The sequence below is a fragment of the Diorhabda carinulata genome, chromosome 9 (assembly GCF_026250575.1).
Source record: "Diorhabda carinulata isolate Delta chromosome 9, icDioCari1.1, whole genome shotgun sequence".
NCBI lineage: Eukaryota > Metazoa > Arthropoda > Insecta > Coleoptera > Chrysomelidae > Diorhabda > Diorhabda carinulata.
This window is the reverse complement of record NC_079468.1, coordinates 16,759,129-16,903,307: the sequence shown is the minus strand read 5'-3', so window position 1 is coordinate 16,903,307 and position 144,179 is coordinate 16,759,129. Positions and strand designations below refer to the sequence as shown.

The window sequence follows — 144,179 nt, the reverse complement described above, 5'->3', positions numbered from 1 at the left end:
GTGGAAACGCCATAAATTTTTTTTAAATCACAGTTCCACTATTTTGAGTTGCAGTAATAGAAAATGGATGCAGCAAGATGCACTTGGCTTAAATATATCCAAATATCGGTTCGAAGTTTTATCGTTTTTAATCAGAAATAACAATCGCGGCACCCACCTCGCAGAAATCGTTCAATTAAAATATTACTAGCTTTTACCCGCGGCTTCGGTCGCATCGAATCCATTAAATAAGTATCAGAAATCATTATAATAGAAAAGAACGAACTCTGTAGCTATAATAGAACCTGAGATATAGATCTTTCAATGTAGAAAAATTGCTGAAAACCTACAAAAATCCATAACTCCACATTGAATGTCCGCGCCTAGCTCCTCTCCAACTCGACCGATTTAAGTGTTCAAAAACTCAAAAGAAAGAAGGTGTTTCAGCGAGTGTTCTTAAACCAAAACGAAGTCTCTATCTTGAATAGAGCCTGAGATATTGAGGATAGAACGTGTGTATGTGAAAAACTCCCATAAGTAATGTACAGGGGGAAATCGCATTTGAGTATAACTTGAGAATGGTGAAAATTAAATGAAATCCGATGGTTGATGACTGATCTGTGCATCAATACCTTCCATTGAAAAAAAAAATTAAGCAAATCGGTTGGGTAGAACGCCTGAACGGACTCGGAATGGAAATCATCAATTTTTTTAATATATAAGACGTATTTATTCAATTTCCTAGTTTCAGTAAATGAAGATCACATAGAATCACCATAAGTAATCCATGTGCATAACGTTTGATCAACACTTCTGCATAATAACCCAACAGAAAAAAAGATTTGCTTTATATGAAATTTTGAAAAATGAAACATTAATTAAAATATTCGAGTATGCAACTAAATCGATGCCTACAATATTAAATCGAAGATTTTTTTCGAGCATCACTACGCGAGTAAAAGGCGGTGTCTTAAGGCCATATGACTAAATACAACAGTTTCGGACTTTCATTTATACCAAGAAGAATGGGGGCATCGTTCGTAGAGAATCGAATGATCTACAATTTTTGTTTAAAAACTTTTTGCAATAAAACTCGCGGTTTAGCTAAAACATGAGAAAACCCCATATTTGCACACTTTTTTTTGCAGGGGAGACCAACGGGGACTTTATAAAATTAATGTATAATAATGTTCCTATAATTTATACGAATATTTAGCTTCTTGGAAATATTTTAAAATCATTTGACCGCGCCATTAGTAGCAATATGTATGTACATATTCCAAATATAAATAGAGACAAATGTTCTAATCCACACTTTGGTCCATTTGTTAATTACAAAACTTTGTTATATTCTAAAAAAAATACATGAAACATTTATAGAAAATCAAAAGAGGAACTGGGAATCCCGTGTTTCGTCTGCCTTTTTGATTTCCTATATACATCAAACTTACCTGGCCCCAGTGCTCTAGAAGTTCACTTTTACAACTATTCTCACAACTGCAAGTTGTAAACCAACATAGCAGTACCCACGAAATCGATCGACTCAGTTTTCAAAAGCCTTTCTATCACGCAACCTAATTCGATCACATTCTAAACTATACATGCAACGAATTAAAAACCCCCTCGCGTTTAGAACGTAGTGGGTTTTCCGGATCGATGAGAAATAAGTCACAGTCTGATCATTTTCTAGTTCAAGGGGTTGATAAAAACGGGAGGAATATTTTTGTCCATATTACAGACTGTGATTTAATTTGGATACGTTCCGTGGTTATTGGGTCATTTGAATTATTTGTTGATATGGAAAAGCGAAATTGATCTTATTTGAATCGAAAATTATAAAAAAGCGTTTTGATGTAGAGATTGTTTTGTAACTTTGACAGCGATAAAATAGTATAGTGAGTATCACGTGTTATCTTCGCAATATAACTAATTATCAACTGAAAACGGAAGCGGATCCCTTTGCTCTAATCCTGAATCACTTATAACATAAAATTGATAAAGATACAGTTTTTATTTATCAATATAGTCTCTATCGATGTTTCCATTGATGTTCTAGCATTTCTAATCATGGGAGAAAAATTAAAAAGTTCCCAGATATATACGATAAATGGCGCTGGCGGATTGAAAAGATATGGTATGAATGTAGCAATTTTATATAAATTAATATGCCGTTTTGAACAATTTAATATCGTTTTTCCTCAAGCAATGTAACCCTTAAGAAATGTAACCTTATGCTAATGTGGCGCCACTTTTATTTAACACATTTCGACGGACACTTTTTCGTACACACACTTATCCTCTATACACACCATATTTTTGATGCATCTCGAAAGAAAGATCCCAAGAACATAGTTTGTTACGTCAAGTTTTGAGGCACGAAAATACCTTTGTTTTCTTTTAATTGATCTAATGTTAGAACTAAATTGGCATAACGAGCGCCTTTAGTGAGGAATATACGAGGATATATTGAAAAATTCTTAGCCTACCATAGAACAAAATTTCAATGTCAAAATATTTTATTACTCAACATATTCTTCTCTTAATTGGATACATTTATTACAGCGAACCTGTAACGTCTCTAAACCTTTCGTTGGAAGAAAATGTACGACCTTTTAAACTATTTTTTAGTTGAGATAAGAGATGATAGTCGGACGGAGCCAAAGCTGGTGAATAAGGGGGGTGTTCTAGTAATTCAAACCCTAAATCACGAATTTTGAGCATGGTAACATGAGATTTGTGTGCAGGGGCGTTGTCCTGCAAAAACAAAACAACTTTGGATAGCCTTCCGCGTCTTTTCTCTTTAATTTTTTCCCGTAGAGTGGTCAATAATGTCGAATAGTAATCTCCAGTTATTGTTCTGTTATCCAAAAAATCAATCATGATTACTCCATGGCAATCCCAAAAAACTGAAGCAAGAACTTTTCCAGCAAATTATTGCACACGAAACTTCTTAGGTCTTGGAGAACCAGAGTGTCGCCATTCCATCGATTGTTGCTTTGTTTCTAAATCGTAGAAATGTACCCAAGTCTCATCCAACAATTCGATTTAAGAAGTCTACATCGTTTTTTTTCAAATCGAACGCGATGCTTCTACCGTTGCACGCTTTTGGTAAACATTCAAACATTTGGGCATCCATTTTGCAGCAATCTTTCTCATGTCCAAATTGACGTGAACTATATGATGAACGCGATCGTATGAAATATTCAGTGCTTTAAATATCCGTTTTAGCCCAATTCGACGGTCTGATAAAATCTTGTCATAAACTGCATCGATATTTTTGGGGACTGACACAGAAACTGGCCTTCCCGATCGGTCATCATCTTCAATGGAAAATTTACCTCTTTTGAAGCTTGCAGTCCAATTTTTCACGGTCGCATACGAAGGACATTGATCACCAAGGGTATTAAACATATCTTCGTAAATCTGCTTAACTCTTAACCCTTTTAAATACTCGATGATGGCTCGATACTCCAATTTTTCGATTTTTACAATTTCGGTGGACATCTTTTTTCTTTTAATTTATTGCGTAACTCTGGTTTACTTTTTTGACGTCAAACTTTACACTGACACTTCTAATAAGTTATTGTTCGTTGCTATGGTAACGCAATTTTTGTTTATCCATGGAACTGGTATAGGCTAATAGATATCAATCGTAACACCATGTTCTTGCAGTTTGATAAATGATCTTGATCTTGTAGTTTTTTTTTTAAATAAAATGTCTACAAAATAAAATATTCTCAAAAGATACTTAAAGACTATAGGTTTAGGTAGTTTCATAAAGATTATCAAACAGTTCAAATTCCTTTCATTCTAAGCGATAAAAGGTCCGATACAAAATGAAACTGAAAAATCGTTTACCACTCATCTTGATGGTACCAGCATGGCGGAGGATGTAAATTTGGACAAACCATTTACATAGAGACTGTTTCAAATTCACTGGTAAATTCGGTCAAAAAGTGTCACAGGTACCTGAGTACAGAAGGCAGGTAGATATACGAAAATGAAAAAAGCGACAAGCGGTTTTTACTAAATTGGTACACTCTAATTTACATTTAAATACAATAATATAGTTAAAAAAATTCCTGAATACGATTTTTATATATTAGATAAACACTGGGAATACCTCTGTATATCGGGAACATAAGAATAAAATTCTTGAATAATCGTAATCATCGTTAGAGCTCTTAATACTTTTGGGGTATATGCAATTTTGTTTCTCCAGGCCGGAAGATGGGGATGGAATGGAAAGAAATTGTTAGTAAGCACGGTAAACCTTTGTTGTAGTACAAACAATATATGTATTGCTTTATACAATACCACCAAAGTTTGAAAAACTAGGAGAAAGTGCACAAAAAAACATTTGCAGTGCATTGATTTATACCATTGGTGAATCCTTAAGAAGAAGATAAATCAAAAAAACAGCATGAAATTGATACTAATGCCAATCCACAAATAATTTCCCATTCCTGCAAACGAAAGGTTCCTGATGACATAGGTGAAAGCCCACGCACAATTGTACAAAGAGAATTGAAGAAACTGAGGACCTGACTCAAGATTTGGAGCGCATCAAACGCAATATATACAACAGCAGAAGAAATATGTTATCACGGCTGCATCGGTCAATTGCAGAAGTGCTTCTTCAATGCAAGATATCAAGCAATGAACAATAAACAGTTTTTGCTTGTAAATGATACGAATATTATTGTATTTGGAACTAAAACGAATTTGGATGTTGTTTATTTTACTGATGTTATTTATGCAGATGGCGCCTTTGAATATTGTCCGAAATATTTCCCACAACTTTCCCGCTACACGGATATGTAAATGTTATATAACTACCTTTCTTTGGTATTTTTTTTTTTGTTAAAAAATATAGCTCAAGAGACATATACTAATTATTTCAATATTCTTAAGGATATCTGTCATAGATATACATTAAATTTTCTTCCAAAAGGAAATGTTATTTTTGAAATAAGTATTAAAAATGCTGTAAAAACTATTGAGAATGCTATTAAAACTACAGAATGTAGGTTACATCTTGCTCAATCTTGTTGTTGGTTGTTGGTGTTGAAAAATACAGATAAAAACGATATAAATTCCGAAATCAAAATGTAGCTTCGTTATTGTTTTGATGTTTTTAGAAAGTAAACAAGTTTTGTATTTAATTTATTAAACATTTAGCATATTAATGATAAATTATCGATGTTTTCTGACTATTTAGTGGAAACTTATGTTCCAGAAAATTTATTTCTTCCACTTATCTGAGCAGTAGAATTGACTAAAATCACAATGTATGCTGATCCTCACTGTAGTTTAGTAGTTCTTTTTATTGTAGTCATCGATACATTTTTTAATTTTTGGATGTGCTTCAAAACAAACAAACATAAATATATATTAAAATTGTTAGTTTATGTTTCTAAATAATCCTGATTTAAGGTTTCTTCTGATTGAGAATTAATTTTTTTAAAGACACATTCGATGTTTCGACCTGTTGCAGTCTTTATCAAAATATTATTTGACATTGGAAATTTGCAAAATTATAATGATTGATAAATCACCGACAACATGAAATCAAAATAGAATCTGTTTTAACACAATAATTTATTTTTTTTTCGGTTGTTGTTTCTCAAAAATAAATTAAAGCTATCAATGTTTGTAGTTGCTTTGAAATTTATAACATAACTATAGATTTTACTTGAATTATTTAGGTCGTTTTTGTAATTGAGTTTCTCGTTCCTATCTATGTGAATAATTACTAAAAATTCTCTTATTTAAGTATTTGATTCCGTCTCAAAAATTAATGAATTTTTATACTTGAATATATTTTTTGTTATATCCCTTGGTTTGTTAATGCAATTTTATTATTTTATTTATCGTATTGATGGCGTTTTATTTATGGCGTTTTATTTATTTGCTAGATAATGAGATGTCTGTCCTATGTAAACAGCGTCACAAGCATTATATGGCGAGGAAAAGTGTATAACGTTTTGATGCTTAGTTTTTGTGTTGTTTCTTGTTTGATTGTAGTATTTATTTATTCCTCTTTTTTAATATATTATTTATCATTTTTTAGAATAATTGTTTACTTTTAAAACAGTTTTTGTTTTATTAATAGCTAAGCATCTCAATTCAAGATCTGATAGTTGGATTTGTCTTTTTTGTGATATAGAATGACATGAATTGAAGTTCAAATATTTGGTTTCATATACCATCCTGTTCTTACGTTATTGTTAATTATATATAATGTATGTGTATTTTTTAATTTTATCCTATTGTTTTTATTATTACATCTTTCACAATTTTCAATAATAAAAATTTGCAATACAATTTCCAGTTTCTTAGCATCTGTTGGTGAAATAATTTCATCATTTTATTGTTATAATCTTCTGATTTCATGATAACCATATTGCTATGTAGTTTTTCAAATTTATTAGATTATAATACAACTTATAGCTGATCTATCAATCAATATAATTTTGCAAGTTGTCAATGTTAAGTAATATTTTCATCAAAACCGCAACAGGTCTAAACGTCAAAATTTTACCTAACTAAATCTCAATCAGAAGAGATATAAAATCAAGACGATTTGAAACTTAATATATCAAAAGGTTCAAGAACTACGAAATTGCGAAAAAAATTGATAGTTTGAATACTACACAAAACATTAAAAATAGGAGAAGCTTTAAAAATGATGAAGTAACTGAATGTCATAAAATCAGTTGCTTGGTTTTATCGCTCCGAAATCTTGTCGAGTTTATACACCGTACAAATATTTCTCTAAGCGAATTTATCATACCAAAATGTCTCTTAAGAGCTACCTGACCGAATTTACTACCACTCCTGCTTGGCAGTAGTTTCTATCTATCTCTAACATTAGATAATAGACGAGATCAACAATGATGTCAAAAATTAAGCCCATGGTTTTGACAACAACACCATGGGTCAAGTAAATTCTGTCAGTTTAATTGTCGAGACTCGTAAGTTTTTAATAAATATTGCCTCTATATCTTCCTTCATCTTTGAGGGTGAGTAGTAATGGTGAACCGGATATCAAAAGGAAACGTCATAATTTAACTCCCGAAGAAGAAACTATTATCAAAACTGTGTTTGAAGAAACTCGAGCCAGAGAGCAAAGTATGTATATTAATAAAAAAGTTATATCATGTTGTATTTTAACAATTCGAAGCTACTGTAATGAAGTAAGGGATGAAACAATCGATATTAATGCTTCAAAGGCTGTGGCTAGAGTAAGAAAACAAATGAAATTGGACGGTACAACCAAACAGGTCATTCGTCGTACAGTACACGACTTTTTTATTAAAAATAAACTAGCTTTTACCCGCGGCTTCGCTCGTATCGAATCCATTAAATAAGTATCAGGAATCATTATAATAGAAAAGAACGAACTCTGTAGCTATAATAGAACCTGAGATATAGATCTTTGAATGTAGAAAAATTGCCAAAAACCTACAAAAATCCATAACTCCACATTGAATGTCCGCGCTTAGCTCCTCTCCAACTCAACCGATTTAAGTGTTCAAAAACTCAAAAGAAAGAAGGTGTTTCAGCGAGTGTTCTTAAACCAAAACTAAGTCTCTATCTTGAATAGAGCCTGAGATATTGAGGATAGAACGTGTGTATGTGAAAAACTCCCATAAGTAATGTACAGGGGGAAGTCGCATTCGAGTATAACTTGAGAATGGTGAAAATTAGATGAAATCCGATGGTTGATGGCTGATCTGTGCATCAATACCTTTCATTGAAAAAAAAAAAAATTAAGCAAATCGGTTGGGTAGAACGCCTGAACGGACTCGGAATGGAAATCATCAATTTTTTTAATATATAAGATACAAACTATGAAGAATTGTTTTCTCTTCAATCTACTGAAAATCTCCCAAAAATATCAAGACACTTTTTGTTACATACTGTTCGTGAGATGAACTACAGGTATTTGAAGAAGAAATCATTTTATGGCGCGGTAAATATCTGAAGGAAATAGCAGAATTTCAAAGAGACGGTAGAAAATATATCACCTATACATGAAACCTGATTGAATGAAGGACATATCGTAAGAAAAATTTGGCAGGATTTCAATGTATGAAGAAAACATCAAGATTTCGTAGATAGTTTACCGACAGGTTTAAAAGCCCCATCATGAGGAAATGGATGCAAAACAATAATAAAGAAGTTTTTTAAAAAAATCTCTTAAAAATCGAACCAGGATTTGATATTGTTATGGATAACCCTGTATACCACGTGTAGAGCACCAAGTATTTATGAATAGAATAATTTTCCATTGACTATAGTAAGAAATAAAAATATTTATCAACAGGACATTGAACTCCCCTCATAAAATAATTTTCTGGCTATTTAAAACTGTTTTATAATATTTCTATATTAGTCCAGTCATATTATAGGGGGTTGACCTTGGAAAATCGACATACCCAGTATATTATTATAAACATTCTAAAAACGTTTATACAACATTTATATACAAAAAAATAAAGCCTGTAGAAGCTATTACAAAATAATTTTATAAACTTTTAGGGACGTTACGTGTAACGTAATATTTGTATAGTCCAGTTATCTTATGCCAAATTAGTTGAATATTTCGGAAAATCAACATAACCCGTATTTTACCACGTAATAACTTGTATCTTGGCATCTTAAAACGATTATCAAAATTCACTTATAATTGGATGGTCGCAAGTTTTAAAATCATGAGTCAAAGGTTACAAAAATCAATTTTTTTTACATTTTTTGCAAATATCTCGTTTTCTATAGGTTTTACGCGATTCATATCTATTATCAATATTGTAGAGAATTCGATTCTCTACAACTTTTGTATTTAACATTTTTTCATACCTTAAAATGTTTTCGAGATAGAGGGCGTAGAACTCGCGTTCAGAGAATTATCTAAGGTCAATTGGTAGTCCCGATCCAGAACTCATAATAGTTAAGTTATAATTTATTGCTAATTATATAATTATCATTTTTATTAATTTTTAGATTAAATTCAATCTTTTATTATTATAATCTCTTCCTATAATTGACAAATTACTAAAGGACGTACTTTAATTACATTTTAATTATATTCTCATTTATACTAATAGCATTCAAAGTAGAAAATAATTAAGTACATCTTATTTAAAATCCATATACTCTTAAAATCTTTCATATCTTTAACAATTATACCTGGGAATCGGATCTCCATTATATGCACTATACGTCAAGACCACAAAATCGAATAACCCTCTGCAGTTATCAAATATTCCACCAACGAATGGAGCAGCTCAATCGCGTTTATTATCAAACTCAAGCTTGATTAAGGCATGATTTAGAACCCCAAGAATGGGCATAAGTTGAATTACTCAATACAATATTCTGTAACTGCAAAAGTGGCTGTGGCTCAAAATGTGGATGCAGGGATGCGGGGTTACAGTGCTCTTTAGCTTGCAGCCAATGTAACGGACAAGCTGTACCATATCAGATCGATAATAATGATAATAGAACCTTTGACCTAGAAATTATGAATGACTTGGAGACAAACGTCGTTGAGGACACTAAAAAAAAGGAACTTGACATTCTGCAGCATAGGAACGATGACGATGATGAAGAAGAAGAAGAAGGAGAAGAGAGTTGAAATTAGAACTTGTTCTCGAAATTTTTATTAATTATTTTGACAATAATAAATCCATAAAATGACACGTAAAATTAAAAATTTCTCTCTTTCCTTCTTTATTTATATAGAAAGTCATTAGTATAAATTAGATTAGAATTTAAATACAATTCAAGTATTTTCCTCAACAATTTCTTAATTACATGGACAGGTAAGTTTTATTAAATAAATTAACACTTAATGAAAAATAGATAAGTAACCAAAAAGAAATGAATTTAATCTGAACGTTAATGAAAAATGAAAATTATATATTCAGCAATAAATTATAACCTTAATATTGAGATATTGAGAGAGAGAATTTAATTATCACAACATTGGTGGTGACTTTGTCCATTTTTTAAGTTTACAATCAAATTTCGGATATTTGTAGTTGGATTTTCCAGAAAAAAAATCACCCCATTTGTGCGATTATTATTTTTTCTATTACATCATTATAGCTTGCCACCAAAAATTAAAAAGTGGGTGGGCAAAGTCATCGCCATGATAGGGGTAACTCCCTGTGTTGGCAATTTTACACTCTGGCATGTTGGAAGGACCAGGATTGAAGAGAATAAGAAATTAAATTTACTTTACTTAGTGTATATTTGTATAGGAAAATCTTTATAAACTCAAATTACACCCAACTTAATTCTTCAATAAACTCATTTAAATCACACTTTAAAATACGTATTGAAAATAAAGGATGGTCAAATATACACATAAAAAAAATTAAAAGACCCTTCAGAAATATTTGGAACATGGAAAACTCCTCTTCTTTCTTGTGGAGTACCTGTTTTGAGAACAATGTCTGTGCCTTGCATAGTCGCCTCACCTTAAATTTCAGGGAATCTGATTTTTTTTCCCTTGTCAGATGTTCGCAGGACTGAAACTTCTCAATACAAAAGCTTAGTATTTTTGCCATGTAATGTGCCACTAATTTCTTTCCTTTAAGTTCAACAGCAAGGAAATCTCTAACATTGTATGTGATGCTATCTGGTTCCATACGTTGGCCAGAGGAAACAGTTAGTCTACAGTCTTCTTCTTCACGGTCTGCCTGCAGAAGTTCTTTTGAATAATTCATGTAGGGTCGTGTACCTAGCTTTCCCTTGTTGTTGCGTACCAAGGGCGGGGATATCTGAAACGAGGGAGAAAATAGAAAAATAATTACAATAAACTATTACAACAAAATATTTTAAAATTAGTTTTGAGATTAAATTCAAACAGTTTGTACACTTTGTAATGGTTATAATAAGACTTTAATAATTTTCATAGGTAAAATTATCATTACAATATTGAAAAATGGTAATTTAATGAAGATTAAACAAGAAAACTAGGTGGTCAAAGAAACCCCGTTTTTCTGGTGAAGTGCGAGGTGACTTTGCCCACAAGGTTTTTTAATTTTAATTAAACGAATTAAACAAAAACAACAACTTATAGTCAATCCTCATTATATACCTAAATAAACTATATAGTTGATTTAACTCACCTTTTGTTCAGGGAGGCTCCACAAACTAAAGTTCAACACCACTATAAAGCACTATTTGAATATTTGGTAGAGAAAACAGTTGTTTGGAATGATGAGAAATTACTAGACCGCCAAAAACTCAGTGGTGCCAACGGTACATCTGGGAAGGTTGATCCAAGTACCTTAGGTGTCACTTGGACCAACCTAAGTCACCCCAATTGGCGGTAGCGTAAAACCCATAGAAAACGAGATATTTGCAAAAAAAATCGATTTTTGTAACTTTTGATCCCCGACTTTAAAATTTGCTTTTATCCAATTATATGTGAATTTTGAGAATAGTTTTAGGGTGCTAAGTTTACACGTGGTAATATACTGTCTATGTCGATTTTCCGAGATATTTGGCCAAGATGACTGGAATATATAAATATTACGTTACACGTAACGTCTATAAACGTATAAAAATTATTTTGCAACAGCTTATTGCAATTTTACGCACACAAACAAGTAAATCATTTTAACTTATTAACGTTTTCTCACTGTGTGTTTGTTGGACATAACGTCAGAGTAAAGGTCGGTTTGATGGAGGTCATAAGTTTCTAGTTGGTTAGTATCTGTTTATATAACTCATAGTTTACAAAATACATTCACTACCATAAAAATTATCTATGTATGTTATACACGTATCAATTAAATATTTATGTTCGAGTCTTATCTTATTGTTAATTTTATCATTTTATTTGTTGTTCTAACAGTTTAAATGAAACTTGAACTTACACGTGCAAACAATATAATTACATAATTTGATATGGATCAGTTAAAAAAGAACGTGGAAGATCTGACAAAATAAATACTACTACTTACAGTAATTACAACTTTCAAACTTACATATCCAATACTGATTGCCGTATACTTTACTTAATAATACGTGAGGATGGAATCACGATATGAATAATTTGAATCTATTCGTCGATTCAATGTTAAAGACGATTTTATAGTCATTGCTTTAAATAGTTAGACCCAGTTTGCACTGCGATTTTTCACCGCGCGAATTTTATTCTTGCGATCACAGTATTTATTCATATACTTAAGACATCAAATAACCTCACGGTTATTTGATGTCTTCGTCTTGTCTGTCAAAATTATCGCGTTTCAAAAAAATAGCTAATCATCCATCTACCATAGCATGGCAAAAGAACAGAACACTCTTCATATGAAACTATTAAAATTTTTTCAGTATTTACTGAGGAGCACAGGGGAAAGAGGAACTGAGAAACGTACGTCATTCATTCCCCTCTAGTGCCAATACTACAAATTCTCTAAACATACATCAAATATTTAATATGATTTTATTTCAATTTCAATGTAAATCCATAAACAATTCAGTAGAGTAATACTTTTTTCACGACTAGGACGGTCGCGGCAATTCCTACGAGTGAAAAAATTTACTTTACTCACGAGTTTCATACAAAACTTTTTCTACGTCCGTAGACTTGAAAAAATTCAACAAAACTTTTATCAATTTTTATTTTGTAATAGTAATATTAAAAGTACAACTGTGAGCATTATTAATTTGAAGTGAACAAGATGTTACATTACTATTGGTACTTGAATTGGCAACACTTAACGAGTTCAAAGAAATAACATCGTCTATTTATAGTTGTATTAGTACTTATTGGATTGTTGGTAGTATCGTGAACATTTATAATATTGCTTGAAGTCGAACTAGTTGTTCCCGTTAAAATTTTCACTGCGAAATCAATTTTTTATTGAGTCGTGTACGTAACCCTCCGACTCTGAGTTGGATTTCTACCCACAGGCTTCTTTAGTTGAATTACATCACCAAAGGAATCCACTAATAGAGACGTCGAAGAGCGTCGAAATGTATACTCAGTGTTGTTTTTTGTATTAGGTAAATTCAAATATGTTGCGATAAGCGAGGGAATTTTTGAAAAGGTATTGATATCTACAACTTAGGTTTTTCCATTTCTATACTGCAAAAAGAGATGATCTGTTTTGACATTTGTGGTTCGTTGGTTTTTATATTTTTTATAAATGTTTACAAAGTTTAATCTATTATTAGATATTTCACCAATAACCGTAAATAGACGTTGAACATGAGTTTTTGTATCAGGTACTGTGATAATTAAAACATTTCCGTTATTATTAATATCTTTACACTTCATTTTATATAATTCCTCCCTCCGCAGAGGCTCTTACGATTCCGAATATTGAAGCAACCTTAAAGATGTTATAAATAATATCTAAGCTTAGATTAAAATTTTTTGCTGTCATGTCTAATGATCATCTGGAGCTTGCAACAGAAACTTCATGGGCAAATATTTTAGATTTTTTGGGTCTATAGCCAACTGATTTATTTTTCAAATGCAATTAGTTACAATTATTTACTAATGTCTACGTCGTTATTGACCATTAGGGTACCTTTCAGTTTTGAATAAGTGGACCAAAGTGTTGAGGACGTCCACATTTTGGATTTAGTTTCAAATTAATCTAGTCATACTCTTTCTGCGAAGCTGTTTATGCCTTTTTTAGTACGCCATTCCATAAAAGAATTATATTCCTTTAAATACTGTTCCCTGGATTTCTCAGGGAGAAGATTCATAGTCGCTGCAGTTGCCGTTTCAACATCTTCTGGTGTGCAGTTTAAAATTTCTTTACTATAACTCTCCACCACTAATAATAATAATAATACTACACTCCTTTTAATTAGACATATAACAGATTTTCTTGAACGAATATCAAGAAATAAAAGTATGACAATTATATTTATCTCCTCATTGGATGTTAAGAATAAGGACAAAACAAAAACAAACGGAAATGTACAAAAAAGGGACAATTTTATTAGTTTAAGCAACTGATTGACTACTCGAAAGTATGGTAGAGAACTTAAAACCTCGAACGTGTTCTTGCCGACATTTTAACAGTTTATTTGCATATGAGACGAGTGAGCGCTACATTTTCCCAATATAACTGTTTAAAGTTGAATGAAAGTAGAAGATAGTCTTCATGCAGATCAGAATTTACTCTGCAAAACTATAGAGGAAATTGGGTCTTTGGCTATGACCTCAATGGAATACTAGTGACTCATGGAGTACCTATAGTTCATCAATCAAAGTCAAATATCAAGGTCTTGGTCATTGTTTTCCCTCGATTGTTAGGACTTAGTCTGATCATAATTTTAAGGAAATATTTTGCGAAACGATTTGTGAAATAAAAGATTTGCAACATGAGCCAACAGCTTGCTCCTACCAACATCTTCAGGCTATTCTCGCTAAAGAGAAATTTGCTAACATTGAGAAAGCCCCAAACAAAGCAGATGAAAAATAATTCACAGTATTTTTTGTTCACATTTTAATTATAACATATTCGCAAGAATCGTTTTTATTCAAGAAAGGGACAATTCTTATGCAATATTTTGGACTCAAATCGTTCCATTCATTTTTTAATGTTAACAGCATGGCTATTATCTAATACAAAAAGTCAAGGTCGCCAAGACAATGGCGCAATTATTTATACAGAAACTCACCGTATTATTCATAAATCTTTGCAAAAACAATTCAGGATTTCACGGGTATATTCAAGCATACGCCGGATGTTTCCCATTTATGTTTTTTCATGATTCTATATAATTATCGTTTCCTGATAATCGCTTCTTTGGTTTTTCCTTACCTATATGTTTATTTTTGAGCAAAGCGACTGGGAGATAACAAGCTATGCTTGGCCTTTTCCGCGCTGGCAGCTAAACATTCCCATAATAAATGCAAATCTGCGTAAAGTTGTATACAGTCCACTGAAATAATATTCTATGATAACAAATATATTTTTATAAGACGTGATTTCACAGTCTTCTTCTAACGACAAAAAAAGGATGGAATTAATAATACTATGTTTGCTCGTTTGCATTTTATGAAGTATTATTCTATTTGAGGTGTTTCCGGGTGTTTATACTAAAATCAAATGAAAATTTGGATAGTGAAGCATCTATATTTACTTTCTATAAAACTGTCCTTGTTTCTTCAATATTTAAACAAACTTAAAACATCACTAAAAAACTACATTCGTAATTAAACAAAGCAGTATTTGTCAAAGTTATTAACACAAATTAATCGTTACCATTCCTCCGCCAGATGAATTCACTTCTTTTTATCTACCGATAACATAACTGACTAATGTTATTTTTAATTTGTTACCATATTCTAATGTTTTTGACTTACTTATAATAAGTAAGTCTAAGACTCCACTAACTTATTGAATTTATTTAAATTCTATGCTTACTTTTCTCTTTCCTTCTCTTCACTACGACTATTTATTATAATCTAACTGAACTGCGTTAAACAAACTCGTTTATATATCTAAACGAAGTTCTCAGCGCAATTCTAGAAAACAAATAAATAAATAGACCTTCCTAGAACTTAGTTCAAAAGGAACAATGTACACGAATCGACTGATATGATAAAAACTTATATAAAAACAAACATCAAACGAATTTCGGGTATATCAAACGTGCCGTATTTTAAAATTCCACTACAACCTGACTCGACCGGCTCCAGGGAAAATATCGCGGACTTCGTAACCTTATATTATTTTGACCTAGGTTGCAGTCACAAACCGACCCATGAATGTAAAATGTTGTTAAAGTGAAATTAGCGGGTAATAGAGCCAATCTAGTTACGCCAATGCAAATATATATTTGATAAATGAAAAGTATCATTAAATAGAATGTATTCATTTATCCATAATTATAAATATTTTAATGATTTATAGACTTTGTGCGAGGCAAAATGTATAGTTGTTAATAACTATTCACTATAATTTTTCTATTTAAAGCAAATGGCCTTGAAACCACAGGAAGATGAATATTTTGTAACCTTTGATATTGAATATTTTACGAAGGAGATAGGAGATTTCACGACATGAATCTAAAATGAAAATGTATACAAGTGAAAATAGTTTATTATTTTTCATTTCGAGGAGTATAACAGATATTTTTTATCAATTTGAAAGAAATGTTTTTACTTAAAATACATAGAGTGTCGGAAAACCAAATGGTGAATTATAAATGGTACACGTCCGTAATTTCTTACAAATACAACAGAATCGGGAAGATGAACCGTTGCAACCAATAGCCCCAGTTTTAAGGCTTCACATTACCTCCAAAAATAGCTGCATAACATCATTTTGGAAAAATTATTTTTTCTTGAAACTTCTGCTTTTACCTGTGCCCATACCAGATCAATCAACTTTTCGTAATGATTTGGTGGAGAAGTAACCACCCTCATTCCCCGATTTTCTGCAATTTTATATTTTTTGAATTTCTCTTTATGAAGGGAACACGTAGAATACAGTTATTTTCTCACATAACCGGGATGGAATTTGATATTCTTTGAGTTTATCCAATTCTGTAAATATTTTTCTAACACTTGGTTGTTAGCAATTTTTCTAAAAGTTTCTTACATTATCCATTACGATCATACAGTTCTGAGGAAAAACATTTGTTCGAACTATTCATCAAAAACATCAGCATTCATATCTTCATTGTAATTACCAGAACGAGTATATACAAAAGTCAATAAACCACATTCAATAAAACCGTTTGAAATGTAAATGTGTACTATCATCAGTCTGCGCCCCTTTTACCAATGATGGATTTAAACTAATGGATAAATTATTTGGAAAAGCCTGTCTTCGACTTGTATCAGTATCATCTTGACAAAACTTATATGAGTATGTTTTTTAATGATCCCAATTCCATCTAAATAAAATATATTTCTTCTTTGGCTTTCTTTAATTTCTTCTCCAATATCCCCTATTTCTATTAAAATTTTTAGAAGTTTCCATAGTCCGGGATAATCCTCTTGATATCGAACCGTGACAAGAGCTTTGTCTAGTGTAGAAAATTTTTTTCTAAAGAACAATGGATGTACATTCCTTCGAAGTCTTTCTTTTAAATTATTTTCTACTCGAAATTTTGGTTTTCCTATAGCTCTACGTGGTGTTTGAAACTCGTCAGATTTCTCTTCTGTTTTATCAACTCTTTTACATAAATGTTTGTCTGTAAATGATTCTAAACAATTTAATATTGTTTTATCATTAACTGTTAGATACCCTGCAAGATGCAACTTAACTAAACTGTTAAAAATACACAACTTGGGGTATAAAAAATGGTTATTAATATCCAATAGATTTCTTTTAGAATTAAAAATAAGTATTACATGTTTGTCTTTGAAACTGATGCTGCTTAACTTTATTAGTTTGTGGGGATGAAGAATTCTTCAAAGATATTATGCTAAGTGCAGAAAACTTTAATCACTATTTACCAGCAACTCTTGCGATTTATAACAAAGAAAAAAATGAAAACCAATAGTCATCTTGGATTATTTGATTAGCAAAGTTTCAGTAACTCAAGAGTTCAAAAGATTTTGATAAATCGTTACGATTATCTATACTTCAAACATTTGTTTTTAAACTTTATCAAAAACCGTTTATAAAAATATTTGATATTAAGAAATGTTAATTATTTTGTACTACCTATATATTTTAATAAATAACGGTAATGTTTATATGTTTATATATACTCCACTCACTGTGAATTGGGCTCATACAGAAAATAAAAAATAAAATTAAAAAGAATTTTTATCTTTTTGTTTTATGTTATCTGAAATCGTAATCGCGCTTACAGATTTTTCGAAACTAAAACACTACTAGTGTGTGGTTAATAATAAATTGTGATTGTAACCTCAAAAATAGTTTGGGAATTGAAAAAAAAAACAATTAAACATGTAAAAAATCCCTTACTGGAAAACTTTGGCTCTTAATTGGGAAGAGTTTTCTTTTATTTTATCTTTTTTTGTTTGTACCCCGTAAAACATTACCTTTAATATGAAAAAAAAATTATTTTCGTTTCATAAGAAGCAATTTTTTTTTCTCTTAAAAATATATTCTCTGTGCAGGTTTTTTTTATTATTCTTTATACATCACATAAAGTGGAAATAAGTTTAGCTACTGGGTAATGCAAGTTCGATAAAAATAATTGAATTGCTTGTCAAAAATTTGTCATTTTGTTACCAATTCAGTAGCCGACTACTAGTCAAGTGGTTTCTATAATTTGAAACATTCTATTTTTCTGAATTATATATTTTTCACCTTGTATATATTTTATTATGTGGAATTATTTAGAAAAAAAAGTTGATTTCGTACAAATACTGTATAAAACATTTTATGTATCTTCATCAGAAAATTAATTAGAATGTCAAATTAATCCCGGTACAATAGCCAAAATAATTATTTTGTTCAATTCGGCTTTTTTATTATAATTATAAGGTAAAATATTATATTTTAATAATTTGTTTCCTCTTTTATACACGTTAATTTCTCGAAATATCCATTCAGATGTTACAATTCCAATTAACTATTATTCCAAAAGAATTTTTAAAATGGTAGATACAGCCATTGTATTTTCATAGAGCGTCTGCTGGTTTATGTCTCTAGGTAATGCTTGTCTGTTTCCCACAGAGCAAAAAATTAATGATTCTATAAATCTCAGGAACTAGCCCTCATATTTTTAGATACCAAGCTTATTTTATTTAGAAATTAGAACACTGCGGCGCCATGTGTTAAATCTAGTTTTCCGATACGTAGAGATGGGAAAAGCAAATGTTATTTTAGCAAATTACACTAAAGCCAAAATAAAACCGGAAAATATAGAAACTCAATTTGTTTAACTGCCGAAACTTAGATATTAATATTAGTTAGGTTCCTATATAATTAAACTCCAAGTCATAGACAAATTTTTTGTTATCAACCTGTCTGGTTATCTTTACTAAAAAAGAGTGGAGTATATTGTTTGGTGTTGTATTTCTGGATTACATTACTCTGGATTACTTTGTATTTTATTTGATGTGTACAGAATTAGTTTGGATTATAATACTGCACCTCTAGAAGCAGCTTGTTATTACTGAGAAAATAAGCAAAATGGGAAAATAATACTATAATTGTGAAAAGGTCTCATGATTATAAGGCCAAGCTAAGTTCGTCTTTTAGGATGGGTAGAGTTATTCTGACATCAGCGTATGATTATCTTGGACTAATTCAGATAGAATTATCTTATTTGCGGATTTGGATTATTTTTTAATTATATTATTAAGGATTGTTTTCAATTGTACTTTGTCGGAATTATACGAAATTAGGTAGAATAAGAATGCTGGAAACCAAGATTATATGAAGTGTTTTTGAATGTGCTGGACTAAAATAGAAAAAATTTCATAACTTTAGGATTATAAGGTTAACTTACATTCGTTTTTTTTACGACTGCACTGGGTTATCTTTAATTGAGTTTGACTGGGTTATCCTAAATTAAACTGGAACGGATTAATTAATTCTGGACTGGATAAGATTATTCTGGATTACAGAATATGATTTGTATTTAATTCTAATTGTAATGAATTGGATTGTATTAAAATACCATTTTTTGGAAACCAACTTGTTAAGTTTTAGAGGAAATCTTGCTATCGGAAATGGATGAAGAACGTGTTTCCAAGTTGCCGGTAATCTCTGGCTATCGTTCCTTGTATTTAGACAGTTTGGACGTTTATCTATTTCGATAGCTTCTCGAATAATCCTGGACTTGAGGGAGCTGAGCGGGGTGATAGTTTTGGTTCTATTGAAATCGATTATGTTCCGGTATGGATACTATGTTGGGCAAAGGTGGAGGAAATATCGGAATTAGTGACAGACAACAAGTGTTTCTTAGCTCTGACGGAAATACCTTGATCTGTCTGGCCAATATAGGAACAAGTTTTCATATAATCCATGGTGTGAGACTTTCTGATTGGGTTTGAAGATTTTGCGAATACCATGGGGTTTGAGGATTCTGCAAATTTTGATGTAAGGAAGGGATATCCTCAGTTGATCTTTCAAACCAGTGGATGGTGGAGCTCGAGATGAAAATTTGTGGATGTTTCTAGAAATTTGAGATTTGTCGTAACAATTCCGAATCAATGTTTGTCTCAAAAAATTGATTTCAGTTGGTCGACTGGATTCGTCAGTCAACAAGATGGATCGTGATACGAGTTCATATACAACTGTATCCAACTGTATCGAAACGAACACAACACGAATAAAAGCAGTTATAAATTAAAAACAACTCAGATTTATATATATTCAAAATAAGACTTCTTCGGCATGGTGGCAGCCCCCAACTGGATTCCCTGATGTTGGAGTTGGAGTATTTGTTAATTTGTTTTGAAAGACTGAAATAAGTCGAAACGTCAATTTCTATCAGTCTTTCAAAAATTATTTAAAGAAACTAATTTTAAAATAGATGAGATCTAATATCAAGAATATTTAAAAGTATAAATATATCAAAAGGTCTAGGAAATTAAAGAAATTTATATTTAAAACAAAAGTAGGTATGCTATATCTATAACAAAAGATCTAAAATCTATATTTGCTATAATATGGAAAAGACAAGAAGTATGTGTCTTAAATTACATGACATGACCCGTTAGATAAAACTATTCTAAGCCTTTGAGATATGGATGACGCGGAGTATGCTCGAACATCATAGATGACAATACAATTTGTTTAATTTTTTTTGTGAAATGCGCTCAAAAAACAGAGACTAGGCTATGAGTGAATGCTATAGTCTGCTCGCACTCTTAGAAGAAATTTGACCCATTCCGATATTTTTTCAAAGCAACATTCTGAGTATAACTGAGTATAAATTTAATAAATAAAAGGATTTCAGCCTTTTTCTTAAAACATATTGTACTGAAGAATCTGAGAAGGCTTGAACATATAGAAAACCTTTTCGCCGTGTCAAGTTACATCCTAGTTTCCGGTAAAACATTGTCGTTTAGTAGTTCAAAAGACAAAGAGGAGATCCTTTACATGCTTAAAATGATTTATACATTGAGGATAAATCCTAAGCTAGCATAGCTCATTTTATTTCTATAATTTACTATCATCGAGTTTTCACTTTTGTCTCGACTTATCCAGACTCCGTATTGTGGTACGGTATATTATCAGTAACAATATTAAGGGATGGTTAATTTGTTTTGGAGCAATTTTTTGTTGTTAATTGAGTCGTCATTGAAAAAATAATAAATCATAAGAAATAACTGAAGGATTTGGTATGACTCGACTTCCTCATCCTGCATGAACTAAAGGTTGCCCTTTCTCGTTTTCATAGATCTTTGTTACTATTATAAGACCAAACTTTTTGTAGAGTGTAACAACAATGGGTAGACATTTCGTTTATGTAGGTAATGAGTCGATCCCGTTTCTTGTAGAAACGTTGTCCTCAATTATCTAATGTTATGTCACTTTATCAGTAATAGTTTGCGATTAGTTTTTATTTTACGTCATCGAAAACCTATATAAAGATTGTACACCAGCATTCTTTACCAATGCTTAACCCCAAGTGTCTAAGAGTAAACGCTGTTTTTGTACATATCAATTTTGGATTATTTTTCGCAAAACGCTATTATCAATATCTAGTTTTTTATGGTTTTATTTATTTTGTTTGGTGCTTTTATTTATTTTTGCCAAAGGATATAACTACAGTTTCAATAACCTAGGATGCAGACAATTTCTTTCATAACAAATTGACGTATATTTTTTTACTAAGCAAAAATATAGTACTAATTTTTATAGAAAAAATTAGTACTATTGAGATATTTATGTCTAAGCATTCGAATTTCATTTTTTACTGAATATTTTGCCCTAATTCTAATAAACTTAACAGATACTATAGATTTCTCATTCTGTTTATGTTCGAACATTTCTTAAGTCAGTAGTGACAGTTTTTTAATGAAAATTAGGTTTTTCGATGAGAATCATTGTATTTGAAACCATTAAAAGATTTTCCAAATTCATTAAATTGTATGCGCTGGTTGGGGGAACAATCGTTATCTAACTCATGAATTTTTGGCATGTAAACTTTAAAAAAACGAAAGGAAGCATATTGACTGCTGTTTTGCCTCTGGTATACTGTGGTGGATACACATTTCATCTATGGATATGAAAAATCTAATAACTCTTCCATATTACAGTTGAACAACGGCAAATACTCTGAATAGTTATTACGTGATTACGTTTGTGGTTGAAAGGCAAGAACTAGAACCATTCAGCCATACTAAACGCCCATGGCTTTCAAATCAGAATTTTTTGAATTGTTTCGGACGTAGAGGCGCCCAGCCACCGAGAACATTCAGTATTTGCCGTGATAACAATTAAACACAGTCAACCACTTTTTACCATTAGAATTATTCGAGGAGAGTCCCCGTAATTTTATCAAGCTTAGTTTTAGCTGGCGTGATAGACTTTTTCGCGAAACTTGATGATATTTTGTGTATTTTCTCTTTAAATTACGAGGTAGGCTGTTTTCTATGGCACTCAAACACAAACTTATTGATGCAGTTTTTTTGAAATTAGTCAAATGATAGACGCCCTGTTGACCAAAAAAGTGTTATTTTTACAGTTATGTGGCGGAAAATTCTAAAATATAATAAAATAAAAGCGATGATTGATTTGGATATGCGTCAAATTGCAAAAACTTAGATTTTCAACAAATTAAAACGGCGATTCATAATTTTAGATGCACTTTATTGGTCGAATACTCGACAAATATCTTATATTCATGTCAAAACTGGCATTTTTTTTTCTTTTATTTCGCTTTATCAGATGTTTGTTTAAATCTAAACTAGAACAAAATAATTTACATCGTAAATATTTCTAATGCATATCAGTTAAATTATCGCGTTAGGTTCACCTCTACTACTCGATAGCAGAGAGAAAATGGTAGAAAACGTTTGGCCTGAGACCCTGGTGCTGGGTTCGTACCCATGAAAAGTGATGTAATGCCTCCTCGATTTGACCTACTTCCTAGATTCTTGACACGTGTATGCTCTTCTCTCTGCTTGCCAGTTTGCCAGAGACGGAGTAGATTAAGAAAATACCTACAGTTCGATTGAAAAATCTCTCTATAAATTTGAACATGAGTTATATCAAAGACAAACGATACATTTCTTTCAAAATTAAATATATACAACATATTAGTTATTTTTTTGTAATCTCAGTACAATTTGAATTGAAAACTGCAATCGATTGTTTTTTAATATAATTAATTATATTAATATAATTAATTAACAAACATTCATTCAAGAGAAATTTTCACTTTACAAGGACAACAATAAAAACAAGAAAGCTGAATTAAGAGAATATCTGACGTTGCATCCAGATGTTGAGAATATTATTTAATTTGAATATAACCGTAGAAGAGAAAAATTGGTTCAGAAAATTTGTAAAAATTGTTAGAAGAAAGGTTTGACAGAATATTGAGAAGAATTAGGTTGAGGCATGAAATTTACCAACACTTCTTCTGACAGAAGATCGAAACTGAAACGCGTAGAGGTCTGTAAGCATACTACGAAAATTGAGCAAGACTCTAATTTATTCATTGATGTTGATGGATGAATCATAGTTTTAGACAGCTGGGGAAAGAAACTTGATAAAACCAAAATAAAGATAACGAAAATGGATTCACATTAAACATTTTCAAAACTAACTTACGCGAAAAATAGATATACAATTTTGATTTAGACAAAATAAGCTATTTCAAATTAAATTCAAAAATTCCTCTACTTTTTTGCAATGAGAAGTTTATTTGGTCGGTTAAATGGAAAATGGTTACCCCAGAATTGAAAAATATCTTTTCGTAATGCTCTAGATTTAATTCTGAATATCGATTTGGTCAAAAAGCAGTATTTTAATTAGGAAAAATGATTAATTGATGCAATGATCAATCATTGCCTAAGCACATTTCTTAGTACAAAAAATTACTTCCAAATTTAATCTTAAATTTGAAAAAAATTTAATTTACATAAAAAATGGTTCCTTGTTGCAATAAGGTCCAATTCTAATTTAGCAAAAAAAAGTTTTCGTGTTATTTTGGGCAATCTTCCATTTTCCAAATTCAATTTGAATAAAAACTGAATTTCCAATTTTAATTTGGACAAAAATTGGTTGTTGCAATTCAATTCTGTCAAAATTGGCTTTCCCTGATTCGGTTTAGAAAATCAAAAAGTTTAATCTGGACAAAAAAGTTTTATCAAAATTTAGAACAATATGAACGAAATTATCCCTCTTTTTGTATAAAATTTTTTTAGTCAGCCAGATTATCAAAATGGTTTTTATATATTAAATCAACGATTTTCCAAATGGTATAACATAAGAATAGCTTTTTAATTTGGACAGAAATGGCTTTTCCAATAGGGCATATGCATGCATTTTTTTATATTTTGAATTCACTCTTTAGATAGCTATTACTCAATAAAAATATATATATTTTTAAAAAAATACCAAATATTGTCTTAAATAATAAGTATCGATTGAATTTGGCTTGTTTTGAACGTCGTTATTGTTGTGGGCTTTAGATGACGTCAATTGCTACGTCTAGTATTTGTTTACTTAAAGTGTGATAGTAAAAGTCATGGAAAAAATTGAGAATCGTTCTATAGGTATTGTATTGTACCTGAGTGTGAAAACTCTATTAGAAGGAAACGCGATAGAGTTCAGCGACATGAGAAAACAACAATGAACTGTTCGTATTGTTCAAAGATTTTAATGATTTTACTCCTTTGACCTCAGCCAATGTAGAATCTTGATTAGATGCAAAATATGCACTCAACATGAATGCCAGAATGTCAGAAGAATAATCATAATCTAAATACGCCAACCAACACCCTGTTCGGACCTCAATAAATCCAGGACGTGGCATTCGACAACACGACGGCCAGTGATGAGGCTTTTATTAAATTAGAATATCACAGCTTATTTTGCACTCATTAATGATCATTATATACAATTGAGAACATATTAAATGGGAAAATAATGATTTTATGATAACATTAGGACTATAATGTCTCTGGGAAAAATAATCGAGTGAATTTAAATTGTTGATCTCTCTATTTAGCTTGAAATGTTTATTACCCTAAATAAAAAAAATATAAAAGAGTTAACAACAGAGTAACAAAGAGTTAATACTTTTCATTCGTCTTAGGTATTTCATTTCCTTCGCCTGTATCATACTCTCCTGTCTGTCGTTTATGACCCATGTGATCATTGGTCATATATATGGAGTGGTACATTTTCATTTTTGTTGATCTAGATATTTCCTTTCTGTTGATAAATTTGTTATTTAATGGCTTTGTCAATTCGTGTATTAATTTCTAATTCCTGCCTGCCAGTATTGGTAATCATTTACTTGTTTTATCTCCGACTTATTTATACATATGGTTTAGTTCCAGGTGATCTTCTGTAATTGTCATCACATTTGATTTTTTCACGTTGATCTTCATTCCATGCTTCCTGAGCGAATCATTCCATATGTTCATATTTTTTTGCAGGTTTTTCTTGTATTTGCCATTATGACGATATCATCAGCAAATGCACATTCTCCTACTTGTATTCTTTGTATATTGTGGTATCCGACATATAATTTTTCGGTGTTTTTGGCTACACTCTTGAATGATATCGTCCATAAATATAATAAATAGTGTTGGGCTTAGCCCACCTCAGTTTATGAAACAGAAATCTAGTTAAATATGGCCGGGCTTAATGACGAAAATTGTGTCTTAAATACTCATTGCTTAAGGGTAATTATTCTTCGTGCTGGTAGTAAAGATGATTTATACAAAATGCATTGCTTTTCGAATGCGTACATCAGGCTCACGTGAGTCAAGCGCACGGTGATTCAAGCGCACAGATTATATAGAAGAGTGCATCGAGCGCACATTTGCAGGTATAAAGACGGTATGTTGATCTCTCTATTTAGCTTGAAATGGTTATTACCCTAAATAAAAAAAATTATAAAAGAGTTAACAACAGAGTAACAAAGAGTTAATACTTTTCATAACCTTAACCTAACCATTCTTAAATTAGAAGGCATTTTTGTGGAAAATTCAAAATAAACAATTTTTTAATAATTCTGAACCTAATACCAAAAATTTACCCATTCTTAGAAAAAATACTTTTTTCTATAAATTTGGAATTGAATAAGGATAGAAAATTAATTTTTAGTTTGATTTTATTGAAAAAATGGTTTTAATTAAGAAGAAAAAAGAAGACAGTTTGTTAACGTTTAGTATTGCATAGTTTATAATAAAATTGTTGAGTCTATATTATTTTACTACTCACGGAAACATTTAGAAAAGATACTGCGAAATAAATATTTTGAACCACCGCTCAAAGTTTCATTAATTCATGAAAATTTAAGTGTTCAATTGGATATTTGGATTGGTTATTATGCTTCTATTGGCGATCAGCCCTCATATATTCGAAATAAATAGAAAAATAAGTACAAAAAAATAATGTGTACGGTGTTTTCAGGTGTTCATATGTTTTTCTTCTTGTATATATTTCGTTTGGTGCTATCATGCAAAGTAGTTCTATTATAATATGAAGCAGCAAACACTGCGTTCCAAGAAACAGATAACAAAGGATTCTACCGTCTGCAGTGGCGTGTCATCGTTAAAATAATTTAATTGTATTAGGCCTGTTTCATACGTATGCGGTTCCCTTCGGTTCGGTTCGTTTTTGGTTGTTTTTTGGTCGCAACCGACAAATTGTTCAACGATACTTAGGTCTCTGTTCGGCACCTAATAGAAACAGTACAACACTGAATATCAGATTTAAGCTGGTGTCTGGGAAACAGAAACCAATTGTAACATTCACACATGCACGGTTTGTTTCAATATCAACGCGATAGCCACTGGTTCTAAAAGTTATTTCTGTTCAAATTAAGTGCCCATATTGTTATTCCTTTTTTAACTTACATTTAATTTTAAAAAGATTAGTGTTAATAATGCCTTTTAATCTTATTATTCTATGTGCTATGGCAGGGCTTCTTAAACTTTTTTATATAGCGACCCCCTTCAAGCTTAGGAAATTTTAAACGACCCCCTCCTCCATATAAACCTTCAGTGGAAAATCGAGGAGCGCGTTGTATTTATTATTTTAAATGCTACTTCCATATTTTCATTTATAGGCCCTACATAACAGTTTTGCATTGCCACTTTTTTCAAAAAATAGTTATAATAAAACTACAATAGTATTTTGTATGATTTTTATTTGTATTTATATTTGTACGTAGTGTGTATACTAATTTTAAAATTTTATTTATAATGATTGAAAAGTATCAGATCTTTACGACCCTTTTTCAGTAGTCTCGCGACCCCCAGGGGGGTCGCGACCCACAGTTTAAGAAGTCCTGTGCTATGGGACAAAACGTGCCTATTGAAAAATTCATTTTTGCCTACTCTGAGATGAAGGTAGCATTATTTGGTTTTTCCATATATCTAGACAGCGTCTGCTGCATTCATTATAGATATAGGTAAAAAAAATTACCATAACTTGTCTTCTGTCCATGATTATTACACCACAAATTACCACAATGCACTTAGCTTAAATAGACATGAAAAAAAAACGGAACATAAAATAAACTTTGCGAAAACCGTGTATCTGTGACAAGCTTTTATTCGTTTCAGGTTTCTATCGAGAACCGAATCGAAAGGAAACGCAGTTGTATGAAACAGGCCTTATAATAGACAATATTATATTGTTATAATAAAATTTTTGTATCGTAATTATATGAAAATAGATTATTAAAGCTTTCCAATTACTTTTCAATTTGTTTTTTTTTCTCTTACAACTCGTTTTTGTCATAAATAGTTAAAGTATATAAATAACTGGTACTCAGATGGGGTAAATAATTTATATTAAATTGGACGCCACCAGCTTTTTAACGAATGACGTTACAACTAATAAAAAAAGGCGGAAAACCTGGAAACACCTTATGAATTAAATCAAAAATAAAAATTAAACAATATAAAACTATCCCCGGATACGATTATACAAATTAATATTTATTGCTAAAAACAATAAAAAAGTTTCAGCAACAAATAAATTTATTGAATAAATTCTCATTAACTGAATCTTGAACGGAGTGGGAGGTCGATAACAAATTAATTTCTTCAAAAACTTGATTGATAAATAAATTCGAAGTGACTACTGTGCCACAATACGTGAACAAAGGAATATTCAAAATGTTTGAAGAAAAACGTAACAAGTCGAATGATCTGTTACAAGTTTCTATAGGATAATGGTATTTTAAAATGTTTTTTCACCTACAACCTTCGTTACCGAGGAGATATAGAATTGTTTTGCATTCACATTTTATTTGACGCAATTAATAAAATCAATAAAGAAACTTAAGATTACCACTTCTTTCGTTGAATCCACCTCGCAGGCGTTCATTGAACATCATCTATTTATTACGCATTAGTTTTGTATGTATATTTTCCTTTCCATTTAATTTATTATATAAATCATTTCTAAATATAATAAATAAACTTATCAACCTATTAATCAGAAAAGCAGGACTGTTCAGAACAGAAATCAGAATTTTGTTTAATATTCAAGATTGATAATATGTCGTATCCATAACAATGACTGAAATTGGTAAGATATAATCACCGAACCAATTTTCAAAAAAATTCCGAGGTTATATCGTGAGCTTACTGCAAAAAGCCGTTAAGTCCAGCTATGTTAAATTTTCAACTAAAAATACAATTAAGTAGGAAAACATATTTTGAATGTTCTGAAAAAACCCTGTAATTCCATAAAATTGTTTAATGCTGTTTTCATAGAATACCATATCCTTCAAGTCCAATAGGAAATATTTTTAAACGCCCAAATAAATCTAAGTATTTTTACCGGTTCTTGCACATCCAATGATAAAATATTTTAAAGGATTTTGCTTATACATATCAAACTGGAAAAATTGCGGATATATGCAGCAAGAATCCTGTAATAGAACTTAATATTTTTGGTATAATAACTTAAAGATAACGCTGAACACTGTAAGGTAACTTACCAAGTTTTGGCAGTAAAAAATGTCGCCACTGCAAATTAAACAGCAAAAATCGTTTCAAGTCACTAAAGCGATGCTTCCAGCATTATTTTCTCAATAGTTTAGCCAAATTACCAATACCAATTACCCAAATAAAACTGCTGCAGGGAAGCAAACCTTGGAAGACCAGTACAGACAGCATCTAGCAAGAAAAGAAGACTGCAGCAATACCAAAGCCGCTGATAAACAAAGATCCCAAAGAGATAAGACATTTATGTGTAGTACATTAGATATGTTCTCCACATACCTTTACGTGACATTGTATTACAGTCTAAAGCTTTGTAATTATAATTTTACAATTTTACAAATGAGTTACGTGATGCCAGCGACGCTTTTTATTATGGATGGACCGAGTAACAAGCTCTGAGATAGGAAGTTGTCTTCTAAAATATATCATGCAATTAGATCCTTAAATAAAGCAGCTCTGTTTTTATTCTGATACTTGTGGTGGCCAAAATTGTAATCAGAATATAGCCGAACTTTTTTTATACTTGATTCAGGATACAAATTTAAACACTATTGAACACAAGATTCTAGAAAGTGGTCATACATTCATGGAAGTTGTCCCTGTTTACACAATTCAAGATCGGTTGAATATTTTCAAGCTAGCAAGAGCCAATCGCCTAATAAACAAGAAGAGTTCTGCTGATAAAGTTTTCCAATTACTATTTTCCAGATTTCCAAAATATAATCAAGAATAGAAACAAGAATACTGAAGGAGAAACAGTCAATTGGTTAAAAACGAAATGTTTTAGGTACGAAAAAAACAGGCCAGGAGTAATACAATATAAGTATGAGCATTCTGCAGATTTTAAGGACATTCGTATTTTTGGCAAAGGGCGTCCAAACAAGAAATAAATCTCAAAAATATATATTCAAAAGCCATTTCCTATAACGCAGAAGAAAAAAATAAGCCCACGATATATTCGTGGTAGTTAGCACAGAATTGGATATTGTTTTTATAGGCTAAAAGCGGTGGGTTACGAGGAGCGCACTTGGATCGAGCGCCCAGGCACATTCAGAAAACATTTCGTGCATCTAGTGCATCTAGCGCTTACTACCTGTGTCGAATCCGAAGAATTGTTCGACGAAATTTGATCAGCCGAAGTGAGTCCTAGAGATGGGCAAACATACGAACTTTTGAATAATCATTATCATTAAGACAAAACGAAAAACCATCAACAACATTTAAGATTTTCCAAAATCAGCAAATGTTCACTATTACATAGGTATTATATTGAACAAAAATTTTATTATAACAATATTGTCTATTATTAGGCCTGTTTCATACAACTGCGTTTCCTTTCAATTCGGTTCTCGATAGAAACCTGAAACGAATAAAACCTTGTCACAGATACACGGTTTTCGCAAAGTTTATTTTATGTTCCGTTTTTTTTTTTATTTCTATTTAAGTTAAGTGCATTGTGGTGATTTGTGATGTAATAATCATGGACAGAAGGCAAGTTATGGTAATTTTTTTTACCTATATCTATAATGAATGCAGCAGACGCTGTCTAGATATATGGAAAAACCAAATAATGCTACCTTCATCTCAGAGTAGGCAAAAATGAATTTTTCAATAGACACGTTTTGTCCCATAGCACCGGTGTAGATTGTACTGCATAAATTAGCCGATCCACATCTTATTAACTGCTTATTTTATCAGGATCTACCTAACAAAATAATAAGAAGAATAAGATTAAAAGGCATTATTAACACTAATCTTTTTAAAATTAAATGTAGGTTAAAAAAGCAATAACAATATGAGCACTTACCTTGAACAGAAATAACTTTTAGATCCAGCGGCTATCGCGTTGATACTGAAACAAACCGTGTATGTGTGAACGTGACAATTGGTTTCTGTTTCCCAGACACCAGATTAAATCTGATATTCGGTGTTGTACTGTGTTTCTATTAGGTGCCGAACAGAGACCGAAGTATCGTTGAACACTTTGTCGATTGCGACCAAAAAACAAACAAAAACGAACCGAACGGAAGGGAACCGCATACGTATGAAACAGGCCTAATACAATTAAGTTGTTTTAACGATGACACGCCACTGAAGACGGTAGAATCCTTTGTTATCTGTTTCTTGGAACGCAATGTTTGCTGCTTCATATTATAATAGAACTACTTTGCATGATAGCACCAAACGAAATATATACAAGAAGAAAAACATATGAACACCTGCAAACACCGTACACATTATTTTTTTGTACTTATTTTTCTATTTATTTCGAATATACGAGGGCTGATCGTCAATAGAAGCATAATAACCAATCCAAATATCAAATTGAACACTTAAATTTTCACGAATTCTTGAAACTTTGAGAGGTGGTTCAAAATATTTGTTATAATTCTTAGGCAGAATACAGTTGCTTAAAAATTGGACCTGCCTCTCGCAGTATCTTTTCTAAATGTTTCAATGAGTAGTAAAATAATATAGACTCAACAATTTTATTATAAACCATGCGATAATAAACGTTAACAAACTGTCTTTAGTTTTTTCTTCTAAATTAAAACCATTTTTTCAACAAAATCAAACTAAAAATTCATTTTCTATCCTTATTCAATTCCAAATTTATAGAAAAAAGTATTTTTTCTAAGAATGGGTAAATTTTTGGTATTAGGTTCAGAATTATTAAAAAATTGTGTATTTTGAATTTTCCACAAAAATTCCTTCTGATTTAAGAATGGTTAGGTTAAGGTTATGAAAAGTATTAACTCTTTGTTACTCTGTTGTTAACTCTTTTACAATTTTTTTTATTTAGGGTAATAACCATTTCAAGCTAAATAGAGAGATCAACATACCGTCTTTATACCTGCAAATGTGCGCTCGATGCACTCTTCTATATAATCTGTGCGCTTGAATCACCGTGCGCTTGACTCACGTGAGCCTGATGTACGCATTCGAAACGCAATGCATTTTGTATAAATCATCTTTACTACCAGCACGAAGAATAATTACCCTTAAGCAATGAGTATTTAAGACACAATTTTCGTCATTAAGCCCGGCCATATTTAACTAGATTTCTGTTTCATAAACTGAGGTGGGCTAAGCCCAACACTATTTATTATATTTATGGACGATATCATTCAAGAGTGTAGCCAAAAACACCGAAAAATTATATGTCGGATACCACAATATACAAAGAATACAAGTAGGAGAATGTGCATTTGCTGATGATATCGTCATAATGGCAAATACAAGAAAAACCTGCAAAAAAATATGAACATATGGAATGATTCGCTCAGGAAGCATGGAATGAAGATCAACGTGAAAAAATCAAATGTGATGACAATTACAGAAGATCACCTGGAACTAAACCATATGTATAAATAAGTCGGAGATAAAACAAGTAAATGATTACCAATACTGGCAGGCAGGAATTAGAAATTAATACACGAATTGACAAAGCCATTAAATAACAAATTTATCAACAGAAAGGAAATATCTAGATCAACAAAAATGAAAATGTACCACTCCATATATATGACCAATGATCACATGGGTCATAAACGACAGACAGGAGAGTATGATACAGGCGAAGGAAATGAAATACCTAAGACGAGTGAAAAAGATAATCATTAAAGATCGTATTAGAAACCAGATAGTAAGCGCTAAGTTAAAACTAGAAAAAGGGAGACCAAGAATTACCTGGGACAAAACAATTGCAAAAATCTTTAAAGAGAGAAATCTGATATAGAATTCATAGAGAAAAACCCATTACACTGCATGTATTAACATGGTTTATTCGAAATTCAGTCACAAACAGAGAATCTTACTGATATGTATTTCATTCCTAATTCAATTTTTATATCATTTGGGCTAGTTCAGTACTGTATCACTTTGTAGTTTCAAAATAACTGCATCGAGAAAACATTCCGCACCAAGTTAACTAATAATACCAAATTAATTATTTCATTGCAATAATATCAAAATAATCCTTGTTTCGCAAATGTTTAAAAAACCTGTCTTTATAATAAGGCAATGAATAAAAATGAAATATCTACATGGAATCGTCTTTAATAAACAGGATTTCCGGTTCCTCGTGAAACTGTTATTCCAATTATAACGGTAAACCGAGGATAACGAGAAACAAATTATTTTTTAAATCAATATGTAAAAGGCGCAATGATATGTTAGCGTCCAATAGAAAGTAAAAGAAAAATAATTACAAAATCTTTTTGCCATAATACGAATCAACACTTAAAATGTAATTTTGAACCTTGATATATAGTGAATAGAATTGACTTGATAATCACCCAATTATGTCTAGAACACAGGAAGTGCGCCATTACGAATGCCGTACTTCTGTTACTGAAAACAAATCAGTACAGCCGTACTATTTCGCATCAGAGTCTTTGGTTTACCAGAAATAGGTGTAAAATTAAAACGAATATTTATGCAATTCCACGCAAAAAAGCACACTAAATTCATAGTTTATTAAATTATAATATTGAAATATTGAAAGAAGTGTACAGCAGGTAAGTCGCGTTCACATGTTTTTGAATGATGTGATCGCTTTCAATTTTACAGAAAAAATCGTCCCTGGTAGTTCTTACTAAAAAAAGAATAACAATACCGAAAAAATCGGTAATCTGATTCGATTTGAGCGTCGGTAAGTATTCGTGTGATTGATGTAGCTATACAAATTGGAGCAAGATAACTTTTAACAAAAAGTGTGCTCAATTCGCAGGTATATTACAAAAGCTAATTATAGCTATTATAAAAGCTAATAATAAATTGTTTATCACATTCTTTTCTTCACTTTGCTCCGAAGTTTGTTTGGGTTTTGGTTGGTTCTTTCTACAACCGTATTAAGGTTGCGACCACCACTTAATGTTTTGTCTTATATTGTGCAAGTGTACAAAGTAAAAAATAATCTCTCTTTGTTATTTATTTATTTTTTTTATTTAACATTATTTTCTTTACTTTGCTCCGTTGTTCGTTTTTTTATGAGTCTGCAATCACGAACAACTTTGATTTGAATTGTAGGTAGAGGCTTCTGTTTTAAATTGTTTACACGTAAGGATTGATGATACAATACAAAGTGCAAGAAATTGCATGCAATTTATCATCTACTACGAAATAAATATAATATTCCGGGAAAAATTTCGAACTAATCATGCTTTTTTGGAAATTGTAAATATGTTAGACAATGTATGGGTATGTGAGTGCTGTACTGAAAAAATTATTTTTCTGTTCTTTAAAATGATTATGGAATATATACCGTGTACCACAAATGCAAATTAATTCTTAAATTTAATAATATCTACTACGCAACTACTAATCTAAATTTGTATAAAGAAATATTTACTACGTAATCACTAATAACCTCGAGGATTCATGCGGAAAATTGAACGAAAAAAAAACAATTCCTACAATAATTGTTTTTTATGCAACTTCAGTACCAACTTGATTCAAAAAGTCGTTAATTAGTTATCTGCATTTTCCATTTTTATTTCCTCGCTAGTTGATGTTGACAACAGTTAAGTCAATATTTCATATCTCTGGAATAAGGTCAATGTGAATAAGTTCTTATCTGTCTACAAACTTTAATGTTGTTCAAACTACTGTGTTGTTATTGCTTTTGTCGGTCAGAAATGATCTCTTAGTTCTTAAACGACGATTTTGGACCATTTTCGTCCAACTTACTAGTCTTGTAACTCTGGAAATTTCTCAGAATAAAAGACCTGGTCACCAAAAAGTCGACCTCTCTCGAAATCTGTTAGCTGCCGATAATTTGCATATCATGAACCAAAGACATGTAATCTGTGTTTTGTTATCGGAAAGGGCCGGTTACTCGTGTACTTCTAATAATGTCTGTTTCACAGGATATAAATACATCATACACGTATTTGTTATTGAATATCTTGATACCCTAAAATTTCCATGCAACTATCTCTTTCTCAAAATAATCCCCATGTGAATACTAGTTATTCCAAATAGCCAAGCGACAGTTTTATGGTAAAATTTTGAGCATTAATCTTCATCTTTTCCCATTCATGAGAAAAAATTTCAAAAACTCGAGATAAACCGATATGATTCATGATTTGATCTACATAGGTAAGAATGCAAATCGTTGATAATAAATTCTGGTCCATTTAGAACGGAAATGAAATATTTGGCAAGAGAAAAGAAAGTGACTAAGAACAAAAATAAACATTTTTTGTTATTGTCGAGAGTAGCTACAAGATCGATAGGTTGGAGCTTTAGAATAGAGGAGCAACGATGCGAGGCAATTGCAGGCACCAGGGCGCCTCGAGCATTGATCGACCTACTAACCCTATTTTTCGTGGGGCCTAATTATAGAGCGCCGACGTCGTTGAATATCGGACGGCGGCGTTAGATTAACGTAGAATGGATAAGTACAAAAAATGTTTGTCGTGTTTTTATTTAGTTTTTCAAACACGTTAACCCTATCTGCTGAATTTTTATTTTAACAAGTACTTCTTATACACTGGCGAGCAAAAAATTGAGGTCACTCCAGAAATTGCGAATAATTCAGAAATTGCAAATAATTTTAACGTCAATATTGATAAGGATTACATAGTCTTCAGATCTGGCCCCCAGCTACTCTTTCTTGTTCTCAGACCTCAAGAGCCCGTTGGACAGAAATTTTGCGCCGATGAAGAGATTATCACCGAAGATGAAGCCTATTTTCTGGCGAAAGACAAATTTATGGGCGCTAGTCTTAGGATCGAGAATTGCGATTACGATTGCGTTCAAGATTTGCTCGCTTGGATGTCCCGAGATAGAGTGAACTTCTCTTCGATTCAAAACGTGTCCTCTGAGTTCGTATAAGTATGTTGGTGTTTCCTAAAACGTGTACCAGGTATTTCGGATAGGATTAAGTTAATTGCATGCTATTAGGATATTAAGAAGGTTATCAAAGAAATGTAACTTGGAATTTCCCAAAAAAAGGTCACTTGCAAATCCCTGGGGCAGGTATCGGTCAGCCAGAGGTCGAAGGAAGTTGTTCGAAGAAATATGTATCTAGGTATATTATGTATATTTAAATGCAAGGGCACATGGCGTGCTCGCCACAAATCGTACTATAAAAATGGTATCGAAATGTATAACTGCTATAATTGTTGTATCGAAGGCAACTATCTTGAATAATATATTGAATTTTATAAATAAAAGGTTTTCCTATACTACCCTACGGAGTTTTCATCCCAAGTATTACATATAATAATAGTATTATGATACAAATAAGTCAAAAATGAACGATTTTCCGATTCTCTTTACTAGTTACTAGTTACTCAATATATATAGAGAGAGCTGGCTGCAAAAAACCTGGCCTATCGAGTTACCGGATAAAGTATTTTTTAAATGATACTGCTCACTGTAACTATTGAAAAAAATCATTGCTATATTTTTTCTACGGTACATTTTGTGGACATAAACTAAATCGACTAACCGCTTGAAACTGATTTTAAAAATTAGTTTCGAGTGAGTAGAAAATAATTATGAAGAAATGCGTCGTTAAATCTGGTGCTAACCCCATAGCACGGCACTTTTTTAATTTTTTTGTTGTGTTACCGTATCTATCGAGTAATCGAATTGAACATTTAAACATTTCTTATTAAGAAAATAAATTAGTACCACTTGTATTTTCCTGGCACGATACTTTATATTCCTTCAAGCCTTATACTATTCACATAGCAAAGTTAGCCAAGCTCTGACTATTTTGGAGTGAAGAGGGAAAGACTCATGTACATTTTCAATAGACTTAATATCGGTCTCTTTGAATCTTAAGGTAAGATCTTTTACAGGTATGCCGTGGGCAGGTAAGTTTGGGAACAGCCGTTGAGAGGCCTTTTTAAAAGTACCTTCCTGTACTTTACTATGCTTCATCTATACTACCGAGAGAGACATTTAATATTAGAAAAAAAAAGATGCATGGAGACGCTGTCCAAACTTGATGCGAAAATTGAACGTCTCAGTAATTGAACTACTTCTAGAGCGTACACACGTGTTCTGTTGAAGCGTTTTAAAATTTTCTGCAGTATCTCCTATTAATTATTGTTAAAAAAGTGCTTTGAAACAAAAACAAAGAAGTTTGTTTTAAATATGGTCGTGCTAACAATTTGAAGCTCATTTTGAGAAGTCTAGACGTATGCACGTGTTTCGTGAGCAAAGAAAATATAAGTATCACGATATTAATTTTCCAACAACGGTGAATGATGCTGGATATTATCCTGAGTGTTCTGGAAAATTCGTGATATTAAAACGAAAATATAAAAAAGAATACTACTCGATAGGCCAGGTTTTTTGCAGTCAGCTCTTGGACTAATAATAATTTAGTGAACAGCTATTGTAGCTAAACTTAAACACCGACGTATGAATCTGTCAACACGTATATTTAAAGATACATTCACTTTTTCAATACCATGGTGCAACTTTTTTCTACAGTTTTGTTTCCACAATATGTGACTTGACGTTTGTTGTATATATTTGTTACACCCTATATACAACAAATCATGTCAACAATTAATTCATCCCTACAAAGATGATCTATAAAGGCAGGAAGTTGAGAGGGTGGTCTTGTATACCTACCTCAATTGGTTCTCATAAACGAGACGGACCATAGTTATATCTTTAATGCACCAATGGGGATGATAGATTTTCAGAGGGTGGTAGGCAAGCACAATGGTGTAATATAAATAGAAGCAGGTAGGTAATCCGTCCCATGTATGGTCCTATAAAATGGTATTTTTATACCTGCCTATCTATCTTATTCTTAGAAAACGAAACTTCTTATTAATGGCTGATATAATAAAACTAAAGTTTTTGTTACACTGAATTCAAGGAAACCAATTTATTATTATTAAATGTAGTTTTCCTCGTACATCATTTTTACGAATTTTCTAATGATAAGAGTATGATTTACATCTAATTTATTTATTGCCAGATTTTCAATGTTGCTATGTCCAACAACCACTTTTTGTCAAAATTAATTCATAATTTAGATTTAATCTGAAACAATATTAGTAATAACTTCACTAAAAAATTATCATATCAAATGGATTTAATACATCATAAATGCGAAATAAATATTTATTTTAATCACTATTGTGTCAAATACAAAGATTCAACGAAAACTAAATTCTAAAAACAAAGAAGTATTAAACACTTAATAATAAATTTTATAGTATTTTCTCCTCTGGTATGAATTATAGCTTGACATCTCATTTTTGATATTCTAATACACCCTAAATAGTATCTGTTGAAATAAGTTTAGTGGTTAGTTTACCATCCACTTCTGTACACGGTGGGGTTAAACTAAGGTTTGCCCTACTTAGATAAGTACTAATAAAATAGGGAAAAATATAAATCTGGGCAAAGTACCTAAGGAATTTTTCAAAATTACTTAATTTTCTAATTCCACAATATTATTGTTGTAAATGATGAATGATTTAAATGCTGATATGGGTACAACTGGATTTTAAACCCTTATTAGTAGCGCACCTATTCTAAATAAACTGAATCGGTACTTTTTGATAGTTTCCAAGAAATGACGTGATCTGTGTGGACTGTCGATATATTTCTTTCTTGGAAATAATATAAAAGTATCCCCGGATAGGTGAAGCGGTTGGTGTAAAAAATAAAAATTTCTATTCTATTCATTATTTTTTGAGGTTAAGCTCTGCTCCACAAAAGTTTAATTTAAATTTTTAAAAAATCAAATATGTCTGGGAATTTTGCAAAAAACCTATTTTTCTCTAGCGTAAAATGTCTTTTATGTTCCAAAATTAAAAAAAAGTTGTTCAGAAATATTATCTAGGCCCTTATACATATCAATTATCAATTATCAACTATAATTTTTATCATAATAAAATATTTACACTTGGTGTATTACTACTGGCTCAACACTAATTAGTGATAATTAAATAAAAGTAGACCTTGAAAGCTCAAATGATCAAAAAACTTGAGGCATTTGAGATGTGGCTCTATAGACGCATCCTGAAGATACGGACTGACAGTATCAACAAATACGAAGTACTAAGACGCATTGGTAGCAAAAGAAAGCTATTGACAATTATTAAGATAAGAAAAATATTTTACATAGGATACATTTTACGCAACTACAAATACCTACTGCTACAGAACATAATGCAGGACAGAGTAGAGGGATAGAAAGGTCAAAGATAATGGATACATCTCAGTGTCGGAGAATTGTTTCATGTAGAGTCTAAGTAGATTTGATCTAGAGCAAACCAGTGTGGCGACCATACCATGTGACTTGGCATTTGTAAATACTTAATACAGGTAGACATAGCATACGATTAATCCTCCCTAATACACCTGAATTTGGGAAAAGCCAAAAAATCTTCTACCTCCTCTTTTTTCCATACATACACGAACCCAGGCGAGATCTTAGCGATGCTGCGCCGTTTTCAGAGACTTAGCTCGAGCGACGTAGTTTAATCTTTCGATGAATATGGTTTTGTTGTAGTAAGATATCGAACTTTGTTTATTGTGCTACCTCTCCACCACCCTCGACACTAAAACTAGCGCCCATAGTTTTTCAATGTAATATTACATACTTTTGGATTTTTGTGTATATTTTGAATTATTTTTTTATAATGAAATTGAGCTAGATCATAGATATATGATTTAATATTTTTTTCTTCAAGTACACTTTTTTACATTTGTACTATTTTTATTGTTCAAGTAAATTTATGATTCTACAAACTAGAAACCACAATTGAATTAAATTTTCCACAAAAATGCTTTTCAATTTAAGAATGGATAGGTTATATTAGGTTAGGTCAGGTTAGATTAGGTTAGGTTAGGAGACTATCGGCGGGTGTAATTTGGGCGCTAACCATCCTTCTTTACATGTCTGACCAAGAAGGGTAGATAATCCGACATGTATTTTCGGCGCTAAGAAGTGCAGGTAGGTCGAGTCATAAAATAACCAAATAGAGGGAAAATTGATAGATTTTTAAGCAGGTTAGGTTAGATTAGGTTAGGTTAGGTTATGTAAATCTCTTATTTTATATGTAATATGTACTTAAGTACTAAATAAAAATATAAAGAAATATAAAATTTACTTTATTCTGTAGAGTGTTGTGAGGAAACTTTATTAAGGGCAGATTTTTCATTTATAAAAAGTGCAAAGTAGCCCCCTCCAACGGTAAATTTTTTCAGATCTTAAGTGATAATAGGTCATTTCTCTTATAGGAAAATCTAAAAATACAAAAATATATCTTATTATAAATGTCGGTGATTTAATAACTGTATTTCATAAATCATATACTTCAGTCGGTTAGCGCCCAAAATACACATAGGATTAAAATGACCCTTCGGTCTTGGCGCCTAGTTTACATGTTGTAAAAAGTACATTAATCCTAAAGTATTAACTCTAATTTTTTTCTTTATAACTGCGCTCGATGCACCCTCCTATATAATCTTAACCACTGAGTTTGAAATACAGAGATATCTAAATTTTTCCTTTCCCCCATATATTTTTAATAATAGCAAATTGTTCTTGCATATAATTGACCCGACAGTAAGAAATTAACGTATGCTTATCTATATCATACACCGACTAACCCCCAATATAAAAAAAAATTTAGAGAATTTATGCACTGAATTTATTATAAAATATCAGATTTTTATATCGGTTTCCTGATAACACCCTGTACTTAATACATTTAAGCTCTATAAAGCTTTTCTAGTTGTTGAATGGACTGAAAAATAAGCGTTCATTAACAACTTTTTCCCGGAGAACATTGATTTGACCCTGGGTAGTAGAAAAGATAACGAGCTCAATCTACGATAGTCACGGCTTTAACGTTTCTGGATAGTTTTCCGAAAAATTGCACCTAATGTGACCAATTACTTTTTCCTGGTTTATTTTGTACATAATAAAAATAATAGTTATTTTCGTAGTATGAGATAATCATTAAGATCACGATGTAGGAATTTTGTTTGAAAAATTTCCTTCTTAAAAAAAATGTGTACATTTTTCATCATAGTATTTTTTTACGTTTATATACGCTCTCATCTGATGGAAATCTCTCTTCTGCAAGTGAAACTCTAAAGTTAAGAAACAGCAAAAAGTTACTGTTGGCCAGATCTGGTGAATATGGTGGCAGGTCAACCAATTCGCAGTGCAATTTTCATCAAGCAATGATGCGCAATTAGAGGATTCGATCCCGGTCGATTTTTCTAGTCCCGGGATTTCGGGATTATCAACAGTTGATACCGGGATTCCGGGAGTGTCCCGGGATTGTATTGGTAATAGAAAGTGGTAGCAAAAAGAAAGTAAAACATATCAAAATCAACCTTTTATTTTAAATCTTCACTTAAATCTTCAAAAACAAAACAAAATTATAATTTCTTCTAATAAAATTAACAAACTAGGCCCTTATAAAATAGTTTAATAAATTATTGCTTAGTTTGCTTATTTTATTTTACAATAAACTTAAAAAAATCAACTTCTTAAAATTTGTCAAAAGAGATCAATGTTTATAGGACTACTTATTTAAGCCATGAAAATAAAATCTAAGAAATAACAACGCATCCAACGTCTCATCCGAAAGCATACTTCTTAATTTGTTGCACAAATATGAAGCAGCGGAAAACACGCGTTCAAGCTCGATGGAAGTTGGCGGAATCGTCAATAAATTTTTATAAACCTTCTCCAAATTATAACCTCGTGTGGAACTAGCCTCATAAAGATTCATTTCTTGCTTAATGATCTTAGAAACATCAGTTTCTTTATGTGCTTCAGGATTTATAGTTTTCATATTGTTTTCTATTTCGTTCTGAAGCTATTCTTTTAATGTTAAATCAGTTTTACCAGTTGTCTGCGCCCGTTCAAAGTTCATGTCATTTTCTTCATTATCACTATTTTCAATTTTCCTAGTTAACAAAATAATCTTTTTTTCATAGTCATCTTGCTTGGACATGAAAATAACTCATTTACATCACAATCAGTCTCCAACTCAGTCTTCTCAGTATGAGGATTTTGTAGATAGTTTAATACTCCACTTAACTCATTTCGTCGACGATTTTTCAAGCGGTTCAATAAATGTGTCTTCAATTTAGAAGCCAAAATTGGAAAAGAAACTTGAGTGTCACATCCGCCGTGCTTCTACAGATAATTTAACTGGCGCCAATATCTTGATTATCTCACTAATGAGTTGAAAATCTGACTCTTCAAATGGTACAGGATTATTAAGATCAATAAGTGCTAGTTTTTAAAAGATCAAATCGCTCCAGCATTGTAAAGAAACTGTTTCAACGCGTTTTACAGTCGAGTAGTAAAATAAGCTCTCTTCCATGTTATTTTTTAACATATTTCTGAAGTATTGTATCATTTTTCCAGGATGCTCTTTTGAAAATGAGAACCACTTCACGAACTTTCTTTACTAATTCATTAATATTTCGATCATCATAAGTCAAATCCCGACCATTTCCAGTTTCAATGACTAATCCTGAATCATTATCATCATCCGAGTCATCAATATCATTACATTTGGACCATCAGTTACTATTGCCACAATATCTGTATCTATGAAACTCCAAAAGCCGCTTTTTTGAAGTATGAACATAAGCTTCGGCGGTCAGCGATTTATCAATTCGAATAAGTCCCTAATTCCATTTTTTGTTTACTGAATAAATATTTAAATTCATATATCTCTTATTAGAGGTAGAAGTCCATTCGTCAAAACTCAGACTAAATCGTTGTCCTTCTATTTTCAATGTAGATAGTTCAGCTGTAGTCTAGAACTCTGTTGCGGATTGTTGAAGCAGATTTAGGTAAGTTTGAGTATCCTTTTGCTAACAGTAACGATCTTAAATCGTTTGATGTCACAAATACGCTAAAAGGAGAACCATCTAGCGCAGTCATACGGGCCAAAACATCGTCATTTTTCTGTTCAAGGGTGATCCTTCATTATTTTAGCTCGTTGAGGAAGATGCCGTAGCAGAATCTGCTTTTAACGAATGTTTTGAAAATAGATGAGTATGTAGGTTTGGTTGATCCTCCTAAGGTTTTTAAAATAGCTAAACAACGCTTACATTGTGCTGAGCTACCCGTTTTGTCGACTAAAAAATGACTCCACACTGACGTAACGTCTTCATCTTTTTTATGTTTGGCATAAAAACTTTCCTTGGAGAGTGACATTGTTTACTTCTTAAACCTAAACAAAAAAGAAAAGAATATTTAAATCTATGTACAACATAAACATAACCTCTTAGATCAACAGAAAAAACATTCTCTGTTTTTCATCTATATTTACTTATACACATAAATGCATTGTTGTTCTTTCAATAAATTAATTGTTTATCACCAATTAACAATATAAATATCAATACTTACACGATCTGAAGCGTAATTTTTACATTATTTTAGACACATACTGAATCCGACACCGTGTAAAGAAGATGGCACCTACAGTTATGAATTGAGGCAAAGAATCCGCGTTATTTTGCTTAAACCTCATCAATATCATCTAATGTGCTTCTGGTGCAAAGATGAGCCCAAGTGGCACCTGATGGGCCGATAGCTTACGCATACATAATTCTTCAATCAATATATGCCAAAAGCGTTCTTTGGTTGTGCTAATAACCTCTTCCATCTCTCTAGCATTACTCTGGGGATTGTTCGGTACAATTTGTTTCTTTTTACGTTTACAGCGCTGATTGTCGTAGCTTTTAGCTCTGACTCGTGAGTCAAGTAGATAATTTTGAAGAAGATAAACAGAGAAAGCCCTGGAGAAAAAATCCCAAATTGAAATAAACCGCGCTCTTAATCTGGTAATGGCGAAATTCATTTCAATATAATGTTTATCTTTTTCCCTCCCCCATTACTGCTTTATGCTTGTCAAAAATGAAACATATGCGTCCCTGAAATTTTTTGACCAAAAAATATGAACGGAAGCCGAACAGGGTCGATCTTAGAGCCTCGCCCCTTCAAATTCACTCCACAATAGTATATGCAGCCATTCCCTTTCCCCGAATTTGGCCCGATTCTTGTGAGTAGGCCACCGATCTGAATAATACCGCCAATGCACAGAACCGACGTTAGGTACAAGTTTAATATAACTTGTATTATTTATCAATCTTTCTTGTTTATTATTCCCAAAAAACGATTTTATGAATCTTTTCAGGGAGAAACTTAGTTGGTTAAGGAAAACTAAACATAGAATTAACATAAAACTCATAAAAATTATTTCACTACACCTATACGACAAATAATTATTGCTTTGAAATTTTAAGAATTCACGAGTAAAATAATAGGTGAAAGATTTTGGTTTTGATAAAATGATTGAAGACACGCACTGCATATTTAATGAAATCGACGATGATGATGAAGAAACTATAAAAATTGTCTATGAACTTACTGTTAATGCAGTATTAACAGGTGAAGAGGCTTTCGGCTAGTACAAGGTTTATTGTAGCAGCTGCCTTAATTTGCTTACGAAAATGTTGTTTATTCTTCTGTCATATTCATTATAGCATTTACATGACTCACCTGCAACAACTACTTCGCATCTGTCACTGAACCCATCACCTCTTGGATCTCCTCATCTATCGCAGTTTTATAAAAAAATTGTTTTAGAAATTATCCCGTTTATTTTTTGAATTTATTGCGTTTCAATTGAAGGCATCATTTTTTTTTAATACTCATAATTAATTTTCCTTGTTAACTCCTCCCGATCTCTATAGTTTTTCATGGGTCTTTCTTTATATTTCTATCCAAGGTTGTCAAATAGTCAAAGAAGTATCATAGCTCTTGTTATTTGTTCATTATTGTTCATTCACATTTATTTTGTCTTGAAACAATTAGAATATATTTCCGGACGAGTTACATCTGACAAAAAAATGTCTGTTTGTGACCTGTAAAATAGAGCAGCCTTGTTTTGACTTAAGCTAGAATTTAATCCGTAGCTTAAATTAAAATTAAATTAATTTAAATTGTGCCTAAACAAGACATGTCACCCACAACAACATAGCAGGTCTAATAGGCCTGTTTCTTGATGTCTCTACACTGTTTTTTTCAATTCCTATCTGTCTTCCTTATATAGAGCAAGTCATATTCTACGTGGGTGCCCTCTTCCGTTCTGGCTATATACCCCAACCAATACACATTTTTCCCAGATAACCTTTTAATTTCAGAATTCCTTTTCCTTCTCCATTTCGCTCCACATTATTGCAATATTGACCAAAATCGTGCAAGGGTAGAAGCACTTCTTAAACCGAATTGTTACTATGGATGAGACTTGGGTACATTTCCACGATCCAGAAACAAAGCAACAATCGATGGAATGGCGACACTCTGGTTCTCCAAGACCAAAGAGGTTTCGTGTCCAAAAATCTGCTGGAAATGTTCTTGCTTCAGTTTTTTGGGATTGCCATGGAGTAATCATGATTTATTTTTTGGATAAGGGTAGAACAATAACTGGAGATTACTATTCGACGTTACTGACCACTCTACGTGGAAAAAAATAAAGAGAACAGACGCGGAAAGCTATCCAAGGTGTTTTGTTTCTGCAAGACAACGCTCCTGCACACAAATCTCAAGTTGCCATGCAAAAAATTCGTGATTTACGGTTTGAATTACTAGAACACTCCCCTTATTTACCAGATTTGGCTCCGTCTGATTATCATCTCTTGCCTCAACTGAAAAAAAGTTTAAAAGGTCGTAAATTTTCTTCCAACGAGGAGATAATAAAAGCTGTGGAGGTCTGGTTTGCAGCTCAAGAAGAAACAATTTTTTTGAAAGGTTTAGAGACGTTGCAGGTTCGCTGTAATAAATTTATCCAATTAAGAGGAGAATATGTTGAGTAATAAAATATTTTGACATTGAAATTTTGTTTGGTTCTATAGTAGGCTAAGAATTCTTCAATATATCCTCGTAAATGTAGGTACGAGAACAAGATAGACTAGAAAATTCTCGAGCTCATATAAAACCATTAATTTAAATATCTAAAAAATATTTTTGTAAGTTCTCTCTATAAACGTATTGAGATTGCGACTCTCACTTATTGTTTTCTCTTACATGTACTTGTATCTGAAAGTTTCATTATTTATTTCTTGATATTGTATACTTTGTTTTGTTGTTTCTTAATTTGATTGTCTTGAATCCACAATCTCGTGACACAATTTTGATTTAGATTTTGAACTACTATCAAAAATACTTTTCTTTGTTATTAAATTCAAATTGTACAATCAATATTGAAAGTCCCATGTAGGAGCCTCCAGACTTGAACGACAGGGCTTAGCTTGTACCAACGCTGGGAAACCCGGCCTTGGCAAACCAATAATGGCCCAAGTTTGGTTGAAGTCTAGACCAAGCCGGGCTGAACTCTGGGTAACCCGACCTTGGCTATCCTAAAGTTTTGTTCTAATATCTTATCCATAATAGATATCTTAACATTAAAAGTAATAATTTTTTATGAATAAAATTCTTTTGTGCATAAAAGACAATAAATAGTATCATTTCTTAATATGTTTAATTATTTAATTAATATTTTTATGTTCAATAATTAGGAGAGTGCATTAATAGAAATTAGTCAGAAAGCTAATTCTATTAACAATATATTAAAAATTTATTTTCACAAGCAACCAGCCTGGCGTGGGGCTGCAAATCAAGCGAGGAACATTTTTATCATTCCAGAACCCCAAGTCTGGGCCAATAATGGCTTCCAAGCTAGGGCCAGATTTGTACATACTTGGCTCAAGCCCGGGCCTATACTGGGCCCTTCATAAAATCCTATATGGGGTACTGATCCATTCGAGGTACTTGCTACTAACGAAGCAGTCTAATAATTTTTATATAGAATATATGTTATTAAATACTTATTACTTGATTATCTTGGCTACGAGATAAAATTGCTTGAATAGTAATTCTGTCCAGAATTATCCTGTTTAATAATATAAAATCACCAATAACAAGTCACAATGTAAAATAACAGAAAAAGTGTTATTTATAAAGTGGTTAAATATTTTTTTGCTTTGCATAAATTTGTTTGGATTATACTATCTAATTTTTTTTATTATCTGTTATATGAAGACTAAAGTAACCATGGAGAAACAAAAAATAAATTCTAAGTAAAATCTGAGCACACTATGACTGCTCCAATCCTGTTTCTCTAAAAGATTTATTTCGTTTTTGCTGCGGATTGCAGGATACGAAAACCTATTTCTAGACCTTACTGATGCCATAAATTCGTTCTCATTTTAAATAGGTTAAATTTTTGTGTCTCTTAGATTTCTAATTTTCCAGTCCTCCGCATTTTAGGATAATTGCAGATTAGTGAAAGATCAAGTGTTAATCTGTTGTAAGTAGATGCTAAAATCTTTTAAATGTTTGTATAGATTATTGGCAAGGACATTGATGTATTTTACAAAGAAGAATGAGTCTTCAATAAGTATTGGAGCTGAAATATGGTCGTCTTTAAGCGCCTTTTGATCGAAGTAATTCATGGAAGGGGCACGACTTTCGAACAATTATTTTGGAAGGATCGCACTGATCTATATTGTAGAAGAGATTATTACATTACTTTCAAATATTACTTTTTGAAATTGCTCCGAAAACAAAAAACACATTGTATGCAAACAAATGTTCATTTGGAATAAAAAACATAAAATTGAAACTTATTTCTTATAAATGATATCGTCAAAGTAGTCGCCATCTCGCCGCTGGCATTCCTGAAACTAGGCCCTTAAATTTTCGAAATCTCTTCAACACATAGCACCGGGGTATGTAACCCATTTCTGGACTATTTTTCGTGGTTATATTGCCTTAACCATCAAATGATGTAAGTGTAGTTTCGTAGCATTTTTACATATTCTGAAGAGGTAACAGTTATTGAACTCCTATTGAACATATTGCCGCCAAAACTGTCAGTTTTGGAGAATGTCAAGGTCTTTGATGTTTTAATTCAGGGTTTCTTCTACCCCATAATCTGCAACTATGCTTTTGCTTTATAATTTCTATTATGATGCCGAGTCCCAGAGTTGCACTCCGTATAACCAGATTGGTTTGAGAATAACTTTATTTATCAAGACCTTGTTCTCAAGAGATAGCTTGGACTTTCGTCCGATAATACAGTAGAGATTATGCAGCTTGAGGTCAAGAGAATTTTCCATGTTATTCTTCAGTCCAAGTAAATTAGGGGGGTATTTTACGTGTTCCCGTTGTGGTATTTACTTGTCGTTTAGACTCACGGGTTGGCAATTTACTCTTCAATTGGTGAATGTTATATGTACCGATTTTGTTTTATTGACTTTTATTCTGCACAATTTTAGTTATACTTGGTTTAATTGTAAAAGTTGGGATGCTATTTGAAGGACTTGGTGCGAAGATAAATCGGCAGTATCGTCGGCAAATGTGACCGTTAAGGCGTTGTTAGAAGTAGGCAAGTCTGACGTGTATAGTGTTTTTTTTTTATTTTTATTATTCATCTCTTGGACACTTGTTGAAAGTTGAGGGTCAACATATAAAAAATCTGTTCTTATGACTGTGTTTTAATGTGAATTTATTATTGTCGTCTCTATATTCTCAACATTTCCAAATATCAAATTATTTATAATTGTCTGAGGTTCAGATGAACAAAATGGAGGGTTTGTCGACGGCTCAGCTACTTCAGTGACTTGAGAAGGCATATAATCTTCAGGAAAAATATCTGGATCAAACGGACTAATTCCAATAACTTGAAACTTCTTAATAACTTCTCTAGAGTAGCAATCCTTATAAAGGCTTCACCAAATATTTCTACAATATAATAGAATGTAATTTTTGGAGAAAGGTGGTATGCTAGCCATAAATCACACTCTCGGACATACTGACTTTTTAATGAACTATTACTACAAGTCAACGGTTGTAATCAATGACTGTGTGTGGAGGTTATGTGTTTTAATACCTCCTGTAAGTATTTTCAATAAATAATTACAATTTATGATAATTTTCTTCAGAATGTCTCTTTATGGCAAACGGTTTCCTTGGTATGTACAAGGATCTAAAAATCTACTGATCTCCTAAGCTATTAATGTTTTCGAGTTAAGTAAATTGTACCTGTTTGTTAAATAATCTAACGAAAAATTTATTTTCGCTATTCTTAATTGTACAGGTTGTCCTTGCATAAGTTACGAATTAATCCTTATAATCTTTATAAAGGCTTTACCAAATGTTTCTACAATATAATAGAATGTTGGAGAAAGGTGGTATGCTAGCCATAAATCACACTCTCGGACATACTGACTTTTTAATGAACTATTACTACAAGTCAACGGTTGTAATCAATGACTGGTGTGTGGAGGTTATGTGTTTTAATACCTCCTGTAAGTATTTTCTATAAATAAATACAATTTATGATAATTTTCTTCAGAATGTCTCTTTATGGCAAACGGTTTCCTTGGTATGTACAAGGATCTAAAAATCTACTGATCTCCTAAGCTATTAATGTTTTCGAGTTAAATAAATTGTACCTGTTTGTTAAATAATCTGACGAAAAATTTATTTTCGCTATTCTTAATTGTACAGGTTGTCCTTGCAAAAGTTACGAATTGTTAACTATTGGGCATGAGCTGTCTCTGGCCCTCAGATAGTAGTGTAGAATTATTTATTTTGTCAAACATACAACATGGACATACGTAATGTTCCATTAATTTTTTTTATATTCGGAGATGTATAATTTAAAAGATATAGTCAAATATATGATTTAGCAACTTTGAAGGCATGAAATTCGAGTTACTAACAAGAATATTATTTTTATGTCACAGCATTATTTTTACATCTATTCACTTCCAAAATTTTTTATCAAGCCCTGGAAATGTTTGTCAAATTTGACCAATTTTTCTTTAAATACAGTTTGTTAATGAATTTAACTGATAACTTAGATGAAAATAATATAAAATTAGAGAATTATAGAAAGTATTGCTAGTATTTGAAAACGTGTTCAAGATAAGAAAGTCTAGAATATATGAAACAAAAAGACAAAAGAAATGAGTACGTCGTTAATGTAGTTGAAAAATGACTGCTAGTTAAGAGAATAACTAAAAAAAAAATAATTTATTACCGATTGATATAATTGTCTATAAAATATTTATTGGTCGATGTCATGTTTTTATAACTAATTCCTAAACACTTTGATGAAATCTACTATAAATGAACGTTTAATTCGACTTATATGGCACCTGCAACGTAAAAGACATTCAATAATTTATTTCAAAACGTCGAGTGCTCTTCATTGATTAGCTACTACCTATTAGGGCTTTTGTTCGATGTTATGTATTAACTGAAAGCCCATCAAGAATAAGACACAACGGCACTTTGTGGCGTTACTAAAAGTCACTGAACGCAGTATGGAGTGAAAGTGTGACAATGAAGGTAACGGTTGAGATACAAGAAAGTTCACTGACATCAAAGAGGTCGAAATACTGACCAAAAATAATAGGATCTTGGAACGTGCGTATAGATGAACTCTGAATTAAAAGTTTGAACTGTATAAAATATAAATTATCTCAAGTAGAAAACCACGGTCTGTGAAAAAATTTGCCTTCAAAAAATATATAAAATAACGCCTATGTTTATATGTACAATATTTTTTAAATGACTTTAATAATGATTAGGTGAACCCCAATAGCACATCACAAATTAGTCGCAGAAAATTTCTAAAGTAAAATGTTTAGCATTATTTAATCTTCGGCTTTTTCCTTAAACATAGTGAGTTAGTATCAATTTAAGAAGTTCTCAGCTTTTTTAGCAAGAAAAATATTTATAATCGTCAGTGATATACAGATAGTAAATTATTTTAGTTACGAATTTTATGATTAAAACACTCAAATAATCGGTAATATGAAGCTAAATAAACTAAATTATTCGTACAATAAAAATATAATCGTCAATCTATACTTTTGTGAATGTAAAGGGTAATTTAACCGTGCATATGTAAACTTTAGTAATAAATGACGCTCTTGTACATTTCTAAACATTTATTTCCGACTAATTTTGTAATAGTTTGAGATTAAAGGAACCATTACCTAAAGTTAACGTGAAAAAACAAAAACTTTCCCATTGGCTGATAACCAAAAAAAAATAGTAAGAGTAACTATTATGTTACTCCATATAAAAAATTTCCCTGGACAAACATAATATTTTAATTAAGGATACAATAGAACCAATTACAGTCGTAGATAAAACAAATTCTCCTGCTATAACATGAAGCTGGATAACTGGATAAATAAAATAGCCTCAAAAAAGCTGTAGCGCTTATTTATTTCAAATATTTCCTAGCTTTCGGTGTGCCATAACTTTATTTCTAGCAATAACCTGCAACAAATATCAATTTTCTAGAATTTATCATCCCCTAAGATATTTTATACTAAACAAAAAAAGTTTTTCCGAATCAAAATTAAAAAATCTTATAATAACCGTTTTATAAACAGGATTTTTTATTGCCTGAACAGATAGGAGATTACGCACCTATCGCCCATTTTGGTATGTTCAACAATCTACCGAACACCCTAAATAGTATACTATTTTTATAAAAATAAATGTGGGTAGGTGCTTAATATTGAATATTATATTGATATTACAATCTTTTTCTTATTTTTCCTAATTTATTTAAAGTAGTGGGTGAATTTATTGACACTGTCTCTTATTCACTTAATTTATTCACACACTCACACTAGACTTACTTACTATTTATAATAATTAACTATTCACTACTTATATAATTTATTTAAATTTACCGGTTACTTTTCGCTATTTCTATTCGTCCAAATGACATTGAATTATATACTGACTTCTCGATGCTAAACAAGCACGTATTTATATCGAAAAGAAAAGGTCTTCTTAGAAATTGGTTTTAAAAAAGAATATAGTTGGACAAATCGACGTCGTGATAAAAACATATAAAGCAAAACAATATCAAAGATCGCGATATTCACCAAATTTTAGACTCTTCCATCATAATCGTATAGGACCGACTTCACGGCCTATGCCTATACCAGTTCGTAACAATATTAGAGTAGAATTTTTCCTGACCCTGATATATGTGGATTATTCCTTACAGCAGAGGTGGGAAACCTTTTTACCATTAGAGGCCACATTTAAATTAGGCAGCAATAAGAGAGGCCACATAAGTTGATTGACCTCAGAAAGTGACTTTTGTGAAATTATTATAGTTTTTCTATAGATTTAACAATTTATTGCATTATATAGAAAAAATAAAATATAATACTACAAAATTTTAAATATAATATACATATAAAATAATATAAAAATATTATAAAAAAATACAATAAAAAATATTTTTTTATTCACTAAGTTAGTGATTTATTTGGCTTTGTTTTTTGTATGACAGTAATTGTATATATGGATAAAGCTTCGTGGCACACAGCTTTAATTGATCCTCTAAATGTGCATCTGTAATTTGCTTTCTTAAATTTGTTTTTATTTTTGACATGAGAGAAAATGTTGTCTCGTAACAGTAGGTACTTCCGAAGCAGGAAAGTAAACGGCGAGCATGTTCTCGAAGGCATGGATATTCAACAGCATTTTTCCAGATTTCTATGGGATCCTTTTTAGCGTTAAAAAGGAATTTGATGATACTATCTTCCTCTGGAATTTATTACATACTTCTTCGAAGTTTTCGAAAATATCGGTTCCGTGAGTTCTTCCAGTTAGTGCATCCAACGCAAGTAGTTCTTCGTAACATTGAAAAAATCTTTAGTTATAGCACGAATAAAATAAACTCTACCATTTTGTACTAGTTGGCAAAGGGCCGCACAAGAACCTCGTGGAGGCCGCAGGTTCCCCACCTATGCCTTACAGTATGCACATTGATATTTCCGATGTATTCAAGTTTTCATAGAGTAGTCATAAAAAATCTAGTGAATATTAATATAACAAGGTTTCAATATTCACTTTTTCTTCGCTTCACACTGTTTTTATACCTTTAATATAAAAACCGTGCTATTATTCCATTAGTCACAAAAGTTAACATCCAGGTTATAATGTCTAAAAGCCAAACTAAAAAAAATTTTACATTTCCCAATCAGGTTCGAACCTGTGACCATTTGACTAAAAGGCGACGACCTAACCGCCCATTTTCATTATAAATCGTTAATGTAGAATTAATACTAATATAATTACTCTGTTTTATCGTTTTCAATTTGATATCTAATGAATATCACTCTGAAATAAGAAGAAGAAGAATAACTTTTAGTGGTACTATCAATTTACTTCTTTCTAGATATTTCAAGCGATAATGTTAAATATTTCCAATTTATTTATCGAATCGTGTATAGCCATCAATCGATTGATTAAAAAATAGTTTAAGTTTGATTAGGAAATTAGATAAATAAATAACAACCAAACTAACCGAGTGAGTGAAAAATGGTTTCGTCTAATGCGGTGATAAAAATTAGGGTTCTCATCAATACCATATAACATATATTATGGTATTGATATAATAATATAATAACATAATAGGAAATATTTTGATTTGCTTATATGTATCTGTACCTCAGAAGTAAACTATCGTAACTGACATTTTGTAAACTTTACAAGAGAGCAGTTTTAATGTTGAATTTTCCTTTTTATTGTTGTTCACGGTTTTCAATGATAATTAGAGGTCATCAACTTGTAATATTCCTTGCTCTTATTATTTTAAGTAAATAGTAGTGAATATTACCATATTATTTCTCCCACCCAATTTGATGAGAGCAGTGACGAGTTTTTACCTCTAACAGCAAATAAAATTTCAAATGTCTTAAGCGCTTAAATATTAGAAGGTTATAAAAACTCATTTAATTACAAGAAAACTGTACATACATAAAAATATAAAAAATCCTTAGTGTTAAGAATAATAATGCATTAATAATAATTTTCAGTAATCTGGGTAATCTGGGGCAGCCACAGAATAATATATGTTTTTATAAAAGTGCTAAAAATAAGAAGGAACCTATGTCAGCATTTTTTGTAAATCTTCAAATTTATTTTTGTTGATAAGCCATAACTGGTAGTTCTTGGTGGGACTCCCTTTGCCGATTAAGTTCTAGGTCCACAATTTCATATTCTTCTTGGAATTTGGTTTTATAGAAAAGCTTGTTTGGTTCAGATAATCAAAGTTGTATTCCTACTGCTTCACTTATTAAAAACTTCTCTCTATTGTTGTTAGATTTGTTGTTTTTAAGGTGCTTTGTTTTGTTCATAAAGTGACTTGAAGCTTTAAAAATCTTTGAGGGTCATGTCATACACCTCTATCAAATCTTTGAAACAGCACTGGCGAAAGAACAGTTGGCAGTCCCATGGCACCATGATTTGTGTCTGACCAAGCGGCTTTTTGGCCCTCTCAATCACCCAATGAACTCTATGTCCTTTTAATAAATATTTGTATTGTATTTAATGTAGGCATTGTTCTCCATACGTTAGCTGACGTTATCATAAAATTTCGATTTTGAGCTGCGTAATTATCTGACTAAACTGTCAGTTCCACTATTTCAGCACCTAAATTTTCTTGTGCCCATTTAAAAACGCATGATGCTGTTTCACAACCACCACGAGCACCCACTGTTTCATCTCACATTGCGCAGTGGTTTTTTCACTTATTTTGAAAACAATAACTTGGCTGCTTTGTTACAAATATCAAACAAATAATAAATAAAGATTAAATAATGGAGAAATAATTATTAATATTTAAAGCTATTTGTAAAGCAGAACAGAAACACCATAAAACATGTAAACAAGAAAAGTAGTAGCAATACCTCCTATAACTGTCACTTTCTCGACACATGTCAGCTTTTGACAGTGTTGTCTTTTTTCTCAGGGGATAAACTGTCTTAACACACTTGCATCTCCTTCACAATCAGTATTTAATAGGGGTATACAGTGGTAACTCAAGTTACTTGAGTTTACGTCTATCATAACATGACAGATACATTAACTTCACATTGGCTATGACGCCATTCATTAGCTGTGCAGATACGACAACTATCCACTAAAGAATATACACCTCAATAATGCAGTAACATCAATAACTCCAAAATCGGGAATTTTGTAGTTACGACTGTTTACCTCTCAGGTACAGATATATTTATAATGTCTACACAATAAATTAAAGTAAATAAACCACTTTAGAATGATAAATGAAAGATAAACTTATATATTTATTTAATAGATTCAAATTTAACAAAAGAAAACAACCTAAACTTCATATATCTATAATTATTTTACGTAATATTGAAGATGTAAAAGAACACTGAAGTAGACTATAATTTATGTCATACACTTTATATACGAGAAATGCATGAAATGTTATGCAAATCTGAAGTTCACGCTTCTTATTCACACATACATACTTACTAAAATGATACACGACTGATTATCTGGGAAATCCAGTCTCTTTTATCGCCGTTTCGCTTTCTTTTCGTCAGAAATTTCCCAGCATGACAAGCATTAATCTTATCTTTTATGCATTACGTTTCTGTGTTATACATAGTTTTAAATTTTCAGAAGTTTCATAGAAAATTCTCGACTTAGGTAAACCCAGTAGTCATAGAAAATTTTAATTTCAACCGAACGCGGACAATTAGAACTAGAGGGGGTGTATAAGATGAAAAAGTGAAAATTTTATGATTTCACCGTTCGGAATAAATTTCATTGTTCGGTATCGACGCACAGGAATTGCGCATGCTCGTTAATAGGCGACCTCCGGTTGAAATCCTGGAAAAAAGGATATTTCTGTAAATTTAGGTCAAGGCCTTCAATTCATTAGCGTAGATATTTTGAAGGTAAATAAACCTAAATACATTTTTTTTCTAAATTGCCCCGATATAGTTGTGTATTTTGTATATTGCTTTATAGTTTACTAAAATAGATAATCATCTGGTTGGGAATGTTTGCACCGCATTCAAATCATATTATCTCACGATTTTTTTAATGTAATTAAAAAATTTTATGACAAATTTGATTTATAACACCAGATATAATACATTCTGAGCTACGTGAAGGACAGGGTCTACTTTGAATATCCGCACATAAACATATATTGACTAATGAGTGTAGAGATTCCTATCTTATAATCATATAGTCATATTTCTATACGATTTCTGCAAAATGTTGAGGAGCACATAGGTCAAATCATTAGTTGTACGTTTTCTCAATGAAAATTTAGAGGCAAAATGAACCCAAAAATTGAAAATGTTTTTTAAAGCCATAACATATTCTCACAATTATTATTAAACATAGGCTGACTCTACATGAATTAATTTCTTTGACACTTTGGATTTATTTGGCACTAAATTTAAGAGACATTATTTTAAATACTGATAATTTTATACATAGTTCGGTAATATTTGGCAGAAGTGCTTTTGTTTACAACTTTCAATAATAGGCTCTACAGTTTCTTATTCATTCCCCATTATCAGATGATCAATTTCATCATGGGATATCTCATTCTATGCCACATTTATGTGGCATGGAGGACGCTTTAAAATTTTCAACCTGATACTGAAGATGTCCTTGACATGTTCACTTGGTGACAATGTAGGAATTTTGAGGAGGACCCAATGTAAGAGATGAATGAGGTTACAAGTCTTGGATGTATCGGTTGTATTCATATGATCCCAAATGAAGATTAAAGGTGACCTTGAGCCATAAGCCAAATTATAATTTTTGTCACCACAATACCCAAATAAACAGGTGAAAATACTAGAGAAGGGTATGGATAATCACTGGGAACCTTTTTTGTTTATACAATATAAAAAATCCTGCTGTAACATACATTCAATTTAATTGGGATATGTAGGTTTTTACCCAATAAAAACTACTACATTGTGGTCTGCAATTTTGATGATTTCTATTATTCCTCTACGATTTTTTCCTCACCCACTTTCACTTTTTATCGTTTTGTTGGATATTATTATAGCAGTTACTACTATTCCTATGTAAAGAAATTAGTAACGTACCATTACTATATAGAAAAAACACATGCAATGCAATTTTATAATTTAATTTTATATTATGTAGAGTTTTAAAGCTAGTTTGTTAATAGCAGGCTTAAGATGTCCTAAGCTTAAAAAACTGCAAAAAATACATTGAGAAATAGAAGCTGAAGAATAGATGTGAGTGCCATCTAGCTTTGAAAGTATTAACAAGCCATTTGGTTAAGACAGATTTCTATTTAAATAGTTACAGTTTTTTCAAATTAGATGAAGTAATACAAATTAATATATTAATCCCTTGAAATAGAAATCGAAATTTGAGCAACAAAATTAACAATAAAAGTATCTAGAATATAGAAAAGTCTAATTAACCCTAATATGATTCTCGCGAAAACTAAACGAAACTGAATACTATTGCCATCTAGGTTAGAAAACAATAGTTAACATGCCTCTAGCACGTTAGTCAGCGTAGATATCTTCAATATTTTATTAATGAAAAGATAGACCGGTTAGAATTGAAAAAACTTTATAAAAATAACTGTAAGGATTATATTATAGCATATTATTTGATATGTTTACCTTGAAATAAATGTATTTGTGTACATACTAATTCATTTTATTGATTTTATGGGAATGTTCGGTTGTTTGGACTATAATATGTAGATGGCACTGCACTATTTAAACCATTTGAATTGTCACAAATTACTTATGATATTAACAACGTTTCAGTACTTTATAGATGTTAGTCACTTATTAATATTGATACATTTGATATTCATATTCATAAATACTTATCGGTTGACCTCATTTTTTACGAAATATTATTATATAGAATATATATATATATATATATATATATATATATATATGTATATATATATATATATATATATATATATATATATATGTATATATATATATATATATATATATATATATATATATATATATATATATATATATATTGAAATTCTGAAAAATTTTAACACAGTTGACAGTGTTGAGTCAAATTTATTTTGTTTCAAAAGCTATTTCAATTTAGAAATTGTTTCATAAACCACGGTACGTTAACAACAGATATACGTCAAACACATTCATGTCGCTGACAGCTCAATGTTAATATTCCATGATTTCAAATTGGAGGTCACGGTGTCGAATGAACCATTAATCACTGCTGTCAGATGCTTTCTTGATTTAGCTATATTATGTTGCTTTCTAACTAAAAATCTATGAATTTATGAATTAATCATTCAAAATAATATTAAATATTTCCAATTTAGTTCTGTACACATAAAAAAAAATAAAAAAGAAAATTTTCTTAGATTAGATTCGAAACAGGAACCTCCATTTTGACGGCATAGAACTATAACACCGAGCTGTCAACGACAGGAATATGTTTGACGTAAAACTGTTTCTTAACGTACCGTGGTTTATGAAACAAGTTATAAATTTTTGCCTTATCAAATTTATTGCCGGAAAAGTCAAGGAAAGTATATAATTTGGCATATTAATTTTGAACTGACAACAGGAACTATTAATAACTTTAAATAAATACCATCATATTGTAAGATTAGATACCCAATATTTGTCAAACTAATACATAGATTTTTGTGTTGATTATTATGGAGATATTATATGATGATTAAAATTTTCGATAACTATGTTTATTTAATAATAATATACAACAATAAATAATATATTGTATGGAGTATTTGTTATTATAAAATAATAGTGCTTCTAATAAGGTAATAAAATTTCTCAATCAAAAAAATTCAGCAAAAACATTTTGTAGTCTGCAAACTTCACCTCGTGAATAATAACCTCTATTATACACTCGTGAAAAATATACTATTAAAGACATACCTCGAGTATTTTCATATGATATAACATTTGTATAAATATAATGAATATATCGGGTGTGCACTTATATTCTCACCTAATTAACCTGTTTATGACTTGTAAACAACTGAAGGTAAAAAGTGCAATTTTGAGAATATTGTGCCTTACTGGTTATAAAGGTACCTATAGGGGTTTGAACTTTGTCTTATATGTATATTTATTCTTCTAAATGTTCTTTATTTCATCTGTTTTCAAAATATGATACTGACACTGACAATTTGTTTATTTATTTTAATCAGTAGATCACTTTCATCATGAATACCAAAATAAGAATAAAATCAAAATAGAAATTTGTTTTACTAAGAAAAATGAATTTTTCCTTAGTTCACATATGTAGCAGTAATCAATTAAATTCCTTGTAGTTTTATTAGAATTTACAAAATAGAGCTATAAATTTTACTTAAATTATTTAGTTCTTTTTTATCATTTATAGCTTTTTCGTTCTTATGAATGTGAACCATTTCTAAGAATTCTCTTTTGCGTGTATTAGATTCTGTTTCAAGAATTTTTGAATCTTTATAATTGAATTTATGTTTTTTTGATATTTCATGGTTCGTTAATGCAGTTTCATTTTTTTTATCGCATTGATGATCTTTTCGTCTATTTTCTAAATATTGAGATGTTTGTCCTATGAAGACAGCGTCACAATCAGTACAATGCACTTGATATATAATATTACTTCATTCGTTTTTTGGTGTTTTAGATTATAATTTAGCGAAATATTTGGATAATGTATAATGTATTTTATGACTTTTACTAATATCATATTTATTCAAATAATTGGATGGGTGTTGGGAAAGTCCTTGTACATATGGTAAAGAAAAATGTTGTTTCGTTTCTGTTTTTCTTTTTAATTGATTGTAGTATCTGTTTATCCTTTTCGTGAATGTCTTATTTATCATTTTTTCTTTGAATGCAGATTTTGCTTTTTGAATAGCTAAGCATCTAAATTCGGGATCTGATAATTGGATGGATCTATCTATCAGCCAAACTTATTAATCACTGATCTTTTTTGTGACATAGGATGACACGAATTGAAGTTTAAATATCTTGAGAACTAAGTTGGTTTAGTATACCATTCTGTTCTTATGTTATTGCTAATTTTATATAATGTGACATCAAGAAAATCAATTTTATTATTTTGTTTAGTTTCGATTGTGAACAGAAGTTTTTTATGATAAGAATTTTTTATTTATATTTTCAATTTGATTTGTTGGTACGTCAGTAATGTAATATTTATATCAAGTTTGCTTGTGATAGTTTCTTCATATACAAATATTCCTATTTCCATTGTGAAGAATATATTAATAAAAAAATGGGACAAAATTGAAGAATATACAAAAATACCTTAAAATGAATTTATAAAAGCTATAGAACTCACACTTACAACAATATATTTCAAATAAGTAAATAAAATATGAAAACAAATTGTGCTATGGGAGTTTTTATTTCAAGTGCTATAGCACAATTAGTAATGGAAGAATTTTGACAAAATAATCAAAACGAGTTTATTGAGAAGAAGTTACGTTCAATATAAAAAAATATAAATAAAGAAGGGGGTTACATATGTTAAATTTAGAATTAAGGTTGTAAAATTATAGTTTGATTGTAATATTCACTAGGATCATATACTATGAATCAATGAAAATTATAAAGTATGTATTAAATAAAGTGAACCAAACATACTTATATTTTTAAAAAAAAACAGGAAAATTTATCATTGTATAAATATCTATCGTTTCTATAAAACATTAGATGGTTACACCTGGGAAAAACACAAATATATAAAATTGAATGGAAAGTGAGGGAAGCTCACTCTTTTTTGTCGCCACTCTTGGTTTTTTTGTCTCTCGTGTCGAGGAGTGTTGATAAATAAAAAGATTGTCGATTGGTTCCTAAGTTTTGAATTATATGGAGGGAAGCTGTTAGTGAATTTTAACTATTGGTACCAATAAAAAAAAAGAGCGATTATATTTGTGTATAGAAATGTACATCAAGAAATTAAATGAATATAATCAACCCTGTTAAATTTGAATAAATTTTCTTTTGTTTTTATTGTTATTAGCATTATATGGTTAAGTTAATTTTAAAATATAACGTACCACTTTATATTTAAATAACATTTATTAAAAATTATCATCCAATAAATATAATACAAAATTATTTAGCAAATATAGTTAATTTATAGTTATAGCCAACATAAACGCCGAAACTCAAATAGAAACAGAATTTCATGCCACTGAATTAAATAAAATAAAACTAGCCGTAGTAATAATTAATAAAACTATTAAATTAACAGGGGTTGCACAAAATTGTTGTATTGTGAATAATAGTTTCATTATAAAAACTCACCAGAATGAGTAGAGCTAAGTTTTGGATTAGATTAAGTATAATTTTCAACAAATACGATGTGTGGTCAAAAAGTACGGAGATTTATTTTATTGAAGATAAAGTAGAAAAGTAATATAACATTTAAATTCGACTTATTTAAAGACTGCTCATTAGTTAAAGCAAATCTGTAAGGCTTCTTTCATTATGACCATTGTTGTAGCCTTCTCATTGTCGCGAATAGTATTCAAACGTTACTCTTTTGGTAATTTCCCGAAAAACCAGAAGTGCATGGTATTAATTATTGCAATAATACGTCAAGCTACCCTGTATCGTAAGTTTTAAGGTTTCAATCTGCTAATTAAAAAATGAGAGACCCTATTCACCTCGATAGGATCATCCCAACAAACCGACTACTTGTACTTAATAAAACTGTATTTCTTTTAATCTTCTTTTTCATTGTATCACACAATTTTTTCCGTAACTTTTCTCCCTAAAAGAATACTTCAAAATACTTTATTTGGTGTAGTAATAGTGGTGTTGGTACATTTTGGTACAATACAATGTTTATAACGAACCAAATGTCGATCCAGGCTACGACATCTTTATAAAAAATACAACTAATACGACGCGATACGATGGTAAAACAAAACAACGTAGTGTGGATGCTGCTGTAGCTTATCAGGCGAAACTCGATCGGCGCTGGTGACGTAAGCTAGCGATTGGCGCGTTTCAAGAAGAAATTAGGGAGGAGTACTAATATTACACTTTTGAAAATTTATATTAGCACTATTATGAATGCTAGAGACTTGCGATAAATTGCAAAATTTATGTTAGGGCGTACCCAATCATTTAGAAATTTAAATCCGGCATCGTTTTCAGGCCGATTGTATCATTGAAACTAATTGACTGTTTCTATTTCGCCTTATTTTACGAAAAAACTGAAATGCGAACGGAGCACGGATTTTTAATAAAAGCAAATTTGATGAATAAAGCATTGATTTAGTAAAATAGTAAAAAAATACTTAAAATTTGATTAGTTCAAAAAAGATTCTATTGTAATGCATCAAGTAGTATTTATAATGAGTTGAAAGGGTTAATCTTTATCAGACGCGATAAAGAACATGTGTAATAACTGGTTTAACTAGTTCATCACAAACATTGTCAACTTTCCACATAAAGATTTTTCTTCGATTACGTACTCGATACATTTCATTCAGATCTCACTTTTTACGCCACATTCACATTACGGTACGATCAAACTAAACGATGTATTCTTTCGCGAAACTGCGTCCATGTTAATTCAAATGTATTTGAATACATTACTACGATGGCAGTCAAGGCAAACGATGTGCTACGTAAACTAACCATTTCATCCATAATATACATTTTAAATATGTTTAAGCACCAATTGAATAGCGTTCAGGTTTTAGTGCGTCACTACTAAATGGTATTTTTTTGAATTTGAGTCAATCGTGGACAGTTCTTATTTACGTCAACTACTTGTTGGCAATGATTCCTTCAACTTTGATGATAAATTGATGTTGAAATAGAAGCATAGTAAGTGTTGTTATAAATATTCATAGTATTTTATTATCACACCTTGTATTTTATAGGCGACTTGATTGAACTTTTGTGACCAATGATTGAATTCTGAAATCATATTATTTATAAAGAGAAGAAATTGACATAATTTTCTGAAACTGAACATTCCCAAGCTTTGGCTTTTCAGATATCAATGACTCCAGATTAAAATTTATATCGGTAGTATTATAAAGTTGTTTGACGTATTTGGAAACTTGGAAATAACTAATTATAATGTCAATAAAAATTCCAACCGTAGAATATAGCAAATGTATAAATGGCCGGGCTTTTATATAATTTATTAACAAAAACTGGTTTAGTAAGAATATTTGAAACCAGTTCTGAGACACGAAGATCAAGGCTAATTTAATAATAGCACGAGGGTGTTGAGAAAATATACTAAAGAAATTAAAAGATTTTGCTTATTAACAATAACACCCGTGGGATATTCTTCCAGGGGAACAATCTGGTATATTGTTCGGTGCGTTTGGAATACCAAAGTGTCAAAGTTATCTTTTCATTCTCTGAAAACAACTGAAATATATTTGTCTAATGTTCCTACAACCTCTTAAGCAACTTTTGAGCTGACAAAAAATAAAATACACAATAGGATTATCAATGAGAAGACTATGATTTATATATAATAATTTACATCACAAAAGTTTTGAAGAATATCAATTTCAAAAATATATAATATTTAGAGAGACGATGTCTGATATATTAGAAATTGTTACATTTTTCATAGTGGTATTAAATTAGATTTCTTTGAACAGCTTCTCTAATTTCACTTCATAGTAAGATGTGTTAACAAAGAATGAAAATCGCACAATAAGTGAATATATGTACACTAAAAGAAAAAATATAACCGAATCCATATTTACAATACAAAATCTAAGAATAATAAACATAAAATAAAGAAGGTTAAAAAACTATTTGATATTTGTAGCTAAGAACGCTTCAAAATTTTATTACAACACTACTAAAATGTTCTTTACCAAAATAGTACTACAACATCATCAACAAGTGCTTTACACATTAAGTGTTTTCACGATTCCCATCTTAGCCTTTCTTTCCTATGGTAATGTTCTAAAATATAGCAATGATCAATAAAGGGGTGCATATTCATATAAATAATGAATGTAGGGTAATAAATTAATGTTTATTAATGTAGAGAATATATTTTAAATTACAATTCTTGCTTCTTCTTCTTCTTATTTTAAGACTATGTCTTGTGTTTTCAAAGAGGCAGCCTAAGTTGTGACTCCGAGGACCAACTCTCATACCATCGCTTTGGTGGTCTTCCAGGCGGTCTACTTGTATTGGGTCTTTCTTCCTTTGCGATTTTCGCCAGTCGATCGTCGTCCATTCTATTGATATGATCTCTCCATGCTCTTCTTCTAGTTCTGGCCCATCTCACTATATCCGGAACGTCACACATTCTTCTAATTTCATTGCTCCTTATTCTGCCTCTTAATGTTTTCCCTGTGATTGAGCGTAATGTCTTCATCTCGATCGTTCTAAGAATCCGCTTAGTAGTGGCAGTCTCCGCCCTCGTTTCTAGCTTCTTCTTGCTAGTTATCTAAATATCAAAAATAATTAGTCCGTCTTTAGCCAACACAAACAAACTGGATGGTTTTCCCACGCGAGAACATGCCACATATAGTTGTCCATGGGAAAAGCATGGTGTTTTCAAATCTAAGCCACATACAGACAATGTCTGGCCTTGTAACTTATTGATCGTCATAGCGAATGCCAATCTAATTGGAAATTGAGTGCGTTTGAATTCAATTGGCACATCTGTCGGAATCATAGGGATTCGTGGCAGCAACACATTTTCGCCTTGAAACAAGATGATGGCTTCTATAAAGTTTTTCATTAATGTTTTAATGACTAATCGTGTGCCATTACATAGCCGTGGTGGGTTTAAGCTACGAAGGAGAATAATCGGTGATCCAACACACAATTGTAAATTGTGTGGTGGCATGCCTGGCAAATCCAACGAATTTAAAAACTCAATTGGATAATTCACAGTCTCGTTGGTATCACAAACTGCATCGGTAGATTTATATGACATCAAGTCCCCAGGTAACAACTGTTGTATCTTTAAATTTAATCCATTGACGTCCACATTTTTACTTGCCAAAATCGCTCTTTCTGCCAGCCACTTATGAATGACGAATCTGATGTAAATGCTCGAAGAACTTGTTGGCGTTGTTGGTCAATGCCTCTATGTCTGTTTACTATGAATCTGCGCGTTTCTCTTCGTTCTAATTGTCTTTGTTGATTTCGTTCATCTCGCGCCTCTTGCGATAGTGATTCACGTAACTGCGCCATGCTTGCACGCACATCTGTATTATTTTGTTGGATTTGTTCGCAAGACCTTCGTGCTCGTATATCTCGCATGACTGTTGAATTGGTTGTTCTACGACTCAAATTGGCCCCTTTACGTCTTTTTGGCATTGCTAACTGTAATGAAATTTATTAAAATTTATTTTCTATTTTTGAGTTGGATTTTCTTTAAAGCGTATTTCTTTTAGGTTTTTTAAACTATTATTTATTTCTGGTAATGATTTATTATTATTATTATTATATTGTATTCATTTGTTTATTATTTGACTTACCTTTCACAATAATGAAAAAGGTATATTTATTAAACTCATACACGCTTATTAAAACTATTTTCAAAAAGCGTTAAGTACAATATATACAGGTACGGTAATGGCCGTTGTTGACGGGAGATCACAACACGTGTTTATTTATATGAGATCACTTAATTAACTAATAGTTAAAACTGTCTTTATCAGTTATTAATAAAATATGGAAAAATAATTATTGCACTGGAAATTAATAATAAACTCACGATGAGAGTAAAATTAACGTAATAGATGCACAGAAAAATTAAAATAATACGTATAAGTCACTGCTACGATTGATACTATTATATATATATATATATATATATATATATATATATATATATATATATATATATATATATATATATATACACTGGATATCGTTTATAACGACCTTCAATGGACCAGGCACATTTGGTCGCTATAGCCGATCGTCGTTATAACCGATCATGACATCTACATTAAGCAAATGTGAAATAGGAATTTTGTTAAATCAATTACACATTGTCAACATAATAATAATAGAATTTTTTATTGATAATGATATAAAACTTAATTTTTTAAAATAATTAACATAAATAAAAGGAAAATCAATTTCGAGCTGAAAAGTAATCGGTAATAACTTTTTGTTTTTTACATTTTTTTAGATAAAACTCGCGCGAAATTTTTTTTTGATTTCATCAAGTCCAGATTTTATATTCTGAGTACAAAATTGATTGTCACACATCACAAATTTCTTCAAAAGTTGTGCCGCCCTCAATGCGTCGGTTAACGGTGGGATGTCAAGTTGTTCTTCTTCATCCTCTTCTCCATTGTCGGTTTCAATATCGGCGTCAAGTTCATTGATAAGGTCCTCATCACTAATATCTTGTTCCGTGTGGAGACCCTCGTCAATTTTTGCATAGTCTGCTAAGACATCTTTATTTATTAAGGTTGGCAGTTCTAAGGATTCGGACCACGGCAAAAACTCAGGTTCATCCAGTGCGTTAGTTTCGGCTGGTTCTGACGGTTGTTCCTCATTTTGATTTCCCAGCACACCAGAATGTTTGAAACAATTTGTGATTGTTGTCGCAGGTACATCTTCCCAAGCTTGGTGGACCATTATAATAGCATCAAGGATGCTAATTTTTGTTTCCCGATTTTCCTCCACATCTTGAAGAAACCGTAAAACAAGCTGCTTTCTGAAATTGGTTTTAATCTTCTGTATTATCCCTTGGTCCATTGGCTGGAGAACGGACGTTGTGTTAGGTGGTAAAAATACAACCTTTATAAATTCAAAATCTCTCAAATTAATATGAGAAGGGCAATTATCGATGAGTAGCAAAATCTTTCTGCGCTTTTTCCTCAATTCCTTGTCCCAGTCTAAAAGGAATTTATTGAACAGATCGGTTGTCATCCAGGCTTTCTGGTTATTGTAATAATCGACTGGCAAATTTTTTACATTTTTGAAGCAACGCGGGTTCTTAGACTTTCCTATCACGAAAAGCTTACGTTTTTCTGATCCACTCATGTTTGCAGCAACTAAAACAGTTATCCTTTCTTTCGAAAGTTTCCCGTTTGAACATTTTTCTCCTTTGAAGTGAAGGGTACGGTCAGGCGTAAGTTTATAAAATAAACCTGTCTCATCAGCGTTGAATACGTCACTATCACTGTAGCCTTCTCGAATAGTAGGCCAAACTTTGGATAGCCAATCATCAGATGTTGCCGATGGGACTCCCGCGGCTTCCCCACTAAGTTTTTTAAAAACAATGGCATGCCTAACGCAAAACCGTTGGACCCAACTTCTGGAAATAATTTCTTCCGATTCCCTGGAACTACGGGGGATAGATTTTAAAAAATCATTCGCTTTTGCTAGCAGAATTGGGCCAGAGATCGGAATATTACGACTGCGTTGGATTTTGAACCATTTCAAAAGTAACTGATCCACATTCTCGTTAGTGGAATTACGGAGTTTCTTTTTTTTTAATGAATCCCCTTTTTGAACAATGTCTTTTATCTCATCTCTTTTTTTCCAAATGGATGATATTGTAGAGTGACTCACCTCTAATTCTTTTGCTAGGCTGACGTTCGTTTTTCCATTCTCTAGACGGCAGCAAATGAGGTATTTCTCCTCCAACGTAAAAGTTTTTCTTTTAAACATGATGTTCACAAGTTACCACACAGAGTTGCACCTTTGAATGTTAAAGTTAAACTACATAAGCAAAGAGTGAACAGTCAAAAAAGTCCCCACCACTTCAAAACCCGATCGAAAAAGGTTTCCTAGAAAAATTAGGGATTTTTGTACGCAATTTTCTCCTTATGAATTACTGGTAAACACCCAGAAAAGTCCTCACCAGTTTAAAACCTGATTTTCTATCAAAAGGGGTTTCCTAGAAAAATAAAGGCTTTTGTAGACAATGTCTCCTTATGAATTACAGGAACGGCGTCGCTAAAACCGATCTTTTAGTTTGGTGGGTCTTACCAAAATGAGTTGTTATAACCGATCAGTCGTTATAACCGAGGTCGTTATTTCCGATCAAAAATGCGTTGCTAAGGCTTGTAGAATCACGGGTCCGGAAAATATGGTCGCTATAACCGATACGTCGTTATAACCGAGGTTGTTATAAACGATATCCAGTGTGTATATATATATATATATATATATATATATATATATATATATATATATATATTCTTAGACCTTTTGATTTATTAATGCATCTAAATGTTCTTGATTTTAGTTTCTTCTGTTTTAAAATTAGTTTTTTTTTGATTTAATAAAAATCATTATACTCTATTTTGCTAATTCTAATAAACCTACAAATAATTTAATTGATTACTGCTATATATTTGAGATGTAAGGACCAAGGAAAAATTAATTTTTCTTATTGGAACAAAGTTCTAAGCTGATTTCATCCTTATTTTGATATTCATATTGTAAGTGATCTATAGATCAATATAAATAAGCAAATTGTCAGTGTCAATATCATATTTTGATAAAGAATTAAAGAAAAGGTCGAAACGTCAAAAATTATCTTTCTTTTAAAAATTATCAAAAAAAATTAATTTTAAAACAGAAGAGACTTGATTCGATAATTCAAAGCTAGTTGTATTTCCATACAGTATAATCTTTTTCATAGACATAGAGTTTATACTGAACCTAACCAATAGAGTAGAACTCAAAATAACAATTATACTGTCGAAGCGCGTTTCGAAAACCAAGTTATTGGCATCAGACGGTTCCGGAAATTTGAACTCAACCAGAGGTTACACAATTAACTTTTTAGTCATGTGATGAGATCAAATTTATCTTGTGCAAAATGAAACCGTCAGTTAATTTTTAAATGTTGCGATGTTTAAGACCAAAAATTGTTTTGGAGTAAAAATTTTTTCAAGAAAAAACTTTTTCATTCAAATCCATAGTAACATTTGATCTACCAAGCATTTATGAACTATTGAACCACCTCATCATCAAGTGCTTTCACGATTCCCATCTCAGCCTTATTTTTTCCTATGGTTATTTTCTAAAATATAACAATAATCAATAAAACGGAGCATATTCATATAAATAATGAATATGTATATACATAAATAAGTATATGCCCTAATCCCGCACTTGATTCGTTGATTGAAAGCTAGTTGTATTTCCATACAGTATAATCCTTTTAATATACTTAAGTTTATACTGAACACACTCTTAACAACCAATAGAGCAGAACTTACAATAAAAATTACACTGTTAACGGTTCCAGAAATTTGAACTCAACTAGAGGTTACACATTCAACTTTTTAGTCATTTGACGGGATTAAATTTATCTTTTAAAAATGAAACCGTCAGTTAATTTTTAAATGTTGCGATGTTTAAGACTAAAAATAGTTATAGAGTAAAAATTTTTTCAAAAATAAACTTTTTATTCAAATCCATAGTAACATTCGATCTACCAAGCATTTATGAATTATTGAAATATCAAAACTATTTCACATTAGAATCCTCATTTGGCTGAATGCTGAATTTTACAAAAAAAGCATCATGAAATTTGTAAAACCAAGTTAATTTGAATAAAAATAAATGATGAAAATGCAAAATTGTATTTTTCCAGTCAGACTTAAGCCTGCGACCATTTGACTGCAAGATCATTCAATGTCAATCAGTCAAAGAAATTTCAAATCGTTCCAATGTTATTAATATAATTTTTCTCATCAACTCCATTGTTTTAATGAATTTCTTTGAAATTAATAAATCCATATTTTGGCAAAATTATAATTCCCTTTTGCTTCTTGTAGCGCTATATATTGGTTAAGTTTGATTTAAAAGTTCGAAATCATTCTGTTTCAAACAAAAATTTAAGTCAATCATATATATTACCATGATTTTTAGTGAATCATCCATTGCCATTAAAAGCGAGAAAGTACGCGAAATGTAATTCAACAGGTTAATTGAATGTTACTGAAAATTAAATTGCATTCAAACTAACAGAATAAGTTTAACAAAGTGTGGTAAATATCACCTTAGACCTGCAGTGTGTATGATCTTTACACTTCTCGCGTGTTTTTTCACTCAATATTATAGGTTCGTTCCAACCCCTTCAAAAAACCGTCCTCGGTACGGTGACGATTCTGCACAATAGAGATTACGGACGATTCCAACCTCCTAGTCGGGACCGTTCTTGGAATGGTTATCGCAAGCGTTTGTAGATATATTCTGCGCAATCTCCGGCTATGCACGGTTCTTGTAACAGTACTTGCTATCAACCAAGTACAGAAAAGACCGTCCCTGAAACGGTTCACAAACGATACCTAAGTCGATTGGAACGCGAAACAGAATCGTTCGTATAACGGTAACTGCCCGTAATCTCTATTGCGCAGAATCGTCACCGTACCGAGGACGGTTTTTGATGGGTACTGTTACAAGAGCCGTGTATAGCCGAAGATTGCGCAAAAATATCTATAAACGCTTCCGATAACCGTTCCAAGTACGGTCCCGATTAGCAGGTTGGAGCAAACCTTATTAATATGAACATCTGGAACCCTTACTTTGGAAGTTAGTCGCTTTAAAATTACCGAATAGTGCTGTCATGTAGCCATGTCACTTCATGGAACAAACTGAACTTTTGTAAAGACCTATTGGCAGTACAAATTTTATACCAAAAGTAACATAGGCCAACATGTAAGCTATTCAAGATATCAGTATTTTGAGAATATTTTCTTTTTACTGCGTCCTATCTTGAAAGTTGAGAATAACAAACCATTTTCAAGGTAGCGAGCAGAGAGTGTTGAGCGCTCAATCTAATTCTAGTTTCGACTTGGTCCCAATCTAATTTAACATTTGTTAAATAATAATTTGATATCTTATACTGATATTTATATCTCCTTTAAGTGAAATAGTCATCAAATTCGCTTATCTTTGACATATAATTAAGTAAATAGAGTGTACTAAGCTTTGTATATAAGTAATAAATGAAGCAGTGGATCGCAAAAAGACTATATAGTAAACGATCCTATTTTATCAATTAATGGTTGATATATCATCGTGTAAATCATGTAGAAGCTTTCTTATTGAAGATGGTACTGGCTTAAAAGGATTGCTGCTGTAAACGGAGTGTCACAAATTTCATTTTGGACTTATCTTTATGCGTCGAATCGTTTTTGAAATTGCCGGTGCAGAATGTAGAGCGCACAATCATACATACCTCGGCGAAAGGTTAATACTGAATCCTTCATTATTCTCTACACTAAAAAATTGTTGCGTAGGTAGATACACCTAGTCCAAACCCGCTCCTTCCAAAATGCATCCGTCAAAGATTTATGCATTCCCATCCAGAACCCACATTTCCTTCGATAAGATCGTCAGTATACTTTACTGCTCCTACATCCATGGATTTAGTGGCAATGCCCGAATATACTTATCTATTCTTCAGGATGGTGTCATACACTTCACTCTTCTTCGGTTTCTTTCTGTCTTCGGATTTGCAGGATTTCTAATAGGTGGACTATTTGTCTTCACTACTGGTCGAGTCTGTTTTTTTCCTTGGATGCCTAGTGTCCTTTGGGAAGATAGAGACTAGCTGGATTGTTTTTGGGTGGTATCGTGACATTTTCATCTAGGATGTAGTTTATTTCAAGAATGACTCTTTTCCTTTGCAAGTCTGGGATTAGGGTGTTTTTGGAGGGTTTCGATGGCACTCGTTCACCGTGTGTGTGTGTTTGCTCACTATCGCACGTGAAATTTATTTTTAAAGTACAGCTGTGGCTGTATCATTGCTTGTCAACAGATATTTGTTCCGTTGAGAACGAAACGGGTCCCGTTTATATTACAACTAACTATAAATAGGAAGGTCAGATAGTGGGGTTAGTATTTCCAGGTCTGTAATGAGATTACATTTTTGAAACAAGAATTAAAAATAAATGATACATTTTATTATTTAATTATTTGTATGTTAATGAAAGTCAAATTTAATTACTATTTGATTCGAGAGAAGACATGAGATTGTCATTTAAGTGATATTTAATGAATAATTAAGTGGAAAAATGTTATAATAAATGGAGATTCAGGATTTACGTCTCAAGTAGGTATAACATCATTTTCAACACTGATGGATGATCAGATTTAAATCAACGGACCCTGCTTATTGGACCTAGTAGAATAGAGTGCAGATTTATTTTGAGTAGTTACTATCTAACTTAACCTAACCTAACCTACCCACTGTTGGTTTTTTTATATCCAATATATTCAGTAATTTGAAATTGAAACGCTCAAACATACCAGCCATTATTCAATGTTTTATTTTTTACGAGAGGGTGGCGAAAATCACTGACTTGTCACGTGTCAAGCAGCTGCAGAAACTGAACGAACTTTCGTAAAGTTAGGGACTTTTATCACGTTTCCCATTACTAATTACTATCCGGTAAATTTGATAAATATGAAATAATTTATCATATTTACCAAATTCAGTGGTGATTATGTATAATCACCGGTAATTTTATATAATCACCAAATTTATTACTTTCACCATATAAATGACTTTGTTTTGTGACATTGAGAAATTCACTTGGGATTATTTTGTTTAATTAACATTGTCTCATTAGGAGTTTTTGATAACGAGTTTTATACAAGACTGATTTTAATATTTGAATAACTACTTACTATTTATTATAAAGTTTACTGACGTGTATCAATAACGTACTCGTATATGACATCTACTAAAGCCGGTATTACACGTTGATACTAACGTTTGCGCAACATTCGCGCTCCAACGTACGGCTAAACGAATATTTATAACCTATATTTACTTAAAGAAATGAAAACGTGGTAAAAAAGTGATGAGCAACAGATATGAATTAGTTTAAAATAAACTTGATACTGGCAACTTTGGTTTTTTATATTAAACACGTAGCGTTCACGCGCCAGAGAACAAGAAATGTGTGTAGTTGCTCAACAAGTGTTGGTTCCAATGCTGGCGCGGTTCAAAAAACCGACTTTTCATGGCTAAAGTTCCAATGCCAACGCTGGAAGCAAAACATTAGTCGAATGACATAAGCATTTAGACAACACGATGCGTTCAATCATACCAGCGTTGGAAGCATTGGGCTAATCGTGTGGTACCGGCTTAACAATGTTTATTTTCTATTATTTGTTTCTGATAAAAGTTATTTGGAATTTTAATATTAAATGCCAGCACGAACCACTTTTCTGAAGTTTTCACTTCATTGTTATTTTTCAAGACATGGATTGAATTGTAAATATTGTAATACATATAAATTGTCGGACTACACTATCCGTAACTCGTTTTATGAATAGACTGTATTTATTCACACTATCGTGACCATGTTTAATTGACCTTAACTAGATGAGCTTTATTGAACTGGTGATTAAATTATAAAAAATAATTGATAGATGGAACATAACCACTATAATAATCATCATAAGAAGGTCATATTCCTGGGTTGTGCTAACTATAGCGCTGTATGAATAAATATGAATAAATGAAAATTCGAGGGTTCTATATTGTGCGAATATGGTGGGTGGGCACTCTCACCTCAAGTCATTAATCACCAATCGCCAGATTGGTTCACTCGATCCAATTATTCACAATAAAGTTCTGCATTGAAGTTTTTTCCATGTTTCGACACATATACTCCACCAACCAGACAGAAGCGCCTTTTTAGGATGTAAACACGGCTTCGCAGTACTTCATGGTAATTTTTCTGTAGAGATCCACTGTCTTTTGCAGTTTGGGTTATCGTATAGGACCCGTATAGCCATCAGTAATCGGTTTTTCATGATGCTACTGAAGGAATACGTTACTTGTGTGGATCGGTTGGCTTTGTTCTTTTCCGTCATATTTAAGGAACTCAAGCACTTGTTAATTTTTTCCAATTTGCTGCAAATATTCTTGGATGATCGACCAATTCTGGTTAAGAGTATTGCAGAGTTTCTCGATTGTCTCACATGGATTTGCTTCCACTAATGCGTCTAATGATGTTGGTCTGAACATAGAGATTCATATTTGTCATTTATGCATAAATGGCGGAATATACTCTTCTGATATCACTAGATCACATGCTTATTTATATATTCCTAGAGCTTCGAAATGTGCCGGGATATTTGTACAATAATATTTCCTTTCTCTTTTGAAACATTGCGAGTAAACTTTACTACTACTTCTAAACTATGTATCTTTCATATCTGATTTTAACAAAGACCATTGTTGTAAAAAAGATTCAAGAATTTTTGGATCAGATCTTGATAATTGTGAATACCCAATGATATCTTTCAATTCAGCTTGATTAATTAAATGTGGAATGCTTTCTTGAAAAGATGAATCGTCCTAATTACTAGAAACCGATTTAACTTCAACATCTCTTTTATTGTCATCATCTAATATATTTTGACTGGAGTTACCGGAACAAAAGTTTGATAATCAATTATTCAATTATTTAGAAGTGAGTAGATTAAAAATGTCGTTGACACAAAATTAGCTGAGAAATGACAATAAAAGACTGGCATTACTTTCCGGTCCTCCAAATATATAAAAATAACATTAATATGCAGAGAGAGACTGTAATTTGGAATGAATTCAGTATATCAATTAATATTTTTTACATACAATTATAATGTAACCGGGTGTCCCAATTCAGAAATATGATATCATCGTTGATTTTGTTAAATAGCAACAGATATTTTGATGGATATTTTTGTCCTAGTAACAATGTTATTAAAAACGAGTAATCATACTTTTAATGACATTTAGTTATTTCAAATACGAAAATGTTCATGATATCCATGATTATTTTACAAACTCCTCAAAGCGATAGAAATTCGTTGTCAACGTTTTTAATGACCTGAAGCTGAATAAATATCCATTTACTTCTTTTCCGTCCTTGAACATTTGCCAGTTTGGTCTTTAAAATTAATCATAATACACAAAATCTAAGGTCTATATTAGACCCTCTACTCTACCTCTTTTGATTTTTCGTTTATTAGGCCACAGGCAAATCAGCAGCAAAATTACCAGATTTGTGTAAATATAAAAAAAAAAAATAAAAGCAGCAAGAGCAGCCGGATGTCTGAACGACACTATAAGGAAAAACAAATACATAAGTATTGAGATCAAGTCAAGAACCTACAAAACTGAATCAGACCCATAATGAAGTACACAGCAGAAACTCGGCCTGATACAGCAAAAACAAAAAAGGTACTGGAAACAAGTGAAATGAAAGTCCTACGAAAAATTAATGGAAAAACGCTCCTTGACAGGAAACATAGCGACGACATAAGGCAAAAATGCAGAGTGGAAAATATTAACGAATGGATACTGAGCAGGAAGCTCTATTGGGACGAACACAGAATGAGCGAGGACAGAATAGTAAGGATAGCACGAGACAACTCACCACTGGGGAGAAAAAGTATGGGAAGACTACGAAAAAAATGGAGTGATAATGTTACCATCAATTGAGGCAATAGGCATGCTGCGAAGAATGAACAGGCAATCTGCCTAAAATGGAGTAGGAAGAAGAAGAAGAAGAAAATTTTTACAAATAACTAGATTTACATTGAATTATATAATTAATCTTTATATTGATAAATAAAAATTTTATAAGTATTTGATAAAATTCTGTTGAAATAAACTTTCAACAGGTTGACTGTATATGAGCCCTGCAACTGTGTATTAACGGTCCCCTGGGACCGGTGGTTTGACGCTTTCCAATTTTTATAGTTATTGTCGTGTTAAAGAGTTTTTATTATGTGAGGTAGCTTACTATTTTTTACAGTTTTAGATCAAACAAACAAACATCAAACAACATGAAACACTTCATAATGCTTTATTAATATGAATGCTATTTGTAAACTAAATCTATTGTTAGGAAAAACAATTACTAAGTATTTTTTATGAATGCTATTAAAGCAAGATAAACACATTCCCGGTTGGAATGTGTTTCTCTTAATTTATCATAGCAAAAGTATGCAGAACTCTTTTGGATGTAGTTGTTTCTTCTTGTACTACTAGAGTAACAAGTAACTCCCGTACCAATCTTCGTTTAAACTATGTTATAGACTATTTTGATGAATTGCTGTTCCTATCAAATATTCAAATCATAATTTCGGTACCATTTCAAAGATTTTCTTAATACGGAATGATAAGAGCTCATCTGATCGTTCAAATCTACTCCTTTTTTTGCTTTATTCTAATCAATAAATGTTTTTGATTTAAGTATAGGCTCCTCTTGCCAGTTTTCCTTTCCTGTTTGTTTAAAAGTGGTTGTATGAGCTAGATCAGTACTTAACATCAGAACAAGCCGTTTGTCCATCCATTTTATGATACGTACGATTTTGTTCTGAGTACCACAAATTTATCCATTTTTTATTTTTTTAGGTAGTGTTTTGGGAGTACCACTTCTGTTGGACCGTGGGTTCCCACAATAAATTATTTGATTTTTTAACACTGATCTGGCTAAAGTTAAACTAGAATAATAATTATCAGCATATAAGAAGCGGTATAGTAGCCACGTTCGAACTTAACACTATCAAATAAATCGTACACTATCTGTTCACTCAGTACGCTGTGGTTAGTACATCCATCAACTGTACATAATTTATACAATTAATTACATATGCCCGAGTTTTATTGGGAAAATATTGTTTTATTTGGAGCCTCCCTTGTTAACTTCACGTAACTTATAGAGGCGATCATCTTCATTATACTGCTCATTATTACAAAAATGAATACAGCGCTTCAATAGAAGGAATCTGTCTCATCCCATGGTATTCGTAATAAACTCATTCCTGAACATGGAATCTTTTGAACAATACAAATTTATTGCAGGACAATCAACTAATCCCATAACTATACATAATTTCAGTTATGTCGCAGTCAATTCAAGAACATATACGTGATTTTGACTGATGTACATTTAATAACATTTACCTGGCAAACCTATTTGTTTCTTCAATTATAATTTGCAAAAGATCACCTGTTACAAATAACTTGTAAGCGTTTAAAAGATTTTTTATGTCTTCAACATTAAAATTTAATATAGGCGAGTCTTGATATTGTTTCAACTCATTAGCCTCATTGTCACTCCAATCTATATCATGCCACTTATTTTCATCATCATTTGCAGATTCCGATTCACTCTCAAATCCATTTTCTGTCTCAATATTATCATCGAATAATAATCACTACCCAATTCATCTGAAGAAATTACTTAGTTTTTGTCCATAACTGAATCGTCGAATCAAAAGGATCATCCAGTTTATCTTCGAGATCATTTTTACTTTCACTATCTGGCAACTCTGCCAATACATGGTCCCAAAATTCAGTTGGATCTTGACACGCATTTACCACACTTGGATTATCTCCGTTATATTGTTTATTTCCAGCTGAAGTACACGGTTCGTTACAATCTACACTTTTTGTGTTATTTGTATTGGCTTTTTGAATTATTTTTTTAATACAATATAACGTTTTCAGCGCAACAAAACACAACAAACACAAACGTGCAATTGAAATAAAACTATAATACTAAACGACGATTCCCCCAGAGCCATTCCCGCACCAGATTAACAAATGGTGATGTCTGTGTGTTACCGGTCCCCAAAGCGCGGTACATTTTTCCTTTTAAAAATGATTTCAATACTCAGCTATGTCTAATGCTATCCTCAGCATTCGAAACGAACCAAAATTAACGAAGATACGCTTGTCGCAAATCTTAAACATTTGCAAGTTTCATATACCGCACTACATTCCCAGGTTCCCAGGGACCAATAACGAAGCCAGTCAAAGTATTTTTTGTATAAAATATAAAATAAAAAAAGGAGCCTTTAACAACATTTTTAAAATATATGGTTTACCATTCAAAAAACCTATTAATTAATTGCGTTTACCTAAAGTTTGCGCAGTACTGAGTATTTTATTAACCTTAGTTAATGCGTAGGTATTTCTAACGTATTTGGTCGCGTTATATCTAGCAGATACATATATCAAATACATTTTTTTTGTTATTATTATTTTTAATATATTAATACAGCAAATTTTATATGAATACTTCTTTTCTCCACTTTTAATTTAACATTTTTTCAAGTAAAAAAAATAATTATTTTATATGTAAAATGTGTAAATTTTAATTAGGTTATCAACAGAACTAGGTTTAAAGTTACATTATTTATTCAAAATATTTTACAAACTTATAAAATTAATCGGAGTAATCACCCTCTTCAATTTCTTTATTATAACATTTATTACAAATCATATTTGTATGAAGTTTTATACATAAATGATTTCCACATTTTTTATAACAATATGCAGACACTGACGTTTTCTTATTTTTTACGCATCGCTTTCTTTTACTTGGTCCAGGTGTTGCCTCTTGAACTTCTTGTTGTGCTTCCAAGGTTTTGTAATTTTTGAGCAAATCTTTGGTTTGTCGTGGAAGACTTTTTATTTGGGCCCTCACTTTTAGTTGTTCGTCTAGCAAGGCTAGTCCTAATTTTTTCAAATATTCTGCTCTTGTGACAAACGTATTTTTGTTTCCAAGAAATATCACCCGGCGAGATGATTCCAGCTACGTTCAGTAAATGGTAAAAAATTACCATAGGCAACCTCTTAGTTGATCTAGCAACATTATAAGTAGCGCAAAGATTGTCGACCACATCAACGCCGGATTTTGTGTTGTTATAAAATTATATTATTATATTTTTTGTATATCCAAATAAACAAATAAACACTTAAAAACAATAAAATTTACGTTTGAATAATTACAAAACGTCGAAATGAACGAGAACTTATCCCAACTAAATCTGAATATAAACTGCCGCTTTTGGTCGCGCTGTATCTAGCAGATACAAATCCGGCGGTCAAACGGGTTTAGGGTGGCCAGGGGTTGTAAAAGTGAAATCAGCCGATTGTAGTTCTAGGAAAGGCTTCGAGATACATCTGCCAAGAACTACTGCAAATCTGCATTTTCTAGAGCTATTACATAAATAAATATTTAGTTAGCCATGTATCTCGTAGATACACGCGCGACTTATGGAAGGTTAAGTGATTCAGCCAACTTTCATTCAAAGTTTTTTCCCATAGTCAATAACATACGATAATAAACATATGGACCGTTATAATGGATAACCCTGTATATCATTTGCTGGTAAATTCTATGAAATTATGTATAATTATTATTTCTCTGTATCTAAGTAACTTATCAACTGATATTTTCCGATAAACATTATTCACAATAAATTTATTAAAGATAAGAGCTGAATGCATATACATTGCGTCATTAAATATTGTTTGCCAGAGTCTCTATACTTCTACCCATCGCCGAGTTCATCACTTGAAAATCGAGGCCAAATAACAAACAAGCTCAGTTCGAAGCCAACCAACATTTTTAGTTACGACATTGGTGTGTGCAGTGTGTTCATTTTGCGTTCAGTGAAGTTTTTTTAAAAATACAAGGTTAGTTCAAGTTTTCTTTTTATAAATTGAATTAGATGATGTTCATTATATAACAATATTGACAGATTTATTAAATTAATAATTTGTTTCAAGTAATGCGAATTGTATAAAAAACTATAAATTTTTATATTATTAATTTCATTCCCACGTTTAATGTTTTCTTAAAGTTCGAAGTATAACTACTTTTAAATTCGGATCTGTTGAATTAAGTATTTATTTGTTTTTGCTGTAAAGTATACCCTTCACAAAAATTTTTGAGTTAGGATCAAAGCCGAATTTAGATTAGATTGTCTTCGTCCCTATTTGTACGTTATACGAGAGTTTAGAAAATATTTGCGATTGTAACTAACCTTAAAACAAAAATGTGGCTTGATGAATTATAAAAAGCGAGAACTCTATTTGGCATTTATTCGCAACGTCATATATATTTTCAATATTTAGTCAAACGAACACACCCGACATTTACAAAGAAGCAAAACAAAAACGATGAAAGTAAAATGGGATGTTAGTGGATCTGTTCGTTTGTCCGTTTCGTTTCAATCTACACTATCAGCATTTTATTTAAACAAGAACAAACCAGAGCTTATGTAAGGTACGTCAATATTTGCGTACTAATCAGTGAGGGTATAAACTATACTTTAGTACAATTTAGTATAACCAAACAGTATCTAATGAGTTATTCTTGAAAAATAGATTTTCGTTTGTTCAGATACAAAGAATCTCTCCTTATTTATTTTTTTACTTCACGGAAAATGAAGACAAAAAAACAAACCGAAGTTTAGAAAAAACCCTTTGATACATAAGCCGTTAAAAATGTTACTTTGGTTCAAAGGTCACAACGAATGGATTTTCGTGATTAATATCTAGTTAACAATTATTAAAAAAATTGTGGTTATAAAATTACTAGCTTAAAAAATTGCCAACAAAGAATATTGTATCACTTTTTTCTAACAGTTTTTCATAAAATTTCATATACATACTTCAACACTAGGGCTGAAAGGTATTCCATATTGTGTTAGACAAAGAAATATATACAGTCAAACTTTCTCGATTGTCATACGACCTTAACGAACATCTGCGTACCTTTCTTTTATTGAAGTAAAACTATTTTATACCTGCTCTATGTATTGGTCAATTTGCAATATATGAATAAACAAACGTCAATATTAAGTGATATTTCTTTGTGAACGGACGTGCTTGCTTAAGATTTTAAGTTGATTTTTATTCATAAATTGTCTTAGCTAAAAATAGCAGAAGTGCTTTTTATTTGTGATAAATCTGTGTTGTGGTAAAACTGTTGTTGTGGAACGCGGACTGGGCACGTTGTTGAACGCACAAGTGTTGAACAGAATGGAACAGATGAATATTTACGAAACGCTGGCTCTCTGAAAATTCATGTACAATATGTACGTAGATATTGGAGTGACATATATTCTGTGTCCCTCTTTCTTGCAACAAACCAGTGTTTACAGCTGATTTGTTGGTCCCACTCCTTCTAGGTTGAGAATGTAGAACGGCTGTAGCTGCCAGAGATCTTCGTCTTCTATTTCATACGGTCCTAGATGTATGGCGCTGAAATTCCATAGTGCTTCACACTTTAAGAGAATGTGGATAGAGGTTTCGTCCTCTGTGCGACAAAAATTGCTAACTCCTGTTAGTATTCGTAGATTGTTCTTACTTAGGTTGATACATTCAGCAGATCTTCTCTTCTTCTAGTTTCCAGGATTCTTCCTCTTTCAGCTTCTGTAGGTTGTCCCAATAATTGGTTTTACTCCTATCTAGCTTCAATGCTTTTTCTATTCTTCTGTAGTTGGTACCACAGAAGGTTTCAAGTCTCATGAAGGACTTATCTGCCTTTGCTCTTTATTTTTCTTGTCTAGCTCGTTTAATTTTTCTAGGTTATCCCAAACAAGTTAAGATGATATTGGAACTCAAAGCTCTATTGATTGCTCTTCTCTATGTTGAACTGGACACATTTTACAATTGCACTGCCGTAAACTGAATATGAGAAAATCCAACGCATTGGCATCAAAAATACTTCGAGATGCCAGCTAATTGACATCCACGAGGCCATCTGCCAAAGTGCGTTCCAGTTAACTGCTCTTCTCATTCAAAGATCTCTGTACTTGCTGTGAGACGCAAAAGAAGATTAATATAAGGATTATCTGGACGCTATGGAAGCTCGATATCATTCCGTTTTAAGTATTTTATGAAAACCACCACGGGTGCAATTGTCGGTCATCCAGAAGATGGTTATGTATTATTCGCGATGGAAGAAATATACCAATTTATTGAGACTAACGATGAATATCAGTTCACTTTAAATGAATTGAAAAGTGTGTGCATAGATTATGTTTCAGATGACTAGACCATTAAGTAAATTTGTTGATATAACTATACGGAAAAAAATTATTACAACTAAAAGTATCTCATTAACTATTATATGTATTATACTCAACAAACCATGAAGAATTCACTAACATAGCTTTACCTAATACAGAATGTTTTCAGACGTAATTGTATTCGTTTTCTCCTGGCGGAGTATAACGCATCTGTAAAAGAACTGTACATATAATCATAGATATATAAAGTTTGCGAAATTACCGGAGCTTATCTATTCTTTAACCATCATCTAGTGCTGCATAGCAATACTTATATCGTGTCTACTACCAAGTAAAGTATGGCTTGACAATCAGCTGACCCTCTAGACTGGGGATAGGCAACTTTGCAGGATAACATATTGGAGCCAATCAAGACTCTCCTTCCACCTGCCTCTGATATTCTATTCAAACACAATTTTTTCTAATTGCGATAGAGAACGTTACTTGATTTGAGGTTGCAGAAAAGCTGGAGTATTCTGTTCACCAGTTTTTGGTAATTGCTAGGTTAGGATTTTTTAAATGTACACCCGATACGTTTAATGACGCTCAAGATGACTGAAGATGCAGATTCATCGGATTTCTCAATCGAAAGGATGGAAGTAGAGGAAATACAAGAAGATAATGACGAAATGGGTATTGATTGGAGTCGCATGGAGTACCATAATTACAAATAAATAATAAACAAATATAAAATTTCATAATTTCTATATGAATAATAATTTTTCATTATGAATCTCAAAAAACTAAGAATATTAATCACAAATAGACGTAGGTTATGCATTCTGGAGACACTACTTTGAAAACATCGTGTACTCTACCTCAAAGGTGTTTGATGTTTGATGAGAAATATAAACATCCCAACTTTTGAATTCAAATTTTCTAGAAAACTAATAGTTTTACGCAAAAAAAGTGGTGAAATATTTTTGTTGGCAATTTCTTGAGCTACAAATTTTATAACCACTATTATTTGAATAACGATAAATCATTCGTTGTGACTTTTAACCTAGAATTACATTTTTAACTGCACATGTAGCGATGAGGACTTTTAAAATTTTGTTTAAAGCCACAATGGGACGGTGCATATAAAAATCCGGCTTTCCTCTGTTTTTTCCGAAGTAAAATCCATCCTGCGTACCGGTGTAATTTGAATATAACTATAGTGTTAATTGTAATTTTAGTTATAACATCAATAAATCATGTCATCTTCGAAATACGATTTCAACACTCAATTAATTCACATTAGTACCCGGCGAAATTGTCAATCACTGTATATAAAGATTTTCTATGTCCCTCATTCGCACTTTTCTCACTAGTGCTAAAAGTGTGTACCAAATATCAATGTGTCAACAGTAAGAAGATAAAATTTAAACTATTAAATGTTATAGAAATAAATAAAAAATATACAAATAAATGAACAAACAAACAAGCTAAATAAAATCGTTTTTAATAATAACGATACACCGGTTTCAGTTTCTCTTTCACCATCAGTTCAATTCTTTTCGTAGAAATAATAAGATGCTGACGTTGGAATTACGTAGATGGTTCGTCACAGTATGTTGTTGATACCATTAATAACATGCTTGGTGTTCGGTAGAATTTTGATTCATCAAAATAATAATCAGAATTTACTTATTGTAGTACATCCACATGGAAATTCTTAGAAATTTTCGGTACTTGTACTTGGAGTTTCAGTATTTCCTAGAAAACCTAAAGTTTTTTTTTTATAAAAAAATAATATTAAATAAAATTCTGTCTAATCACAGTTGAGACTACGGGCAGTAGTAGTTTTTGAAAAGAAATATGCTTCATCAAGCATATTTTCCAGAAAAAGTATTTTACTGTACTAACCACAACTGTGATATAATTACGATAATTACATTTTCTACATTACAGTTGATCATGTTTTGGACCTTTTGACGTTGTTTCCCTCTTTCGTATCCTTTTTTGTTTTGCAGACATGAACATTTCACCTATTTTATAGCCCATCTTTAAACGTGGGACCTAATCAGTATTTATTGTAACCTACGGTTTTCCTGATATAAATGAAGTTGAGGTTGGAATGTTGTATCTAACTAACATATATTTAAGAAAACACATTTCCTAGGCTGCATCCTTTCCAGGTCTACTTCCACAATTTATTACGTCGCAAAATATAGACATCGTAAAGAACTTTATTTATTCAAATGAGGTGGGCAGTTGAACAGAAGTAAAATCTATTGATCCCTTGAAAGGAATTTCAGTTGCTTAACAGAATTCATTATAAAATGATACATATATAACGTCGTTTCTATTAAATATGTATTCTTTGTTCTCTGTATTTTGGCCTCTTTCCCCCAAGACAAAGTCTAAATTACATTCAGAGGCAGTAAAATGGTAAATTTTGGAATCGTCTAACTTTCTATTGCATCAGAGCAGAAAGAGTTACGTCTAATTTAAATGCTTGATTTTTCCACTCTGTAAGCTTGTGGCAATTAACCAGCCAAAGATCGATGATGCCAACTTGAAAGGATTTTCCACAAAAAGGAAATTTTATCGACAAAAAAAATTTAGGTTATTTTAAAGACAGTTTTGTGTAACTCATGTAATAATTTATATTATCTGGAGAGCTCTTTACGCATTGGATGATCTAACAAATTAGATAGTAAAACTTTTGAAATACATTTTTTTTTCTTCTAATTAATCAAATAGTCTGAACTGATTCGATTTTGACAATTAAAACACGTTTGAATAAGCTTGGGGAAATTATTTGATCGGTTGGCGTCACCGCTTTGGACAGTTAGAGAACCATCAGTGAAACATGTGTAAATACCGTCCATTTTGCGGCTCCTGTGGGAACAAATTTTTTCCCTTTTATTTTTTTACTATTTTGATGAATAATGTATGTCGTAGACACGTGCCGTGGCGAAGGTCAGCGTTTGTCCTTCTCATATAAAGGTTATCTATGGTGATTGTAACTTTCCAACGTTTGTAATTCAGTTTTTAAATAAAAATTAAAGTTAAAAGTTTGTTATGTTTGTAATTATTAGAGCTATAAACATATAAAAATTGTTACCTATAAGGTGAAGTATTTTTGTCCGTCTAAACCCACTTTTAAATGAGCTAAACTTGTGGAGAGAACGTACTCCTCCAACTATAAGATTTTATTCTAATTTTTTCTATAAATGGAAAGTCTACACGACGCATAGAGTAAATGTAAATACCGTCAAAATAGAATGACTTGTTTTATAATTAATAACTACTATTAACTATCAACTACGTTACATTTTTATTTGCACCAAAAGTAAAAAAATAATCTTACGATCAGAAATACTGATTCTTCCTTATTGTTCTTGATCGCAGAAATGGCCCCATGTCTTTACAGTAAACTAAATTACGGTAAATGCATAAAAAGAAACGTTTTTCATAATATTCGATTGAGCCCGATAATTAACTAAATTATAAATTTTAAATTCGAATTGTTTTTGGAATCGATAGGTAAAGCCGTTTAAAAGTTATTCCAAAAATAGCACATTTAAAAAAAATTTCTTTCGTACTTTTTTGACATTTCTCACAATCTACCGGTCTGAATCGGTCCAAATTGTATTCAAAAATCTAATTTTGGTCAAGCCCTTTCGTTGTAAACAAATCTGGTGTGCTATAATGACGTACATACGACATAGCTTCCTGAGCGTATTCATGCATTTTTCGCGGACTTCCGACGTATGTTCTACCTACATTGTGTTCATTTCCATCCGCAGCATATTGGTGGAATAGACCCCGATATTTTAAGATACGATTGTCCTCATTTTCCTGAACCATCAGTCTGTATGAATAATATTTCATTGAACTAACTTTTTTGTTAGTTTCGGAACCTGTAAAGGGATTTATCATCTTCATTGAAAAACGATATCCATCTTCACCTTGCCAAAATAATATAGGATGTTACACTTGTTTGCTACGCCGATGTAAAACAATATCTCGGTTTTCTAAATTTTCACCCACGACGACGATAGCGACCTGTTGGTGCATTAAAACGTCTAGTGTGGTCTTCCGCTTGGCGTCTTATCAGCTTTTATGACAATTTTGTGATTATCAGACGGCATGCGGTCTAAAACGGTCGTGAATAATGCAACCAATTCGTTATGTTGATGAAAAAACGTTTTGAGTTGTTCCACAATTGGTCTTTTCACCGAATTATTATGTGCACAACGACTTGTCGACATGTCTTGCTGAATCGCCCACAAAATAAATTTGAAAGAATTTGTAGTCATTATTCGGCAATAATGAACCTGTTAAATGATATATTTAATCCCGAATCTTGAAAGTTGCCATAAAATTTCTTGAATAACTTTTGTGGCACCAAATGACGTATTCGAAAACAATTATTGTATTGCTGAATATGAGTCAGAATAGAATCTCACCCATATCCGGAAACCAATGAATGTAATGGTTCTGGTAACGGTACCAAAGGCGTCAATTTGACTTGACCGCTCAAGCAACACAATCCATGATTTCATTTTTAAACTTAAATGCTTTGCAATATATACATACAACGTTTTTTGATCCAACAGCAACGATTTGCTGTTAACTGTACTCGATTTCTACGTTATACTTGAATAGAGCTCGATAGGGGTTAAACGCAACATTTCTATGTTGTTGGTTTCGATTCCATCGATTCCGTTCGACTTCATTTCGCGCTTCGGGCTGATCATCAGTTTGACTTGCTCTTGTATATCTTTGACTTGCAGCATTGCGAGTTCTGAGACTTAAGTTTGTACGTCTAATTGATGGCATTTTCAAAAATTCAACTGTAAATTAAAGAAAACTATTGTACTCTCTGTATAATCCATAATCGAGAATATCACTTGTTATGTTAATAACGTTTATGGTAGTCTATCCAAACTTACCAAAACGCCATATTAAATTGAACTTGAACTAACCGTGATGTACACTAAAAAATTCAGTTTTCTTACTACTTTTTTGTGGGAAATAATAAATTAATTATTTTACATGTATTTTTTATCAACAAAATAACTCCGATAGAAGCGTTTGTTTTAAACGACAGTTTTTTTCTCTTTCCTCTCTGATGATATTTGCAGCACGCATTCTGTCAATTCTATGTCAAACGTTATAATGTTACATTAAAAAAGTTTATATTGTCCAAAGCGCTAAGCTTAGATTAGAAGTTAGTATTCTCAAATTTTCGAATTTTCCGCGCCATTTTCTAAGTTTTTTCTTTCATAAAAACCTTCTCCTGACAATAACTAACACAACAACACAAAATAGTGAAATCGGTCCAGCCGTTCACGCGTGGTGGTGTGACCTAGAAAAATAGGGATTATATATTAATTTGAATAAATTTGGCCATTCGATACGACCACACAGAAAACCTGTATTTTATTATTGATAATACTAAAACTCGTTTTCAAATCGAGAGTTTAAATTTAATTGTTTTTTTTAATTGGCCAATCAATTTTAGAACATGACACTATTTAGATTATATGAATGTTATCTTTAAACACATATTGCAATACTCGTATATCAAAAATTGTAATTGAATCTGTCTTTAGATATTAATTCTGTAGTGTTATTTATCTTTCATAATGTAATATTTTAAGACATGTACTGTAGGCTTGTACTAGAGTGCATGAATACATGACCTTGTTAGTGATGGCTGCGAAGTCTACCTCGATTGGGTGCAAGTTCATTCGGGTAACTAGGGCACCAACGAGCCTCTCCAGATTACTATTAGCAAAACCTCAAGTGGCCATAGAGCCTATTCTAGGAGTAGAAATTAAATATCTAAGAAGTCTTCTCCTAAGGTTCACATAATCGAGATTTCCGTCTTTGTTAGGCAGCTCAGTACTCACACGTGCGAGGTTCCAACGCAGTGACGTTATAAGGTACCTGATTAGATTTTCCAAGGACATAAGCCTTTGGTAATTTTAAGTGGTACGACGTTTCTATCAGGAGGCTTTTTTGCCAACGGTTATCACCGCACAATGTTATAACTATGAACGTTATTCTTCATAAACCCTATAATTTGTTTAATGCTTCTAATCATATGTTTATTTCCCAAATTCAACTCATTTAGTCAGTTTCACAATTTAGTTATATTAGTATCGATCGGTATCGGAGTCAACAAAGAAGAGCTAGGAAAATATTGGAGAAAAAAACATTGAATTACATTGAATTATTTATAGAAATGGAATAGAAACTTTGTTTTTATTACTTAGCATTTTCAATGTATTTCTTCAAAAGTGATTCGATAAAGTATTAAAATATGGTTACTTCACGTACCGAAATCTAAAAACACTTTACTTTAATACTTTATTGAATCACTTACGAAGAAATGCATTGAAAATGCTAAACAAAGTAGTAAAATCAAACTTCTTATACACAAACACATCAAAGTGAATATTTTATAAAAACTATTATCATTTATAAGAAATTGAATTCTACGTTTTCCACGTTTTACCAACACAACCACAATCATCAGTATTGCCATGTTTTCACTATATTTTGATATAAAGTTTTTGACCACAAATGGTAGATTTGTTACTTTTTTTTTTCATTTTGGATTATTGAATCTAGACTAATACTGCTAACAAAGAATAATTTTACTGGGTTTCTAAAGAAGAGAAAGGGTACATTGTAGCAATTTTAATATAACGTCGCAAATTAGTTACTTTGTTAGTTTCGAAATTGAATTTGTTTTGTTACTCTTGGATTGCTGTGAAAAAATGTGTTCAAAATTTAATCAGAGTAAATATAAATTTTATTTTAGAAGATTATCTCAATACAAAAGATCAATCACAAATGGTAATTGCAATTTAATAATTGAATATTACTTCGGAAATTAGTGTCAATAACTGCAGAAGTTCGGTTTCGGTTATAGTTCTTCCAATATTAATTGCAGAGGAACAATCAATATTTCATAAATACGCACGGCACTCATACCAAATTAAGAAATGAAAAATAATGTTTACTCGCTGTATAAAATACATTTAACCAACCACCGTCAGTCCACGTGGACTCCTCATCTCCACTGTTTACCATTGAAAACATCGAATCGTAAACATATATATGCATTTCTATTAGCCGAAGCTGTCGGAAGTCGTATGTAAAAAATTACTCCTGCTAGACAGTCTGCGAAAAGCAGTGGCGTGGGTATGTGAGATTTATTTAATTCACAAATTTCTCTAAATAAATAGAAATATGATTCTTTAGATCATTGGCGACTGAAGACAATGAAATTGCACAGTGCAGTGGTAATAGTCTTTTATAAAAAAAATTTGTGAGAGAGAAATAACAATTGTCACGTTTTGTAGCAACTTCTTTATAAATTTTCAATTTTTGTTTTGTGAATCTACATTTTAACAATTACGAAAATATTAAATAGACTTTTTCCCATTGTTTGTACAAGTAAATAGTTGCTATATACTTGACTAATCATTTTTATTCACCTTTTGTTATTCTCGCAAATACTATAAATCTTAATCTATAAGATATCGTCATATATTTTTGTTTTTTATACGCTAATATTTCCTTAATGTTCCGAACTAACATATGTACTCATATTATCACCAATATTTCTAACACTAACTATTTAAACATTAATTATAAATATGCTTGTATTTCACATAAGTGAGAATTTAGTCCAATTAATACATACTCTAAACATCTGCTGTAGCCTAAAAAATAACAGTAAATTTGCCTAAATTTTTACGAACTCTAATTGGAACTTCGTTTATTTAACCTTGATGTAAGTTTGTTTTAATCAGTTCGATGTCCCAACAATAAGCGCCAGTAATAAAAACATCGTTAAAGTAAGCCAAGCGCCGGGTAATTTTTTTTGCAAAGTTCTAGAGAATGGATTTTTTTTGGAATATGTTTAGGGGTGTCTCTTGAATATAAATCCAAGTGCGCATGGTACGACAAAAATAGTGGAGATCATTTTTATAGAAAATAATTTTTGCCATCTTTTTTATTTGAAATTGTTTTTCTATAATGCAAAGGATCTTAATTATAGCGTTCAAAACTTTTTACATTATGGTTTTTCCTAAATATATAATTAACGGTTCATGATAAATTAAAAATGGTGGTAACTAAATTTGTAGTACATGAAATTTCCTATAAATTTTTTTCCATAACGATTATAGGAATATATAACATTTCATAACGCGTGAAATGTCATAAATTTTGTTTATCTTTTCTCTGTTTATTTTAATTAGGGAAGTGGGTAATTGGGGGGCGGGTGGGCACAGCTGCCGCTGCATTATTAACGATCCTATAGCAAGAATAAATGAATTAAGAGATAGGAATGCGGTCTTATTGAATATAATTGTCGACTGTATCGTTTAACGCTCTTTCTGGACTAAAAAAATCTATTTATAATGTTGGAAGATACCAAGTTTACGTATTTTAGTTCATACAGAATTGCAAAAAATATCTTGGTGTTCTAAGTACCTCATTTCCTTCATACATACTTTCTCCTACAACTAATACTCGTAGATATATAGCAAAAAATAAATCTCCAGAAAACTCTTGTCAAAATGTTGAGACACCTTTCTAGTGAAGGAAGCTTCTACAATAAGAAACAGAATGAAAATTTATTCCTTATAACCTGTTTAAATCAAATTTTTATATCGATTATGTTTCTCCCAATGCTTGCAACACGTGTTGATTAATCGATACATCGTAACATCGATATATTATGATCTCGATCCATGCTGGACGCTTAACAGTTGTTTTCAACATTTAACGATACATTTTTCCAACGATAAATTTGCAGGATGTCTTGAGTAGAAATTTTGAAGTCCTGAGTGTATCTGAATCGATGTTCAAATTGGACAACATATGAATTGGTTTATGCCCACTAAACTAATTCACGAGTCGCACTCTAGAGGAAAGTACAAAATTCCGTTCGTTTTATATGTAATTAAAGGGCGTCTCAAAACCCAAATATAAAAAACAAAAAGTGAATTTTTATTTTTTTATTAAATTTTAAATTCCATATAATGGGGGCTTGTATGCATTTTTTGTCTCTGATTTTTACAACAATAATATACATAAAAATGGCTAAATTATGTCTTTGCTTTATTGAATTTTCTTATTTCAATTAGTGTATAAAAAATTTTCACTTGTAGAGAATAATATTTCCAAGAAATACAGTAATTGATTGTGGTTGTACGTCATGTGACTCTTATTTGCTAAATATAACAATACTAGGTTATTCTATGTTTGTATTAGATTCATATGATTAAAAGTTGTCCAGTTAATTCAAGTCTATCAATACTCAATATCCAATTAAAAACATATTGCCTACTTAAGGTTAGATTAGACGTTATGTCTTAGTATACGTTTTGTGAGATATGACAAATCCTATTCAATAAATGTTGCGCGGAAATAGCAAACGTACGTCTTGTTGAATCGAAATAATATTCTGTCAAATTGAAGAACTGATGGGAGAAGCATTGTTTTGCGGGAACACAAAGAAACTGCAAATAAAGAGACGCTAACAAAATAACTCGTTAAAATCAAATTGAAACTGAGGAAAGAGAAAACACGTAATGTGTATTCACTGGACAAAACGTTTTGTATGCCCGACAAAAAGTCGTAGCGTGTAAACCGGCTTTTAGGAACAATAAATTAGAATGTTTTGCAATCAAAAAATCAGTACATCATGTTAGTTGATAAAACATTGTTACTACATTTTTGAAGAGGTTTGTCTTATATATAACAAATGAAATTATAGAAAGTGTTTTAAGTTTTTATAAATTAATTAAAACTTACAATATTTCAACGAATGTCTTGAGTTTATTTCCCCATAAGTTATGGTGCAAATTCATCAAAACACTAAAGCGTTTTATTTTTATTTTTTTCTGAACTCCGAATCTACATTTATATTTCACCCTTTTCTTGATGTATGCTGTTGATAGTACGTTTATGTGTAAATCGTTAAAACCGTCATACTATGTTCTCCGAGTTTAACTATATCCAGTCACGGTATATATTGATCTATTCACTTTCACACACCCTTAAGGTGTGTACGTTATAAACAAATTAACCCAAATTCATCCATTTTGTACCAGGGTTGATTATTTCGAAAACTGTAGTTGAATCTGTGGATTGAATAGAAAACGTAGAATTCTTAAAAGCACAAAAAATAAAAGTCAAAACTAACACGATTTTATAGATAATTTATACCGATATTTTTGGTTTGGAGTTTTTATCATATATTTTCATGTTCTAGAGATATTTTTTAAAATGTGACCTTTGGGGTAGCTTTTTACTATTTTTTAAGCCCCAAATGAAATCAATTTATATAAAAAAAATTCGTATTTATTGTATGTAGACTATCATTGTATATTTTTAAGTTTGAATTCAAAGTTTTTCGTCTTTTTGTTCTTTTTATTCTACATTCAGGTTTTATTAGCCAAAATTCCTCATATCGTACTCTTTTTGAGTTCATTTGAGACAGCAAGCTTCTGGCTTAAGGAAAGGATTTTTTGCTACGTTTTAATTGATTCACATTACATTAATAACAATTATTTAGTTATTTTTGATATAAAAAATTATATAGCTATAATTATGAGCCAAACTCAAACTAAGCATTGATAATTATCATCTAGACATGTTAATGATAAAAAGAAGTATCAAGTAGACTCCTTTGTTGATTTAATAAAAAAGTATAAAATCAGAGCTTCCGATAATCTGTCCCCTAATATTATCAAGAGATGTCGGTTGTATTATGTTTAGAACAAAACAAAATTCAATTGTTGGATTTAATATGTGAAAAAAAGAAACAACATTCAAAAAACTCACGAGTGTGTCGACCCGAATTTTCTAGACACGATATCCAAACACTAATACTCACACGCATCGTGTAAGGTCGTAGAACTGCAATTGGTATAAAATATTAGGAAAAATAACACATCGATCAATAAATCCCTGGTGTAGTAAACAAAAAACAAGCCAAATTTCATTCCCTCTATCGAAATATTTTCGCTTTTCTTTCTTTTCCATGCTTTTTATACAGTACGATGTTTCTTTGATCTCCAATAGAATCCTATTTCAGCGATTTCTTCCCTACTTGATTGATAGTTCTTTTTTGAACCAATTAATCGAATTTGATCATAGTTTTTGCCGATATAGTCATTGCCATGATGACAGAGAATTTTCTTTGCTGCATATGGAGCCGTTTTTGTGAATTCCTCCCCAATTTAGTCCAATAGTTCATACTAATACTCACCATTAATAATTTCAACCTTTTTCAAATAGTCGATGGACAATGTACCGTATGCATCCTAAAATATATAACCCGTCTAGCGTTTTTGGTCGTTTCGGGCGACTTTCAGTCGGTCTTGTACACGAAGGCTGATCCTTTTGCTCCATCTCTGACACAATTATAAATCAAAATGGTTATTTATTTTAATGTCACATTGTAACCTATTATGTATAGACTCAAGGTAGAAACTGTCAAGTCTGAACCTGTTGAAGAGTGCCCACAGTGGAAGCCCGAATTCGAGAAACACATCTCACTATCGAAAAGAGTAGTGTCGAGTAACACGTGGTGATTAAATAGTGATAGATGGATAAATAGTTGATTGAAGTGGTCTCTAATACCTCGTGGTACCTAATATGCCTACTGGACTGTAACGTAGCTTTAAAAATGCAGATTGGAAACATCGAGGTTTTCCACCACTGAAAAAAATCAAGATTCAACTTTCAGAAGGGAAATTCATGTAATTTATACGAGGATGGGGCTACATATTTTGAGATAAAAGAAAATCTCAAGTCTTTTTTTCAAAAAGATTTTATGTATGTACTAAACCACAACTGAAAAATTTGAAGTCAGTCATCTTTTGGAATGCTCTCAAAAAATTGATCAATTGCTTCATCTATCTAATTCTTAGTCTTTGAAACGTCGACCACATGAACGTTTCTTTAGTTAAATAATAACTAGAATCACACATGGCCAAATTAGGCTTGTAAAGTGGATGTTCATGACTTTTACAGTATTTTTACAATGAAATTCAATTGCAGTACAGTGTGTAATGTGTTACAACATTCAGCTGCGAATATTAATTGAATTAATATTGTGGTACTCCAGTTTGCTCTAACTGTACGTTGATTTTCAAGCTTAATTGCGCTCACTAATCCTGTACTACGAAAGAGAACTGTGTACATAACTCTCTTGATAGATTTTTTTTCTTTTTCGCCATTGTTGGCGTTAGTGAATCTGCGTGAATCCACACACGGCTCTCTTGATGGTATATATGTTCCAACATATATAACTATTTTAAAAAGAATACGATAACCACCATGACTAAACATCATATCATAAACATGATAACACATCCGGTCACAGATCACAGATTTTTTATTGCAAGTGGGTCTGAAGCAGAGCGAAGGAATCGGCCCTCGTAGATGAATAAATATGTACAGAAAAAAAACTTCAATCAAAAATTATCAGTTGGAGTATTGTTTTACCTGAATTAATGATAATCAATAATCTCATTCAATCAACAACAAGAGTATTGTTCTTTGCATTGATAAGATGTTTTCAAGTATACCACCTCGTAAGTGGTTGCAGACTTGTTTATGTCTATATTATCTACATCCGTTTTTGTTCGATTGTTGCCTTATCTAGGTAGTTTTAGGTATTTATGATGAAAATTGTTAATAAAACCAGAACCCTGATCATATCATGTATTATCATATTGAGGACTATATTAAGCTAATTTTCAGAAAAATACTTCTAAATGTGATAAATTTTATCAATTCAAATTATACTACTTAATAATCACATATGACTTTACATGATATGGTTCATAGAAATGAGATTGCTTAATAGTTTTCAAAAATATACTTGGTGTTATCTTAAGAATATAGGGTGATTGATTATTACATACTTGTTTCTATAACTCAGTACATTCAAATTTATGTTTGAAACTTTTGAATTTAGAAGCTGATCTGTCACAATTTCATCCCATAAATGATTTCCACTTTATATAAAAATGAGTTTTTGTTCATTTGCTAGTTATAATCAAGCCTATTTGTGAAGAATTCGTTACCAAACGGATACTTTTTGTATTTTTCGTTTTATAAATATTTTATTGCTCCAAGTAATTATAAGAATAGGAACAACACTGAATTATTTTTCGCTCACAGACGTTTGATTGTATCAATTCCAAATGAATAATTTTCAACACGAGAAGGATACTTACTAATAATGTCGTGACTCGCATTTTAGGTTTATCACGCTAATATTTCATCCCCAAAAGAGGTATTAGCTGATCCCGCACACTTAAAATAGATTTCTAACCAATGCAGGATCTCTAATTATGATTAATCTACAGAAATCGTTACCTACACCTGAATTATAAAATTCTCAAAATATTTTACTCGGTTAAGCTTCGGACTTGCAGTTCATGCTCCAACAGATCGAAAATATTTTTGTACGATGTGGTACCAGAATTAGCTAGTCGCGGCTGCAACAAAGTAGCTTCTTGCTTATTGAAATTTGGGAATTCCTCTGCTACTGACGAAATTGAGCAACTTGCAACTTGGTCTAATAACTGTTCTTTCCAAAATCTGAGCTCGCGAATCATAAAATGCTGTATGTGGATACTTAAACCTCAATATGAAAGTGATTAATTGCAAACTGCACCTTTTGTTATAACTAAGAAATCTCATGACAATAACAATTCTTAATATCAAAAATAGTTCAATTATAAGTCAGACAAGACTAAACCAAACGGAATGCTCCAACTCATTTTCAAAAATTAAACCTAATACGTGATAGCAACAAATCGATTACTACAAAAAATTATACTACAAAAAAGTATACTCTTCTCTTCTGGGTTTCGCAAACGTTTCACAATTTTTTTTAAAAATCTTCCTTTGGCCATGATGGAAAGGAAAGCGATCAGCGGTGTTGTCTTTAGTGACATACCAAAATTCAATGTATTGTATAGATCGACCAACATAGCTTTACCTCCGAGATGCGCAAAAGATAAACAGAGAGGGTTAGTGTGCGACAAAGACTGACTTCGCCCTTTCACCGGGAAGTACAATCGAGAGAAGAATTTATTGTGTCAAGTTTTTTTCAATGTTTTTTTTCTACGTCCGTTAAAATATTCACGTTTTTTTTTTCATTCATTTGCATTCATAAAGAATGTAATTTCTGAATCAGTAAAAAGCGTGAAAAAAGTGCCGTAGCGGTTCATTTTTTCACGCGTTTGCGTTAAAAATATTTTTTAACGCAATTATAAAATTGTTTTATCACAATAGTGGGCTATGAACGCTTTCTTTATCATGTCATTCGTTTCTCCCATAAACTGTCACACTTTTATTTCTTGATATTCGTTCAAAAAAATCCGTTTTGTGTTGTAGTATTATTATTAGTGATGGATCGTAATAGTGAAAAAAGTTTAAACTGCACACCAGAAGATGTTCTTGATTCTGCAATTGCAGCGACTATGAATCTTCTCCCTGAGAGATCTAGGGAACAATATTGAAGGGAATATAATTCTTTTATGGATTGGCGTACTAAAAAAGGCATAAACAGTTTCACAGTAAGAGTGTTATTAGCTTAATTTGAAACTAAATCCAAAATGTGGAAGTCTTCAACACTTTGGTCGACTTATTCAAAACTGAAAAGCACCCTAATGGTAAATAACGACGTAGACATCAGTGAATAATTGAAACTCATTGCATATTTGAAAAATAATTCAGTTGGCTATAGAGAAGTTTCTGTTGCAAGCTCCAGATGATTATTATCTCATGCATAAGGTATGACAGCAAAACCCAAGTTGGAGGTATCAATACCTTTTCAGAAATTCCCTCGCTTATCGTAACATATTTGAATTTCCCTGATACAAAAAACCATACTGGGCATACATTTCGATGCTCTTCGTCGTCCTATTAGTAGATTCCGGTTGTGATATAATACAACTAAAGAAGCACGGTGGGTAGAAATCCAACTCAGAGTCGGAGGGTTACATAGACTACTCAATAAAAAACAAAATGAATTTCGCAGTGAAAATTTTAACGAGAACAACTAGTTCGACTTCAAGCAACATTGTAAATGTTCACGATCCTACCAACAATCCAATAAGTACTAATACAACTATAGACGATGTTATTTCTTTGAATTCGTTAAATGTTGCCAATTCAAGTACCAATAGTAATGTAACTTCTTCTTCATTTCAAATTAATAATGCTCACAGAGGTACTTTTAATATTACTATTACAAAAAATAGAAATTGATAAAAGTTGTTGTATAAATAACTATTAAAATTTTTTGTGTTGGAAATATGTGTCCAATTTTCTAACAGTTAATTTAATGTATGTTTTCTTACGTCTCGTCTGTGTGTAGATGAAAAACAATATAAAATAAATACTTTTGAATAAAACCAAAAACAAATTTATTTACTTTTATTTTAGTAAAATAACATATTTCATGTTTCATATTCTTACTTCAAAATAAATCTCATGCCGATAGACTTATTTTGATATTAATCCGTCAGTCTAGAGAAAAATTATTTTGAGTCCAGTTTTTTATCAAAAATAATTCGTTCGATAAAAGTTGTCCTTAGAATGATTAGTAAAATTCATATAATGCCGGGAAATCGATGTTCTGACTGACATTGTTTTAGAGGTGTAGCAAAAACTATTGTCAAAAAAACTGAATATTTAACATTTTGGAGTTTACTTAGTTTGCCGCTAGCGTACATATACATACTTGAGATTTCAAACCGGTTCAGTATTTTATTTTGCAGTGATTTAAGGACTAGTAAAAGTTTATCCACCGACTGTCTTCTTTTATATATTTTAGGATAACTAATACGTTGTACGCATGAGCAATCGAAATTATGTATAAAGAAAATGAATTATTGATATGACCCAAGAATACATAACTATTACTGGAAATTCATAACTGAATGACAATTTTTAAAGCAAGCATGGATCCTTGAACTTATTGGGTATCAGATCCGCGAACAAATCTATTATATTCAATATTTATATTTTAAAAATAATAGGAAATCCCAAGTTGTGACGAATAAAAAGTTATGTTTTCGAGAATAAAACCTACTGACTACGTTTATCTACATTGTTTCGAAAATGGGCTGCAAATATTATTCTTCAAGGTCATAGATTTACTTTATTATTCAATATTATTATTTTATGTATTTGTTAATTCAAATAAGATACTGTTTTCTGTTAACGTTTTTATTGTACATTCAAAAACATTCACTACATAATTATCGAACAAGACCAATTAAATATACATAATCTAGGATACTCGGAATTTTGAAAATTTTACTGCCTATTGATGAACTTGACATTTCTCTTATCGTTAATGTTACGGACTACGTTCCTTCCTAATTAAAATGATTGAAATGCGCTAAAGCTGTCATAAATTCCGTTGTCACAATATGGTTTCCGTCGAAGTTTGTATTCCAGAATACTAATTTGATCTAAATCCGTCGGCCGTTCGTAGTCTCCATAGCAAATAGAAAAACCGCTCAAATTAGTTTTCACTCGTTATATAATACAAAAAATTTGGTGATTTTTTGTTTATCTCTTTGCAATTTATGTGGTTACAACGAGAGTGTGAATGTTGCAGTATTGTTGTTTATTGAAATGTATGAGTTCTACTATTAATGAGGATATTGAGCTACTTACAACTTGGTCTGATAACTGCTCTTCCCAAAATATATATACATGTACATATCTGTCTCTATCCTGCCATAGGTCTTCTGTTAGTTTTCTCTCCTACATTTCCTTATCTATGCCCTCGCTCCAGCTTTTGTGTGGTCTTCTTCTCCTTTTCACTTGTAGTTTCCTCTATAATACCTGTTTAGGTATTCTTTTCTCTGACGTTCTTTGTACATGTCACCGATTAATTTGTATCAGACTCTCACTATCTGCTTTATTCTGTCATTTCTTATCCTGGCATACTTCGCTAACATTTGTTATAATACTTTTAAGTATCGTGTTATATATTCGTTGTTTGGTCCCATAATATTTCATTCATCACATATATAGCTTTTTGGCACTGTATATTTCTGTATCCAGTGTTATTTTTATTCATAAGTAATTGTATTCCTTGCAGTGTTTTATTTCTATTCCGTCCTCCAGGTAGATTTATTGTACTGTTGCTCCGATGCACATACATTCAGAGAGGTATTCCCATACCCATGCATGTTCGCTTCCACATCTTGAGGGCTTGCTTCAAGTAGATCTTGAATAGCGTTAGCGAAAGGCAACACCCTTGTTTAACTTTTCGTTGCTGTAAACCCATCAGAATAAATCCCGGTTTGCTTTAATTTTTGTATACTATTTTCGTAGGTTCGTTGGATTGCTGTTATTAACCTGTTTTTGATTTTTATTTGTTCTAGCGTTGTCTACAGTTTACTAAGAGATACACTGTCATATGCCTTCTGCATATCCAAATATAATAAATGGTTTTCTTGTCCTATTGGATTTTTTTTTCAATTATTTGGTTAACACAGTATAGGTGGATCTGCCGGCTCTGAAACCAATCTGTTTTTCCGCCTCGAGGTCCTTACATTTTGCTATTGCAATAAGCACTCCAATGCCTCGATATTTTTCGCATTTCTTGTGGATTTTCCATTCCGCACGTCCGTGCCGTTCATACAATTCTGGAACAGTTTTATTATATGTTCGTATAGTGTCTTGGTTCCTGCTTTAATTAGTTCGGAAGAAATATCGCCTGGTCCAGGGGATTTCCCGTTTTTCGGGTACCTGTATATTAAATCGATTTTCAACTAACCCTTAGTGGAAACGAAACTATATTTATTCCGATATCCTCATCCATGTTTTGTTCTTACCTAACCTAATCTAACATAACTCATAAATCATTACGTACTATGTTTGGATATTTATAACCACATCTGAAAGTGATTAATCACACAAGTTTTTCACAATGGCACGCAACCTGTTGGAAGCAGATCACTGATCATTCGGTAATTGATCGAGAACGAAAAAAGTTTGATGTTTTTTTGGTTAGGAATAAATGAGCTTGTGCGTAGATGTTTGTGCGTGTGTGGTTCGCATGTACAGAACGTATCTTATTGTACTGACATGTTTGGATCGCGAGTACAGCCGCGGCTGCATTATTCCTTACCAACCAGGCCCCAGAAAACCCGCAAACAAATATGCAACTTTCACGAAAAAAAAATTGAGTTACTTTTATTTGAATAACCAGCCGGATTACGCATGTAATGACATGATTGTGAAGGTCCCCGGTAATCTGCAAGCCTGACGGTGGATAACCAAGATAATACCAAGGTTGAAATTTATTATTCGATGTTTACTTTGTCGCTTTAACGTGACTTAAGTAATCTTCGTAGGTAGTACTGAATATCGTATTAATTTCATGTTAAAGGTATATTTCGGAATGAATAAGTGCATTAATCTTCCCTTTTGAGGAAACTGAATTAATTGTATATCTAGTTTGAATTACAGTCAATCATTGATATGACTGCAAAATATTACACGAGACAATGATAGATATTTTGAAAAATAAATATTTCCTCTCAAATTCTCTCTTTAAATTGTAATTAAAACTCACTATAAGGCTTTTATTAGAACTGGTTTTTTATATTTCATTAATATTTGGAGGTTTGCTCAACAACTTATGAATTATTGTATACACCAGAATATTTCTAAAACTCGATGAAGTTATTTGTACGTTGAGTTCAATATAATTGTTAATTATTAATCATTGTGTAATTTAAACTCTATAAAGTTTTAATTAATGTCTATTTTTATATTCAATGTGAAATTTAGATAACTTGTGATAACACATAACAAATCAATCAGACCCGTTTATTACAAACATGTTTATAATATTGAGCAATTCAGAAAAGTATTTGCAAATATGATTTAGATAATATAATTGTCACTGGAAAACAAGACACCTTATTATTTTACTATTTATTTATATAAATAATTCCAATGGAAATATGAATAAATTTGATTAATAATAGAAATATACAATTTCTTTCGTTAATCTACTGGATATATTATATGCATTCTGCAACTAAAAGATATATGAAAAAACTCATTGCAAAGTGAAAAGTCTTTCATCTTGATTATTACTAGGATGTATTAATATCCAGTTAGCCTAGACCATTCCATGCATAAACAAAATATTGCGTTACCATAGCAACGAACAATAACTTATTAGAAGTGTCAGTGTAAAGTTTAAAGTCAAAAAAGTGAACCAGAGTTACGCAATAAATTAAAAGAAAAAAGATATCCACCGAAATTGTGAAAATGATTTTATCGGACCGTCGAATTGGGCCAAAACGGATATCTGAAGCACTGAATATTTCATACGAACGCGTTCATCATATAGTTCACGTCAATTTGCTGCAAAATGGATCCCCAAATGTTTGAATGTTGACCAAAAGCGTGCAAGGGTAGAAGCATCGCGTTCGATCTGTGCTCGATTTGACACAAAGCAACAATCGATGGAATGGCGACACTCTGGTTCTCAAAGACCAAAGAAATTTCTTGTCCAAAAATCTGCTGGAAATGTTCTTGCTTCAGTTTTTTGAAATTGCCATGGAGTAATCATGATTAATTTTTTTGATAAGGGTAGAACAATAACTATTCTACATTACTGACCACTCTACGGGAAAAATGGAAAAGACGCGGAAAGCTATCCAAAGTTGTTTTGTTTTTGCAGGACAACGCTCCTGCACACAAATCTCATGTTGCCATGCAAAAAATTCGTGATTTAGGGTTTGAATTACTAGAACACTCCTTATATTCATCAGCTTTGGCTCCGTCCGACTACAATCTCTTTCCTTAACTGAAAAAAAGTTTAAAAGGTCGTAAATTTTCTTCCAACGAGGAAGTAATAAAAGCTGTGGAGGTCTGGTTTGCAGAGCAAGAAGAAACATTTTTTCTCCAATTAAGAAGAGAATATGTTGAGTAATGAAATATTTTGACATTGGAATTTTGTTTGGTTCAATAGTAGGCTAAGAATTTTTCAATATATCCTCGTAATATTTACCATTTTCAAAAAAGGGAATCCATTTTGCAATTCTTCGGTAAATTTACACACCCACTTTAGCGATACTATAAAAAAAACACAGGACACATTAGAGACAATTTATAGGTCATCGAAATCAATAACAGCGAGACTTTAAGTTACCGAATAGATTGTTTTCTCAGTTAAATAAACGTGCAGTGTAAATTAAAAATGTAATTTGTTTGAAATTTTTTTACCATTTTCAATAACAAGCTTGGTTTTTACATCCGTTCATTTTTTCTATCATATTGAAGAATACTTAATCTGTTTTCTAAATAATGAGATGTCTGTCCTATATAATCATAATTAAAATTATTACAAAGAACTTTTATATAAAATACTTTTAATTCTTTGATTTTAGATTTTTGACTGCTGAAATATTTTGATAACGTATCGACATTTATAATTCTCATGTATATTATAAATGGTTCTGATTCTGTTTATATAGTACAGAAATCTTGTTATTTACAAAATATATTAAAATAACATTTTAACAAACTAAGAAATACCAATGTTACAGCTGACATACATTTAGAAAACATTAATTTCTTTTAAGTCTACTTACAATTAACATAATATAAAGATATACAATAACTATTATTTAATAAACACATGGTTAATAAATATATAGAAAATGTTGTTCAATAAATCAAATCAACACAAAGAAGAACTTTTTCCAATAAAAAAGTGTTGCAGATATCAGTCTTCGTGATTTTTGTAACTTTTGACCTTCAATAACTTACACACCCGAAATGTTGAGACTTTTTACACAATTTTCGGAAAGCCAAAATCCATTTATTATCCCTCGATTTATAATCCCTTATTTTAAAATTAACTGATTTTCATATTCCAAAATGTTTAAACTAAATGTGAAGAATGTATCAAGAAATTTTTGTCAACAATCATCAGCCGAATTTTTTATAACTACGTTTTGTCAAAGGCTTACATTCACGCTTCTTAAAACAAGAAGCCGCATAGCCCCCAGGCAGGTAACTAATGACGGGGCCCCCTTAAGGAATTAGGAAACCAGGAAAAATTCACAAAATAATATCAATACGTTAGATTTGTGGTATCAACACATCAAGAAATACAGAATGATTTCCAAATGATGGGGCCCTCTTGGACCTGTCCCGGGGCTATAGCCCCCCCAAGCCCCTAGCTTAATCTGGCTCTGATCGTTGCTATCTCACTACTAAACAGCTCGGAGGACACAATAGATCGATAATCTAATTAAGCATCTATTATCCTCGTACAGCTTCCAGAATTCAATGATTAGTTCTCATGGTTTGTATTCATTTTAGATGATCAGTATTACTATCAAGTTGCCGTACCCGTCTCTCGTAAACGACGATCATTGGAAAGAAATTTTGTTTTTTATATGGTGTATTCCGATTGGGATATTTTTTCACCTTGCAGCTACCGCTATATTACAGAAAATACCTTTAACGTTGTTTTAACCTAACCATACTTATCCAAGATGGATTACATATATTTCATTTATGCAAAAATGTAAATCAAATTAATAGAATGTTAAATGTTTTATGTCATAAAATGCATAATAATCGCAAACTTTGATTGACAGCACACGTAACTGTTAAGTGTACGTATAAAGTGTTGATTAGACTACTAAGTGATTTTTGAAGGATAAAATTTTGAAAAATTATGTATGAGGTCAATGTTCACAATACTAATATATGTGTAAATAAGGAAACATTCGACATGGTTTTATTTACTATATATAGTTTGACTATACTAAGACGAATGAATCAAATATCGTCATGCGGTCTATCTAATATGTTTTCAAGAACGGTTACGAAGCAAAGTTAAGCTAAAGATCATAAAAACTTTTCATTTGAATAAGCTATTCTGGCTCTGAAAGAAATGCCGTACAATTGAACTAGCTAATGAAATAAATTACTATGTTGTTTTTTATTGATTATTTTTGGGTTCTAATATATAGAGTTATTTTGTTTATAAAATGATAAAATAAAGAAAAGACAGAGTGGCGGATTATAGAGGTTAAATGTCTAGAAATCCTGGTAAACGATTTTTAATAACATCCTGTACCACATTAGTAAATGTTACAACATTACAAAACTATGTACTCCTTTCCGTTTATAAGATAAGGTTTAATATAACGTTCAAATCGGCTGTACACACTAATTGATGATAATAAGTAGATAAGATGAAGGTTAATATTATCACATTTGATTATGCAAACAATAAAATACTTTTTTGTAGTACAATCTAACACAAGGAAACATCTATTATTGAAGAAACAGGAAATAAAAATATACCTTTTCAATACCCAACATAAAACAGTACAGTTTTTCCTATTCAACTTTTAATTTGAACCAAAATCTATCACTAGATAGGGCTGTTAGACTGTTGAGGGAAAGTGATATATCGAGAAGAAAATCAACAATCTAATTAGATAAACAATCAGCCTAGAAATCAATAGCATCAAAAACAACAAAATTAAAAGTCATAATAAGCTGACACGAGGCAGTCTCTTGCATTCCATTAATCGTTCACAGCGCTCTTTTGGGTATTCAACATGGCGACTATAATCTTGGTGGTAGCGACGAGAATGTCACTAACGACGTCATGATTTACGCTCACGACGGCCCATGTCAAGATATGTGTCGAATTGAGCATTGGAGACTTAACAGAATTTGAAAAACTCAATTTAATGCAGAGATATTATTAGTGTTTTCTGGAGCATTTTTGGGACGCATCACCCAATATCTTACATTTTGAGTTTACTTCAATGTAAATTAGTTGAATATCCACTAAAAAATTCAATGATATCCAAATTGAACACAATTTTTTGACACTTTGGCTTATTTTTTCTGTTTTGCCATTTGCTATTATTCACATCCCGTTCTTCACATCCAACTTGGGTAAGGTCACGTGCGATACCTTTTACGTAAATTTTACTTTGATTTGTTGATTAAAATGTATGAATCGTTCAATAACTAGTATTTATTTTGATTTGTCAACCCAAACCAAACGAATTTTCAATACTACAATCGGTAGGTTAAATAATCGTTTCTATAGGAGTCTTCTAAAACAAACAAAAAGAATCTCTGGAGGGAGTAGCTATAGAAACAATCTTAAGCTTGGAGCCTATGAAATTTTTCATAAAAGCCTCAAAAGGCGCCCTCTGATTGAGAGAGAGAGAGAACAAAAATTTTTAACAAATATACTGTAGGAAATGATCTAATGATCTAATAATTTCGAACATGTACTATATGATCACAAAACAGGCTCCAAGTTAAGGTATAAAATTAAACATCGCTACAAGAGGAGGATGGGATGAAAAATGCATCATAACAAAAAAAGAAATTTTCACAGGTGGCTCGATAACAAACGAAAAGGACCTCGCAACACGCCTCTGGGAAAAGTGGTTTCCCTTGATTTGGCTGCGTTTTAGATACGTAGGTCATAAGATAGAGCCAACTGAAGTCAGTATAACAGGATACCAGTGCAGTTTGCTTTTTGATCTTCTTTGCTCTACTTAGTAATGTAGCTTCCGTTAATTTATCCTAATTTTTGAAATAAAAATGTGTATTAATACTTCCTTTAAGTATATTCCCAGATTTTAGAGAATTACATAGGTACAGACTAGTAAGATCCAAATCATTTTATCCTAACATTGTTAAACTGGGCAGTTTCTCAAAGCTTGCTAGTTTCTCATTCATTTGATGAAAATTTTATTTAAACACCGCTCAAGATTTATCCTATTCACGGAATGGTCGCATTCAATGGACGAAACCGTTGTTGTAAACCCTAGCGGAATCGTTCACTGGCACATACGCTACAAACTCAACATGTTCTGGAGCGCACACCATGTTCCGGAACGCTATTAATTTGTGCTAGGTAACGGAACTAAAATGTGATAAAAGTAAATAAAAATTGATGCAGAGCCTGACCAGAAATTTTTTAAATCAAGTGTGTTCTGTGATCAAACAGTTTATATATACATAGAAAAGTGAGTGAGTGTTGGATACACATCGTAGTTCTTTAAAAAGAAAGTAGACAAAGTACCACTACATAATGTAACACTCGTATTCGTTTGAATGAACTAAACAAAAAGTAATCAATTCAGCCTCTATGTATAAAAAAACCGGCCGGCCAGCGAACGGTCAATACGTTTCCGATCACTACCGCTATCGCTAGGAAGCAGAAGCGCTAAGCGCTACTTCAGATGAAAGCGATCATTGTATGTGAAAATAAGGATATTTGTCTTCACTTTTTAAAGAATAAATTATGTGTACGAAGATATATTGAAAAATTCTTAGCGTACTATAGAACCAAACAAAATTTCAACGTAAAAATATTTTATTAGTCAACATATTCTCCTCTTAACGCAATATTTTGGTTAAGCATGGACCTGGTCAAGGCCAACCAGATATACATCCTCGTATTTGCCAAGTTTTTAAAAGAAAACGTCTTCATGTACTTGAATGTGTCCCATTAAAATAACTGGTAAATCTATCTCTCCTATAATGACATCAGTCTTCCCATATTTGTATTCTTCGACAATTATTTGAATGATAAAATCAACCCAATCACACTTTCGACCTTTTCATGGTATCTTGACTGACTGAGTTTGAATTCTCACCTGAGGTGTAAATATAGTGGTTAGTCTTCACAGTTATAAATATAGACAGGTATTCACGGTTGTTCTCGCACTCTTATACTTATGGTTGAAAGATACGCAGACATAGTCTTAAATTTCGAGAACCATAGTATGAAAAATTACTTACTTTGAATAAAACTTGTTGCAAATTTCATGTTCTATAATTTTTATGACATAATTGAAGCAATACAAATTGGAATAATTGCAAAGTTTTTTTACCTTTGACCTTCAATAACTTTTATAAGACAACCAAAAGGAATATGTAGACTAAAGGTGAGTGTATTATCTCGAATTCCAAGTTTATATCTAAATTGACTGGACTAATTATCATTGAAACCTACACATAAAGGTAAATAAATTCCGTTGTATGGTTTTCAATATAAATGTCCGTTAAGTAGGTATGTTTGTTATTTTTTCAACATTTTGATAAGAATTTATATAAATAAATTAATTTAGTTTCAATCTTATTTTGAGGTTAATTTTATATAATCAGAATTATACGTACATGGAGGAATTCTGGATATAATCCAATCATCTAACAGACTCGACTATTGTTATTGGTGAGTAGCCAAGTATTCTCAGACTCATCGTTAGTAATAAAAATCTTGTTTTAAAATGTGCAAAATGTGAATTCATATCATTTAAAGTGGAAATGGACGGCGCCAGTTTAAACATTAGTCGAGTTAGCATAAACAATTTATTTATTTATCTTCAAGCTGTAAATGAAATTATCAGACATGAACTGAAGATGGATATCGATAATTACACATTTTTTTGTGGTTAATTTTGATAATCCACAGAACATAATAAAAAATATTATGTACGTCTATTAGAACGATTACAATCCTACTTTTCTGCATAGTCACTAAATAAATTGAGGCACATATCTGCGGTTGACAAGCTTGGTCTCAATGTTGTGCCCACTACGATTTCCGCCATCCGCAGCTACTCATCTTCAAAACAATGTGATGTTATTCAATGTATTCTTATAAACAAGTAAAGAGATTTCTATTCAAACTCAACATAGCTGCAAAAAGTTTAAAAATGAAGATATCTGCAACAAAAACGAAATGCTTCACTACCTCAAAACACCTATCAGATACAAACTGGTTGTAGATGATGAAATTATACAACAAAAGATGGAATTTAAATATTTAGGCATAGAAATATCAGGATACGGTGATATCGAAGTGGAGGTAAGAAACCAACCGGCAAAAGCAGCACGAACCTTAGCTTACCTGAACGGTAAAATCTACCGAAACAAATATATCGGAATCGAGACCAAATCTACAAGGCTGTCATCCTGCCTATATTAACATACACAGCGGAAACAAGATCAGACACATCGAACACAAAGAGAATATTAGTAACCACCGGAATTAAAATAGTACGTAGGATCGCTAGGAAAACAGGGAGAGAAGTGAGGACATTATAAGAACATGTAAAATTGACAACGTGAACGAATGGATATTGGGAAGCACGAGAGAGGGGAACGATCGAATGAATGACGACAAAATTGTCCAAATAGCTAGAGAGAAGTGGCCCTTAGGACGCCGAAGCGTTGGAAGACACCGCAATAGATGGAGCGACAACTTCTCTAATAATTAAACGGCAGAGGATACGAGGAGAAACAAGCATTTTGCTAACATCAAAGAAACAAGAAGAAGAAAAAGGAACAAGTAAAAATCACTAGATTCGAGATTGGGACTAAAGAGAGAATGATGCATAAACTCCAATTAGAATCTGAGGTGCCGTTTGACGTGTGAGATCCGGTACTGTCATGCAAAAACAAAATTTTGAATACAAACTTTCTTCGTCACATGTTTGGACTCCTTTACTTAGTTTGTGGAAAGTTTGTAGAGATTAGAGTTTATTAGAAAGACATAATCATCGTTATTTTATGTATCCATCGATAATAATTTTAATTGGAATACACGTCATTACTCTGATTAATTTTATTGTTCTGCTAAATCCATTACCATTAATTATTTAATTACGAAAAGTATGGATATTTTTAGAAATTCAGTTTATCGAGCATCAAATGAAGAGGTGCTCCTACATCTAAAAATAACGTAATGAGTTTGAAAATACGAGAGCCGTTTGATGGAATCAAACTCTGTTTTTCAAGAAATGCGGCATCAAAACGTGCCTGAAAATCAGCACAATATTGGTTCTCCATTATATTTAGATAGAAGTATATTCCTTTGAGACAGAAAACATTATGACCATGACCTTATTGGCTGAAAAAACGGTTTCTGGGTACCCAAATTCACTTGTGTTACAAGAGCTTGCACTTTTAAAAGCACAAAACTACTTATAAATATAAATAGAACACTTTCAGGATAATATTTATATAATTTTATCACGGTTTCTTCAATTCCATTACTCGAAGTTATTTTTCTCTATTATTATCCAACAACGAATAGAAAATTGAAACTAATAGTTTTCTCAGATTTATGTGTTGTTTTGGTCCAGTTCAACTGCTCGCTTATGTGAATGAAGCAGATATTTACAATGTTTTAACATAAATAGAATATTCTATATAATTAATTCTGAATTTTCCCATAGCTATATAGATTTAATCATTTCTTTCTTAAAATCTAATTATAGTTTTACTCACTACCGGACTCATACGGGAGTGGTTTCTTAATAAGCATGTAACCCTAACTCCTTATATATTATATTAGTGATACAAAAATAAAAGATATTCTTTTTAACAGTGGTAACAATATTTTTTAACATAAGGGTAGTTTATATGAATTTTTAAAAGTACTTAAAGGTCAGCTTCAGTCTACATTTGTTAAATCGGTTAGTGACAATTCTATTGAGTTTCAACTATAATTTATTGTATAGCACTAATCTCATTTATTCAACCCTCTACATAAAAAAATGTTTCTAATACTGAAATATTTCACGATATGAATAGTTTAACCTGATTGTTTGAAATTATTTTGTTTAATTTGTTGGCAATGTTATTATTATAACAAGATTTTTTTTTACAGAATGGAAAAATCCCAAAATCCTCCACCTTATTCTCCTCCTCAACCTGGATTCCAGCCTCCTCCACCTCAACCTGGTTTCCAACCTCCTCCTCAAGGTGGATATCAAGGTCCCCCTCAAAGTGGATTCCGTCCTCAACAAGATACACAAACAGGTGAATATGAAACTAAAAATATCATTACAAAAATGAGTAAATTTTATAGTATTATGTTTTATACCATTCCTATATTGATTATATTGGTCTGTATTTTTTTTGTGGATTGGAACTAGCAATTCTTCCCCCATCCTTGTGATATTGCTTCTGACCTCTATACTTCCTTCACCCTTTCCCATATCCATGTTTTACCTTCTTTTATCGTAAGAACTGCTACGCTCGCTTTGTTATTTTTGATTCTCCGTATTGCCTCTTTGGCTTCTGCACAGATGATTTCTTCCACATTTGTATTTTCCTCAAGTTTTTCTTAACTCATAAAATTGTTACATTGAGTAGTTCCAAAAAGCAAAATATTGTTGGTGGTTTGGTTCATTCACGTGATATTATTTTAGGATTCTGGGTAAAATCTTATGGTTTAGCTGGGTTCGATCATTAGTTCTCTTTCAGCTGCATGTTTGAAACGTGCGTATTAGTGGTGCTTGTCACAAAAATAGGAAGCCTCGAGAAATGCGTCGCGATAAAATTTTGTGCGAAATGGGCGAAACCTACGGAAGAGTGTTAAAAGTGTTTTATAAATTTATTATTTCTATAAATACTTTTAAAATATGTATATCTTAAGTATTCGTTAACTGGAATCGAATCATTAAAAATTGGACGGCGTTATACGCCGTTATTTAGAAAGATGCACTCAATTGTCCTACTTGAAACTTGGAAAAAAATCATTATTATACCTTGTTAAGCTGCTACAACTGAATATTAGATTAAAAAACGTAAATAGACGAGTAAAATGTATCTGCTTGTAAGGGAGTTTGGTTAAAATAGAGTACCAGATGTGAATTGATCCCTTTTTGTAACCCATTCTTCTATTAAAACTTCGGTAGCCTTTTATCTGACGCAAATAATCGAATTATCCTTGACGATTCGGTTATTGCCATCCGTTTATTCAGTTTTTTTGCATTTAAAACCACATACTGACAAAACTTGACGTAATGCTTCTAAATTGATATAATTATACTCTGGATAATCTGCTACCTTCTGCTGTATTAATTCTAATGTCGCAACCTTGTTATCCTTATATAAACTATAAATTATCCTACGTATAAAATCTTGAGTAGCTTTGTCAACTGATTTCATTTTTCCTTTACATGTTTTTCCGTTCTGTGAATGATCCACAGCAACCCCTTTTGTGACTACTCGATAAATGGAAAATTTATTACTTAAATAATTCTCACCTAGTCATACCACTGCTTATCGCAAAAGTTGTATACATACGCCTTCCGACAGCTTCGGCCAATAGAAATTTATATTCACGATTTGATGTTTTCATTGGTAAACAGTAAGATGATGAGTCCACGGACGATTTGTTAGATGTTTACCGAATTTTATTTTTCATTTCTTAATTTGGTATGAGTGCCGTGCATATTTATGAAATATTGATTGTTGGATATTGGAAGAACTATACCTAAATTTGTAACACTACAACTTTTCACACGTTTTTATTGTTTTCCAAGTGCACCTTATGGATGTGTGGTTGTTTTTATCTCAGGTATATTATTTTACTATTTAGACTAAACTTTCAAATAAAACTAGTTCGTATTATGGTTTTGTTGCTCACCTCTATTGAAGTTTAAAAGAAAATCAACAGATGTCGCCCACTAATTTTCGTGAATAGAAGCGTAATAAAATCAAATAATACTTATCAAGAAAGAATTGTTGTTTCTGTGTTAGATATGGCACAAATTGTTCATGACGTGAAGACTTTTCAGTCTCCACTCCATGTCGTAATAGAAATTTATTGTGTTATTCCAAAAGGTTTTCTCCATATTCTCATATTTATACGATATAGTGAGAATCTGTGAGTCTGTGTACAATGAAAGTCAAAGCAGCGCCATTGAAATCATTCTGCAATGGAGTAGTTTACGAGAAAATTCATTCTTTCGTTTATATTAAGCTTATGATCACCTTCAAGGCATAAATAAGATACTTTCAACAACGTTGATCAGATATTGTTTCAATAAACGACAATCAACCAGCTCGAGGATTGCGAGAAATCTTGAAAATATTGAGCAGTAAACGTGTAATTTTCGCATTTCGTCAGGAAAATGCAGTCTATACTCGTATATGTTGACAACATACTGATAAATTACTATTTAAAATTTCTATAGTATCTTATTCAGAGATGAGACGCATTTTCATCTATACGGCTTTGTGAATAAGCAAAACTGCTGTTACTGATTCTCTGAGAACCCCGAAGGAAAACATCACAGACAAGTGAACTATGCCAAAGTGTTAGTATAGGCTGCAATGAACGTTTTCCCATTTAGGATAATGGTACTGCATGTACGATTACTGCTTCTCGATACAGAGGACTTGTTGAATAACTACCTAAAATCAAATCGCAATAATTTTGCCGGAGATGATAAGAACACTTGATTGCGGTAGAATGATGCCACCTTACGTACTACAAACCAATAAAAGTCTCCAGCACCATTTAGATGATCTCTAAACGGGGTAGTAACAACTAGCCACCCAGAAGTCCTGATTCAACCCTTTATTTTTTTCTTAGAAGTTACCTTGTGGGAAAAGTATGAATTATTACCCCAAACAATTGAGTTAAGACAAAGAATCCTTGAAAAAATTGTACATTTCTCGTTTTGTTTCAAATTAATTCAGCAGCGTGAAGGAAAACATCTTTATAATGGTATTATCCATAAAACAAATGTATAACTTTTTCTTTGTTGAAATATAGTATCAAAATGAGGAAAACCTTTGTTTTAACACGAGCGTATCATAATGTTTCAGAAAAAATACAATTAAAAATATTCTGCAATGTGTTTGTCTCTATTTATTTATCGATTTCTTGTTATTTTTCAGTAATTGTGACTCACACAGTGGCGCACGTACCGGTTGGACCATCTCCAACTTCTACAACATGTCCATCTTGCCATGCTCAGATAGTTACATCCGTTGAAACTGAAACGACTACAAAAACACATTTGTTTGCTTTACTTTTATGTCTTTTCGGGTAAGTCTAGAACTCACCGGCATTACAATAATTTCATTGCATTGTTGCACTGTTTTAGGAATTCGAAATACTTCATGAGTAATTAATTTAAATGGACTCTATCAGTATACATCCCTACTCATATTTTGTTGTAATTAGTCCTTAATTTACAATATTCCGTAAAAATATTAGTTAATACTATTTCCATTAAATATGAATATATTATTGGTTGGCGACAAAGTAATTTCGGTTTTGCAGTATAAAATAAAACATTTTTTTTGAAAAAAGAATAGTTTTGAATCAATTATATACTTTCCATTTTGCTCAATGACCTTTTGCCATATTTCTTTCAGCTGCATGATTCCGCGCTTATTAAATTTCTGGTACTTATCAGCAAAAAACTGAACCGGGTGCGATTGAAGGTCATCGTCATTTGTGAAAGTTTGATCTTTCAAAGTATACTGCAAACATCAAAATAAATGGTAATCAAATGGTGCCAGAACAGGGCTGTATTTGATATCACTTCCCAGCCAAACTCCAACAGTTTCCCACGAGTTGCTAAAGATGTCACAGGCCTTGCATTATCACGGTGGAACACTTAACCTTTCCGATTTGACAACTTTTCTTTCATTGCTTCATCCAGTTTCATTAATTGTTGACAGTAAACATCAAAATTTATCGTGTGGTTCCTTGAAAGCAGCTCCAAAAACACACCACCTTTGTAATCCCACTAAACTGACATCGTGAGTTTTTTTTGTTGTTTTTCAGCTTTCGATGTGGTTCATCATCATCATCACGATCGTTTTCCAATTATGTTACTGTACAGGACCCATTTTTCATCACCTGTGATGATTCTTTACCAGAAAGGATCGGTTTTATTTCGTTTAAGGTGTATATCGCAAATGTTGATTCTTTGTGTAAAATGAATTTCTTTCAATTCGTGAGATACCCGAATATCAAGCTTCTGAACTAGCCCAAGACATTTTAAGTGTTTTGCAATTGTTTTGTACAACCTCTCGAACAGTTATATGACGATTTTCTTCAATTATGACTTGGTCATCATTAACTTCATTAGACCGACCAGAACGTTGCTTATCTTTAAGGAGAAAATAACCAGAACGGAATTTTTTATGCTAATTCTGATACGTGCGTTCTATTAAGCAATCATCTCCATAAACTTCAGATATTTCTTTGTGAGCCGCAGCAGCTTTCTTTCCTTTACGGAAATAAAAAAAGTAAAATATGCCGAAAATGTTTATTTCTGCACTCTATTTAAAATGAACCCACAACTAAAAGTTTTAATAAAAATCACGCTCTACTTGCTTCTAAACCTAAAGTAACGTCAATGTGAACAGTATCACGTGACAAACGGCAAAGTACGGTATTAACATAAGTAATTCAAAAAATAAAGCAACGCTATCTATCAGTAAAAAGCGAAAGTACTTAGTTGACAACCTTATATATTAATTGAGCTTCCTTGTAACTGAACAGTTTTTATCTCATAGATATAACTTATATTTGCTACTATGAAAATATCTTTTATAATAAAGTTTATTCAACTTAATTTAAACAAGTACTCATCCGAATACTATTTTACTAAATGATTAGGTTGTAATTTTGCAGGTGTTAATAAATAAACATAATACATCCTTTTTGAAACGGTCATAATTCTACACCGATTTGAATTATTTACAAATGCCGAACTGCTTTTCGTTATAGCTTACTCATTTGTTATTCTTTAGGCAAAATATGCCGAATTGTTGAATTTTTCTAGTGTCTCAATATCATAAATTTGAATGTTTCATTATCTTTATTTTTTATTTATGTTTATAATGGTATTTAATTCTCAACAACACTGTAGAGTTCTCAGTACTCTGACATCACCATTCAGGCATTTTATCGTCGAAAACTTACGTTATCAAATAGGTTCTAAAGTCCATATTCTGTTTTAAACCAAACGCAAAATCCATAAAATGGTTGCGATAGTTGATTATTTATTATAATTATAAATCCACGAATATGTCTATGTATATAAGGAACTTACTTTTCACAATATCCTAGTTCATATTATAGTGATAAACGTCGATTTTTCATTATATACGCCAAATTTTGTTTTGAATGTTTTCTGTTTTCGTTGAAGAAGCTTCATAAAAATAATATCCAACTGTTTTTTCGATAACGTGGAGTAGATTACTAGAAATAATTTCGAGCAAATTGTTTATTTAAATTACAGCAATGGGCAACTATGAAATGTTGTAGGTATATTGATAATAACTGTGTTATAACGCAGTAAATACTGTTACTGATTAGAGGTTTTCTCTACGTAACAAAAGTCAAAACTGCACGTTGCACTCTCTGCTAAACATAGACAATGCCCCGACAAGGACGCGTTTTTTACCGTGGTTTTCCCTGTAAGTCTGCTTCACTAATTGTCATGACAATTTCAGGATAATTTAAGGAAACAGTACCCGTCAAGTTCTGATATTAGCTTATTATTGATATTGCTATTGATCATTGGGTTAACTATTGTTTAAATTTTTTTAGATATTTCAATCAAATTTATACTCTTGAAAGTCTATTTCAACAGTCATGTCTTCTTTGATTTCTTCTACTTCTTCTTGTTGGATGTACATAAATTGTTCAAATGTGGCTGGGTCATTGGTCTCTATTGTACTCAACTGGACATTTGGGAAAGACTGATCTTAACAATTGGTATACGCTGGAGAACACAGCAACCCGACTTTTTTCAGCCACATTTAGCACTACAACCTTTTTTGCAATTGCAAAAAATATTGTTGAGGAGTTTTTCTGTAGCAGGTGAGAGTAAAGTTTTAATCGGTTCCAGAGTATTACCTACCAATTTCCAAACCCAGTCTCCTGGGTTCAGTTGATTGCCTAGCCATGTTTGAACTTGAAAGTCTACTCGATACATGTGTTGAATAGCAGATGCCGATGTTGAAGGAAGACATGATAGCTGTACTTGTTTCGCGTATTTTTTACGGCATTTATCATAGTAAGTAATTTTTTTAGAGCTCCATAAACCCCAAGAAGCAAGCAAATTCCTTCCGTAATTATTGTTTGAGGTTTTGGATCAATTTCTGTAAATACTTTAGCGTAGTCACTCAAATATTTTTTTTGAATAATTTAAATACTGACTTTTTCCCGCTTCTGTACATTGCTGACGAACTGAGCTATAAAATAGCACAAATAAGTGCCTGATATGTATATGTGCATATGATGTATAATGTGGCTCTTAGAATCACGATATCTCAGGAATGGTAAGTCTTAGAAAAAATAATGCAGACAATTTTTGTGGAGAATTTCAAGATCTACAGCTTTGGTTTCAGGTTTTTGTTTTGATAAAACTTACCGTTACCGAGAAAAATCCAAAAAACCTAAAATTTTAACTTTTGACAACGAATAACTTTTGCAGCACACATAAGATCGATGGGGATTTTTAAAACTTTATTTGTAATGGTAAACTCCAGCCCTCCACTAATACTTGGCTTTCCGGAAACTTTTATTATTTCACTACTATTTTTATGCCTAAATTGACCGGACTATATTCGTATATTGAAATATTTAGATTAGATTTTCTTTCAAATTTTCACTAAATCTCTTGGAATTTCACATTGTTGGCATTCAATAATGATATTTTGGTTCAAATTGAAATTTGTGAAATAAATCATGGCCTGTCGCCAAATAGAGTTTCAAGTTTAAAATATCTTCGATACTTCAATGATTCGTGAACACGGCTTACAAGCCTATGGCTGGTAAATCGAATTCTATTCCGGAGGCGAATAATTTTTTTATAAAAATTTGTATATATTCACTAAAATATACTCTGATAAGGTGAAATAGCATATTGTACAGAAATGTAAAGGAAAGTTGGTTATATAGAAATGATTATTTTCTAATAATTAGCTGAAAACTTTACTATTGAGTAAAGTTAAAATTCATTGTCATCTTATATATTAAAAAAATTGATGATTTCCATTCCGAGTCCGTTCAGGCGTTCTACCCAACCGATTTGCTTAATGTTTTTTTCAATGAAAGGTATTGATGCACATATCAGCCATCAACCATCGGATTTCATCTAATTTTCACCATTCTCAAGTTATACTCAAATGCACACATACACACGTTCTATCCTAAATATCTCAGGTTCTATTCAAGATAGAGACTTAGTTTTGGTTTAAGAACACTTGCTGAAACACCTTCTTTCTTTTGAGTTTTTGAGCATTTGAATCGGTTGAGTTGGAGAGGAGCTAGGCGCGTACATTCAATGTGGAGTTATGGATTTTCGTAGGATTTTGGCAATTTTTCTACATTCAAAGATCTATATCTCAGGTTCCAATATAGCTACAAAGTTCGTTCTTTTCTATTATAATGATTTCTGATACTTATTTAATGGATTCCATGCGAGCGAAGCCGCGGGTAAAAGCTAGTAGACACTATTGTACAATGTAATAAATTTAAAATTATTAGAGACAGATTGTAATGTGTGAAATAGTTAGTTGTTTTACAAGTGTTGAAAAATAAATTTTCTGTACGTGTACATGAAAAAAGCTTTCGACCGACTACAGCGCGATGTTTTATCTATGAGCATTCAATAAACTACCAGATTTAACGGATATGTACTACCATTTTATAATGATTATTGATGTTAATTGTAATAGTAGAGTTATTGAAACTATTTATTATGTCAGAAGACAGGTTATGAAACAAGGAATAAAATTACTGAAGTCAACTATTGTCTTCAATGTTTGGGGAAGCTGCAGAATTTGAGAGAAAGGAAGTTATTGTTCTGTGACAAGTTTTCACGATTAGGCAACACAAAATAGAATTTGTTGTTTCCACATAGAAGTCCTAGTTACACAGAAATATCTCTTTACTTTCTAGTTTCGCCTTAACAACGAAAATATTAACTTCTTTAGCAACAGTGATCGATATAACCGCTCGTAGGAAAAAATAGTTGAAGAGTTGATGAACATGTAATATCATAAAGTGTGGTCGTTTGATGTGAGTTACTTCTGGAGCAATGGAAAAAGTTAAAGCGCCCACACTTCATTATATTAGTATTGTTCATTTATACTTCTATTTTTTCACACATTACAACCATTTTTTAATAATATTGACTATCATAATGTACGTTAATATCTATAACAATGAATTTTAACTTTACTCAATAGCGAATTTTTTAGTTGATTATTATAAGGTAATAATTCCTATATGACCAGCTTTGTTCTAATTTCTGTAACTATATGTTCACAATATACTTATTTAAATCATTTTTGAATACTAATTGCGTCAATATTTACACCAAAACCTATAGTGCTTTTCAAATAGAGTTTGGTTTTCAAGCCTTTTTTATTCAATTTTAATTACAATTTTAATTTAAAAAAAACCATTTGGAAACATTGTTTCCAAAAGAATTTTATACAAATTGTAAACTCCACTTTTTATGTATTGCGCCAATTATATTATTAGCTATAAAAATCTATAGTATAATACTATGATTACTATTTCCTTACTAATTCAAGGTTATTATTAGTAAACAAGGTAATCAAATATAATTGTCGGTAATGAGGTATCAAGGAAATTATCCTTTTTTTTGGACATTCCACATTCATATTTCTTTACAGTTGTGTGGCTAATTCGTTCATTGGTTGCACTATTTTTTTGAAACAATAGAGTAGCCTTGACTTAATCGCGTAGCAGGGTTATTATTGTTAATATATTCAGTCTCTTCAGTAACCTCGTAAACAGATATTTGTTTAGCTTATCGTCTCGGCGAATATAACCTTGGACGCCCCGATTATTTTCAGGGGAGTGCCTAATTTTTTATAAATCTTCATTTTGTGAGGAAGTTCCACCAATTGATCAATAGTCAGTCAATAAGGATTAAAATTAATGTAGCTATTACTGAAAGCCTGTTTTTTATCATTATTCTTGATTTTGGCATACCTACATTAAAAGAATTTATTATTGAAAAATGTTAAATTTTATTCATTCATTACGTATTTGGAAACATATGAACACATGAAAGTCTATGAGAAATTTGAAACTAAATATGTTGAGATTAAAATTTTGTTCATCTGGGCATATCAAATTTTTAATAAAAATTTGAAAATTGTGAATCTGCAGAAAAAATTAAAAATTAGTTGCAAAAATTAATAAAAATTGTTACTAGAGGAATTCAATGAAATAAGAAGCAAAAAACTATCACTTTTTCAAAGAATCAAATCACTAATGTGACAAAATAAAACCCTTTTTTCAATTCAATATGCTTTTCAATGTTCTCCCTCTGCGCATTTATATTTTCTCACTATCATGAGTTGATATGTCGTATCAAAGTATGTTTGGTTAAATTTAAATATTTACTTACTACCAGTACTACCTGGGGATGATATAAATAGCAAAAATGTATAAAAACCCCGATTCTTTTTGTTACTGCACACCCAAATGTCATCCAACTTCTAATGAACAGTACTTATATTTGTCTGAACTGAAGTAAAATATTTTTGATAGCAAATATCCACATATATTTATTGTTTTACATTTAGAATTTGACGCAATTTTGATATTGTAAAACTTATGTATGTATGCTGGGAAATAAATGACTTCTGAAAATATCATAAAAAAGATGAAAATAAGGACATAAACATTATGTATTCAAATTCCTTTAGCCAAATTTTTATGGATCTAGTTACAAAATCAATCTTTATTACTTAATTTCATTTTAATCCAATCGCAACCGTTAATAATAAAATATTAAGGTCATTATTATACAAGTTACGAAAGATTATAACAAATGAGTGTTGAATGATGCTCAAGAAATTTATACTAAGAACTTAATAGGTAGTAAAAGAAACATTGACCTCAAGTTTAAATAATTTTTATCAAAGTTTTATTAAAAATAAAAAAATCAAACAGATTTAAAAAAAACTACACTTTATTTAAAAAGCACTAAAAAATACAAAATAAAATTTTTGGCGTCACTCTTGCTACAATTGGTCTTCAAGAATTATTTAAATGATAGATGATAATGATTTGATGCTTGAAAAAGTTATCATTGTGAGCATATATGTACCTACAGGAATGTTGTTTTTATATTAATAACTAATAACTAATAACTAGCTCAAAAATCCGCTATTGAGTAAAGTTAAAATTCATTGTCATGAATTCTAATGTAGGTACACTATTAAACAATGGTTGTAATGTGTAAAAAATAGTTAAAGTGTAAATGAACGTAGTAATACCATGAATCGTGGGCGTTTTAAATATTATATGTACTTACTGTATACATCGAACGCCCACACTTAGAGAAAAAGGGAGAGAGAAATGCTTTATTGTCAAAAAATTGTTACAATTTGTAGACAAAAGCTGGTAAAAACTAAAAACAAACATAAAATAAATAAATAAAGATAATAAAAATGAAATAAAATGTCAAAATACAGAAGAAAACCACAATGAGTAACAAAATTATAGGTAATAATATATAAATCGTATATGAGTCCACAGCAAAAATTAGAACAGTATACCCGGAATTGAATATTATTATTATAATAGAAGTCGTTTATAGAATAAAAGGCACTTTCCACTGTTTCCAGCAAATATGCCCTCAAATTATCGCGAAATGCAGGAAAAGATGATATCGTTTTGATTTCAATTGGCAAGTGATTGTGCATTTTTTTGCACTGTAAAATATTGAGTCCTTAACTAATTCGGAACGTGGAGTAGGTAGATGAAGGTCAAGATCCGCGTTCCTAAGTGGATAGTCATGTAACGACCTTTCTGAAATTGGAGAAGCTTGCTTACGAATTAGGCAAACGGATTAAAAGATGAATAAGGAAGGAAGATTCAGAATTTTTAATCTTTTAAAGAAGTCCCTGCAGTGAGTCCTGCTGTTTAGTCCGAGTGAATATCTAACAGCTCTCTTTGCACCACACGCATCCCAGAAGGGAAAGGCATATCGGAGATGCCACTCAATAAGGGCATAATAGACTGTTAAGGAGGTGGATAAGTTCAGTTCTTTGGAAACTGATCTCAGCGCAAAAGGAGGAACTTAATTTTTTAGATAAGGCTGCAATATATAACAAGTCTTATAAATTTTACAAATTCAACGACCTCAATGGTGGGGCTATTTAATAAAAAAGATAAAAAAGGCTGCAATGTGATAAAACTTTGGTTTTAAAAACGTTGAGACAGAGAAGATTAGAATCGCACCATGATTTAATGGTGATTAGGTCACTAGATATGGTCGAGAAACAAGTGTCGTCTGCAAAAAGACATTTTTTACCACTGATGTCTAGATAGGCGATGTCGTTTATAAACAGAAGAAACAAAATAGAGCATAGAACTGAGCCCTGAGGCATTCTATTGGCTTGCAAGAAGACATCCTTGTATCAACCCTTACAAGCCGACTTTTGTTGGTAAGGTATGACTTGAACCATGCGAAAGGTGTTCCCTTGAAACCGTAGTACAGCAATTTGTTGATTAAAATATTATGATTAACACAATCGAAAGAAAAATTACAAAAATTTGTTGCAGCGGAGTGATGCCTGTTTAGGATAGACTACACATTATTTAGGAGGGAGAATATAGCATCATTTGTGCATTTGTTTCATAAAAACCCAAATTGATGGGTAGTAAGTATTTTATATTTAAACACAAATGATAAAAGCCTCTGTTTGACCAATCTTTCTATGATCTCAGATAACGTGGCAAGTGCAATTGGGCGATAATTCGATGCTTGATTTTTATCTCCTCCTTTATGCAGAGGTATAATTATAGCTGTCTAAGGCAATTGGGAAAAATGCCATTTTGCAATGAAACGTTAATTAAAGTGGTAAGGTGATTTGATTTGTAATCGTGCAGACTCGAATTTTTGATGTCATTAATTGCATTGTGAAGCTCTGCTAAAACTACGAGCATAAAAAAGAAACTATGTAAGTTAGTATTTACATCAGTAAGATATGAAAGCGAATCATGAGATGGAGTTATAGAATTTGATAAATTTTTGGCTACATTCACAAAGTAAAAAGCACTGTGGGCACCCACCCACAGTACACTGGATAGAATTTTCTAAAAATAGCAAGTATCGGTGTATTCGTAATATATTTTGTAAAATAATTATACCTGAAACTGTTTTTGAATATTTCTAGATATAAAAATATACTACTAGTATCTTTGTTTGGAAATATATTGGTACACCGTTTCTTCAAAGTTTGTTTCTTGCCGTATGCTGTGAGGATTAATTAATCATATTTCCGTTCCAAAACGTGATAGTGGTCAGCGTTATTATCGACTAATACATACACTTTGTCTTGGAACGACATTATTTAAATCACATATTTTGTATAGATCCATAGAACATAATTTATCTCAGTTCTAGTTTATTATATTCTTTTCTTCACTTTGTTTCGTTATTTGTTTGTTTGTGAGTGAATCCACAATCTTGTTGACTCAATTTTGATTTGAAATAAACACCTCGAATCTTTTTAAAACTAAAACACCTTAAATAGATGTATATAGTGCGATCCATGAGTTTTTTGCCTCATATAGTAGAGTGCGTTCGCAGAAATCTTATGTACGCGTTAGTAACAAGTCTCAACAAGCTTTACACAAAGTTTCAAAATGCTGCTTCGATCCATTATAGTAGGGCTCGAACGAACACTAGGTCAAGTTGTTTTGAAAAATTTCTTAAATTAAGTTTCGCCGTCTTTGGCTAAGAAGGATTAACACCAACACAAATCAAAAACGGAATAGAGGCTATTTACGGTGACTTATGTCCATCCTTGTTAACATTTAATAGTTGGTTTAAGTTGTTTCGTTCTAATTGACCGGTGCAAAAACAAAAGAAATTTCAGCACTGACCAGAATTTCTAAAAGTTTTCTAAGGTTCTAAGGCAAAAGTGCAAAGCAATATCGAGTAGAATATAGTGAGAAATTTTTAGAGCTTGGCTGCGAGAACCAAGAAAGTGTAATCCAATCTATTGTAACGGTCTTTTGCTATATGCAACATCCAAAAGAGATTCCATGGAGTAGCATAGTAAAGGAGATCCTGTGCCAAAAAAGCAAAAGTCACGAAGAGCACCAAAAAATTGATGGCTACAATATTTTTCGACTTCGAGAGTATCCTTTTTAAGAAATCAAATACAACCGTGAACGCGGTATATTACTCTGACTTAGTAAGGTAGTTGCGCCAAAAAATTATCTAAAATTGCGTGGCAAAATCAGCCGAGGTTTGCGCTTGACGCATGACAATGATCCAGTCCACACTGCTTCGTTTTCCAAGGCTACTGCACAAGAATGTGGCTCCCAGAGATTCAACACCCACATATAGCTCTGATCTGACTATTTTTTGTTCGCAAAGGTGAAAGCCGAATTAAGGGTAAAACATTTTAACAGCCACGATAAAACTAAATAGGCGGTTTGAGAATACTCACTTTAGACAAAATAATTAATTGAAACAGCACTCAATTTCCATGTGGAAATGAATATTTTTTGTAAAAATTTTTGAGACCTGATATTAAACCTTTTATATTTGACACTTGATATATATCATATTATATTCAGGATTAATTAGATACATTGTTACCTTTTCTTTCCACTAAATTTAATTAATTTAGAATGAATAATTCAGTTGTATGCAATTGCATACTTATCACCTGATATTTTAGTTTCGATAGAATATTAATTACTTCAACAGTAATTATGTTTTTACTAGAATGATTTTGCTTAATAATATGGACTTCTCATAAATTTTCTAACAATATAAAAGGATAATTTAATTTATTCAATTCAGGCATTTGAAGGAAAAAATGGTTAAAAATCTGGACCATTTATTGAACCATTAATTAATACCTTTTCATATAAACGAAGCCGTGTTTATTACAAAGTGATACTCGTATTTCTATGAAAAAGTTTCGAAAAGAAGATATGAAATAATTGAAACCACTATAATAAATTATAATGTACAAAATTTGTGGTATTGAAGAGATCTCAATTCCCCTATAATACTTTTTATGATTGCAATTTATATTTAAATATTTCTGCCCTGTTCTCCCTCTGTCAATTTTTAAAAAAATTCTCGAAATATTTCAGGATATCACTTTGCATTTAGTAAATGCAAATCATCCTTCGAGTTTGCCGATGTTTCGACACAAATGCTGTACTTATATAATTATAAGTTGATTCCAACGTTTATGCTTATATTTTTATCTTTAATTAATTTTCGGTATCATCATTATTTCAAATTCAGGATTGATTATGTTTAAATTTTATTGATTATTATACAATGATTTCTTTTTCAGGTGTTGGCCATGCTGCTGCATTCCGTATTGTATGGATTCATGCCAAGCCAAAACCCATTATTGTCCAAACTGTAGAGCATACATAGGAAAATATGAAAATTAAAAATTTTATTATGTTTAATTCAAAACTTTGAATATATAGTACTTCCGCTTTAAGATTACAATGCCAATGTACATAGGCGTTACGTTCTATAATATTTCAGGGAGATTTTAAAATTGATTGTTTTTATGCTTATCGAAGTTTTGTAATAAAAAATACATTTATATAAATAAATATTCACCTCAATATTTTATGCTTAAACAGTATAATTTTTTCGTATACTTTATAGTATTTAAATCAATTTGTACTATATACCTATTATATACCAAAATTTGGTGATTTTCAAAAGAAACAATTTCTAATTTTTTGGTCGCTCAAATTTTATTTCTTAATACTTTTTTTGTTAGTAATTATAACTTAAAATGATAAGTAATTGATCAGCTAATTAGAACAGACTATATGCAATGAAATACTAATTTATTTTGTCATATAAATTAACAGATTTCCACATACGGGATTGAGGAAAAAATGAAGAAGGTTTTTGATTAAACTCGCATGTTTCATTTAACTTCATTCTATTCTTTAAAACTATTTATACTAAGATCTTCAAAAAATTCTATTGTGTTTGCGATACTTATATAATAGATATTAAGTTATTACTAAATCAAAAAAGTTCTTCACTTCCAAGAAGAAGCGGTGTAGTGATTCTAAAAAACATTCTAGTTATTCTAGAATTATTACTAATGCTTGAGTAGATTACAGACTTGATTTTGTATTAATCTGTTAATTATATTACAATTAGGTGATTTTATTTTGAAGAAATTTGTGATTTTAATAGGGGTTTATTCTTAAATAATAACCTTGTTATAAGTGCCTTTGTTTTTCACATCAACAATACCCTATGAACATTCCATGGATTCCTTGAACGTATAAGTATTACCAGCAAATTCTTAGTTCATTATATGTCTTCCTAGGGAAGTATATAAACGACATTGATTGAGCATCCTTCCCTATTCTTTGTAAAATTCAATTTTGTAAGATACCTTCTATCATGACTCTTTTTCAAAAGCTACTAATAAAGTTTTTAGTAAAAACGTTGAATAAATCTTTTTGGACATGTGTAATATTTATATTGCCATCATTAGGATACTTTATTTCATTAAAAAAATATTAACACAAAACTTGAGTGCATGTTTATACGTCTTTAAGGTATATTCAATTCATCCTTGGTTATTTAATAAACACTATGAGTGTTCTGTATGTTATATTGTGAACAATCTAGATATTATGGTTCACATAATAAATACAGGTTTATGTTACATACCAAAAATGTGTCATTTAATTCATTTGTAATTTTTACTTTCTAATAATATTTTGTTGAGTAATGTTATAATTTTATCTACCTAAATTTAATTACATGCTATTTACTTACAGTGTATACAAAAGTATAGATAAGATAAAAATATTGATCCTTTTGAGATATATCTATTTTAATATTTGTATGTTTTATACAGTTAAGAATATTGTAGTCACCAATTCACATTAAAAGAAATTATTTTGCAGATATGTTGTTTTCTATTTATTATCTTAATTCTCAACCTTTTTATTATCTTAATTCTCAACCTTTTGATAGTCAAATAACATGGATGAGGTCAATAAACACCATAAATCATTATATTAGAAAGGGTTAGTTTAAACAAGAACCAAACAAAGTGGCCTCCAAATAAAAAAATTAGTGAAATAAATGATGTCACACATATTCTTTGAAGTTAATCCACCCTCAATATTAATACTCCCTTTTATCTTTGGTTCATTACCAAATTTATCGAATTACAAGGAGTATCAAGTAATAAATGTATAGATCATGCGAAATATATATATATATATATATATATATATATATATATATATATATATATATATATATATATATATATATATATATTTGTATACACTACAACCCAAAGGATCTATTGTGTCCCCCTTTCTTGCTGCGGTACTGGAGAACCCAGTGGTTACAGCTTATCCGTTAATCCCACTCCTTTTAAAAAGTCTAGAATGTGGAATGGTTGTCATTGCCAGAGATTTTGGTCTTCTATTTCAAGCGCTCCCAGGTGTAGTGCTCTGGAGTTCCTTAGTGTTTCACAGGCTTCCCTATTAAGTTCCTATTCCAGTTCCGTTTGTTGTTTTTAATCTGTCTGAATACCATTTGATGGCATTTCTATTCATTTCTTGTATGGTGTTTTGGTACCACTTACTTTTACAGTTTATTATTGAGGTGAAGTTTTTCTCAAACCTAAACTTTTTCGATGCAATGTCTTTAGTCATGTCCCAGGGTTGGTCATTATTTAGGAAAGGGGTTTTCTTTGATGATTCCGTCTCTGAACATTCTAAGTGATGACACGTTTTTCATTACTATGTGGAGAGGTGGGAGATTTAGAATCAATTCTATTGCAGTTGTTGGGCAAGATTTCATAGCTTTAATTGCCCATAAGCAAGCCAATCTTCGTACTTTTGAGATATTGTTCCTCGTGGTATTCAGACTAGTTCTAGTACCGCAAACCACTGGCCCATTTGTGATTATTGGTCTCATAACTGCCATGTACATCCACCTTAGGATCTTATGATCTCTCTGCAAGGTTTCTGTACACCATCAGAGCTTTTGTGGATTTTGGTGATTATCTCTTTTTCATGTTTGTTCCAAAGAAATTTATTATCTAGTGTGAGTCCCAGATATTTCCCCCTGTTTTCCACTCGATTACTTGCCGGTCTAGCTTGATGGGCTTGAGGTTGAGTTTTTTCTTCCTAGTGAAGGAAATTAGGTAGGTCTGGTTCGGATATTGTATCCTTGGCAGGGTATGCCAAGTTCAGTCAGCCCACGTAAGAGCTTGTCTACTACTAAGGTCCCTATAAGTAAGAACGCGACTCCCCCTTGTGGGCATCCTCTGTTTGCAGTGACTGAAATGGTGTCTTGTCCTACTTTCATTTCTGCTGTTCTAGTAGATAGTAGTTGTGTAAAAATCCAGAATAGAACCATGTCATTTAACTAGCATGTAAGTTTTCTTTAACCAAAAGCCTAAACGGACAAATACCAAATGCAAATAACTTGCAAATTTTGAGATAAGGAAGTTCTGGATGCTTCAGATTTATTTTTATCTTCGAATTAAGAATTCCATACATCCTGAATTCGCAATATACATTAATATTACTCAGAGAAGGGCTCATATTTTACATAACGATATGTACCAATTATGTTTATTTTGTTGTATTCAGAATCAAAGCACCTAAGACTAATGAAAATTATCTAACTGCTTGCATTATTTTCACATTTTTAGTATATGTCATGTTAATGCTTGGTACACCTTTTTGATTCCACTATAAAGAAAACAATTTTTCTGTATAAATCAATGACTTAAGTTAGTAAATGTTTTTGTTATAGAGCAAGTATTAATTTAAATTCATATTACATAAAAACTCTATTTAAAACTAAACTACCCTATTCCCCTTCACAAATCTTCTAAATTCTTTTATAAATTATTCCAAATAGTACTTTCGATTCATTACTAATTATGCTGATTAGTATAATAATCGCCTTACAATTTATAATTAGGTTTCTTAATTATTGGTAATAAAATGGATATCATCGAATACTCCTTCTGTTAGCTTACAATCAACAAGTTGTTATTTGATGAAAATATATTGTTTGTGTTTGTTTTCTGTAGCATCTATTTTTCTATTTCTGTTAAATTCAAAACTAATGAAAAAATTAAAACTACTAGATAAACCGATTTATAAAAAAGGATTGGACATACAATTTGTGAATGGTGAACGTTGCCAAATTCCATTGAGACACAATAAAACAATGAATATCTTTTTTCATAGATCTACAGAAAACTACCAGTATTTTCGAAAACATTTCCACAAATACTTTAAACACTTATTAATTAAATTCATTAGTCACACGTTTTTATAATATCTCACATCATATAATTTAAATGGCAATTGCAAAAAATTAAGGCACGTGAACATAAATTCAGCATGTTTCTCATACTGATGACAGGAATCGCTTGATGTAATATGTAGAAGTTATCGATGTCGAAATATTTTATTTTGTTTTTGTTTCAATATTTACATTATAAAATGCATTTGAGAAATTTAAGTAATATAAGTTGGACGATAACCAAATTATCGTCTTCAGAAAGTAAACTGTTTACTGATCCAAGGGTGAGAGGCCCAGTAGGACTTTAAGGCCCCTAATTGGGGCCGTACGCATGAGACACACGAGGCGTTGAACTCTGTCCAGTCGCACTTTTGTTTTCGCTTTCTCCGTACAGGGCTACCCGTATGTGAGAAGAGATTTGATCATTGAGGTATAAATTCCGTGGAGGATCTTGGGTGAAAGCCCTCATGTACAACCGATTGCCCTTCCGCATGTTCAGGGGGTGCAGGTGGCTTTTTTTATTTAGTTGTCCACGTGTTCGTACTAGAACAGTTTTGTATCCAGAGTTACACCCAGGTACTTTACGGCTCTAGAGTACGTAAGATTTACGTCTCCCAACGTTATATTTGGGAGCGTGCCATTGTTGCGCCTCAGTGAAAAGAAGGTTCTCTTTGTTAATCCTCAGCCCTTATTACATTGTTTAATTCCGCCTACACTCGGCGTTATGAGAGCATTGCCCTTATCCATCTAACGAGACAGAGTTCGACGCTACGTTTCTCGAGTACTCAGCAGATAACTTCAAATGCCGTCGAATGCCTCTTCAATGTCAAGAAATACCGCAATTCCGACTCTCCATTGTTTTCAGGAAGGTACGATGCAGTCGTTTCTTCCTGATTTTGGAATAAATACTGCCTTAACCTCTTTCACTTGTTCGGGAATATAGCCCTAAGCGAAGCAGGATCTGAAAATCCTTACCAGATAAGGAGCCAATATTTCCAGTGCCTGTTGTAGGTGACATGAATATATACCATTACAACTATGACAGAAAAATGTATGTTCAGCTGTGACCACTGAAATAGAACAATCTTGGTTTAAACTAGAGCTCAAACCGTATTGAAACTTCAATTTTGTCTTCAATTTTACCCTAGGTTGTAACTGGTCCTAAATGGTATACAATGTAATGTGTGCTGCCTATCACTTACAACCAAATGTGCATTTCACTTATTGCAGTAGAATAGTAGCTGTGGCAACTATGCTCTAAATATCTGATAGTGATAACTGTCGCTTTATCTCAGTTTTGTGATACCAATATAAAAATAGGTTCATAAAGTAGTTGCTCGGTGTTTCCCGCATTTTATCTTTAATTATGTTTAGATGAGATTAGTATTCAGTATTACTTTATAACAGGTAAATCATCTAAATATATATATAATAAAAGGGAAACTAATTTAGTAAGAAATGACATAAAAAATTTGATTCATTTATACCTAAATATTGGTATTTCCAAGCGATTAAGTCGTGATTTTGACTACTTTACTTTCATTAATTTGATTGTCATGTTAAGGGCGTTAATTTGATAAACTACCATAAACATTTCAAAATACTCCATTTTTTTAGGTTACAAAAGTTCACAGGCTTTGGATATGTGACAATATATTAAGATTAATATTCACCATGTTTCAACCTTATCAGGTCAATTATCTACACACACTAAGGGATATGTTTCCCAGAACAAATGAAGATGTTCTTAATGATGTCATTGAATTAGTACTGGAAAATAGTCCGGAAGATTCATTTGAGCAGAAAATTGAAAATATGATCAATATGTTGACTGCTGAAGGAGCTCAAGGACCAATACCTAATATATCAACACCTTATAATGCGTTGTTTAAACATCTGACTTCTATATATGTAGATGTAGATGAAAGTTATTTGCGAAGATATGCTGAAGGCAAACCTGATCATTTCAATATTGATGATGCACTTGATGAGCTATCCCTTTGTATGTATATGCTGCATTATTACAATTTCAGTCAACAATTTGATAACATTTCATTTCTAAATGCACCCTGCAATAGTAATTAATTCTCCAATCATTCCATCTCACCACCATGTACAACTTCATAGTCTTTTTGTATTTGATAGGCAATTTACCAACAAAAATGAATGATCCAACAAGGATTTGGGAACAACTCAAGTCTGTTTTACCAAATGCTGATCCTTCCTATTTAAAAAAACAAGCCAATAAATTTGCTTCACTTCCCACTACTGAGTTGAATGTTTTTCTACAAAATGCTATTGAAAATAATAACTACCCTTCAATGCAAGAATATCTTCAGTAAGTATTCATTTTGTATTAAACAGAGGATTTCAATGAAAACTAGTCACAGTATTTATATTTTACAAATTTTTCCAAAAAAAAAAACTGGAAAGAATAGGTGTATTAAAGAGGAATTGCTTGTTGCTGATATGTACTTCTTATAACTTAATCATTCCCTCTTTATGGTTAGTGGCATAGCTAGGCATGTAGGTTTTCCCTGATGGCCTCACATTTGTATGGTGTAGCTCTAGGACCACTTAAATATGATATTAGGTTTAACATCTATCTACTAATTACTTTTATTCCCAAAAAAAGGTTACAAATTTATAAGCGTGTTGATGTGGGGCATCACAGAATAAATCAACTTAGCGACTTCACCAACGTCTACATTATTCCATGTTCTTCCTCAGTCTATGGTTATAGTTTTGGATTCTCTTATAGAAGGAACTTTTAAACATTCACAGTACCTAAAATAAAAAGTTTGGAAATAACAGTAAATTTAATTTATTAATAGGAACAGTACAACAATTCTTAACAAATCAGCATAACAATAGCAAACTATTTTATAAGGGGTTCAAATTGATTCTAATTGGTTTCTGTAGAACAATAAAAGCTAAATTTAAAACACCTAAATGTCAACAAAGTAGATTAACTCATTGCAAATACCTGTTTTACACATTATTAGACAAATTCACTTCAAATTACACAGAATTTGGGCTTATTGTTATAATTTGTAACACATTCAAATAATGAGTGGATTAGAAAAGCCAACAGATCATTCTTGAACAATTTAAGGTGTGTTTTTATCTTAAGAAATTGAAAAGAAAATATTAATAGTTGCCCATATACATGCATAGAATTTATAAAATAGAAATATAAACTCAAATTGCTTAGATAATTTATATCATTCAAACATACCCCATTTCTATGCATTTAAACTTTTTCTAAAATTTCTCTCCCTGCTTTTTATTCTGTTACAAGAATTATCATATTTTTATAATTAGTTACTTGTTATGTGTCGCAGATTTTCAATTTCAAAGAAGATAATATTTATTTCAAGTTTACTAATGATCGTTTTCTCAATATCTGACATCATTAATTGAGCTAACAATGTCCTATAACACAGTCATTGATTTGTCTATTTATCGTCCAAGAGGTTGATATCAAATAATATTTTGGTAAAAATCAGTGAAAATTATTTTAAAAATTTTATAAAAAGTCTTAGAACTGAAAAAATGGAGAAATGCACACATATGTTAAATTTAATTGCATTTTATAATCCTGATAACAATGACTCCCCATGTTTTAGGAACAAAAAACATGATGATGAAGTAGCAAAGTACACAGAAAATTTTGATATAGATAAATTTTTGGAAACTATTCCCAATCCAATAGAAAAATTTAGTGATCCAAATAGATTGTTGATTTTGAATGATAATTCCGATCAAAATGATGAAGACTATGCCTTGCAATTTTTGTACAATCAATTTAGATTTATAAGACGAAAATACATAGATTTATTGTTTAAGTGGAAAAAGAAAAATTTGGTGGCTGTATGTGATGAATTAGAAAATTTGGGTAATAGTTTAATAACACCAAGACCTGTTGCGAACGAGGTAGATTCCAAAAATATTCAATTATTGCAAGTGGTGAGTATCAGCAAATCAATAACAGTTCAACTTTGGTGTAAAATGTTCATAGCCCGGTCACATTAACCCAAAAAATAGGCACGCAAAGAATACCACTCTAAGGAAATCCTGAAAAGTCCTCTTTGATCCCGTGTGTGTCCAATAATTTTACTAAATGCCAAAGCAATGTTTGCAAAATTGGTTTTTTGGATTTTTTGAAAAAAGGGTTAGTTTTATAATAAAAATATCTCAAAATAAAATTGTAAATCAGATATATGTCTACTAAAATTGTTTGTATACCTTCTCTGTAAGATTTACAATCAAAAAAAAGTTATTGGAAAATGAGCTGGTGCTGTATTCTTCATAAAATAAACACACTTCCATACCAACTATGAGATTGTTTTTTTTTGTGGGCATAGGCAAGTTTTTGTGGTAAAACAGTTCTTATTATGCTTGATCTTCCTCTTCATTATTTTTTCTTCCATACATATCTTCTTTCCCTGTCATTACTACAGTTTTTCTGTAATCTGTTGAATGATTTTGTGCCAGAAGTCTGTTTCTCGTGTAAGGTATTAAGAAACATGAAATTTTATAAAATTTAAGAATAGAATATTTTCTGAATCTCATATCTTTGTTTTTATGGATATTGAATTCTGAAATTTTATACTTTTGTTTGATTAGGTTTGTTTTGTCATTGTGGAGTTGAATAAATAACAAATTTATAATTTTCAGCTATTGGACATGTTGTCCAGTAACTGATTTCTAACGTTTTTGACTTCAGACAACTATTGGACAGCTCTTATTTGATACTAAGTCCAGTATCAACTTTACTGCATACACTAGTAAGTCTAATTTGGAAATAAATACTACAGGCGAACATTGCAACCGTGCTTTTATATCTCAGATTCAAAGGCTAGTACTTCACTTTACATAGCCTTGTATACGCATGTACATACTCAAGAAAAATTTACTATCTTTCATTATCAACACCTAGCCTGAAAAATTGAAAAACATACCTATAATTAGTTTAGGCATTAATTTTAACATAAAAAATATCTTTTATTTCAAGCATTGAAAAAGTCTGTGATTTTTTTTCCAGTCTTCGCACCAGCACATTAAAATATTTGCAGCTGATACAGCTTTGTCACAGCTGATAGAATGTTTAGTATTCGGAAGCTCCTCAAATGTTTTATCTTCATTAGATGTGATTTCTTGATGTGATCTCTTCATGTGTAAAGTCGGAGTTCAAGTTATATTCTATAATCCATCTTCTAAGGTCTTCTGAAGATTCTAAAGAAGCGTTAATTTTAATCACAAAGTGTGATAGTGTCATTTTTAACTTTTTAGCCAAATATTTTTCCAGAATTTAATAAGAGTTGTCAGTTTCATTGTTGCCATACAAATGCTGCATTAATAACTGTATATTTAATGCTAAATTTCTTCGAAAGTGACGTTATGTCTGCGTCTGGTTGGCACACAATATCCATCAGTAGCAGTTGAGTTTTTCGGCAAATACATAACTTCAAACGTTCGAAATAATGAAAAAAGTCCTATTTGGATGTCCAGGAGCGTTATCTAGCAGTAAAAAGGCTTTTATTGGCAGTTTTTTGTTTTTCAATTGCACAAATATATTGAAAAACCAGTCATTGAACACTTTTTGTGTTAACCACACCCGCCTACTTCTTAGAAACAACGGGAAGGTTTTGAATTTTTGTGTTTTTGAATGCTCAGGGATTTTTGGATTTATCCACAACTAGCAGTTTTAGTATATGACTTCCAGCTCTATTTGCATACACCATTAACGTGATTCTTTCTTTTTTCATTTTTCGACCAGAAACCTTTGGTTCAAACTATGTTACAACTGTTTTCGTTGACGTTTATGCCAATTCAAGCCAGTTCATTGGCATTGTACACTTGTTCAGGTGTAAGGCCCAGTTCAGTTATTTTTGCATCTAGACTTCTGACTAATCAGCAGATAATTTCTTACCACTCATCTGTATGAAACGAATACCATTGCACTCGTAAAAATTTTCGAACCATTCAATACAAGAAATTGGGGCATGTCTCTTTCTCTGTTGTTGGAGCTATGCATAGAAGGCTTCTTAAACTTGAGGATTTTCGCTTGTTTTGAGAGTTTTTCTTTTAGAATCGCTTGCAACAGATCTCTATTTTTCAAAATCAATTGTAAACCGTAGCTTTTTCAATGCAATATATTCCAGATATAGCTGCACGAGTTTCACCACGATCATATCTCAATTATTTCCCATTTTCACGAAGAGTTGAGGTTTTATGTTTGCATTTTATGATAACACTTTTGCCTGACATTACAAAAAATAAAAAAAGCCACCGAACTGAAACACTTCTCAAAACTAATTAAACGCAAATGTTTGTTATTGTAAATACATAACAAGAAATTAACGGTATAACGGACTAACAACCGTCCATATGTCGCTATTTTCGTTTCATTTCTTCGAATTATTTGTTATATTTACAACTACTTAGAATAAAGAAACACACATAAAAAACAAAAAACCCCGAATTTTGACTCGATTGGCGTGCGTCGGATTACTGAGTGTGACAGACCAACGAGTTATCGAATTATCAAATATCAACTGTATCAATATAACTTCCTTCCCTTATTTATTGTACCTACAAAATACTGTTATAGATGTAAAAGTATTTTCCTATTAAGTTTCCAATGATTAATCACATACTTTGTTCGAGGTGAAGCTGATTAAATGTGAGATCTTCATAAATTTTTTTTGTATTTTTAGGTAGCTTACCTGCAACATCGCAAGTTGATTAAAAGAGAACTGAAATCTAAAGATGAACAATATTTGAAAGCCAAAGAAGAAGCAAGGAAGTATGGTTTATTAGAAACCTGCCAATGTTGTTTTGATGATGAATTAATACCCGAAGAATGTTACTTCTGTATGAAAGGCTGTGTTTTTTGTAAAAGTTGTGTCCAAAAAGGTGTCGAGGTCGGAGTAGGAAAAGGGCATATAAAATTTCCTTGTATGGCTAATTGCAATTCTGAGTTTGATTTACAGACTCTGCAGGTAGGTTCATTAGATTTTTCATTAAAATTTCACTTATCATTATTTTTACATAATTTATCTTGGTATTCCATTGAAATTAATTTTTGCTTTTTGGATGAAATTAGTGATCTTTGAAGTTTCAAATCTAGCCTTGTATTCCTGTATTCAAATGGCACATCAACCCCAATATTTCAACTAAATTCAACCAGCTCAAGAACAATCAAATAATTATAAGTTGGTTGACAATTCATTTCCAAGTTGTTCGAAGTGTTGTCCCAAGACACCCAAATGAAGAATAAAAGAAGAAACATCCAATCTATTCTTGAAAGATACTCTAAGGCTTTACAATCATCTTAATAATATCGCAAGAGAGATTAGATTTAGAGATGCATGTCAACAATTGAATGGTATTAGGCTGGTAAACATGATGTGCCATTAAAGCTCAACCTTGGGGCACCTTGACCTTCTATGAGATCCCGGAAATGTAAAATGAAATATCAATAATAATCTTGTAACAAGATGAAGTTAAGATCAGATACCTGATATCTGTTCGGTAGTAGATATAATAAGGCTACTGTGAACTTGGTGTTCAGTTTAAACCCAATAGTCCAGTTGGGGATAAAAAATTGCTGTTAAGGAAAAAAAGTGATAATAAGTATGGTTTGAAACCAATAAAAATTGGAATAAAAAAATTAAGCCACAATTACGTAGCTAAACGAGTTTTGCCAGCCTGGATAAAAATATATAGGACGATATGGAAACAATAAAAGGAATGTCCTTACAGATGAAAGATAGTCTGAAGAGCATGAAAGAAAAAATAGACAGAAATCCATATATTATAGATGAATTGAAACAAGAGAATCAAATCAAATAGCCGAACAAAAAGAAAGACTGGAAAATGTAGAAAGAGAAGTGAGGTGCAATTATATAATAATTCAAGAAATCGAAGATGGGGAAAATGAAAGTCAACAAAAAATCAAGGAAAAGGTTAAAATCTTAATGAGGAAAATAGAGTCGACCTGGAATTTGATTTAATAGAATGCAACAGAATTATAATTAAAATAAAAAAATGGAAAAAAAAATTATGAAACAAGCTAAAAAACAGAAAGGTACCAATATAAGGATTAATGAAGATTACTCAAAAAAGTGTAAATAGAAAGAAAAAAGTTTTTATCTCAGGTAATATAAGTAATAGCATATGCTGATGATTTAACTCTATTAGCGAGGGACCGAAAGAGTCTTGAGAGCACATTAGAAAAAATTGTTAGAGAGGCAGGAAAAAGAGGATTGAAAATAAATCAGAAAAAGACAATATATATGGAAATTGAAAGAAAGAAGTTTAGAAACAAGAAACAGTAAAGATAAATGACATCATCTTCGAAGTAGTATTTAGGAACAATGATAAGCAACATAAATGATACAAAAAAATTGGTTAGGTTAGGTTAGACAAATTGGACAAGACAAATAATTCTTACAGGATATAGGGCATACAATAAGTACAAAATTATAATGCAGAGCAAGAGAATAAGCCGAGCAACCAAATTAAGAATCTACAACATTGTGATAAAACCAGTAGTTACATACGTCACTGAAACTATGAGACTAACAAATATGGACGAAGAAAAACTAAGGATATATGAGAGGAGAATAATTAGGAGAATTCATGGACCAGTGGAAATTGGAAATAATGAGTATATAGAAATCATGAAATTAAAAATATATTAGAAAATGAGGATATAGTAAAAACAATTAGAGCAGAAATAATACAATGGTACTGACACATTAAAATAATGGAACGCTAATGTACAAGGAAAATTACCAAATGGAGACCGAACAAGAAAAGAAGATTAAATTGTACAAGATATGCAGAATTTGGGAGTACGTTACTGGAACAAATAGATACAGGACAGAAAGAAATGGAGAAGAATAGTCGATGCTTAAAAAATAACCTAACCTAACCATCCACAAAAATTCAGGTTTAAGTAGTTTGTATAAGATGTAGGTTTTTACAATGAAAGCGAAAAGTTTATTAATCGTTAATTTCGTAATACTATTGTTGTATGGAATGCATAATTGAACAAGTTGTCGTTGGTATTAGATTGTTATTTTTAAATAAGTGCTCAGTAACACGGTTTGAGATAATAATACATGAGTTTAATAATAGGTTGGAAACCTGTGTCTGGTGTATAGCTATTCCAGGGCAATGATCCTAAGTTAGGAACAATGTAATTAGGCCAGAACTTGACAGATGAGAATTTAGAAACAACTAGAATTTAGAAATAGAATCACTTAACAGAATCACTTAAAAAAAACTTTAAAGTGTTGGCAATGGAATTAATATACTATTCTTATAAGGAAGCAGCATCCTTACAGATAAGATATCAGATTAATTAGGACTCAAGTTTTGGTTTTATCTTTTACTTACACACATTTAAGTAAAGTATTTTACTTTAAGTGTTTTTATTGATTAATATTATCTATTTTCCGGTTATTACAAATTTCCGTTTTTAGATGGTTTTGCCAAAAAGAATGTTTGAACGGCTTGCTCAAAGAATCGCTAGTGAAGAAATTAAAAAAGCCAACGTTGACGGCTTAGAAACCTGCCCATTTTGCGATTTTGCCATGATTTTACCTGAACATGAAAAGATATTCAAATGTATCAATGAGGAATGTTTGATAGAATCTTGTAGACAATGTCGTCATAAATCGCATATTCCTTTGAGATGTAATGAGATCGAGTATGATGAGGATGTTAGAAGACGGACTTATATAGAAAATAAAATGACTGAAGCATTGACTCGGTATTTATAAATATTTCTATTAATAAGGTATTCTTTTCTAGCTCTATATTTTTTACAGAATTTGCTACAAGTGCAAAAAATCTTTCATAAAATCAACTGGTTGTAACAAGATGTCATGTGTGTGTGGAGCCAAGCTTTGTTACTTATGTGGTAAACCTGTCATTGATTATTCTCATTTTAATAATGAAGCAATGCCCAATGATCCAAGGTGATGATATAGAATATTTTTTAATTAACAAATTTTCAATTTCTTATTTCTTTTTGATATATTAATGCATCTAAATGTTCTTGATGTTAGGTCTCATATATATATATATATATATATATATATATATATATATATATATTTCATTTTTCTTACGTAGAAGATTTATTTTCTTGAATAAATGGACCTAATCCTCACTTAATGTTAATAGGAAATTTTTTTTATAGAAATTATTTTTTATGTTTTGATCTTAATCAAAATATTCCCTAACTTCTACAATCGGGACTAAGAATTAATTGATCACATACTAAGAAAATATCAAAATAAAATCTGTACTAATTCATCATTTCAAATTTAAAAAAATCAAAAATTAATTCTAAGAACATACTGAATCATTTTTTTTTCATTTTTTTTTAAAAATTAGAAAAAAAATACAAACTAGTAACCTAATAATAAAACAAAAATCTATTAATGGAGATACAATAAAACAGAATCAGAATGGATCAAAAATATGAAATGAATGTCTATTTTAGGCTCACAAAAAGTAGATTTTTAACTACAAAAAAATTCTTTATAATAAATATCTTATGCAATATTGAATACAGCATCAGTTGAGTCAGCAACAAAAAATAGACCAAGATCTGATGCTTGCAATATTATCCCAAAATATAAGGTTAGCAACTAAGAACTTTAGTTTTTAACAGATAGAGAGCCTTGATTCCCATCTCTTAAAAAAGATCAGTTTGGATAATAGTCCAGGCTACCAAGGTTTTCAACTCCGATTTCCATGAACCTGCATCGATTTTAATGTAATTTTGACAGCTTGTAAGGAATACCTCAAAATGCAAAATCTACTCTCCAACTAGGGGGGAAGTTTTTTTATTAGAAATAACCGCGAAAATTTTGATTTTTTCAGAAAAAGTGTTAGAAACAAAAATGAAACTTATGAAAAAACAATGAGATTGGTTTTTTTTTAATTTGCTCAAGGCATAATAAAAACCGACTAGTGATTTATTGAAGTTTGAATTTTTTTAATTAAACGAAAATTTTTAATTAATTAAATCTTTTTCAAAGTTCTTTTAAGAAGCTTTAAAATGAGAAATAGTAGAACTTTCTAGAATAAAAACTAAGAACGTTGTGGTCGAAATAAAATCGATTTATAATTTTTTCGTAGAAGAAAACCCCAATTTCACTCCTAGCAATAGTACCCAAATTGCAATAAAAATATGATCCAGTGATGATTTACTTTATTTACGTACTAATAATGATTTCTGGAAGTTTTAACGATTTAGAATGAAAAATTTCGAAAAATCTTTTTCTAAAAACTTCTGAAAATCTATAGAATATACATAAAAATTGATAGAAAACAAAGAGTCAGTATATTTTGCCCTTTTGAATTTTTTGTAACTTCTAAAATAACTGAGATATGACCTTACAATTGTACTATATGACTGATACCATTTTCGAAACCTTTCACCTCTAAAAGATAAAAAAATGTCAATTTGAAATAAATAATTAAAAAAATTGTATAAGTACGTCTGTAAATATTTTTCCGAAATAAGGGAGGGATGATTAATAGGGATCAAAAATTATAAATATAAAATTTTCAAGTCAAAACAGATAAAAAGATGTTAATTCAAAAAATGAATCATCAAAAAGAATAAATAATACGTCTATAAATGTTTTTTTAAATTTTTCTAGAAATGAGGGATGATTTATAAGGGTTGAACATTTGGGATGCAAAATATTTGAGTTGAAGACTAACAAAAAGTCAATTTAATATAATTAAGCTACCTCTAAATAATTGTTATAGTTATAAGCACGTATCGGCATAGGGTAGATTTTCAAGATAAGGGTAAGTCTAGTTTAAATCCAAATTTTTATGCAAATCTATACATGCTCATGGATACCGGAGGAAATACCTCATATCAACCTTGGTAGCCTGGACTAAAATATTATAAGAACTTGAAATTGCGTGTTACAATCCTTTAACTGCATTAAGTGAGAACAATTATTCCATAAATGACAAATAATATATTCAAAAGAAAAATAAATATAAATCTTAATTGATTAACAACCAAAACTGATCTGTATTATCAAAAAGTAAATCTTTTCTATATTCACAAGGACATTCTTGATTATCTTATTTAACATAAAATTAGAATGAATCATAAAATATAAAACACATTATCAAAATATTTCAGTAGCGTGGAATCTAACAAATCAAAAAATAAAAGAAGTTATATTAAATATGAGGATTCTTGTAATAATTGTGATGCTGCTTACAAAGGATTCATTATTTGGAAAATAGATTGAGAAGTCATTAATATTATAGAAAAATAAAATATTTTTACAGTAATTTCATATTATAACTTCAACCTTCACAAATAACATTAACAACATATTTTTTTCGTTCATAGATGTCCATTATTCAGTAATGATGTTGAAGTGAATCTACAAAGGGTATTGAAAGGTGCGCAAGAAGCAAAAAATGAATTGGGAAATGTCGAAATCAAATTTGATCCTACTGCCAATATTCAAGAATATTTTCGGTAGATTCTATGTGATAATATCAAAGTGCCAACAGTTTTATTTACATAATACTATTCTATATCAACCTGTGAGAGAAAAATACTGATAGTTTTTATAAGTAAATCTATTATTCCAAAAGTATATATTTGACTAATTTTATTAGTATATCTTTTGAATTATTTAAATGTTTTTTTTATCAAATGATTTTGTGTAATGATTCGATTTGTATTTTAGATAATATTGACTAATTCACAAGTAAAAAACAGACATAAAACACTAGAGATGAAGGTAGTAAAAATATTTGCGATAGCTCGATACTGAGTGATGTCTGGACAAATTTATTGAAACTGTTTTCCGGCATATAAGAATTTTAAAACCTTTCAAAACTTGTCACTTATATTCAATTCCCCAAAAAATATTTTATTCACCTTACTTGCTGTAGATGCGCGTGTGCATTTCGAATAAGAAAGAGGTAGGAGGTAGGACCCTTATTGGAAACTTTATCTTTGAATTTTCTTTAAAAATTGTTTGTTTTTTTTTTAAAATATTCCGATAAAACTAAATACATTTTTATATTTTTATTTCTTCATAAATTGTGCAATTTTTTATGCCCTAAAAAAAGTTTCAATATATTCTTGTAAACCAAGTGATATGTAAATGTTTGTCATTCATCTGAATCTTTTAATTTTTTGTGATGCTTTTTTCTTATTTATTTTAAAAACAAAATCGACTGAAGCATATTTGAAGTATTGAAATAAGTTCTTTTAAATTATACTAATAATCAGCTTCAAATAACGTCGTCGATTGAAGGATGTTAAGGTCTCTATTTATAAAACTAATCTATGACAAGAATAATATAAACCTGATCGTATTTGTTGTTCAGTGTTACTTTATAGATTTTAATACTCATACATTTTCTATATTCATACATGTATATGTACATACCATCCAAAAGTTTAACGCGTTTTACATGAAATGATGCAAAACAAAATTATCTCATTATATCTATATTGATATAAAATTCTATATAACTCTTTATGTCTTTTCGAGACCTAGAGTATTGGGGTTTTAGTTTTCACTCTCTTTTCACCCATTTTTTCCACTCTTTCTGGTCCTTTGTGATTTCATTTATTTGTTGCATTGTTTTCCCTTTTGTTTTAACTAAGTTTTCCTGGATCATTTTTTTCTTCGATTCTTTTGTTTTTTTGTTTCTGTCACTTTTCTTATTAGACTGGTATTTTTTTCTGTATATAATGTAAAAATTCAGTTAAAAATCTTTTTATTTTGCTTCTTTTTTTGTTAAAATCTTGAATTATTAAAAAGTTACCTATATGCATCCTACTCTTATTTATGTTTATAATAATTTTCTATAATCAATGGCAAAATTTTATAGCCTTATGTTTTGTTTCCAGAAAAAAGTGTTTTCAAAAATTTGGATGGTGATGTATGTAATATGAATTCTCTAATTTGTGACTGATTTTAAACCAACTATATAAATTGAAAATCAATTCTTTCCACATTTGAAGACTCTTCACTTTCTTTAGACCAGATACTTCCAATTTTGAAATTATCAACAGTCCCGTTTATAGTTTTTTAACACTATTCCTACCGACTTCTCTGATTATCTATTTTAAATTAATGTTTTATTGTATCTAAACGCATCCAATACAAATTGTTGTACTCGTATGTACATTTTCCACATACATATTTTTTACAGTTTTTACATATTTTGTTAATTTTATTTTTGGCATAATTTCTGTATATGTGAAGCTGTCTCTACATATATCACAAATACTATTTTTTTTAGCTATTTTTTATATTCTGAGGCAAGTGTTTTGCCAATTGAAATAAAAATTGTTTTCTTTTAACCTGTGGTTTCTCAGTATATAATATATAAATTTACCCCCATTCCAAAATGTTAATAAATCCCTGCTTTGGTCATCGATACCTTGAATTTACAGTTTAATTTCTAGGTATTAGTTCTATATGTTTACGCCAAATTTTGTTCTATTGCATGGACAAATTGCCTCTAGTATATGGCTATTATTTTCCTTAATGTCCAAGGAATTATGCATAAAGCTGAAAATCAGAACTTTTTCATTTGATTTAGCTTTGTAAAAAATAGTCAAGTTGCAAGTATCTGAACGATATAATTTTATTGAACAGCATGTTATATGATCGCTTGACTATATACAAAGTGTAGCCAAGCTTCAGAAAAAGATTTATCAAAAAATTTAGAAAGAAATACAGGGCATTTTTCATGCGATTTAAAATAAGATTAAAAGGGCGCAAACATTTGTAGTACACTTTCAATGGCTGGCAGTAATGCTACCCACCTTGTTTGAGAGTAGCCCAATAACAATGAAAATTCTGTTTTAATAAAGCCTTAAAAATGTTTTAGAGTTTCCACTCGTAACAGTGGAAGACTTGAAATATAAATATAATTTCGAAACAATTAATTCAACGTCATTCGGTAAAATATCGGCAGCTGTTTTAACAGTATTGTGGAAAATATGACCCTCACACCCAATTCCTATTAAATTATGGTACAGCTTCTGCTGCAATTTGATAAAAACATTGTTCCGCCCTTTCCTATTCGCTCCGCCAAAATTAGAATTTGTATTGTCTGCAACAAATCTAACAACTTTTTCTTTTAAATTATTTTTTATTATGCAATCAGCAACATAATTACTAACTGTATCGGACGTTTCGTTTGGCAATGAGTTCAGTTTCAAAATTTTTACTTTAATTCCAGTTTTCTAGTCGAAATATCTTACCAACACTGGAAATAGCTGTTAGTTATAATTGCTACCGCTTTAGTGCCTGCACACGAAAATTTAAATTCTAGAGTTGTTTGTAACAATTTGGCTGTGAAATATATAAATCTAAAACAATGATTGTGACAAACAGTATGGTGCACAAAAGTTCCTTCGATTGCGGCTAACAGTTCTTTTTTAGAACCCATTTTTTCATATTTTAAAAAGTTTGTTACAGATGAGGTCGATGCAACAACAGAAGCTGATTTTTGATGTTTCCTACTGTTAAAATGAGCTTTAATTATGTCCACCATAACTGATTGAAAAATTTGCAACGTATATGTTGTACCTGACATCAGAATCACTAATCGTTTTGTTTTATACAAAGACATTCTTTTTATAACTCTTCATTGAATGTACTTTTTCTTTTTTAGAACCCATTTCTATGAAAAATAATTCACTAGTTTATTTATGAATAAAAAAATCTTGCCCCACAACAAAAGCAAATAAAAATCACAAACTGAATCTTAACTTAAACTTACAAACTTAAACTGACAAAAACCTGACGGCTAAGGAGATCTCTCCATAATGTCAAACTACCACGAGGGTGCGTTTCCTCTTCCATCTAACGTTCAGATACACGATGGGTAACGAAGCACTGCTGCACGCTATACATCGTGTTTCTGAGCGTTAAGGTACGTCCACACTGGAGCAACATGTGGCAACTTGTAGCAATTTTATGTTGCAACAAGTTGCTAAATGCTTTAGTCCATTAAATATCCATTAAATATTGACATAAAACAAACTGTCCTCACTAGTGCAACAATGTTAATGAATGTTTGCACTTGTCGAATTTCAAATTCAGTTGAGTACAACATTCTGTCCACACTGCTGTAGTTTTGTGACATGATGGAGGAAGACTTATTAACTGCTACCGCGTGCTTTCTAATTTTGTGTGGTGATTCACGAAAACGGAAGC

The 144,179-nt window shown here is 31.3% G+C and overlaps 3 protein-coding genes and 1 long non-coding RNA gene across 4 annotated transcripts; 2 read left to right on the top strand and 2 right to left on the bottom strand.

The window, feature by feature from the left end:
• Window positions 1-10,282: 10,282 nt before the first annotated feature.
• On the bottom strand, window positions 10,283-11,607 carry LOC130898051 (uncharacterized). The gene is made up of 2 exons (XR_009059826.1): window positions 11,124-11,607; window positions 10,283-10,772 (listed from the first exon to the last, which is right to left on the bottom strand). It is a non-coding gene; the product is annotated as an uncharacterized LOC130898051 (long non-coding RNA).
• A 53,320-nt stretch (window positions 11,608-64,927) lies between these two features.
• LOC130898147 (tigger transposable element-derived protein 4-like) lies at window positions 64,928-67,594 on the bottom strand. The gene is made up of 2 exons (XM_057807216.1): window positions 66,185-67,594; window positions 64,928-65,284 (listed from the first exon to the last, which is right to left on the bottom strand). Exons 1-2 carry the CDS (start codon window positions 67,592-67,594, stop codon window positions 64,928-64,930), a joined length of 1,767 nt encoding a protein of 588 aa, XP_057663199.1.
• Window positions 67,595-78,923: 11,329 nt separating this feature from the next.
• On the top strand, window positions 78,924-125,542 carry LOC130898050 (lipopolysaccharide-induced tumor necrosis factor-alpha factor homolog). The gene is made up of 4 exons (XM_057807085.1): window positions 78,924-79,382; window positions 109,467-109,618; window positions 112,493-112,643; window positions 123,941-125,542. The coding sequence occupies exons 2-4, from the start codon at window positions 109,468-109,470 to the stop codon at window positions 124,041-124,043; spliced, it is 405 nt and encodes a 134-aa protein (XP_057663068.1). The 5' UTR covers window positions 78,924-79,382; window position 109,467; the 3' UTR covers window positions 124,044-125,542.
• A 3,623-nt stretch (window positions 125,543-129,165) lies between these two features.
• Window positions 129,166-140,582, top strand: LOC130897875 (E3 ubiquitin-protein ligase RNF216-like). Its single transcript, XM_057806817.1, has 8 exons — window positions 129,166-129,327; window positions 129,538-129,922; window positions 130,066-130,258; window positions 131,550-131,889; window positions 134,643-134,927; window positions 137,418-137,707; window positions 137,766-137,915; window positions 140,333-140,582. The coding sequence occupies exons 2-8, from the start codon at window positions 129,595-129,597 to the stop codon at window positions 140,466-140,468; spliced, it is 1,722 nt and encodes a 573-aa protein (XP_057662800.1). The 5' UTR covers window positions 129,166-129,327; window positions 129,538-129,594; the 3' UTR covers window positions 140,469-140,582.
• Window positions 140,583-144,179: the final 3,597 nt, after the last annotated feature.

Coding starts and splice junctions, on each gene's coding strand:
- LOC130897875 (XM_057806817.1), top strand. CDS start 129,595: ATGTTTCAACCTTATCAGGTCAATTATCTACACACACTAAGGGATATG. Junction 130,259..131,549: donor TCAATGCAAGAATATCTTCA/GTAAGTATTCAT, acceptor CCCATGTTTTAG/GAACAAAAAACATGATGATG. Junction 131,890..134,642: donor ATATTCAATTATTGCAAGTG/GTGAGTATCAGC, acceptor TTGTATTTTTAG/GTAGCTTACCTGCAACATCG.
- LOC130898147 (XM_057807216.1), bottom strand. CDS start 67,594: ATGTTTAAAAGAAAAACTTTTACGTTGGAGGAGAAATACCTCATTTGC. Junction 65,285..66,184: donor CACAACTTTTGAAGAAATTT/GTGATGTGTGAC, acceptor ATTTCATTACAG/TTAGCAATGCCAAAAAGACG.
- LOC130898050 (XM_057807085.1), top strand. CDS start 109,468: ATGGAAAAATCCCAAAATCCTCCACCTTATTCTCCTCCTCAACCTGGA. Junction 109,619..112,492: donor TCAACAAGATACACAAACAG/GTGAATATGAAA, acceptor GTTATTTTTCAG/TAATTGTGACTCACACAGTG. Junction 112,644..123,940: donor TTACTTTTATGTCTTTTCGG/GTAAGTCTAGAA, acceptor TTTCTTTTTCAG/GTGTTGGCCATGCTGCTGCA.